The sequence below is a fragment of the Diadema antillarum genome, unplaced genomic scaffold (assembly GCF_040938485.1).
Source record: "Diadema antillarum isolate AM-2024a unplaced genomic scaffold, OU_Dant_1.0 seq00000290_RagTag, whole genome shotgun sequence".
Classification (NCBI taxonomy): domain Eukaryota; kingdom Metazoa; phylum Echinodermata; class Echinoidea; order Diadematoida; family Diadematidae; genus Diadema; species Diadema antillarum.
The window spans coordinates 123-123,409 of NW_027271316.1; the positions used below are offsets into that span (position 1 = coordinate 123).

General features: G+C 40.1%; 3 protein-coding genes across 3 annotated transcripts; 2 read left to right on the forward strand and 1 right to left on the reverse strand.

Moving 5' to 3' along the window:
- Nucleotides 1-6,704: 6,704 nt before the first annotated feature.
- Nucleotides 6,705-8,288, forward strand: LOC139730077 (UDP-glucuronosyltransferase 2B31-like). Its single transcript, XM_071640985.1, has one exon. It carries the CDS (start codon nt 6,705-6,707, stop codon nt 8,286-8,288), a length of 1,584 nt encoding a protein of 527 aa, XP_071497086.1.
- A 22,123-nt stretch (nt 8,289-30,411) lies between these two features.
- On the reverse strand, nt 30,412-99,681 carry LOC139730078 (uncharacterized). The gene is made up of 44 exons (XM_071640986.1): nt 99,608-99,681; nt 98,742-98,820; nt 97,055-97,287; nt 95,930-96,046; nt 95,247-95,330; nt 94,429-94,542; nt 93,484-93,618; nt 92,477-92,657; nt 89,256-89,309; nt 88,301-88,376; nt 84,924-84,972; nt 83,897-83,997; nt 82,137-82,203; nt 80,994-81,042; nt 78,599-78,847; nt 77,061-77,356; nt 75,085-75,358; nt 73,230-73,348; nt 71,925-72,102; nt 70,397-70,625; nt 69,532-69,657; nt 68,440-68,570; nt 67,266-67,336; nt 65,492-65,681; nt 63,806-64,020; nt 62,352-62,476; nt 60,342-60,518; nt 59,339-59,476; nt 57,772-57,979; nt 57,156-57,397; nt 54,805-54,867; nt 53,781-53,895; nt 51,020-51,181; nt 50,291-50,494; nt 49,507-49,596; nt 48,540-48,706; nt 47,687-47,868; nt 44,858-45,220; nt 39,978-41,809; nt 39,043-39,203; nt 38,299-38,427; nt 34,304-34,535; nt 33,107-33,178; nt 30,412-31,485 (listed from the first exon to the last, which is right to left on the reverse strand). The coding sequence occupies exons 1-44, from the start codon at nt 99,647-99,649 to the stop codon at nt 30,412-30,414; spliced, it is 9,195 nt and encodes a 3,064-aa protein (XP_071497087.1). The 5' UTR covers nt 99,650-99,681.
- A 7,144-nt stretch (nt 99,682-106,825) lies between these two features.
- Nucleotides 106,826-116,231, forward strand: LOC139730079 (SAP30-binding protein-like). Its single transcript, XM_071640987.1, has 7 exons — nt 106,826-107,030; nt 109,657-109,811; nt 111,484-111,618; nt 113,357-113,436; nt 114,289-114,401; nt 115,149-115,330; nt 116,031-116,231. The coding sequence occupies exons 1-7, from the start codon at nt 106,826-106,828 to the stop codon at nt 116,229-116,231; spliced, it is 1,071 nt and encodes a 356-aa protein (XP_071497088.1).
- The last annotated feature ends 7,056 nt before the right edge of the window (nt 116,232-123,287 follow it).

The window sequence follows — 123,287 nt, forward strand, 5'->3', positions numbered from 1 at the left end:
AAAAGCCATGTACTATATATGCTTCATGTTGGGTTCTATGTATGTTGGTGGTGTTGATGATATCACGTTGGCCCTCGACAAAACGTGAGTATTTATGAGCCTTTTATGTGAATCATCAGTGAAAGTCGACGTGGTTATATAGTACGGATACTCGTCCAGATCTTTTACTTGTCATGACGCAAATCTCTCGTTTGAAGAGGCTACACCCCAGTAAATAATGCCAGTGCATATCTTGGCAATCAATGACTTAAAGTCAAAGATATAAAACACCTGTTTCTTGACCCTGGCCTAATCTAAGCATCAGTCATCGCCACAGCGCCACAGGAGGGGGGGGGGGGCACCGCGAGAGGAGGAGATTGTTTTGGTTTTGGCATGGGCCATGTAGCTCCATGGTGCGTGTGTGTGTGTACGTGTGTGTGTGTGAGTGTAGACATTCAGCGTATGCAGACAGAGCATGCCTGTACTGTAGTGACCGGAACTATTGTCATTCCATTTTGCTCTCCCCTTCTCCCTCCCCCATCTCTCCCCCATCTCCCTCCCTCTCTCCCTCTCTCTCTCTCTCTCTCTCCCTCTGTCTCTCTTTCTCAATGATCCAGTCAGCAGGCTGATTGTAACCAGGGAGGTAGTCTCACCTCCCCGTTGTAACTCACTGCCAAATAGCACATTGTCAGCACCGGCAAACTGGCAATGCTCTCCTTCTTATTCCTGTATTTTCGTTATTTACGGGTCGATTTTTTTCGTTCGAAATGTAAAATGGATGACCATAGAATTTCTCAATAGAATATAAAATTGAAAACTTTAGAAAGGATAGAGAAAATTGAGTTCACTTTGAATGGTCTGCCACAGGCAGATATCCTTATCATGCTCTTACGTAATACGACAGCTGCTGGAGTCATCAAACCCTGGCTTGGCCTCCAGGTTTGTCACGCCTGAGCAGAAAGTTTATTTGCAATGGACAAGTCCTTCGACTCCCAACTCCCAAACGACAAATATACGCACCCCACTTTGGTTATGCCCCAGTTGGGGACTCGCCTCAAACGAGGGATTGACGGCATGTATCGTTAGTTATATCCTCAGGTGGATGGCAAGTTGACACGTTTAATGATACATGAATATCATCTTAATATGAGTGAAAATCTATCCAAGCACTACTGATGCAGTACAGTATACGTCCACTTCCCCTTTCATTAATACTACGTTATTCTAACTATTCCTACTTCCCTGCACTTCTATCGGTCAGCTGTCACATGACCTCAAACGTTAAGAGACAGTAGGTCCCCCTTCATAGACTTGTGGGTTGTTCAAATGCATCAATATTGTATGAGAACACATTAGTAAGAGTTTGAGGAAAGTTGGACAATCGGGTCAACAGTTATGAATACTTGAAATCTCTGCTCAGTCACTGCTGGATGAGAAGACTACCACATCACCTTGAGAAGTCAGTGTGTAGAACGATATCAGAAGCTGATCTAGAGGGGGGGGGGGGGGTGGTTGGAGGGGTTGGAATCCCCCCCCCCCCAAAAAAAAAACAACAACAACAACAACAACAAACAAACAAACAAACAAACAAAAACCGGGGACCATTTTTTTTATCTTATCTTTTTTTTAACTTGTAATTTTTAATTTGGCAATGACCTCTATACCAAAAATAGTGGTGTTTTAAATGCAAAAAAAACGCCATTTTCACACACGGATTTTCAAAAATTCTCCCTACTGTGGGAGGGGGGACACCCCCCCCCCCTACTGTGGGAGGGGGGACACCCCCCTCCCACACCCTTTCCCACCCCCCCCCCCTTTATAAAAAGCTAGATCCGCCCTGGATATAAGAAAAATAAAGAAAATAAAAAAATACTTTTCTCGCAGTATAAAAGAATGCTTGACTTGCCTCTTTTAGAAGGCAGGAGGAATGTTATAGTTACCCTAGGCCTCCGTCTGTGACAAGTTGAGGAAGTGTGCACTTTTTCGAAAATATTTAATTTTGTAAAATTCTCTGTATATTCTCCTTATATCGTTTTACGCATGTGGCATGCAACATGCACTGTGTGCTGTGTAGTAGTCTTCCTATTAAACAGTGATTGAGCAGGTACTTTAAAAATTCATAACTTTTGAACGGATGGTTCCATTTTTACCAAACTTTCACTAATGGATTCTACTAATATTGCAGCATTCACCCAATCCACTTCTATATGAAGGTAGACTTGTCCTTTAAATCCACAATAGTACAACTGTAGAGGTGAAATGCTACACTGAATTTCTTTAATTTCTGCAGGCATATTCTAGACTCTGACGCGTGTTACATCCAGCGATGATTACAAAGTGACATTTATGAAGGTGAGAAGTTTATACCTTTATGAGTTAGATCACACAACCCCTCTGGAAAGACCGTTGTTCCACAGTGTGGGAAAAAACACACTCTGAACACAATATGAACACAGTGTGAACAGTGTGAATACAGTGTGAAATCTCTTCACACTGTTAAATTGGAGAGTGGCCACAGTGTGAACGTTCTGTGAATCATCAATTCACAGTATGACATACAGAACATTACCATTTGAACACTGTGGAAACCAAGCCACAGTGTGAAATCTTCTCCATACTGTTAAATTCGAGTGTTTTCACATAGTCTACTATGTGACCACACTGTGAACACACTGTGACATACCGTGAAAGTGTAAAAGGGGCCTTAGGGAAGACGCATTGCTCTCTTCGGTCAACATTCATTGGCGGACCATGGCATAAAGCCCAGAGTATTATATCGGCTCTTTACTGCGTTGTGATGTGTTATGATTGGTATTTTTAACGTGACTCGAGAGATGAATGCTTGCAAATTGGGCTTCCAGTCACGTCACCTTCGGACTGACTATATCTAAGGCGGTGGGGATAAGCGTCTGACGTAAGGCGAAACCATCGCAGCTGAGTGACTCAAGCAGAGACCTCGTCATATTAGTCTCGTAGTTTTGTCTCTTTAATCACTGAGATATTGTCAGTGAAATCCCATAAATATATTTGATATAACTCATCGCGTTTTGAGCCAAAAGCAGCTTATAATGTAAAGGGGGGAAAACGAATACATACAAAGGGGAAGTCGAACACACAATCCGAACAGTAGTGAGCCTGTATGTTCCTTCTGATTATCCAGATCGCTCTGCCATGAAACAACGGATGTTACTGGGACTTCCTTTGAAATGGGAGTGTAATTATATTTCAATAAACGGATGTACAATAAATGAGTGCTCGTGGGCATCTCGTTCAACATACGTATTCAACATACGCATTCAACCGCAAAAACCGATTATAAAGCTTACACGCATTGCTTCCAGCTGGTTCCGTCATATCTAATTCAATTCAATTGAATTTTATTTTATTTCCACAAATTTAGTAAAAATATATACAGGGAGACAAACAGTCAAAATATTCATATACAAACCAAAATTATTTCAGGTAAGTACACACACGTAGTCATAATTAAAAAAGTGTGAGATGGAGATTGAAATCACAATTTGAGTAATGGAAGTGGAAATCAGCAGTAGGCCATTAGCCTTACGAGGCGGATCCCATTACAACAAGTTTACAATGTTGAAGCTATACGTCATTACATCATAAATCACATTTAAAAAATGCAATGAATGAGGACAAGGAAAATAACATCCAAAAGAAAGGGACATAGGCATACCAAATACAAAGTGCAAAACCATAAAAACGATTAAAACAACTTGGATTATTTCACACGTTTATTCGTTATGGACCTATGTAGTGGTTCCGGCGTGTACTGAAGAATAGCCTTGTGTCATAATTCTTTTCAAAATCATATCACTGTATTTACATTCATTATAACTTTCTCTGTTTCGAATTGAGTATATGAATATAAAAACGACCCAAGTCCAATTTTTGGCCAAATTCAGTTTGACATGGGAAATTGTAGCTTATGCATGGACTCATCTTGTGTATAAATGATAAATCCTAATTACCCCCGGAAGTGCCTGAAATAAATGAGTTAAATCTTATATGAATGTAAGAATGAAGGACTTGGGTCATTCTTACATTCATATTGTAGCGCCCTCTCTCGTCCTTCTCTCATCTCTATAGCAGAATATCATGTATATATGAATCAAAGAACGACCCAAATCCATATGAATCAAAGAACGACCCAAGTCCATCACACAAAATGGCCTCTCCACAATTAATGTTAATGTTAATTGTCATAATAATATATGTTCTAATTTGTATATACAATGTTGCCTTCCCATCATATTGGACAAACAAAAAAGATATGAAGTTTTGTTTTTAGTTTACTCGAAATGGTCTTCCATGGACTTGGGTCGTTCTTATATTCATATACTCAATTGTGTTTTGGTGATATTAGGTTGTCCAGTGACCATGCATTGCATGGAATAAGGTTGTTGTTAAATATTTGAGAAACAGATTCAACCCAATTCAATTCAATTTAAATCATGACGTCGAACCCATATTCGTTTCTGTTATCTCAGCGTGGACTTTTGCTTTTTCCCCGCACTTTCACTTCGTGATTGGAGCACACATGGGCGGCGACTATCATAAGATCCTGTCACTTTGGTATTTTACTATCTATAGGTAGAGAGCAAAATACTAAATGAAGTATCGACAACGTATGCACCACGACGGAGTCAAGCTTTGACAATCCCAAGATTATTAGCAGCATGGCTTATACATTTCGGGAAAATAATATCCTTTGTATATTCTTTGATACGACATAATCTAGACGTGGAAGCTCATATGTGACCCTGCACCTCAAAACAAACAAAAAATCGCCAGACATGAATTTTTAGTTAAGGCCATATTCTGAAAGAACATACTTTAAGCTTTAAAATGATGTATAACTCAAATCAAATGGACTATCCTAACTTATCTAAATATTGGAAAGAAAGCACAAACTCAGGAAAAGTGTGAACTGAGAAAAGAGGCTCTGAAGTACAATGTCTATTCAAGCGCTTAATCTTTACCAAACCGTGCTGGCTGTGCGATGAATGGGACAAAAAACAGGAAGTAAACCACCAGAGTAACAACAATGAAGAGATTATCAGATTGAACTGAAATTAAACATGCCTCATTAACACATTCTGTCCATAATCAATGCCAACTTTCAAAGCAGTAGCACTATCCTTTCAAAAGTTATTAGAGTTGAAAGTGAAGAGTGTGGACAAGGTTTTTCAGAAATGAAAAAGGGATTCTAAAGACACACCTAATCACAGTATTCTACCAAAAATGTTCAAGATAAACTGCTAAAAAAACACACTTTCCTGCCCGTTTTATGATACCAAATTTTAGCATAATGTAAAAGAAGACCTGCTCTTTCAGAAAATATGAAAAAGTCAAGTTCGACTAGGTTGACCCACTTCACTTATTTTCAGTCCTCATGCAAAATCAGTGGGTGCGACTTTATGTTCGTTTTGAGGTGCACGGTCACATATGATAGGGATTAAAGGGGGGTGGGGGGACATGTAAAGAAATAACATGGGGAGTTTCAGGGCCTGCACTCATCCGCTCATTTGAATTCCCTTGTCACTATATAGACGTCTACTGGGATGAAGTTCTACTAAAATAGTATCCCGTTAAAGGGATAATTTAGTTTTGTTTGAAATTGGGCTTCATTTGTGTATTTGTGAGAGAGAGAGAGAGAGAGAGAGAAAGACAATTAGAAATTACTCATGAAATATAGGAAACAAATATATTTCTTATAAGCTATGAAAGAGCGAATGCAATTTAAGAGAATTCCGACATTTGAAGATAATTGGTTTTGAAACACCGAGATATCCAAATCCAAGTTGTACTAAAAAAAATAGTGAGACCGCCTACCTTTCATGGGACCACAACCAAAATTATACCCTTTAAACAGGAACTTAATGGACTAATAAAGTTAGGCCCTATTACTATTCAGAGTGTCTGAATATCCTTTATCAGTGCTAATCGTTTTCTGAAATACCACTGCCAGAGATGGCACAAGAATATCGGGCAAACTGACGACAAAATTATATTGTGAACTGAACTTTGCCTGCAAAGGTATTTTAAATATCAAACCGGGGGAGAGGTCATGGTTTTATTTCAAACCGCTGCAACAGGTAAACCAGAAATAAGTCAGTTCCTTTTATGTACTTGGTTAGAAAGTACGGCTATTATTATGACAGTATGAGTCAGCTTGGTCACGTGATTTTATACAAAAATGATGCGCACGACAGAGTGGATCGTTGAGAACGGATGCGCAAGTTTTGGCACTGCTTAAACCGACGAGCGCAGCAAGTGGGTTGCAGAGTCACAATTTGTCCAACTAGTATATTTTGACAGGTGGAAAGCTGTCTTAACATTTATTCAATTTCTGCGCGTTATAAATACTGCACATGACACATACAATGATTGTATTTCCACGATACAATCCCTGTAGCTTTAATTAATTATTGTAGACGTACAACGGGTCCTTCCGGGAAAGTTTACCCAAATTGATTGGACATAATTACTAACATCAGATCATAATGTTCCAATCAATTTCGTCCGTTGAATGTTCAAAGCCGTTCAGGATATAATTCTGTATTTATGATGGACATTTTATAACCTCGTGTGTGTGTGTGTGTGCAAAACAAATCTTAATTTGTGGTTCTCTGATTTTTTTGTTTCTCGCTCACAGGCTGCTGAAGATAACAGACACTGGCTATTTCTACTTGTACGATACCGATATGGCCACTCTAATTTTCTCACGCCAAGCACGGGGCATCTTTGCCTACTTGCTCTTTCTACTGATCGCTCAGAGCTCAGGGCTTAACATCTTGGTGAACGCCATACTCGGCAAGGGAAGCCATTTCTACCTATCAGCTTCTATTAGCGAGCAACTCGTAAAGAGAGGATACAACATCACCTATCTGGTAAGCAATGCTTTCGAAGATAGGATCAGAGATGGACAGTACGGCCACATGTTTCATCTTGAAGTTTTTACACATCCTATTCCAGTCGTGGAGGTCCATGAGATGTTTGACAACTTGAGTCGACTGGCATTTTCCCCGCCCGATCCAATGAAAGAGTTTAAAATTACCGGGAAGCTCGTAGAGGCACGAAAAAACGACTGCGACGCACTGCTAAATGATGAAAAGCTGTTGTCTCGACTGCGTTCGTCAAACTTTTCCGCCGTTATGTATGACATGACATGGCTCTGTGGTGCCATTATAGCTGAAGAGCTTGGTATACCGCTTTTTGCAGTGTGTCCGTTCCCGAATCCATGCATGGTCACCGAATCGGCAGGATCAGTGTTTAATCCATCATTCCTTCCTGTATTTGCTGCCCCGTTTTCTAATAAGATGACTTTCTATCAACGACTGATCAACGCCATTATGTACGTCCTAGTATCTATCGCTGGTAGAATAAACTTTTTAGACATATACAGTAATATTACAGAGATATATGGAAAGTCCCCTACCGAAATGTATGAACAGTCTAAATTGTGGCTAGTGAACAGCGATTTTGCTGGGGAATATCCGTGTGCCCTTTCTCCAAATGTCATATCTGTCGGAGGGCTCACTACAAGGGATCCTCGCCCACTCCCTCCAGATTTGGAAGATTTTGTTCAAGGATCCGGCATTCCTGGCATTATTGTATGTTCGTTTGGAAGTTTTCTAAATATGACTGATGAACACATAAGTGCTTTCCAGATCTTCACTAGAGTTTTCGGACGCCTGCCTCAAAGGGTTGTTTGGCAGGTGGCGGGCAAACTGTCTTTTCCTATCCCGCCGAATGTGAAAACCCTCCCTTGGCTTCCGATGAACGACTTACTGGGCCATCCCAAAACTAAAGCTCTCTTTTATCACGGTGGTCAAAACACCTACTACGAGGCCATATATCACGGGGTCCCTACAGTCGTTATGCCTGTGTACGGGGACCAGAAGGACAATGCCATGAGGAGTGTACATCTCGGATTCGGATTGACGCTTAGTACGGACTTTACTGAAGACGAACTGTACACCGCCTTGCGCACGATTACTGCTAATGGAAGTTACTCTGAGACAGCAAGCCGTATGTCGGGTATCTTCCGTGATCGACCGATGAGGCCGGCCCAGAGGGCCGCATTCTGGATCGACCACGTCATCAAGCACGGTAGCAATCACATGGGTCCTCTCGAAAACCTGAACGTCGTCCAATACTACCTACTGGATGTGATTGCATTTGTGTTGCTTGTTGCAGGAACTACAATGTACGGCATCGTAAAATGTGTTACCATAGGATGTCGCATGTTATGTTGTCGTCAAGTTGTCAAGGTCAAAGCTGACTAATCCCGATCGGAGGCACACTATACGATCAGTCGATCCGGTTGTACATTAGTACCGGAAGTGTGACGTCACCAGTCTTGCCAGTTTCCAGTCTTACGACTGGGTCTTAGTGTCAGTCGTAGAGATTTGACAATTTGAATTACCACGACCGGTCATGGGCTTTCAGTCAAACAAAATACAGCTCATATGCAGAGAAAATAGATCGAAGCGCACGCAATGCGCACTAGCTGCGTGCGCTCGGAACTATAACCTACTTTATTGGTAAAAATGTCCATTCCAGAGTAGTCGTAAGTCTAGGGTAGTCTGATCGTATAGTGTGCGTTGCCAGATCGTACGACCTATAGTTCCTGTCTCATGGTTTTAAGGTCGTAAAGTCGTGAGTCGTCCTGTGCGCGGCGGGCTTTAATCGTCACGCGAAAAATAGCTTGATATTCATAAATAAAGGTAATTATACATTTCTGGAAAGCTTAAGGCTCTAGGAATATGAATAATCAAGATTCAGAACGTGAAAACGTCTCTAGAACGATGGAGATGGTGTTTTGAGACCCCTTCCTGACCGCCAGAATTCGATCTGACGGCGAAATCTTAGGGATCCAAATTATGACGTCACGCAAGGAACGAATCAGCCCTGCGCTGATGTGCTGCTGCTACGCAAAGCGTGGTTCAAAGCGTGAATTCAGCATGATCTGCGTATAGGAGACGATGTCTCCTCTTCACTGTATCAGGTACAAGTTGTTTATAGTATTATGTGCAATTTTTTTACTTGTTGAACCAATCTTGCTAAGAATTACTGGTAAGTATACAGATGCTATCTTTTTAGACTTCTACTTGCGTTTTTGCGCCTCAGTCTCGCCTCTCAAACGGCTCATAGGCCTAGGTACTCTACTTGAATTGGAACCACTAAGCTAACTCTGCAGAACCCGATAGCTATACTCGTAATCACGTAGGCCTACAATTAACGCCAACGGTTAGACGTGCAGGGTCAATAATTCATTGTATGTTTTACTTAATATCATAATATACGAACTTAGTCAGGTACATAGTCAAATATTGTCATGAACTCTTACATCTACGTGTGCATGCCGCTTACAGTGGCTATCAAATAGCTGGAATGAAAGTAGTAATTCGGTACAAAATCACCCAAAATGTTACTCTTACGTCAAAATCGAAGGGCAACAACATCATTAGTTGAAGATTTTTGTTTTGTTTTGTTTTTTTTTGTTTTTTGTTTTTTGTTTACAAAATTATTGGTGGAAAAGTGATATTGTAACACAACCAGACATAGTTCCTTTTGGCGCTCCATAGCAAAACACGTAACACGGACGCACTAAACAGACATACGGTGTGCTCCCTCGCCTCACCCTTTTCTTCCTCCCGACCAACTTTGCCACTGTCCCTCTCAGTGTCATTGCCACAGTCATTCAATTCACTCTCGGTATCAAACGCTAAGTCTTATCGTACAATATGAGGTAAAAATATTCGACGTTTTAATGGCTCAGCCGAGACAGCCGATGCGAAGAAAGACAGGCCAGATATTACATCCGCTCGCCCGGGAATACGTGCTTTATGAATGACGACCTCAATGTACCGCTGCACTCATAAAGGATTTTGAGCCTTTGTGACGTCATGATTTAGGACTCGGAAAAAGGCAGCTGTTCCGGGGTGGAAAATCGGTGCAGTGAATTGATCAGTTTTAAAGGGAAGCAGTCCTGAGATTTTCACTGTACTGATAATTAAGAAGAGTAAAAAATATAAACTTTCACCAATTTATACGCTTGGACATCAAAAATTGTCTCCGTACGCGATTTTTGAAAAATAATTCCTGCAAGCGATCGTGAAAGAGCCGGCAAAAAGATGCTACGTAGTGCATGCCCTACTCACCAAGTTGACAGCCGTGCCCCTAAAAACCAATTTAAGTGTTCAAATGATTAGTTGCAATTTTATCATATAATGCGAAAGTTTGTGGTTTTATAATTTCAAACAAAATATTTCAAGCTTAGATATATATAATTTACGAAAAATTAATATTGTAAACATAAATTTATATGTATTTTTAAACCAAATATACCATGAACTTGACATCAAATAGGCACGGTCGTTTTCTAGCTTCCGTCCGTGTTGCATACTTCTTAGCGTAGAAACCACTCTCGCGCGCAAATCCTTACCATACCAAATGACTCCGTCCAGTCGATTTTGGCATTCAAACCGAAGATAACCTGTGCATGAGAGAGTCGAATTCTTCAAAGAAAATATTGTTTGTATCTCAATATTTCTGTAAGTAGTCAGATAATCGCCTTTCCTCGAAAAAAAAAAATATGACGTGAGCCGGGAAGGGTAAACACAGGGGGTCGTAGGGATATGATTTCGCTCCACTTTGCCGTGCATGTCCAGTCGGCACTGGCAGCAGCTAGCTCAGTGGCACTGTACTGCAGTCCAACCCCGGCTGCAGGCCCATGGTAAATGAAACATAGCTAGCCACTTTCCTTACCTCTCTACGCTTTTTTCCCTCGGTTCTCTTCGAAGTCGATGCTCGAGGTGTTTCTGTTTTATAACTCATGTGAGCAAATGGTCAGGATTGCATCTGGTTTCAGGAGTTTTCTCGGTTTATAACCGAGGGCCACAGCCTGCCGGTCCACGTAAAAACATCGCTTCACAAATTGTCCACGCACAGGTAGGTCACAACACGATTTCCAGACTTTGTAGGCCCTAAGTTTCTTATGTTCGGCATCGTTGTACCGATATTTCCCAGCCATACAGCTCACCTTTCACGATACTTTTGTTGGTCTGGGACGGAAAAAAGGATTTTCCTGGGAAATTTTCTGCACGATTCGAGCAAAACTACTGATGTAAGATAGCCTGACCAGACGACGCTGAATGCGGTCGCCCCTGTAGTGTACTAGCAGGCCTAGCCTGTGTAGAATCGTTTCTACCTACAAATATGTACACTCTGTACGTATGGTTGGGGCACCACCTATCGACAGGGCACCTTCCCATCGACACCCTGCGTATCATGGCTGTTTGCGTATAGAACAAAAAAGTACGCGCGGGATTAAGTGTCATTAGCTATAAAAACAATAAAAACGAAGAAACGAAAATCAAACTCAAACAAACCAAGCTAAAAATTACACATCCGATCAGTAACGACGCATGGCTGTGAAATTCACGTGTATTACCTATGGCCTGTGAAATTCACGTGTATACCTATGCTGTGAAATTCACGTGTATACCTATGGAGGAGAGGGGGTGTCGATCGCAAGGTTCCCTTTTTAGCTGCGCGAAGAAAACGGAACGCACGCACTAAAATTGCGCTATTCTAAAACGGAGATTCATAATCAACGAGACGGTCACGACATTCAAAACTGCAGTATTTATGGCATATTTGAGGTAAGAATTAGGCGGATTTGTATTATATTTTTAGAATAAACAAGCTACAGATCCTTAGGGTGTCGATACGTGGTACCCCCAACCCTACTATAGAACATGCATGAGCGGCGCGGCGACAGGTAGGGCTGCAGCTGCGCTTGAGACTGGAAAAGTGCGAAGGGCAAACCGCGTACGGGGTGCGTACGCGTATCTACCGTAGATCTATCATCTAGTTGTACCGCCCACACGTGCGAATATAATACACAATACATACACACACACACAAACACACACACACACACACAACGTAGAAAATAACAATGTCAAATGTAATACGAGTCGGACTTAGCCACCGACGTCTTCATGCATCCGGGTAAAGTAGGGAGCGTACGGATAACGAGCAGAACACGGCTGGGAAGAGTTGTGCATCGACGACGTATGACTCTCCGCCAAGACTTGCTCATTAGGCCAAGTAAAAAAAGAAAGTAGTTTCTCGTCCGGGTTTTTTGAGCAAGGCGATGAGGGAGGGCCTTACTATTTGATATCTTACTATTTTTTTTCGAGGATTGTCAAAAATGAAAGTAATATGTGTTTCTCGTCCGGTAATTCTGAGAAAGGTATAACGAGAGAGGGCTTTACTATTTTCTATATCCAATTTACGAAATGAAATATCACTCTGGTAGCTTTGTAATGAGAGACCAGGTACCAAGTGTATGTCTTGCCTGCACTCTGTGCATTTTCAAACAAATAGATATATGTACCATACTTGAAATGAAACTTCATGCATGCAGAAATACATTTGCTTTTTCTTTCCACTACAGATGTCGAAGGGAAAATGGCCATCTTAATACTGGTATTTAGTGTTGTAATGGCATTTCTGATACCAGTGTACTAGCAATTCTGATGTATTGTGCTATTAATTGAAACAGGTATAAAACATGTCTTTCAACAAATGTACGACTGAAATAAATTCCATGATGAATTGTCAACCCTGTGAAACAACCACCTGATTTCCTTTTTACTGAAAGACAGAATACGAACCAGTTGAATACTATATTCACTATTTAAAGCCGTTCGCTGTGCACGCGTGCGCTTGAGATCGGTTCTCTGCCGGCCCATTCTCAGTAAATGCGTTCAAATACGGAATTTTGGTGTCGCCGACATTCCATGACAGTTTGCGGTTCCCTGAAACCTATTAGATACTATTTAAATGTTTATAATATATCACGAGGACTTTATTTGTTGAAAATAAACACGATCAAATGCGGTTGTCTGCCTTTTTGTATAAAATTTTGCTGTTAAACTTCGTTAAGACCCCCAAAACGCAGTGTCGCCGGCTATTTCAGAATTATGTTTTATTGCTCCTCTCCGTCCACAAACACACTTTCAAAATATGCTTTTCATGGACGATGAGCATGTCATATGTGCTAATCACAATACTCAAAAAGTTCAAAAATTTTTATTGACTCCTTTTTTATAGCCTTTTGAAACCTGTCGCCAAGTTCACCGCCAGATACGTTACCAGTTTCTTTAGTGTTACAGCATTGCGAAAATAACAAGACTATGCAATGACCCTGTGTATATGAAACCCTGAGGATATACTTCATACATTGCAAGTACTTAGAGTTTTTGTGCAACAGCTCTTTATTAAGAATATGGTACAATGTTTGAAATATCGGTTTTCTACACTTTTATTTGGACAGATACGTTACATACTTTTCACGCCACTCACTGCGACAGATATTGCAATGTCAGACAAATTGTATGATATTATACATTACTCCTCGGAATGACGCATCGATTCAACATTAAAGTTTAGTACAAGTGAGAAATATTTGGTAGATATCGCTCTCACAATAATATGATCGACCATATACGTTACCACAGATACGTTACCCCAGATACGTGACCGAATTTTGCTCATTGGTCTTGTGCTTTCTGGGGATCAAATCTGGTCAAAATTCATCCCTACACATTACATGCTTCGTTTTGTTGGACCTCAGGATTGTATTCTAAACATCAAAAGGACAGAGAGGTGAAAAAGAGCAACACTTCCACATGATTTTTCTTTCTGCGTCAGTGTCTCACAACTTAATGCCAAGTTTTCCTACAGATACGTTACCACATAATCAAAATGCTGAAAAGAAATTGTAAATGTTTTTACAAACAAATCGTTGTGTGCTCATAAACTCCAAAGTTCTATTCTATAAAACCCAGCCACTTTCATATTCTATGCAATAACTTTGAACGTTTATTTTACAAGACGAAGCTAAGATTCAGCATATCAGTTTTTTGCTTTTCAGATTTAGCAGATACGTTACGTATAATTCAGGGCACCCACGGTGACAAATAATGTTATGTAAAACAAAGTGTTCATAAAACAATTCTGCATAGAATGACGCTTCCAGAAAAAATTAAAGTTATGTTCAAATGAAGAATATTCAGTAGAAATGGCTCTGTAACTTCACCGACAGATTCATTTACGGTACGCCAGATACGTTACCAAACTTTGAAAGAGTAAAAAGTAGTTTATGAAACGCTTCCGAGAAAAGTTTCAGTGTTCTGTTGCATATTTATTCTAGTGTTTTTCATCATATGAAGAACTACTCAAAATTCATTGATAAGTTGAACAATTATTTATTCATTTTCATTAAAAGGGATGAGCCAGATACGTTACCATAGGTCAAACAACTGTTTTAGCATATCGAGTTCATAAAGACTGTACCTACTTCCTTCTAAGTGCCTGCAAAAATATATTTTTTAAACCTTGTTTGCGTTATCCATCAAAACTTAATGAATATTTATAGTCAGATGGATAAATACATTCAGACGTATACAAGATGAGAATATTCTGTGAGTGAAGAACTCAGCTTTCACATTTGGGGCTCTTTTCCACTACATTTCATAGTTTAAATATTACGTACAATGTTTAAAATGGTTAATTTGGGCTTACATCATTCGTTTTTACATCAATTCATGAGGTAGATAATTAAACAGGTGATATTTATTAATTCATACACAGCTAAAATTATTACTTATATTTTACCAGATACGTTACCAAAGGTGATTCGATGTTTTTCAATAGGTATTTCCCCAGGAAAGCAATTCAGATATGTTTCCTGTGGAAATTCCAGATCGGATCGTTCCCTTTGCATGTTTGGGGGATTTGAAACTTTATTTGTAAGCGAAATTTGCTAAAAACACAAAGTGAATCTTAAGGTTATATTTCATTTCAGCAAAAAACATATTTTAACCTACCACGCAGAAATAATTTCTACCAATTAGCAAGGGATGACAACATCTTTACCTCTTGAAAACCCCCAATATCTTTAGGGGGGGACAGATGTCTTTTCCTGAATAGAAATTGGATCAAAACAATAAATTTAATTCAAAGTTAGGAGTCCATTGCAACATGTAAATTTGCGGTAACGTATCTGATTGGTGATCAAAAATCATATATGATGCTCTATTTCAATTCATTTTTACTCAATGAATGGCCATCATTTAGAATGTTCCACTTTTTGTTTCATATTTGACCGGTTTTGAAGTTACCGAAAACACATCTTTGAATGTATTACTTTGTGGTTGATTTTTCGGTTTTACTCACAGGGAATTGAACACTTAATCTGAGAATGGCCCCTCCATCACTCCACGATTTTTTTTCCCAGCTCCAGAACGATGCTATGCTGGCTGGCTGGTCTCCTCTAACGTACAGTGAAACCCCGTTATAACGAGTTCGGTTATAACGAAGAACCGCTTAAAACGAGGTGATCGCGTCGGTCCCGTTTTCCTTTGCGTGTAGTGGCAGAACGAATCGGTTATAACGTGTTCGGTTATAACGAGATTCCGATTATAACGAGGACAATTTCGGTAAATCATGATAAAGAAAAACATAAGCAATTTGATCGGATATAACGAGGTTCCATTTCTTGACCAAATCGCCGCTTTCAAACACGCGACAAATGAAACATTGTAAACCGAAATCTCGCTATCCACGTCTTTTCCCGTTTTGCAGAGAACCGTTCCTTCCATGTTTTCTTCTTAATCAGGCGATAAGACATAGGAACACCTTCCGATGTTCCTACTAAATCATTAAACATAATCATTCGATTTTCTTTTTTGCGAGAAACGCGTGTGTGATATGAGGTCAGACCACAGCGCAACGAGAAAAAAAAATAGATAACGCCTTCAAAAACTTTTCAAGTAGCGACAATAAAATTGTGACCAAAAATGGACAATTAGAATGCGTGTGCAACTCATCATTATATCCTTTCCAATTTTAGTTCCGACTTCCAGTTCTTTTGCTGGTTTTGAGCAAATATGAGTTTGGATGATTAAAGCCGAAATAATAAAATCATCGCCCCGATCCCGCCGGGTGGCGTTCAAATAGTTGAGTAACGCATGTTAACCTATACTTAATCGGTGTTCAGAAAAAGAAGCAAACGCATTTATTAGTTTGAATAGATCTGGATTTGTTCATTATCATTTAACAAATTATAATTTAAATATGAGTGTGTATGATCAAAGCAGAAATAATTAGTGAAATCGTCGCGATCCTGCCAGGTGACACGTAGAGTAAAAATAGTTGAATAACACATGTTAACCTACTCAATCGGTGCTCGGAAAAAGACACAAACGCATGTATTAGTTTGGATAGATCTGGATTTGTTCATTATCATTTAACGAATGATAATTTAAATATGAGTGTGTATGATTAAAGCCGAAATAATTAATGAAATCATCGCGATCTCGCCGGGTGACAGTAGCGTAAAAAATGTTGAATAACGCATGTTAACCTACTTAATCGGTGCTCGGAAATAGAAACAAACGCATTCAACAGTTCAAGAACGGATGTACAAAACGCGAAGAGATTTTCGGAAGAAAATAAAGAACGCATTTTTAATCCCTTCGAGCGCAACGATCATACATTGTATAAAATTACAGCCAAATGATTCATGAAATTATCGAATTCCCGCTGGGCACCAACAGCGTAAAATATTTTACGCTGTTGGTGCATACTAACTCGCAAGTTAGCGGTAAACAACGCACGTATGTTACTTTGAAATCATCGCGATCTCGCCAGGTGACAGTAGCGTAAAAAAAGTTGAATGACGCATGTTAACCTAAATCAGAAAAAGAAACAAACGCATTTATTAGTTTGAATAGATCTGGTACAGATTTGCGTAAACAGGATGACAACCTCCCACATTCAATCCTGTCACATATTTTCAAGAACGGTCGTACAAAACGCGAAGAGATTTTCGGAAGAAAATAAAGAACGCATTTTTAATCCATTTTGGCGCAACGATCATAATGTACATGTGTACAAGATTACAGCCGAAATGATTCATGAAATCATCGCATTCCCGTTGGGCACCAACAGCGTAAAAATACCTAGCAAGTTACGGTAAACAAGGCCTGTATGTTACTCTATATATTTTCCCCCATATTTGCGCTGGTGTTTAGAAAAAGCTTAACAAACAAGAATTACAATAAAGAATTAACTTATCATTTCAGCCTCTATTTCTTCGTCTAATTCACAAATAATCTCCCTTTATTCTCTCAATAATAACGCTCAATAATTGTGTAATAACAACGCAAAGGATATGTTTAAGTTTCATTGATGGGTATATGACGTCATGCTCATGTTTTTCTTTGTTTTTGATGAGTATGGTTATACCGAGGTACCGGTTATAACGAGGTAATATCGCCGGTCCCATCACGGACCTCGTTATAACGGGATTTGTGGTTACATTGCGCAATCAATCTAGCAGCACAAGAAGCGGGCAACAGCACGAGAGAAATGTACAGAAGGTGCTCAACGTCTTGTCTACATCACGACGTACCGAGTGCGCTGTACATCACAGCCCAGGCCAGCCAACTACAGTTCAACTGCTTTGTGGGTCATTCCTTCTTGCCGAGGTCGCAGTGTGAAATGCATGCGTTATTACATACGCACTACAGAAGCTACCGCTGTACTAAAGGCGTAATTAGAAATAAGACATCACGATTGGTAGGTGAATTGTCGATTTTTTTTTTTTTTTCGGCGGCCGAAAAAATAGTAAATATCAAAAAAGTCGATGCGGCAACTGAAAATCGATGCGGGCGGGGAGCGGGCTGGGACGAGAATTATGAATTTCTTGGTATTTTCAGCGCCATTTTGAAAATAGTAAATAGTAAAAAAAAATCGATGCGGCGGCCAAAATCGATGCGCGCGAGGACGAGAAACTGGTTTCTTTTTTTACTTGGCCTTAGCATATTCACCATGCAGAGTCACACTTTTTCAACCAAAATGTAAGAGCTTATTTCGTGATTTTAAAGTTTGTTTTTGGTGAAAGTAGTTCATTGGAGGTACCAACAACAACATATTTTTTTAAAATTTCTTCTCAGTGGCGCGAATATCTTTCAATGAGTCATATCAAAAGTCTCTTTTAAAAGACATTTCCCGCATGAGGCTGCTTTGACACCCTTTTATTATCTTAGGCCTAATAAAAAATAGATCTTGCGTTCTTTTTCCTACTCATCGACCATCTACTAGTATTTTCAGATCGACCACCTTCGCGGAATAGCTTTCTTGCGTAATATAAAATCAGAAGTACGCGTAAGACGGGGCGCAATACTCTGGAATATTCGAATATAAATCAAGAAATCAAGAGAAATAAGGAGGGTAGAGGTAAATAATCTGAGGATACCGACCGGAGGAAAAAAAAATAAGAAAACCCCCATTACTTGATAGACAAAATTGGTGTTGACACACATCTTACTAATGGGAGAGCTTGCACCGGAGCACAGTCCAAAAAAAAAAAAAAAAAAATCACTTGAGTATGTCTACAATCTGAGCCCGTCATATAGATCTGCGGTATCTTCTAAGACAGGCCTACATTTACGGTATTTAATCAAATAGCGGTCGATGTTGTAGGTCCAACTATACAAAGTGCATAAGTTGAAGCAAGGGATAGCTTACCGGTGACAAAAGTATAGGCATCCTATACAGTCACAATCAAATTGATGATCCCCCTTTACAACTCAAATGTGTTTACTCTGAAATATGTTGAATGATAATTTTATTATAATAGAATTGTTTTGAACCATAGCTGTTACATTCTCGTTCCTGCTTTAGGATGATATCCTCTTTGTTTTGAACGCTCAATAAAAAAGAAGAGCGAAGTACCATCAACATTTACGAAAAACAGACAAACAAACAAGGGATATTCTGCAATACAATGTGTGATTCTTTAAAAAAAAATCATATGTTAACTTTCACGCTAGATTAGAAGTCAAAATTGTTCTGAGAAATCGCGAGTTGAGAATCGAATAATACTGAGAAGAAAATGTAGCTGTTTATATCACTCATAGAAAATTAATGATGGCAGTGTATGGACTAATTCGCTTTGTTTAATAATCTCATGCTCAATTATTATGTGTGCACCCGTGGTCCAAAACAAATGACACACTGAGGCTTCCTCAAAACCAGTGGCGGATCCAGGGGGGGGGGGGCACCGGGTACCGCCCTTTTTTTTTTGTAAAGGCGCCCCCCCCCCCTTTACAGAATTCCTGAATCCGCCCCTGAAAACCATTATGATCCTTCGAAGATCTATGCAGCATAATATGCCTGTGTTTTTATACGCGTGGCATTTAAGTGTTTGAATTGTGTAAACTATTCTTTGTGAAAGTAACTTGGATTAATATTAATCCGATTAAATAGGGATATCTGATAACGTAAACCACCAGGCCTCCATTATTGATTTACGAACTTCATTCGCCGTAGCACACATGGGGAAAATTTGGTGAATCCCATGCAGGAATCAAACTTGCAAACAGAATCCATGCAGTGCAAAGGTCAAGGTTGAGCATCAGCTAATGTTAAACTTTTGCTAAGCATTCCGTCTGTTTGCGTTCAAGTTTTTTTTCTCTGATTAAAGAGATACGTATCACATGTGCCGATGACAAAAACAAACACACAAACAAACATACACGTGAAAAACAAAACTGTGGATTTGTTTGTTTGCTTGGTTTTGTTTGTTTGTTTGTATTTACGTTTTTTGTTGTTGGCTTTTGGTAAAAATCGGCATGTAAAATCGTACATTTTGTGATTTTACATGTCTGCATAATATCAGGTCTTCAAAGAAGAAATCCACCCCAGAAAACAAAATTCGAAGAGAGAGAGAGAAAAAAAAAACCACATAGATATGACATTTGGAGAATTCACGTTATTTTCGTTGAAAAATTCTTGACCAGTCCTTATGAATATTCAAATGAGCGAGTTGATGATATCATACCCTGCCAATTAATTTTGTTCATAAATATGAAATTCGGAAAATTGGTATTTTCAGCTAATACAAGTAAAAACGTATTTCCATACCAAGATATATCAGAGTTAATCTTTGTTCTTTTATTTTGGGAGGTTTTGAGAAAAGTTTTACATTCATTTAGCTGAAATATGAGATAATTTCTATTTGGTCATTTCCGTTGATGAACTGAATAAGAAATTGTGAAAGCATGATATCGTCAATTTGTTGATATGAATATTGAAAATCACTGGACAGACAGGTCCAGAAATGTTTTTGAAAAAAAAATGTAATTTCAAAATGTCACATCTTCCTTATTTCGTATCCAATTTCTGTCATTTTTGTAGCGTCATGTAGGCAATACGTTTTCTTTTTATTTTAAAGTTTATTTATCTTTGGGGTAGATTTCTTCTTTAAGAATATAAAACTAAAACTATATAAGGAATGAGAAGTGCTGGGCCCAGTATGCTTACTGCATGGGGGAAATGTGAGGTGATTAACTAGATTTTGTGTGATTGTCGTCAGTCATCAAATTTTGATGTAACATGCATGTGTATAACTATAATGTTATAACTTGTTCACCGTTAGCGTTTGTAAGTGTGTCATTACCTGACATGTGTCCAGAATATAAGACCATAGACCTGGTATTTATGTATGTCAGTATGTCCTTTGTTTTGTTGAGGTTTTTTTTTTCCAATAAAGACATTACTATAAGAAAAATACTATCTCATGTGATTTTTCGATTTAGTTAAATGTATGAATTAGACGAGAATAAAATTTTCACTGTGCAATAACTATGACGTTTCCAACTACAAGTAGAATGTTTTCATGAAAGTATTATTGACACATCAGGTGCATATATACAAGTACCAAATACTCAAGACCCCCCCCCCAAAAAAAAAACACACACACACACACACACACACACACACACACACACACACAACACGGTATAGTTATAGTTAATGACACCAAACAACATGTGGCAAAAGACGCTATCACTTTTAACTCGACGAAGGACCCTACCTGTAACAATATCCGTTGAATTCCGTCCAATACGTTGGGCAGATCGAGCCCGCATCCACCCGGAGCGAAGCAGCTGCCGCGATGAGCCCGGCGAGCGCGTGCCATCCTGGTCCCCGGTCTGAGTGTGTATAGAGCGGCTTCGCACAAACAGTGAACCAGATTGACCGCTTGCCTGGACATTTATTAGAGCCGCCAAACGCCCCTTTCCACCATGCATTGCTTTTCGCGAAACACATATACATTGTTATATTAAAGAGGAAAAACACACAAACAAAATCCCAAACGCTGTTTCCTGCAAGAGGCAATAAGAGGAGATAGGTAAATAACATAGACAAAGACGCGGAAAATAAATGAATAAATAAATGGGCCTAAATAAATTCCGCACAAAGTTTAATCTTGATAATTGAAAATATATACGAAATTATACATCACTTGATGTATAATCAAATACCTAAATATAAGAACGACCTAAGTCCAAATTTGGCTATTGTCTTTGGAAACCATTAACGAAGTCATGGAAACACAAAATTACATCATTCAAGTGACTGTTTTACATTCAAATAATTTTGTATGAATAACATCGCAATAACTGAGAACACTAAAAGCAGTAGGAATTTATTCATTTACGTTTTACATATTGCTTGTTTTCTCTAATGGACTTGGGTCGTTCTCATATTCAGGTATTCAATTGTTCTTTTTTTTGCGTGTTCTTTTAAATGTACTTGTCTTTTCTCATTTCTGAAAAGCGCTTAGAGACTTAAATGCCATGTTCGCTGTACAAAAACTGTATAAATATTATTACATCAAGAACGAAGTAGACATATTTTTATACACGTCTCTGATGAATTTAATGATCTTGTGCTTTTTCTTGTCTTTTTTTAAATGTCTCTACTATTTCCTTGTCGATAAACCCTATACGTGTTTTCTGTTAAAAACGTGTGTACAAAAATCATAACAAATGGGAATCAATTTAGTCTTGCTCGCAGTCGTCCGGGCGTGCGGATATGTTGAAGGGCCTGGCGAATAAGGCATACTGTGAGGAGATGAGGGTGGGAAGAAAAAGACGAAGTGAATTGTACAGTCGACTCCCGTGATACAACGAAATCCTCGGGACCGGCAGTTTTCTTTCGCTGTATCAAATTTTCGTTAGAACTGAATAAATAAACGACAGGGATTTAAAAAAAAAAAACAGACAACAACAGCATACAGGAGATAATGTCGGTGCCTGACCTTTTGATCGCTGTAACCGGCATTTCCTTATAACCGCGTATTCGTTAAAACGCAAGGGCACTGAAAATAGGCCTAGTATATAGTAGTAGTACTTAGTAGGCCTAACGATGATAATAATACATTGTAATGATAATAATAATAATAATAACAACAACAACAATAATAATAATAATATTGATAAAAACCGGTCCTAGGGGACTTTAACCGAAACTAATCTTTATCAAGTTCTGCTGTCTCACCATTTAACGCCTAGAGAATTCATAATGGGGATGGGGGGGGGGGGGGGGCTACTGAATTAGAACAAAGAAATCAAATCTGAAATTTGGGACATATCGAATCTCAGTTCGTTATGATGAGGTAAAGATATTCGTCGTTTCTATAGAAAACCACGGATCCGGGATCGGCATGTTAAGGAAAACATCCGTCTACAGAGCGGACTGCAGTGTAGAGTTAATTTATTTTCGGATAGCATCCAGCAATAAGTATAGAAATGATATAAATATAATGTGTCTTTTTACTTTCTTGCCGCTTATTGCCACTATCCATATTTCCTGAATACTGGGTAGTATGTCAAGGCCCTTATGCTTATAATATCCTCTTTCCCTCTCTCTGTGGCGAATCAGAATCATCTCCTTTTTGGTGTTGTTGTTACTGTGAACTACCGCTTATATTCGGGTTTATCATTTCCCCTCTCCCCTTGATGGAGGTCCTGATGTCAAACCGAATTTTCTATTCTTCTGCCTTTATTCTTTTCTACTTTTGTTTTCTCTCAAAATTTATTTTTCTTGCTTGTGTTATTTATATACCATAATAAGAAATGATTTAAATTTGTATGCCAAGGGTTGAAATCAATAAAACATATAAATAAAAAATAACAACAATATCTTATCAACAGCAGTTTTGTGTAAGGAAAAACCTTCACTGTACGCTTTATACCCGATGTTTTACTCTTTACGTCTCTTTGAACTGCCATCTTGCATATGGCAGAATAATAATGCAATGCCATATGTCATATGTCTTCAAAGCGACAGGGACACTTTTTGGAGATATTGATAGAAATTACCAAAAAAAAAAAAAAGAAAAAAAGTTGCATTTGTATATTTCTGTAAGTGTGCATATGCACAAGTTTCATTAGCAGTCATAACTCTTAATAACGCAGTATAGTGTGTGATGCATAGTGTTGTATGAATGCCAGAAAATATATGTTTTCCCGTCCAATTTCATCAGATTTGCATTCGATTTAATGATGCGAGCATTCACTTTCGAGCAAATTTGTATGATCACCTAGCTCAACATTCAAAAACCTAAGGAGTTCATTCAATTTAATTTCATCAGCATTCGAATTCCTGATTTTGTCACGCATAAACGTGTAAACAGCGCGTTCAAATTAAAAATGCACATGCAACGCATTCAAATTCGCACCAGCACAGCTGCGATGAACATTAAGGAATTGAAATTAACGAAAAGGGAAACATTTACAGCATCTGGGCAGTGTTTACGTTGCTTCCCGTGTTCTCCTTGTATATTCTCCATCTGTTAGAAAATTGGTACAATCACTCTCTTGCAGTTGTACATAGCAAGTTGTCTTGTGCGTCCACAGATCGACAGCTGAAGACACTGAAAGACTGGACATCGAAATTATGAATAATTTTGCGAAAGAAGGAATATCCCAATTCAATGAATCTCACACAAATTTCAAACCTCGAACGTGACTGAAAACAAAATCTGTAATACGACTATAATCACACTTGACATTATATTGATATCCTCATGTGCTCGCTCATTATGTTAGCAAAGAAACGACATACAATGAAATTGAATTCTCAAAGAATTGAAATGAACCGTGAGAGTACATCAGTGACAAAAGTCCCTCTTATTTGAAGGCCTTGTCATTAATTCGAATGCAAATCTGATGAAATTGGGCTGGAATTGAATTATGCGACTGTGCATAACAAAAATAACAAGTCTTTTTTTTTTTTTTAGTACAGTTTCTGAAACAGCAGGTCTTCTATACTACATAATTTTAAAGTTTAGGATAATCAAACCAGTGTTAGTGTGTATGTGTGTGCGCGTTAACAAAAAAGGTACATTTTCGAAGTTACGGTCAAAAGAAGCAAACATTTTCTTATTATTCTCTATATTTTTCTTGACCTTTAATCGCAAATATCTCCATTTGGCAAATATGGACTTATCGGTTTTTGCGAACAAACTCTTCATATTATATGGATACATATTATAAATCATATATACACACACACTCACACACACACACACACACACACACTATCACCTTTATAAGCCAGATAATTAAAACTTTTCTTATGTCCACAGATTGGTTTGTCCTATCTCATGAAAGCGCTGTAAAGGTGAACAGTCAGTCTGCCATTGTCTGTTTCAACAATTAACACACAAAAACTTGACTTTTTCTTCACAAACGTGTCACATTTAATGATAATCGCACCATCAGTTTGCAAAGTATTTACAGCATTGTTGATACTATGTACAATACATTACTAAATGCAGCAATAATACAGCAAAGAAGACTGGGCTTATATTTCCTACTTTCTCCTAAACATTTAAGGAGAGAAAATTGACAATTTATGACATTATTAGTGGAAAAATGAGCAAAGAAAAGGGATTCCATCAGAATTCGAACCCGAGACCTCCGAATTGCCAGCCCGGTGCTCTACCGACTGAGCGATAGAAAGCCCTAGTTCAACAAAGGGGGAAAGAAAATGCAGTCAACATGTGACTACAGTGCTGTATTTGAATAATGTGTATGCAAGGTTGATATAAGCAAGGTCGACTGTAATTTAATGTTTTACAAGGAAGTTGGCGCCTGAAATGATTAGTAAGCAATGCAAAGTCCTATAGCCCCCATTTTTTTTTTCACAATAAATATGAATACATAGGGAGTCACCACTTTGGGCCACCACCCATTTTTTTTCTTTTTTACTCCAGACACCGCAAAATAGAATGTGTTTAAGCTTTTGCAAACTGCAAGTTGTACCAGTGCTTTTGTTTAGCAAAGGCCTGTTTTGTTTTTGTTTTTGTTTTTTGCTTGTCAGCTGAAGAAAAATGGAAGTGGCAGCAGAAGTTGCACTGAAGGCCTCTTTTTTCTTCTTCTTCCTTTTTTTTTTTGTGGAAAAAAAAATATATCAATATATATATTGAGAGCAAGGCCACCAGGTTTGACGTATTAGAGTGATATTCTACAGAGCGATCAAAGAGAGACCTGTGTGGTCACAAACGGACATATGGATCAAAAGTTATGAGCCATACTCGAAACACGCCATAAAAACTTAACATTGGGCCCTAAAGTCCATTGACCCCTGCCTGTGACCTTTGACCTTGAGGTGACCTTCGTGTTAAGTAAAATGTGTAACATTATATAGCCACTCTTCCCTCCAAGTTTGATTGAAATTGAAGTCCTCAGTAGAGAGTTATTCAAGTTTTTGTAGCGTTAAAGACGGACAGACGCCGCAGGCGATCCCGTAGTCTCCCCGGCTCCCCGCACCTCCGCTGGGCTCGACCAGGGAGGTGTTTCCTCTCACCTCCCTAGCTCGACAAAAAAAAAGGGGTAAGGGGGAGGGGGATTTAATCTATTAGTAATCTGTATTCAGACACCTGTGCCATCAGTACAGAAAGCAACCCAGCTCAACATACCTGCCAACTGGCTTTCTGCTTAAAACAACAGTTTCTTTTTCTTTTTTTCTTTTTTTGTGCTTCCCTAGTTTGAGTCCACTGGCAGCGATATTTGGGGCATATTGATTCCCAGTTCGCTATAAGGAAGTAAAGACAATTTCTGTAGAAAAGTGTGGATTGGCCTGATAGGAAAGGCTTGCCTTGTCTTGTCTTGTTTTGTCTTGCCGAAGATGCCCACAATCATGGCACTTCCATCTACAAAAGGGATTACAGTGTAGAGTTACTTTATTCCCGTATAGTTTCCAACCAAAACAGGACAACTGAAATATAGTGTGTCTGTTTACTAATCTTAGCTTGCAGCTTATTGCCACTATCCATATTTCCTTCATATCGGGAACTATTTCAAGGGTCTTTCAATAACAGGAAGGCTATGGTGACAAAACAGGAATGGGGGTTACAGAATCTCTATTTATTGGCAATCAGTTTTCGGTAACCTGCACCAATCAGGAAAGAAAGCACCCCTGAGAACTCAACATACATACAGTCAAACTCGGATACCTCGAATTCGTCGGGACTGAAGAAAATGGTTCGACGTACGCGAATTTCGAGGTACGCGTACGTCGAATTTTCTTCGACTTGTCCGATGTTTATCGATGTTCAACGTTTATCGATGTTCAACATGGTGTCTGTTATAGTGCCTAGTAATTGTTTGCATGCTTGTCAATTTGAATTGAATCAACTTTTATATGAATGAATTGAGTGAAAATAGGAAATGAAATCAAAATTTCAGAAATAAAGATTTTGGTGGCCCGATCGCGCCACCAAAAAAAAAAAGTCGGATATTTGCCTTCACTTTTCAAAATGAACAGCGGTAACAATCGGTTACGTAAGATGCTAAAATAAATGTCAGAGTTTTGCGTTTAATTGTGGAAATGAATGACGGTAATATTCGACTCGGTATGATACTAAAATAAATGTCGGATGTTTGCTCATACTTTTGGAAATGAATAACGATAAGACTCAGCTCCGTATGGTGCTAGAACTAATGTTAGATATTTGATTTTGCGTTCGGAAATGAATAAGGATAACATTCGGCTCCGGAAGACGCTGAAATAAATGTCGAATTTTTGCTATGACGTTCGGAAATGAAAAACAATAACATTCAACTCCGTACGATGGTTAAATAAATGTCGGATGTTTCCTTATACTTTTGAAAGTAAATAGCAATAGCATTCGGCTCCGGAAGATGCTAAAATAGATGTCAGATGATCGTTTTTATGTTCGGAAGAAAATAGCAGTAATATTCTGCTCCATCATGTCCATATGATGCTAAAATAACTGTCTGATGTTTGCTTTTAAATTTCGAAATGAATAACAGTAACATTCAGCTGCGTTTAATGGTAAAGTCAATGTTTGATGTTTGCTTTGACGTTCGGAAAAGAGTAACAATAATATTCAACTCCTGACAATGATGAAATAAATTCTGGATGTTTGCTTCTATGTTCGAAAGTAAATTGCAATAACATTTAGCTCCGAAAGATGCTAAAATAAACGTCGAATGTTTGCTTTGATGTTCTGAAGTGAATAACAATAACATTCAACTCCGTACGCTGATAAAATAAATGCCGGATACGTCCGAAAGTAAATGTCAATAGCATTCAGCTCTGGAAGATGCTAAAATACATGTCGAATGATTGCTTTTACGTTTGGCATGTTTGGAAGTGAACAGCAGTAACATTCTGCCCCATACGATGATAAAAAAATATATATATATTGGATATTTGCTACGGTACATTTCAAAATAAATATCAGTAACATTCAGCTATACGTTTCATAGTCCAAAATGTCTGATGTCTGCCTTTACGTTCAAAAATGAAAAACAGTAACATTCGGCTCCGTGCGATGATAAAATAATTGTCAGATGATTCATTTCACTTTCGGAAGTGGACAGCAGTAACATTCGGCTCCGTTCGATAATGAAATAAATGTCGGATGTTTGAAATGAATAACGGTAATATTCTGCTCCGTACGATGCAAAAATAAATAACAGATTGTTGCTTTAAATTTTGGAAATGATTAATGGTATTAATCCGCTCAGTTAGATGCTAAAACAAATAGCGGATGTTTGCTTTCACGTTTGGAAATGGATTACGATAGTATTCAGCTCCGTAAGATTCTAAAATGAATGTCGGTTGTTTGCTTTTACATTTAGAAATGAATAACGGTAACTTTCGGTTTTTTACAATGCTAAAACAAATGTCGGATGCTAACAAATGTCAGCAAATGCTCCCATTTTCTCATTTCAAACGTAAGTTTTGACCTCCTCAATATATTGGCATCAACTTTTATAATAATATCTACGCCTATTAACTTGTCAAATCTTTAAACACTAAGTAAGATGATTGAATTTTCTATTCATTTGTTTTAGACATGGACATCTGTATCACTTCAATAATGCTTAATATTAATTTGTCTATGTTTAGTAGGACCGATTTAGTTTTTCTAATGTTTTTCCTGATTTTTTTTTTTGTCACCAGATTTTACTTTCGACCACCAGAAAATAAAAATCAATGATATTGGTGGCCCGATAAAACTTAGTGCGGAGCCCTGTGTATTCTATTCTTCATTGTGATCGGCCTATACTTCCAGATTTTCATAATCGCATTGCTGGAAAAAAAAAAGTTTCAGAACTTGCGTTCTCGGGGAAGTAAACTTCGTGAAAGGCAAAAAAAAAAAAATAGTTTAAAAAAAGGCACTACGAGGTAGATTGATGTTTTGACAGTGGAGCGTGATTAATGGCAAAGATATAACTGTCAACGTAAGCAGGTGCGCCCCGACGGTTGAGAAATCTACGCGCACGGTATGACTGTCTCGATCAAAAATCAAAACACAGTGGTTAAAGAAAAGCAAATGATGGGGCAGCGCGTAGTGCTCTATCGTAAAGCACTCCATTGGCACGGGTGCTATGTGCATACCATGTACGTGTGGTGTTGGGGATTTTCCTTGTCAGCTGTGTATCGGGTATTTCTTCTTGGGCGCGCGATTGTTCTATGGTCTCAGAATATTTACAATCGAGTGTGAAAACATGTGACACGTCTTCGCTGTCCACGCGCGCTTAATCGGAGATGCTGAGTGATGTTTACAATTTCGATTCGAGCAACATGCTGGGAAAAACAATAAGTTAATTAAGATCGGGACATTAGATTTCCCTTCGAGGTAACCGAACTTCGAGTTATCTTTTTCGAGCTACGCGAATTTTAATACACGGAAACTCCATAGGAACAATCGGGACTTTCATTTTGCCCCCGAGGTAAGTGATATTCGGCTTATCCGATGTCGAGGTATCCGAGTTTGACTGTATACGTACATGATAACTGGGTCAATGATGCAAACAACAGTTTTCATTTATTTATCTATTTTTTATTTATTTTTCTATATATTTATTTATTTATTTATTCTTTTTTGGTTGGGGGGGGGGGAGGAAGTTTCTGGTTAAAGTCCACTGGTAGTAAAGGTAACAGTGCCCTCAGTCATCGCTCTTTATCCCCACGCAGTCCATCAGAATGATGTTATAGCAATTTTTCTGCTTTCAGGTATGTAACAACTTCCTTACTGGCTGCATACAGTGTATACTTGGGTGACTTGCACCTCATCATAGTTGATGTTTAAGCATATTTGAATCACATTTCGTCACTGAAATTCTATTAAATCCCACTCACATACAGGAAAAATGCTGAAGATTACAATAGAATCACAAGTTCACTGATCGATACCGGAAATTTGCAGCTATCGTTGTCGAACGAGAACGATGCAGAATAGCTGTGCGCTTACGAAGGGGCCCGCAAATCGTCACCCGCACTCCCATTGACAAAGCACGTAAAAGACGTGTGAGGGTGACCGTGATGCTCCCATAGACATACACGTAAAAGATGCGTGCGGGTGACCGTAATGATACTTATAACACATATTCCTATAAAATATAAATTTCAGATTTTCGCGAAAAAACTCTTCGGTTTTCACCCCAATTTGCTTGGTTGTGGTAGTCCTGCCAAGTTTCAAGCGTACTGAACGCAGTCCCAGGCATCAATTATTGTTCAGTGTGCTCGTAACGATTTTAAACAGGGCGACGGTATTCGGGCCCCTGGCGAGGTACGGGCACCTCACTATACAGCTAATTTGAGGCTAAAAGGAAAAGAAAGGAGATGAGAGTTGCAAACTGTACATCCAGCAACTTTTACATGCATGTGACTTTCTCCGATATCAGGAGGAGCCAAGACTTGCTAAAGTAAAATGCACGCAAAAATGTCTGCCTTGACAATGTATTGAATGCCAGCGTCCATTGGCAAAAGTTTCATGCCATGAAAAAGGCCACGTATAATTCGGCAAGTTTCATCCTGCCAATATTTTTTTGCTTTTACAGTAAATTCTTATGAACATGATTTTCACTTAGTTCCAGTTCTCTCTGCACTGCTCGTGCATAACAAACTTTCTGAATTCTGGACTTGTCAGCCACAAATTACTGTTCATTCACAAGCTGTGGTAGAGAAGTTCCATCACTCCAGATTTGCCCTTGCCTAAATCGATGAGGTAGGGTTTCTAGATGAGGGTGTCAGCGACAAACTTCCCTGGGGGTCGGACGATCCGGCCTGGTTGCTCTCCTTCGGTCCCTCAGCAGGATCCGAGCTCTCGGCTTGGGAGTTGTCTTCTGAGACTTCGCTCCAAGGAGAGTCAACAGAGGGTTCCTGGTGGGAGGACACAAACTTCTGGAAGGCGCTGGCAAAAGTGCTGACAGCCGCGGCGTTACTGGCGGGTGATTTCCCGGAAGCAGCAGCCATCTGGAAGTCCATCTCAATGGCTGCGCCTGGAGCGGACGAAACTAACCCCAGGCTGCCAGGGGTTCCAGGGTTGGCAAGGTTCTGGCCATCTACTGCTGACGTCGTCTGAGAAGTGAGCTCCTTCGGGTCTTCCTCCACACCACCTTGCGTTGGCCTCTTCCTGGGCCGCTCATCTCCAAGTTGGTCCCTGGACGCTGCTGCCCTCTCCTGGGCCAGGGACAGTTCGTACTGTCTGGCCACCTGCCGGACAATCAACGCAACATTCTCCTCCGTGCTGGCCATCTGGGAAAACTTGCGTTTGGCACCGCCGGCGGGAATCTCTTCGGTCGTGCTTGAGGCAGTGTCTTCTGGCTTCGGCACCTGCCTAGAGTCCGAGGCCTCTTTCCAGTCTTTACTGCCTGTCTGGTCACCCTCCCTCTGGGCGATTTCTCCCTGGACACCTGCCTTGACCATCTCTTGCTGAGGGGCACTTGATGTGCTGCTAATGATATGCGTGGCCGCATCCTCAGCCTGGGCAACTGCTTCTGCTGCCTTGGTTGCAAACCCTGCTTCCTTCTGTACTACTGACACACCCGTCGCTTCAGCATCCCGACGACCCACGTCGCCCTGGCGACCTTCAACCCCCTCCTCTGCTTTCGTCCTTCCGATCCTGGCTTCCTTGCCCTCGTCCAAGGGGCGCCTAACTGGTTCAGGCGGCAGGCTCTGCCCCAGAGCTCTCCTGGTTTCTAAACTCTGCCCAGCTCCGGTCACCAGGGCTGCAGCAACGTCCTTGAGGAAGCTCCTAGGGGTGGAGGGATCCATCCATGTCGGTGTCTGCAGTCATGGAAACACATTGACGCATTCAGACACTGAATTACGGGTATGAAGAGTTTGGTTGCAAAATGACTTAATTAAGTGCCATTTCTAAACATTTGAAAGTAAGCCCACTATCAGATAAAGCAAAACGAAACATTTCCCATCATGCTTCACTTGCAGAAGGAGCATATTCTTGTAATTATGGCTAGAAAAATATGCATATATATATTTAGTATGTTCTTAATTTCTCTTTTGAGCAGCTCTAATTACAAATAATTTTTTCTTTTTTTTTTCTTTCATAATGTACATGTACATGTTGGTTTTTTTATTGATTTCAAGTTGTGAATCTTATCACATTTTGTATTCATGTTTGTTTCAATCCAATTACAAATGATCATAAATGATTACACATATTTACATCATGATATTTGTCAAGGGGTCATTTTCAGTAAGTCTACTTTGTTCTTCTCATGATTCCGCCATTATCATATTTGACACAATGCATTTTTGTTCGTTTGTTTGTTTGTCTTTTTGTTTTTTAATTCAAATTTTATGAAAGTGGAAATAAATGAAATGAAATGAAATGAATGAATGAAATGAATTGAAATGAAAAAAAGTCTACATGTAGTCAATTCGTTTTGCAATCAATCTCTTCATGTATGTAGGGCCTACATCTGATCACATTAGAAATAGAAAAAGAGAAACCTATCTGAATGATATTGGACTTGTCTTTAATGAAATGATACTTTTCCATCATGGGTTATTTGCAGGGAGAAATAAAGAGAAAAAGAAAAGGAGGAAAAAACAAATTAAATAAAAAAAAAAACAATACATGTATTATAAGCTTGGGGAAAGCTCTGGAAATTGCAAGGATAACATGCTATGTCATTCTCAAACTTCACTTGGCACGGGGGCAAAATTGAAAATATCTCTTTTTGCTGGCAAACACTAAACAAGTACTGTAATTGTGATATATCATACAAATAGTGAATTGTCACGAGTGCGATGGTACAAGATTTTGCACGAGGTGAAATATAGGGGCGCTCTATTCAACGAGGCGACGCCGAGTTGAACAGGGCGCCTCATCTTTCACCGAGTGCAAAATCTTGTTCCATTGCACGAGTGAAGATCATACAAAATTTGTTTTATACAACACCTCGAACATTGACAGATGTGGTCCACACAGAATTCTTGAATTTAGCACAAATATGGCAATCATGAAAGACGAATGAGTAGCCGCAGTCACAGTCACCGTGAACATATGTAGTGTACGCGAAGCCGATCGATTGCAGTTGTTTACAAAAAATGAGTGACAAAAGTATGCACTTGTAAGCACGCTTGTATTGTTGAGTGCGCGCAGCAAATGTTTGTTGGTTGTGACATCAGAGCCATGCCATGGAACACAAACTTCAAGTCAATCGTGAGTTTAACACGGGAGTCAATGGAAATGGGTGACGTCAGCCATGTGCTATCCATTTTTGCTCAAACAAAATTGCACAGCTGGCAGCCACAGCGTGCGATGGAACTATTAACTAAATGTCACATGATGGGCAGTGTCAACCAATCGGATGGCTACATTCTTTAATAGGTGTTGTATAAAAACAAATATCATTAATTTAAATACCAAAGACAGACTTACATGTGGTGGTTTCAGTAGCATCAGATGGTGATTACAGAATCTTACAGCCTCATCATACACTGCAGGCCCAATCTGGCAAAAAAATGATATAAAGATTTGAATCACTATAATACGCACTCGTGCATGTTACACACCATTCAGCTCAGCTTCACATTAGTCCTACACCAACAAAATTGCATCAGTGCATGCCTTATAAAGAACATTAGACATAAAGATAATCTTGCACACACACACACACATACACACACACAAAATTGTGTCATTATGCAGAGATACAAACAAGATACAGCCATAGAAGTTTCACCTTAAAAGTGGATATATTTGTGACTCTGTATCACAAAATCAACAAAATGTTGCCAGACAAGGATTTTTAGTTAAGGGCAGATTCTAAGCTTTAGAGCAGACTCTTAAAGCTTTAACATGATTTATAACTCAGTTCAAATGGACTCTTCTAGCCTATCTAAATATTGTAGAGACAGTACACACTCTAACAAAGTGTGAACTGAGAAAAGAGGCTCTGAAGTAAAGGGTCTATTCAAGCATTAATGCGTATATGAATATAAGAACGACCCAAGTCCATGGAAGACCATTTCGAGTAAACTAAAAAAAACTTCATATCTTTTTTATTTGTCCAATAATATTCTATTTAACTGTGATGGAAAGGCAACATTGTATAATTATACAAATATTATTAGAACATATATTATTATGACAATCAACATTTACATTAATTGAGGAGAGGCCATTTTGTGTGGTGGACTTGGGTCGTTCTTTGATTCATATACATGATATTCTGCTATAGAGATGAGAGAAGGATGAGAGAGGGCACTATAATATGAATGTAAGAATGATCCAAGTCCTTCATTCTTACATTAATGTAAGATTTAACTCATTCATTTCAGGCACTTCCGGGGGTAATTAGGATTTATCATTTATACACAAGATGAGTCCATGCATAAGCTACAATTTCCCATGTCAAACTGAATTTGGTCAGAAATTGGACTTGGGTCGTTCTTATATTCAGGTCTTCATTTTCTTTACCAAGCTGCTAGAGTTGTGCCATGAATGGAACAAAAAAAATATATATAAATCTTGTTCCCAACATACTAAATTTGCTGGACATGCATCTGTGATCTACCAGGCTATTAGAGTGGGGGTGCGATAAAGACAGATGTTATGGACTGATCAGCAGCTTACTGCTTTTCCTCGATATGCTGTGTATGAGTGAACGAGGAGTTCGGCAGAGATGTCCGTGTTCCGCGGCATCTTGTCCTGGCTATTTCGCAGACAGTGGTAGGTGGAGAGAACCAGCGAAAGGCGGTCACCCTCCGACAGAGAGGGCGCCCCAATCTGCCCGCGGACGGTGGAGACGTATGCGTTGAACGCCTCTTGTGCCAGGTACAGCCGGTCCGAGTCACGCAGGTACTTTCTGGAGGGAGGGGATAACAAGAGTTTGTTATTGCTGTTTGAGGACCATCACAGACTGTGGTGGAAGGTTACCGGTAATTTGGTATTCAAAGATGAATATTCAAACAGATTGGTTTCACTCTTTCATACATCTTTTTCTTTTTTTTTAAGGACAGATAAAACAGTCATAACTATGTACCAGTGCTCACAATAAATCTTTTAAGAAAGTTCTCTCGGATCTTGTTCTCTTGTATCTACATGTAGCTGTGGCATTGTGAATAAGACTCTTTGACTTCCGATCGGAGGTGCCGAATTTGAATCCCGCCCAGTGCTTAATTCGGCATATTGCATATAGCCGATATACAGCGATATCAGCTATCAATATCAACATCCGGGGATTTTTGCTGTGAAGCTCACTTCCGGTAACAGTTTCGAAACGTTATACCCTCAATGAAAGTGCGAAGCTTCATCGTTCTTTTTCTGAACTGTTCACGCATTCATCATGGATGAATTTCAGGGAATGACAGTGCCACAACTGAGAGAATTTTTGAACAGTCGCAGTGTTCCAAATGCTGTGAAACGAAGACAAGAACTCGAGACACTCGCCAGGAAAGCCAACGAAGCCGTCGTATAAAAGCAAGAAAGCATCGATCGCCAACTAGCGCGCCAGCACCGGAAGTGCCCTTCCCAGCACATCCGTGTACTTTGAAGGGAATTTTTGCTATCGAGAGCTGATATCGCTGGATATCGGCTATATGCGATATGGAGAATTACGTCCTTGGACAAGATGTTTTTACCCACCATGCCACTCTCGACCCAGGTGTATAAATTGGTACAATCCTGTACCTGGCAATGTTAGGGTAATAATGGGGCGGGGCCCTCTGGTTGAGCAGTGGCAAACCCTGAAGAGGCTACCCTGGGTAAATAAGACCTATTATTACTATTATTAGTAGTACCTTTTTTCAGAAAAGAACAAGAAGCACTTCCACAGCCACTGCATCACTAATGTCATAGAACTGTAAAATGCATCCTTAAACTAGAAATGTCGCTAAGGAGACTGGTATGCCTCCGCCATAATGCATGATTCTCCTAATAGGTCATGGTTTATAGTACATGTGGACAATGTGTGATTACATTTTCACTAAATTGGCAAAATATTAAAATGACAAGTTTGTCACAAATGTGTTGAATGTTCACCTTCCTTGACCTAGGTTTAATTGGATGAATAGGAGAGCATGTATTTGGGGATTTAAGGACTTTAACTTGACTTTGACCCATTCATAAGTTTATGCATTGAGTAATTTTCAAGGTATGGAGAAAAAGTGCAATTTCTGTATTGAAAAGTACATTGTTACCATTTTCATCTGGCCTTTGACCCTAAAATTCATAGGATAATCACTGTCAGGCAGAACACGCATAAATATGTACACCTGTAGTAAGTTTCAAGATAACTTGAGCCACTTTCGAGATATGGAGGAAAAAGTTAGTTCAGCACTTTCCCTTGATCTTTGACCTTTTGACCTTGAGGCAAAAAAAAAAGAAAAAAAAAGGAGAAAGTTTCCAGAGAATCTCTATTAGGTTATACATGCATACACCAAGTGTAAAAAAAAAATAATCCTGCTGGCATTGCATAAATATGAGGGAAATAGTAAAATTTTGAAGTGTTGCCCTTGGCCTTTGACCCCTGACCTTTGACCCCATGAACCCTAACTTCTCTAGATAATCACTGCCAGTCAGTACATGTATATATACTATGTTCAATAGAGATACCTTGAACAATTTCCATGATACGGAGAAAACAGTGAAGTTTTAATATTTTTACTTGACCTTTTGACCTTTGACCTTATGACCCCAAACTGTCACCAGAGAATCTTAATTGGTTAATACATGTATACACTAAGTTTCAAGAAAATATATTCAGGCATTGCATAGATATACACATATATACACATACATGCCAAGTTTCATTAGGATACCTCAAAAGGTTTTTTAGTTACGCTATCCACAAAATTCATTACGGACGGACAGAAGGACGGACGAAAGGACGGACGGACAACCCAAAAACATAATGCCTCTGGCACCACTTCGTGGCGCAGGCATAAAAACACAAACAAAACAAAACAAATGGATCCAGATCCTAATCCAGCACGCAAAACACATATCAGCAGCTTCTTTTATTACAGCAAAACTATCCTGAAAAATACATGCAAACAAAACAACAAATGCTTGCAAAACATTACCTCCTTGACGATGATAAAAACAATTTGCTCTGGGTATTTCCATCAGATGGTATTTGCGCAATTCATACGACATTCATGATATGGATCACCCATTCAAAGGTGCTGTCATTAGAACGCCCTCTACTTGCTGTCTACCACATAACAATCATGTGTATTTTCGCACTTCAAACCATAATATTTGCTACACGGAAAGTATTCCACCCTATTACAATAAGATTCATTTGTCGCATTTCCAACCACATTCACTATAATGGAAAGCTCAATCAAAAGGGCTGTTGGCAAAGGGTTTATTGCCACTTGGCCTACTATCAGATGGTCCACTTCCAAGTTTGTCTAACACCACTACGGCTAAACTCACTTCATATCAATTTCATCTAATGCCTGTTCTGTCTTCTTCTCACTGGTTGGTTTAAAGCCCAAACAAAGTTCTGGTAGGCCTGCAAAAGTTGTCAAATTTCGCTCCCAAATGTGAACGTATGCTTAGGAAATGTGCAGGATAACGATGTTAGAACAAGATATTCGATGGGTAACGACGAAAATGCGAAATATTAACCAAAAAGGTTCAGTCTCAGAACTTACCCGAACGGGGTCAGGCTAAACTCGGACTCGGGGATAACTCGGCTTCGCTTTGACTGCGGGATGAGTTGTAATGGTTGTCCCTCTGATTGTACAGTGTTGTCCTATGGGAGCGGCCTGTATAAACTAGCGCTTCGTGTTCTGGCTACTCGCAGTTATGGTCCGCGCATCAAAAACCTCTTTTGCGCGCATGCAAACTTAGTGTGCGCCTATCAAGCACCTCTAAAACAATCAAAGGCGCTTGATAAACAACAACAAAAACTCCAAAGATCGCGCGTCTCAGCAACTGAGGACCGCGCGCTGTCATTTTTGTTTTGTTTGTACAGGATTACGTTAGCACGCACTTTCCTGTCCATTCAGTTAGGCCTCATTTGGTATTATGCAGTGGCCAGTAGAATGTGGCGATCACGAACTGCGTGTGAATTGTCTGAAGTAGGGTCGAATTTTTCCCGAGACCGAGTTAGTCTTGAGCCTTCTGGAATAAAAGTCGGTTTTCCTACTATTATTATTTTTCTCAAAATACTCCAAACCGACTCCTCATTCCGGCAAACCGCGTCAGCCAGGTAAGTTTCTTAGTGGACTCTTTCGATATATTGCAAGAAAAAATGAAATGGTGCTAGACGGGTTCTCAAGCACCTACCGAAACTTAGTTTTCACTTTAATGCCCATTTTGGCTACCTATCATTTCATCTAATGACCAGATGGTCTAATTGCAGTTTTGTCTCTGTGGACTTCTTCCCATTTTGTCTAATAAACTGTGGGTATTAGACGAAGTGGGCATAGCCCATCCGGAAGTAGACCAAGTGTTAAATGAGGCTAAATGGCAATTGGAATAAATGGTTTTAATACTAGACGAACTGGTTGTAGTCGAAACAGGACTACAACATGTGGGTTGAGACTATATGGTTATTAGATGAAGTGGGAGTAAACCAAGTGATAGACCACCTTGGCACAGCGCCCTCTACTTACTTTCCCTGGTCAGGCGTCCTGTAGAGCTTGACAGCAACCTGGAGGAGAAGTCGGTAATCAGCCAGCTGTGTCAGGATGAAGACCAGAAGGGATACAGAGCGATACATGTGCCAGGGGAAACTACCAGACCTGTTTGGTGGAAAAAAAACAACAAATCAGTACTCATGACTCAAACCTGGGAGTTATCTGTTTTATAAAATGGATTGAATATTCTTACAATCACGGCTGAACTGCCAGACCTGTACGATATTGAATAATACATTCAAATAACACAAAAGACTCACCGAATGGAGTGGGTCACAAGTAATTGCAAACACAAAGCACCACTTAATTATTTGAAACCACCAGGCATAGCCGAATGGTTTTGGATGATACAGAGATTCTGCATGTACACAATTTCTACAGACCTACTCAAATTTCACGAGAAACCAGATTTGCGAAATTAGAATGAACGTGAAATCACAAGGAATGTTCTTGTCTACACTATATGCATTGAATGCAAGTGGCAGTCTGCAACAATGTCATGCTGCGAAAATGGCTGTTAGCTCCAATTTGCGAAAATTCATCCTGCGGAAATATCTCGCTTTTCACACAGTTTATCTGTAGCTTCTCCTGTGTCTGTCTTGTATGAGTATTCTGCAGTTGCTGCATTGGAGAGGTTCCTGTTATCTCCCTCCCTCCTCCCCGCCCTTCCTGTTCCCTCAGGAAACCTTGAACAACGCCCTCTACCTCGCCCCCACCTACCTGTCTATGTCCTGGATGGGTATCCTCCAGATGCCCTGGAAGAGGTTCCTGTTCTTGTGCTGCTCGTAGAAGAGTCCTGGCGCCACCATGTGGCTCGGCGGCGGCTTCGTCGGGGTCGACGCGCCACCCGCTATCAGGATGTCGCGACTCCACGCGAGATTCTGCAACCACACGGAGGACAATGAGCGGGATGAATAAGAATGGATGGAAGTCAAAATATAACAAAAAGTTTCATTTTGTTGGCTTTGACACTAACTGCTCCCTTCCCTTTCTGTTCTTTCCTTGACATCCCTGTTATAAATGCACTAGCTTCCCCTTACTACAAGGAGATAACTGCAAACCTGTCATAATGAATGTGATCCCACTCACCCCTGCCACATTTTCAACAAACTCATTGAACTCCTTGTGCTTAAGTTGTGGGATCACTGAACTGGAGTCTGTTGTTCTCATTCGCTCTTGTGTTAAAGACTGTGTTTACTTATTGTGATGAGGTTATATTAACCTCCTTTGATGTCACAGCAAGCCGTAAGAATAAATCTCTCGGTACATTCCCTTCTTTGCCTCTCATCTCTAAAATAATATCATGAGTTCACTGAGCAAGAACATTTGAAGAGTTTGTTTGCAAAAACCGATAAGTCCATATTTGCCAAATGGAGATTTTGCGATTAAAGGTCGAGAAAAATACAGAGAATAATAAGAAAATTTTTGCTTCTTTTGACCATAACTTCAAAAGTGTACCTTTATATGCAGTGACCAATATATCATTTAAAAGGTATTATTTTGTACTTTATGACAGAGACCGTACTTCAAAATCTTCAAAAATGGACTTATCGGTTTTTGCGAACAAACTCTTCATTTGCACTGCTTTTGTTAGTTTTTGTGTGCAGTACAATTTCAGAAAAAAAGACTGGAAGGACAAAGTCTATTAAACAAACCTTGTGAGAGGGAGTGTGGGCGTAGATGAAGGCGAGCCGATAGGCAGACTTGTAATGCTGGGGAAAGCGCTGGAGACAGAGCTTCATGGCAGCGACACAAGCATCAATCAGTTTGATGTGCCTCTCTTTCGTCCCTTCCTCTACCTCCTCCTCCTTCTCCTCTTCCTTATCAATCTCCTTTTCCCTCTGACCATCATCTCTTTCCCCTGCCTCACTGCTTTTCTGATCAGATGGCGCACCAGATTTCTCCATCGCCTCCCCGGCTGGACGGCCTTGAGGATCCTTCTCCTTTCCACTGCTTTGCTCTATCTCTACACTTTCCTCTCGATGACTGCTGTCAACTTTGGAATCTCCTGTCTCTACTTCTTCTGCCTTGTCTTTCTCTCCATCCTCCCACCTCTTCTCAACATCCATCATTTCCTCCTGGTCTCCAATCCTCATCTTATTCTTTTCCATTTTATCTTCCGCATCCTTTGACTCTTCTGTCTTCAGTCCTTCTCCAAGCTCACTTGGCTCACTTTCCAATTTATGGTCACTGGCAGATTCTCTGTCTTCGCGAGTCCCACCTTCCTCTTCTTGTTGCTTAGCGACTGCATCTTGCTTCTCTTCTGATGGATGCAAAGCGTCATCTTGATCATCCATAGTCTCAGCTGTCTTTTGAAGGGTCACACTTTTACTCTCTTCCGAAATGGATGATCCTGTGGATTCGATAGCTACCAGCTCTTCACTAGGTGCAGTGCTAGAGTCTGCTGCTTTTGCTGTCTCCGCTTTGTCTTTGTTTGAAACCAGATGGGAGGACACTGTCTCATTTTCACCCTGTTCTTCCTCAACCTCCATCTGAACATCTTCCTCACTCTCACCAACTCCTGTTGCCATGGTTACTTCAGTTCCATCAGCACAGGGTACATCCCCTAGATCCATTTTGCCTTCGTTTTCATCCTTTCTGACTTGGAGGGGTGTGGATGCTCCTGGCTCATCACTGGAAGCAGTGGGGACCACATCCATCCTAGCATCATCCTTTCTGACTTGGAGGGATGTGGATGCTCCTGGCTCATCGCTGGAAGGAGTGGGGACCACATCCATCCTAGCATCATCCTTACTGACTTGGAGGGGTGTGGATGCTCCTGGCTCATCGCTGGAAGCAGTGGGGACCACATCCATCCTTGCATCCTCCTCCTCCTCCACTGGTTTCTCCTCATGAACCTCCTCTTCCTCCTCCTTTGGTTCTCCTTCCCTCCTCTCCTTTGGAATGTTCAGCTCGGTGCTATCCTCATCTTTCTTCTTTGCATCCTTGTCTGTCTCAGCAAGTGTTTTCTCTTCATCTTCGTTCTCCTCTTCACCACTCTTGGCCTGCTCGAGTTCCATCTCCTCCTCTTCCTCCTCTGTTTTGCTTCCATTCTTCACCCGATCCTGCTCCATGCCATCTCCATCAGCCTCTTTCCTTCCCGCTTCATTTAATTCCTCCGATTTGGTGCGGTCAGGTGACACGCACTGCCTCGTATCCAATTCCGAGGACTGTGCAGTTTCCTTAATGACTTCACCTGCTTTTTCTCCATCTTCCCTTAGATTGGCATCCACATCCGTTTCCATGGTGACGCTGGCATTCACTGCTTCATCCGTCATCTCCTCTGTCACTTCAGATGTTAGATTGGTATGCAAACCATCCTCACCGCCCGTGTCTTTTCTATCGCTTGCCTCCTGCCCTTCGTTCCCTCTTTCCTGATCTTGACTCGACTGCTGTACTTCCGGGTCAGGGGTCGTGGCCTGCAACTCTGCCGAATCTGAATTCACCTGCTCGGGGCTAGGCTCAGATACGACGATGGCAGGAATGTCTGCAGTGGGTTTTAACAAAACGAGCATTTTAATCACGCACAAAGATAAGCATGTGGGTTGATATGACACACATTGGCACACAGACAAAAGGCCAAAAGGACAAAATACCCTCACTGATCCATGTATGATGAGAGAGGGACAGAGTAAAAAGACAAAAAACAAACAAACTCAGAACAAAACAAGGAAAAGTAGAAATTACGCGGTGCGTAAAATATGTCCCCGCCGGAAGTAGCATTTAGTATCAAAATGTACTATATAGGTCAAAAGATCAAGGTCAAAGGTCAAAGAAGTCAAAGGTCAAAATTCTGTGTAGAAGTTTTGAAGCCCTCACCTAGTGCCATCACATAAAGCAAACGGAATCAAAATCCGGTTAGAAATGGCGGAGTAGCATTTTGTAGCCAATATACAATATAGGTAAAAAATCAAGGTCAAAGGTCAAAGAAGTCAAAGGTCAAAATTCTATGAAGAAGTTTTGAAGCCCTCACCTAGTGCCATCACATAAAGCAAACGGAATCGAAATCGGGTTAGAAATGCCGAAGGAGTAGCATTTTGTAGCAAAATGTACAATACAGGTCAAAAAATCAAGGTCAAAGGTCAAAGAAGTCAAAGGTCAAAATTCTATGAAGAAGTTTTGAAGCCCTCACCTAGTGCCATCACATAAAGCAAACGGAATCGAAATCGGGTTAGAAATGACGAAGGAGTAGCATTTTGTAGCAAAATGTACAATACAGGTCAAAAAATCAAGGTCAAAGGTCAAAGAAGTCAAAGGTCAAAATTCTGTGTAGAAGTGAAGCCCTCACCTAGTGCCATCACATAAAGCAAACGGAATCGAAATCGGGTTAGAAATGGCGAAGGAGTAGCATTTTGTAGCAAAATGTACAATATAGGTCAAAAAATCAAGGTCAAAGGTCAAAGAAGTCAAGGGTCAAAATTCTGTGTACAAGTTTTGAAGCCCTCACCTAGTGCCATCACATAAAGCAAACGGAATCGAAATCGGGTTAGAAATGGCGAAGGAGTAGCATTTTGTAGCAAAATGTACAATACAGGTCAAAAAATCAAGGTCAAAGGTCAAAGAAGTCAAAGGTCAAAATTCTGTGTAGAAGTGTTGAAGCCCTCACCTAGTGCCATCACATAAAGCAAACGGAATCGAAATCGGGTTAGAAATGGCGAAGGAGTAGCATTTTGTAGCAAAATGTACAATATAGGTCAAAGGTCAAGGTCAAAGGTCACGACTGAAATTCTGTGTAGAAGTTTCAAAGCTCCCATGTAGTGCTATACAAATGATGCACAGGATAGAGTGCGTTAGTACACTAACGCCACGAAATAATCCTGTGCATCATTTGTTTTATAAAATGGGTCGAAAATTCGAAAACTAACATCATTTTTCAGCGTTTTTCACGTACCTTTGTGGGTCAAGACGTCCGAAGATGTTCGTCCCAAACTTTTACGCACGTCGCACTCGCGGAAGTCCCGCACATACAGTATAAGTATAATGGGGGGTTGGGTTTCCGGACACCCGCATGAAAACTTACTTATTTATTTTACATAGAATATGCACCCTTTACCTTAAAGACTTGATATAGACTCCTCATATAGGCCTACTAGACAACATACTCTGAAAACGGCGTGAGAATTAACCTGCTAAATCGTTGGATTTGCTCTTCAAAGTGACTCCATGTACGCGTCCGGTCCCATAACGCTTGGTCTACTGTACTGTACAAAGTGTACATATAGTACGGTACAGTATACGTACGTACGCCACATATGTTATGCACAAGGGAAGACAGGCCGGCCGGCCGGCAGCCCGAACTAGAAGTTGTTTACAGGATTGACAGCGCGTACGCATATGCATGCAATTCATCAAAGGAGCCGCCGCGCGCACAGACGATCGGCAATCTACCATAGGATTACAGGCAGTGCAATTGTACTGAAGTAAAAGGAAGGAGGTGTGTCTCATTTCAGCGCTTCCTATTGGCTACATTCTTGAACCCATTTTATAATATCATATAAAGCAAACAGAATCAAAATTGGCTCATAAATGACAGAGAAGTAGCAAATTGAAGATTTTGATTACACACGGACGCACACACGGACGCACACACGGACACACGGACGGACGGACGGACGGACACACGGACACAAACACGTACGGAGCCCGTTTCATAGTCCCCTGCTCGAACTCGTTCGGCGGGGACAAAAAAAATAGGTTGGTGGATGAAAGAAGATAGAATAGGTTGACAAAACTGCTGTAAATTGAAGAACTTTTTGATGCTATTTTTTCTTTCATTATTAAAGTGATACCTTTTTTGTCTGAAGGCAAACTTTTTTTTTATTGTCTTTTTTCAAAACTCCAAACCAAATTTGGCCAAGTGAACTCCACTAGTGCATTTTCAGAGATATTTGTCAAATTCCTTCATACAATGAATTCATCAATATCAGCAAACACCTGCATCTTACAGAATGCATCACATTAGGAATTTGTTTTAGATGTAAATAAATTAATAAATTTGTGAAATTGAGTAATCAATCAATCCATCAAAATCTTCCCTCCAACTTCCACATGTGTTTACTCAGTGTGTCTGATTAAAAATTGGTCAGAAATGAATGAACCAAACTGATCTAACAAGGGACTGTACAGTCCCGGTTGAGGTGAGGATTCAGCTTGTAACATTTTGTGAGATATTTAGATACCACTCTATGAAAAGCTAAAGAGCGTACAATTCTTAGGGGAATCAAACGTTTATTTGATCAAAATCGGTTTTGAATGACTGAGATATCAAAAAACAATGAAAAACAAAGAGATCCAATAAAAGTCATGGCCTGTCAATTTAATCAGGATGGCTTTTTTGGATATCTCAGCCATTTCAAGGCCAATTTCTTTCAAATAAATGTTGAATCCTTCTTGAAATTACATGCTCTTTCATATTTCATTAGATGTTTCTCATCATCTCACAAAAAATGTTATATACCTGAATCCTCACCTCAACCAGTACTGTATAATCCCTTTAATCCATCAAATCACCTGATGAATCAGTTTGTATCCGTACCTTTGGTTATCTCTCGCTGTTTGTCTGTTTCTGAGTCTGTCTGTATTTTTGTCTCATCATTTTCCTGAGCCTTTCCAAACTGTTCTTTCCCGTCGCTCGTTTGACTCTGCACTGCAGAGACCAAAGCAGAGGAGGCCGCAGCATCCGGGGTGCTCGGAGTCTGCGAAGACGACGTGTCGGGCCGGGTGATCGAGCCTCTCCTCATGCCAGCACTAGAGGGCACTGCACCAGTAGCAGCTTCGACGGCCGACGCTACAGGCCGGCGGACTGGGACAGGGCGGAGAGTGAGAGAGCTGCGAGAGGGAACGGGGAAGGAGGACATGCTCTCGTCGCCAGAGAAAATGTCGCTTTCGGACGCCGTGTCTGCGGAAGAACGACAGAAAGGTAGATTAGTGATCACATGACATCAATCAGGGGGGCGTTTCATCAATGAGTTCATCGGAGGTTTTCACCGACAAATTTGCTATCAGCCAATCAGATGCAAGGATTTCAGTAGCTTTTAACAGTTGTCAGTGTAAATCACCGACAAAAAGTTTCATGAAACGGTCCCCTGGAAACGATGCTTGTTTCCTTGGGGTTCAAAAACTTCTTTTTGTTTGTTTTTTGTTTTGCTTTTGTGTTGTAACCTGCACAGTGGACTCCCATTATGACAAAGTCCTTGGGACCGGCAATTTTCTTTTGTTATATCGAAATTTCGTTATAACCGAACAAATAAAGAATAAAGATACAAAGAGTGGATAATGTTGCAGCCTGAATTTTGACTTCGTTGTAACCATGACGCAAATCTCTCGTTTGAAGAGGCTACACCCCAGTAAATAATGCCAGTGCATATCTTGGCAATCAATGACTTAAAGTCAAAGATATAAAACACCTGTTTCTTGACCCTGGCCTAATCTAAGCATCAGTCATCGCCACAGCGCCACAGGAGGGGGGGGGGGGGCACCGCGAGAGGAGGAGATTGTTTTGGTTTTGGCATGGGCCATGTAGCTCCATGGTGCGTGTGTGTGTGTACGTGTGTGTGCGTGAGTGTAGACATTCAGCGTATGCAGACAGAGCATGCCTGTACTGTAGTGACCGGAACTATTGTCATTCCATTTTGCTCTCCCCTTCTCCCTCCCCCATCTCTCCCCCCTCTCTCTCCCTCTCTCCCCCTCGCTCTCCCTCTCTCTCTCTCTCTCTCTCTCTCTCCCCCTCTCTCTCTTTCTCAATGATCCAGTCAGCAGGCTGATTGTAACCAGGGAGGTAGTCTCACCTCCCCGTTGTAACTCACTGCCAAATAGCACATTGTCAGCACCGGCAAACTGGCAATGCTCTCCTTCTTATTCCTGTATTTTCGTTATTTACGGGTCAATTTTTTTCGTTCGAAATGTAAAATGGATGACCATAGAATTTCTCAATAGAATATAAAATTGAAAACTTTAGAAAGGATAGAGAAAATTGAGTTCACTTTGAATGGTCTGCCACAGGCAGATATCCTTATCATGCTCTTACGTAATACGACAGCTGCTTTCTCAATGATCCAGTCAGCAGGCTGATTGTAACCAGGGAGTAGTCTCACCTCCCCGTTGTAACTCACTGCCAAATAGCACCGGCAAACTGGCAATGCTCTCCTTCTTATTCCTGTATTTTCGTTATTTACGGGTCAATTTTTTTCGTTCGAAATGTAAAATGGATGACCATAGAATTTCTCAATAGAATATAAAATTGAAAACTTTAAAAAGGATAGAAAAAATTGAGTTCACTTTGAATGGTCTGCCACAGGCAGATATCCTTATCATGCTCTTACGTAATACGACAGCTGCTGGAGTCATCAAACCCTGGCTTGGCCTCCAGGTTTGTCACGCCTGAGCAGAAAGCTTATTTGCAATGGACAAGTACTTCGACTCCCAACTCCCAAACGACAAATATACGCACCCCACTTTGGGTATTCCCCAGTTGGGGACTCGCCTCAAACGAGGGATTGACGGCATGCAAATTTTTTTTTTAACTGTGTCCATTACAATGGGAGTGCACTGTACTACATACTTGTATCTATCTTTGTAAATGTATTTACCATCAACTCATTGATATATGGTGCAGAAGAACAACTCTTTGTTGAAAAACATTGATGTTTCAGCACTGGAAAATGCACTGAGCCTAATTATAATTTCTACTTTACAATTTTAAAGGCACTATTTACTATTTGCACATATTTACTACAAGCACATATTTAGTGCTTGAAAATAGTTCTAAGATGTGAGTTAGGATAGAAACAACCAATATAAAATTATTGATCAATATAAACAATATTTTGTAAAATATACACAATGGAAACCAATCAACAAATTCATTTCTAGACTGAAACATCTACATTTATGGTTAATTGAGAAGAATAGTAATATCTCCTTTACATTTCAGGTTTTACTGCAAAATCTTTATATGGTAGGATGTTTTGTGATACAACTGACTTACACATATGCATCAAATGTGATATCTTGAATATTTGAAGGGGTCGGTGCAATATAGTGCTAACCCACACATTTGTCAAAAACTGAGTTACATGCATTTTCATAATCCTTATCCTTCACTCAAACCTCTGTGACAATATCATACTCGAATTCAACCAATAAGATGGCAAAAATTGCATGCACTCATGTTTTATTAATGTACAATGTATGGACTTTCCAAACATTCAACAGCGATTATCTCAAAATGACTATTGTGTGGGTTAGCACTATGTTGCACTGACCCCTTCATTTTACAAATCACTGCTCCCAATGGTAAATGATATCTTTATCCTAAGTTCTTAAAAGATAGAGAAAAAGAAAGGAGAGAGAGAGAATTTCGTACCTGTGGTCATGTCTTCCTGACTGCTGACCCTTGACCTCTGGCGTCTGTGCTTATCACGGAGATAGTCATGGTCCTGGGGAGTGGCTACGTAGACGGGGCTGCCCGATGTCTTGACAATGACCAGTGTAGCTGGGTCCGGCCTGAAAGGACCAGTGCGTGCCTCCTGTTCCGTGTCAGTAGAGCTGGGAATGGGATGCAGACAACACAAACATAAAAGTCTATTTTGTTTTCTTCAGTTATTTTTACAATTTAATGAAATTCTTCCTTCGAGATGTTTTCATTGCAATTGATTGACAAATTGCCCTCGGACATCGACGTAAATAAGCACTGAATTGATCAGGGTTTTAGTAGTAGCCATGATAAAAGAATCATGGGCGTACTTACTCGAGCAGGATTCGAACCTATGACCTCCTGATCACCGGACAGACGTCATCTCCACTTGACCACCGAGCTTTCGCCCGACAGCAAGTGTTGATTCTAATCCTTATAGCATGCAGCGGGTACTGCTTTATTATACAAATTCATGAAATTCTTGCTGTCATTGCCCAATTTCTCTCTGGAACAAACATCCCTTTTCACATTGAATAATATGGTCACAGTGTAGATTGAAATCAATGCTCAAACTCACTCAATTAATGGTACTGTTTTGTCGTTTTTGCTATACAAATATCACAATGTGTGCAATGACATTCTGCCATTTGATTTACACTCTCCTATTCTGTATAAATGTACTTTAAAACATCGATCGAAACATTATATAAACAGTATTCATCATTATCATTATTATCTAACCGACTTGGCAGGGCGCTAGTAAAGTTTTCTTTTTTTTTATAGAGGATCAGCGCACACTCACTGTTCGCTGCTCGGGTCCCGCTTCTTCTCCTCGGCACGGACAAACGGCAGCAGGGCTGCTTCCTGGATCATGCCCTCCAGAGAGGTGTAACTATGACCCTTGACCTTTGACCCCAGCTCTGAACACTGGATGAGCTTAAGGACGGCTGCATGGACTCTGAAATACATCTGAAGTAGATATCAGGAATGAATGGTCAGTGTGTAACAAATTGATGAAAATTCTGAACCAAGGTGAGGATAGCATTGTATGCTCTGCATGTCTTCAATGGCGTTCTAACTTGCAAATGAAAATGAAAATTTGTGAAACTTTTGCATGCACCCACTGGTATACAAGAAAACATATATGAGAAAGAATCTTTCTCAAAATTTTGCTAACAATTTGAAGTGGATTTTGAAAGCCTGATGAAAGTGAACAGGGAAACCAGTGGTATACCATAATTTAATCCATGTCGATATTAATTTTTAAGATCGACTTAATTCTTCATGAACCCTCATCCATCTTTGAAAGTGAGCAAGTGTGCCAGATATCTGGTGCTGTCAACACAAGGGTTGCACTGTATAAGCTGTTATTTTCGCGAGGGTCTAATTTTCACGAATTTTGCGAATCATAGTTGGATCGCGAATTTAACAGCACGCGAAAATGTCACATTGCACTCAGGTAATTGTGCATTTCCGATACCGTTGGTGTCAGTTCGCGAAAACATCATCTCGCGGAAATGTCTCTGACCTCCTCATTCGAAAAAAATATCTGAACGCAAAAATAATAGCTTATACAGTACTCACATAGATGAAGGGACCATGGCTTCAATGATCCATAACAAATAACAGTGACACGTTCTCTTTGTTCCTGTCTTTGACTGAACTCATCAACCCTGATTTGGCAACACACTTCATTTTATAAAGGAGCATGTTTCGAAATTATGCAGTTTGTACATGAAGCAGGGATAAGGTCATGAACCTTGACCTACCTCGAGGGCCTCCAGGGATAAGTCTGGCGGGTTGTGGTAGGGGATCTTCTTGGGGTACCTCGCCTCGTTTTCGTGGAGATGGTGACTGGCCTGGAGCGGGGTGAAGTTGGTGGTAGAGAGTTAAGGTGGAAATACTGCTCTGGGAGATTTGTCGACATTAACCCGTTGAGGATGAGTCCCGAGTATACTCGGGCAAATGTCTATGGGAAATATGTGTTGTATCGAAATCAGCCCGTCCTCAACAGGTTAATATTAGGAAATACGGCACACATGGTCAGAAGAAATGGGAGGGATGGAGTTAGGAGGGGCCTAGGAAGGGTGGGAAGGAGTGCAGGGGATTAAAGAAGGGAATGAGGATAGGAAGGGTTTTAGAAGGCAGGGAAGGGTTGGGCCACAAGAGGTTTAGGAAGGGTGAGAAGGGGGGTGGGGTTTGGAAAAGTTTAGGAAGAGTGGGAAGGGACGGGGTTTGGAGAAGTTTAGGAAGGGAGGGAAGGAACGGGGTTAGAAACGATTTAGGAAGGGGTGGGGTTTGGAGAGGTTTAGGAATAGTGGGAAGGGGCGGGGTTTGGAGAGGTTTAAGAAGAGTGGGAGGGGATGGGGTTTGGAGAGGTTAAGAAAGAGTGTGAAAGGGTGGGATCTGGTGAGGTTTAGGAAGGGATGGAAGGGGGAAGGGATGGAAGGGGTGGGGTTTGGAGAGGTTTAAGAAGAATGGGTGGGGATAATGTTTGGAGAGGTTAAGGAAGGGTGGGAAAGGAACCGGTGGGGTTAGGAGACCAAGACTCACCTGGAGGTAGTGCTTGAGGGATTCCTCCAGTAAGGACCTCTTCTCGGCCACCTTGCCCAGCATGTAGTGGACCAGCCACTCTTCATCACCCTCCCCCTCACACACCAGGGCCTGCTGGAAGCACTGCTCTGCCACCGCCAACATCTCCTTCTGCTTGTCGCCGAGGGCAACCGCATCGTCGGCGCTGATGCCTAGCTGTTCCCGCTGGTAGGCAAGGGTGGCAATGGATGGAGGAAAAGTTCGAGTGTGCATCTCTCTTGAGTGAAACCCTGGGTTACACTTCAAAAATCTAAATCTGACTTTACAGTACTCCTTCCTTTTCCAACTAAGTAGCATCTGCTGCAAAAACCCTGCTATAATAAGGTTGGCTGGACTGCTGAGTTTACCACTTTGTAACTGGTACCTTCATGGAAATGTAGTATCAAAAAAAAAGAGTCCAGTTAAGTACAGTAATGAGAGGACTGCTGAATTCATCCCATTAAGAGCATATGTTCCTCACTGAAAGCAAAATTACAATGAGGTTACCTTTTATAGCAATATCAATCCATCTATCTACCTATTAATCTTTTCATATATCTGGCAATTTATGTTCAGTTTGTACCTATCCATTTATCTTTCTACCTACCTATTTATCTACATGTACCTATCTATCGAAATTCATGTAAAGAACATATCTTTTCAGTTGTCATGGTGACGATGTGACGATGGATGAAAGAAAATGATCAATACCTGTTTTATCTGTCTGGAGGCGTGGGAGTGAAGGATGTACGCCCCTGAGCCGTACTCGATCCAGAGAGAGAAGTTTGTGGGCTCCAGCTCTAGGGCCCGTTTGAAGCAGCGCAGCGCCTGGGCCCCCGGCTTCAGAATGGCCCCCTCAGTTTTGGAATCAGTCTTGAGGTAAGGGAGTTGTCATCATAATAGTGATTGAAGTGAATTCATAACGACAAGATTAATAGTAACTTTCCGTATGCCACGTTGACACGCTGGACGCAGGCGATGTCGTGCCAAGTTCACATATACTTCTCAACCGCACAAACCCGCCCAAACCGATTGATAAATCACCAAAGACCACATTTCATTGAAATTGTTTCTCACGATTCCAATCCTGTCACGTGTAGTTTGCATTTTATGTGATACCTGTCTATCAAGTAGTATTCCCCAATGGATTTGCTCTAAATTCTAAGTTTCTATCACTGTTTTGGGTGCAAAAGTCATGGCTCTGCAATAACGTAGCTACCCATCGCATGAAAGAAACACAATCATTGATTTGTCACACAATAATATATCTAAGCAAAGTTTGGCGGTTTCTCTACAACTTCACCCATTACACGTCCATAGTAAAAGAAATCTATAAAAGTTACATAGATTTGAAAAAATATACTGTTTCCCAAAGCATGAATATGTTGTGTCTCAGAATAATAAACCGTGGCACATGAAGAGTTAAGTGCAGTCTGACATCAGCCATTCAGCCCTGTTGGGAAGGTGGCCATTCAGATGAGCGATACAGCTGGATAAATGCGATATTCTCCAGCATGATGCTTTCTCGGATCTTGTGTTGTGGATTTGAACCAGCCATTGTCAAGTCACTATTATTGACATAGTTACTTGATACTTGCATTTCGTCGCTGGGGCGACAAGACCTTGTATCTACAAAATGTCAAATGTTCAGGAGAGCCAAAAAACATGGCGGCCAAAGCACTGTGGCGAATGGAATAGCGTTTCCTTTGACATGTCTGGGTGGCTTCATTTGGGGGGATATAAGACAGTTAGGATTTGGACAGGACATCACTTAACCCTATTCTAACTGGGGGGGGGGGGGGTCAAATTGACCCCCCCCCCCTCGACGTTTCGCACCACGATTCCGCAACGTGCAAAGATTTTGCCGCGTCGTTTCATGACGTTTTTCATTGAAGTCTCCCGCATATTTTGAGACCAAATTTGCGACGTCCGGGTACTTCGTTCTGATGTTACGTAATGTTTTGCATATGCATGTCAACCCGAAAACGGCTCTAATTCATGATGTTGTGTGCAAATCCAAAGCAAATTGTGTTTTTTTGTTAAATTGACATAAATTCGATTATTTCAACTTAGAATCACTGAAATTGATTAATTCTAATGTAGGTAAGCTTGAAAGAGTGCCTGCAATAAATTTTGGGAAAAGAACAATAGAAAACAAAAAGGTTGAAAAAACAATGAAATACATAAGAAATTAACAAAACAATAAAAAACAAAAGAAATTGATTTTGATTGTGCTATTTTTTTACAAGAAAATTGTTTAATGTGTCTGGAGGAATTCTGACACAAACATTTAGAAATCCTTCAGTCTTTTTAATGGAGTTACAGGGGAGAATATGATTTCATGCATAAATTACCATAATTAATTTACTAAAAATAGAAAATCAACATTTTTGGATTGTATGACTGTGTAATCTTGTAATTGACATCCGGCTCTATGTTCAGGCAAAATTTTGCGGCAATCGCACCATCAGCGGCCGAGATCTGAAGGGGGGGTCAAATTGACCCCCCCCCCCCCCCCCCCCTCAGTAAAAACTTGGTCTCAAATAGCCCAGTTAGAATAGGGTTAACTGACTATTTGACCATAAACCCAAAAAAGGCATTTTCACCAAAATTTGAGATACAAGGTCTTGTCACCCCAGCGATGATCTGCATGTTTTATCATTATTAACATCTTGTGTGTCTTTGTTTTTTTGAGTTTGCTGACTGGCATAGAGAATCCAACCTGGAAGGGTTTTTTTTCTCTTGCCTCTATCTGTGTGTGTGTGTGTGTGTGTGTGTCTGTCTGTCTGTCTGTCTGTCTGTCTGTCTCTCTCTCTCTCTCTCTCTCTTTTCCATATCCCAGATGAGATGATCACACAAGTAATATACTGTTAGACATTTATTTTACGAGGGTTTCAGGGGTGTATCCAGGAATTTTTCTAGGGGGGTCGTAATCAAAATTTTTGGACCTTTGCACCTTTGCGATGGAGCGGAGCGACCGAGCAGGGGGAGGATGTGGGAGGGGGGTGTCCTCCCTCCCACGGTATGGAGTTTTTGAATTTTCTATCTTAAAATGGGGCCATTTGGTGCATACAGAAGTGACTTTTTTGGCATGGCAGTGCAGCTTAGAAATAAAGTACCAGTATGGCATATTAAAACTAAGTTACAAAATTTACGAGGTTTTTGACAATTTGCTGGTACACCACCTGGTCACTTCTTGTTCCTGTTGTATATAGGGTAAAAAGCCCTCGAAAAACAACAATGTCTTTTACAAAAAGTGGACCTTTTGAAAATTTGGGGGGGTCGTATGACCCTCCCGACCTCCCCTTGCATACACCCATGGGTTTAATCATAACAACCAAGATTATGGAAATTCAAGTTTAGGCAGTTTTTTTTCAAAATAATACTATACCATCAGTCAGGATTATGAGACAGTGTGATAAGACCAGCCACAAATTGGTCCCACTCATAGTTTTTACTGTCGGCTACTCACTGAGTTGTTCAGCTTGAGGTCCAAGCGGCCGACTCTAGCCAGAGCCAGTCCTGCCCAGCTGTCCAGGCGGTTGGGGGAGACACACAGGTCATGGAGGTAGAACTTGATTGCTTTCCTGCCACCAGAAAACAGACAAGTCAGCAAATTCATGCAAAACGCCTGCAAAGATCTCCATAATAATATACAAACATGCAAACTTCAACATGACAATATCTCTACCGCGAACAATGACACAACATTTGCTCCTGCGACAATTGCTCTGGTCACGTTCTCTCCCAGGACTTTAATAGAGTTTAGGGTTATGATTGTGATAGGGTTTATTAAAGGACAAGTTCACTTTCACAGACATGTAGGTTGACTGAATGCAGCAATATTAGTAGAACACATCAGTGAAAGTTTGGGGAAAATCCGACAATCTGTTCAGAAGTCATGAATTTTTAAAGTGTCTCCGCAATCACAGCTGGATGAGAAGACTACTACAGTGTACAAATGATGTCAGATGCGTACAACGATATAAGGAAAATAAAAAGAGAAATTCACAAACTTTACTTTCTGAATAAAGTGCACATTTCTTCAACTTGTTACTGATATATGTCAAGGGTAATATCATTCCCTCTGCCTTCTATAAGAGAGAAGTGGAGTGACCATTTGTTATGCAAGAAAATTGAAAATATGTTGAATTTTCTTTATACTTTCTTTACATCTTTATACACATGTGACATCACAAGCTATAGTAGTCTTCTCATCCAGCCATGACTGAGCAGAAACTTTACAAATTCATAACTTTTGAACGGATTGTCCGATTTTCCTCAAACTCTCACTAATGTGTTCTACTAATATTGCTGCATTCACTCATCCATATGTCTATGAAGGTGAACTTGTCCTTTAAGGTAAATATACTACACCACTGAGCCACGGAAGTTCCTGTACCATTATACTAACATGAAAGTTTGCACTGCAGAGCTTACTAACGTCTACAAATTCACAGGTAGTAAGAAAATATCAGCGTAAAGTATGAACTCACCCGAACTCCTTGTTCTTAAAGTAGTAATCTGCCAGAAGGTAGTAGATCTCTTGGATTACAGTGCTGTAGAATGAGAAACACATCAAATTCAGATTTCACCATTAAAGGCACTTGAAGATTAATGTCACACTGTGTTAAAGTTGTTGTTTTTTTTCTTTCAATTGAGCGAAGTTTAAAAGAAGCAGAATGGTTTCTGCTATGTTTCCCAACAGAATTCAGAATTCATTTCATTTTATCTATATTTTATTTTAAACAAACAAAAATACAATGATCAAATGCAGTAAGACATAAAGATACAAATAATTACATAAAATCAATACATGTATTGTAATGAGGGAGAATACTGCACACCTAAGTACAACAAATGTGGAGACTTTTGTAATTTGTAATAAGAATCAGAATTCCTGGAAATGGGGGAGGCTGCTAAAAAGCAGAGCTTGCATTTTGCAGACTCCTCATATTAAAGGGACTGTACAGTACTGGTTGAGGTGGGGATTCATTTTTTGAACATTCCTAAGTGAGATAGTGAAAAGCCTCTTATGAAATATGAAAGAGCATGTAATTTTAAGAAGGATTCAACATTTATTTGATGAAAATTGGTTTTCAAATGGCTGAGATATCAAAAAAAAATGCTAATAATAAAAGGCGACATGCCACAACTTTAGTAGGATCTCTTTGTTTCACGTTGTTTTTGGATATCTCAGCCACTTCAAAACCGATTTTCATTGAATAAACTTTTGATACCCCTTAGAACTGCATGCTCTTTGAGATCTCATAGAGTGGTTTCTGAATATCTCGCAAAACGTTAAAAGCTAAATCCTCACCTCGACCAGAACTATACACACCCTTTAAAGGAATGACTACTACTGAACTCTAACAAACTAGGCAAGTTGCCTAAATTCTAGCTGATGACTCTTCCGGATTTCAATACGGATAAAAAATGAAAGGTCAAATCTGTCTGTATGGGGGTCAAGGACGCGGAAGCAACTTGATCTCACACACCAACGAGATTTCTCTCACAACCTAAATGTTCATAATATAGAGGGCAAACTACAGAGTATACAAGATTACAAGGAGCCACATGTTACCCACATATGTGTAGTACGAGGACTACGCACTCAAGTAATATTTTTGCAGGGAGTATTTGAGCTTTTGAACTTTTAAGCGAGTACAAAAACTCCTTGATTTGGCTGCTCCTCGGTTGCTCGTATGCAAGCATGCTGGCAATGAAGGGTAAACCTTCTGCACTGCGTCCCTCTGCGCAATCACACAGCAATAATACAGGGCGCATAGCTAGCAAGAACTATAGTACCTACTCATTGCATATTAACCTGTTCCTTAATACGGGAAACTGGTATACCAGGTTCCCATGGGAGCAACTGATATACAGGAATCTGGTATACCAGGTTCCCAAGATGAAAACAAGAGTGCTTTACTCACTTTCATGTTTTTTTTTTTTGTGTGTGCGGTTTAATGCCGAGAAAAATGGGTTCGATAAAAAGATAAGAGTTTATTCTATCACCATAAGTTTTCTTTCTGCTGGAAAAATATGTATATTACAGTATAATTTCACTTTTATCTGATTTAGTTTATGCGTGTTCTGCTATAAAACTCATATGAACATGTACATAGTGATCAAAGCTGAGCACAGTAGATTTCTGCGTTCGCTGACCCCAGTCATCCCAATCCCAGGTGCCTAGTTTTGTATAGAACACAAGAGTTCGTGAGCCCATCAGTGCACTGTCTCTTCATACCTTGAGCCCGATTGATATTTCCTTTGTTCGATGCTACAAGTACTTGACCATGGAATGGGGTATACATGTACCGCTTGAATGCTTTCGCACAGGTGGATTACCAACCTGTCCGTTCTCTGTCGACGAGCAAAAAAAGAATCTCGTTTGGGGGCATTTAAGGCACTCAAAGAATTGCGGAAGGAACGGGTTAAAGGGATCATACAGTGTTGGCTGGGACCTAATTTCAGGTTTCTAACATTTTTTGGTGAAATAATGAGAAACCTCTTATGAAACATGGAAGAGCATGTAATTCTATGAGGAATTCAATGTTTATTTGATGAAAATTGGTTTTGAAATGGCTGAGATATCAAAAAAAGAGTGATTCTAATAAAGTGTGGGACCCACACTTTATTACGATCGCTTTGCTTTACTTTGTTTTTGGATGTTTCTGTCATTCCAAACCCGATTTTCATCAAATAAACTTTGAATTCCTCTTAAAATGGTATGCTCTGTACTATATAATAAGTGTTTTCTTGGTATCTCGCAAAAAGTTAAAAGCCCAATTCTCATCTCCACCAATACTGTACTATCCCTTTGAGCTCTTTGGTCTACACTCACTTTGGGACTGTGTAGTCGTCGGGGAGGGCTGGGGTCTTGTCGCTGCTGCCGTCAATGTAGGCCTGCAGACACTCGAGGGCGCTGGTCGGCTTGGCGTCTGCCGGGATGACACGGCTGATCTTGAGGAGTAGTCCCTCCAGCTCGCTGGACATTGAGCTGGTCTTGTAGCTATCAAACTCGGGAAAGACCTTCGGCTTGAAGTAGTCGAAGATGTAACAGCAGTTTGACCATTCCAGAGGTACCTGATGAAAGACAAAACGCAGCGCATGAAAAGAGACATGGATTTAAATATCTGCAAAAATAACAGGACAGAACTCTCATGGTCAGACATCTGGGTACTGTACAAGTTGATATTTTTGTGTGAGTACTTTTTTTGTGCTTTGCCAGGTAAGATGGGTTTTGCATGTTTTTATTTTCCTGGATTACTACGAAAATTTAATAATCTGTTACTTGTGTCATTCTCAAACTTTCCTGTAAGTTTCATCCAAATCCGTTCTTTTGCACACAGACAAACCGACAGACTAACGCCGACAAAAACATAACCTCCTCCCTCGGTGGAGGTAGAAATAGAGAAATGGTTAAAACTGAACTCTAGAGGGCGCCACAGCCGCCTCACCTCCATGACTCCATGGTCCTGGAGATGTTTGGTCTTGGCTCGCTTGGTGGGGTGGCCGTAGAGACAGAAGAAGCACTGCTCCAGGGTGTGCCGGAGGTCGCTGGAGAACGGATGCCTCTCCCCCTCAGGGCACCGCGTCAGTTCCTCCCACAGCACACGGATGTAGAGCTTGAGGAGGCCGCCCTCGTGGTTGCAGCACCACGTCCGCCTGTGGGGTGCATCGATGCAGATTACAACAGATCACTGAGAGGTGCATGTCACTTCTTCAGGCCGGAGACTTTACATTTGCTCATATTGATTTGATCATCTTGACTGCTATCGTCATTTCAATGCTAGTATGATATGCGTCAGAATTGCTACGTAACACTACAATTATCCACAGATTCACCGACTTCAAATCATTATCACTCCTATAGCCATTATCATTGTCATTAGAACTGTCGTTTTCCACATTGCTCAAATTAACAAGTGATGCGATGTTATACAACATGCCATAACTGAAGTCTCTGCAATTTTTATCAACATTAGTATGAAGACCCCCGATTGTCATCCTCATTACTTCAAGATCACCGAGTTTAGTATCATCTCTGTCATAACTGATTTTACCATAATCACCATCATAGTCACTCTCATTATATCAGCATCATCACTTTAAAGGGACTGTACAGTACTGGTTGAGGTAGGGATTCATGTTTTGAACATTCCTGGGTGAGATAATGAAAAACCTCACATGAAATATGAAAGAGCATGTAATTTTAAGAAGGATTCAACGTTTATTTGATGAAAATTGGTTTTCAAATGGCTGAGATATCCAAAAAAGTGCTAATAATAAAAGGCGACATGCCCCAACTTTATTAGGATCTCTTTGTTTCACCTTGTTTTTGCATATCTCAGCCATTTCAAAACCGATTTTCATCGAATAAACTTTTGATACCCCTTAGAACTGCATGCTCTTTGACATCTCATAGAGTGGTTTCTGAATATCTCGCAAAATGTTAAAAGCTAAATCTACACCTCGACCAGAACTGTATACACCCTTTAATCATTTTTGCTGTGATTATCACTGATGTCATTCTTATTACACTTTTACAGTCATCATTGTCAGAGATACCATCATTGAAAGGCATCTTCAGCACATTCTACCAACAGGAATTCATCAACATCATTTTCATCTTCCACTGCACCATTCCCTCATACTCATCCTTGCCATTAAAAACAAGTATAATCATTTTTTTTCTCTCTTTAAACACAGGTGACCCCTGTCATAACAAAGTCCTCAAAACTGACAGTTGACTTTTGTGTATCAAAATTTTGTTAAGGCCCCAAATAAAGAATATGAAAATATATAGTAGATTTGGGGCCCTGAAGTTTTACTTTGTTGTACCAAAATTGCAATATAATCATGGTGTTTGTTATAAAGGGAGGGCACTGCAGTCATCATCAATATCACTGTCAACACAAGTATCTTTGAATTCCTGCACACATTATCATTGTCGTCGTCATCATCATCATCATCATCATCATCGTCATCATCATTGTCATGACAACAGCCATGTGGTCATCCCACCTTCCCAGGTAGTCGTGAGCATTCTCCAGTAGCATGAGGGAGCGAGGCAGCATGGGGACAGGGCTCGGAGACCGGCTCCTGTCTGTCCGCTCGCCACCTCCAGAGGGCGTACTTTTAGCTGCAATGCGATCCTCTTCGCTGAATGGGTGAAGGGAGGGAGGGGGGAGGGAAGGAAGGAAGTGGGGAAAAAATATTAGCACAAGAATATGAAGGTGGCTTGTGAGCTAAAAGTGCTCTGAGAGAAAATATTAGAAAAAAAAATGTGATATTCTTGAACTGGTGACTTAGATGATTATGTAAGCAAATAATTTACCTCAACATTTGTCATCTCCAAAATGAATGAACCTGTTGGCAGTTGTAGTTGAAGCAAATAGCTTTAATACACATTAATGATTATGTCATGTTAAATTTAACAAACTAACTTTTTCATGATTCCAGACATCTTCACAATTTTACAGCTGTTTACATTCGACATCGTGGAGTACTGTCAGCAACGGATGGCAAAAAAATTGAAAGTGTGTGTGTCCATTCATGCAATGTACCGTAGGACCGTCAAGATGTTCAACTAATGACACATCTTGGGAAGTTAAGCTATCCCACACCGCATCTGTGACACGACCCTACAATGATGCTTTGTATATTAGCAGTACCCGGAGTCAGAATACTGTATATGCCGAATATTTCGGGAGGTTTTTATTTTCACAAATCTTGCAAATCAGGTGCTGTTAGCAAAATTAAAGACACACGAATATATTGGCTCTGATCACGCTATGAATGTGACGTACGTGTATACATTTCTCCGTTCGGTACAGGACTCCAAGATTGCGAATTTAACCACTCACGAAATCGTCGGAAAGTTCCGATTCGCGAAAATTTAGACTTGCTAAATATATGGCGTAAACAGTACTTCATGCAGACGAGAATCGGTTTTATGTCGCCAGACCACTCAGCCGATGGACTACGTAGCTACACAGCCCTCTATATTTCACCCTTTAGTGCTTACTATCGGATGATGTAGTACAGCACGATCCAAGCCATCACGGAGGTTGCATTGCTGAGTTCGTTGACCTCTGCGAGGGCCATGGACCACTCGATGATCTTGATGAGAACGTTGACAGCTTTCCTCAAGGCAACGGCGCCCTCACAGCCGAGGCAACCGACCTCGCAAGAAAGGAACGCCCTGAAATAGATAGATAGAAAAGACTCATTTATCAGGTAGGGAAAAATGATTCAGACAAAAACTGAAAATGCTAAAAATTGACTAAGATTGACATATTATCAAAAGTCTGCGGACAATTTACTTTACACACATGTCAGTTCAATGGTTTTCTGTAGGAGAGCCATTCATCTTAGGATGGTTGACAAGAAGTTCTAAAATTTGCAATTATTGCATTTACCAAGGAAACTATTTAGGCTAAATTCCCTGCATTCTTCGCTCATTTATATGAATCACATTACAACTGTATAGCACCTTTTGTGTGTGTGTGTGTGTGTGTGTGTGTGTGTGGGGGGGGGGGGGCTAGGCACTACGGAAGGAATAAATTAATCATCATTTATCTTATCGTCTTCACTGATCTCGAAATATAGTCCTGTTTTTATACAACTGAAATCTAGACGATTGTATACTACAAGCTAATCATAATTGAATGTCACTGGCAATTTGCGAAAATTTCACACCATTATAAAGAGCACTGGCTCCAATGTGCACAAATTTCATGCGTGAGAATATCTTGCTTTCAATTCAATTCAATTCAATAGTTTATTTATTTCCATCATTACAGTATTGTCACGAATATAATCAAGACTACTATTACTATTTCACAAAACATGCTTCAAAAATAACAAGGAAAAGTAGAAATTACGCGGTGCGTAATATATGTCCCCGCCGGAAGTAGCATTTAGTAGCAAAATGTACAATATAGGTAAAAAATCAAGGTCAAAGGTCAAAGAAGTCAAAGGTCAAAATTCTGTGTAGAAGTTTTGAAGCTCTCACCTAGTGCCATCACATAAAGGAAACAGAATCGAAATCGGGTTAGAAATGGCGAAGGAGTAGCATTTTGTAGCCAATGTACAATATAGGTCAAAAATCAAGGTCAAAGGTCAAAGAAGTCAAAGGTCAAAATTCTGTGTAGAAGTTTTGAAGCCCTCACCTAGTGCCATCACATAAAGCAAACGGAAGTGAAATCGGGTTAGAAATGGCGAAGGAGTAGCACTTTGTAGCAAAATGAACAATACAGGTCAAAAATCAAGGTCAAAGGTCAAAGAAGTCAAAGGTCAAAATTCTGTGTAGAAGTTTTGAAGCCCTCACCTAGCGCCATCACATAGAGCAAACGGAATCGAAATCGGGTTAGAAATGGCGAAGGAGTAGCATTTTGTAGCAAAATGTACAATATAGGTCAAAAAATCAAGGTCAAAGGTCAAAGAAGTCAAAGGTCAAAATTCTGTGTAGAAGTTTTGAAGCCCTCACCTAGTGCCATCATATAAAGCAAACGGAATCGAAATCGGGTTAGAAATGGCAAAGGAGTAGCATTTTGTAGCCAAATGTACAATACAGGTCAAAAATCAAGGTCAAAGGTCAAAGAAGTCAAAGGTCAAACTTCTGTGTAGAAGTTTTGAAGCCCTCACCTAGTGCCATCACATAAAGCAAACAGAATCGAAATCGGGTTAGAAATGGCGAAGGAGTAGCATTTTGTAGCAAAATGTACAATATAGGTCAAAGGTCAAGGTCAAAGGTCACGACTGAAGTTTCAAAGCTCCCATGTAGTGCTATCATATAAAGCAAACAGAATCAAAATTGGCTCATAAATGACAGAGAAGTAGCAAATTGAAGATTTTGATCACACACGGACGCACACACGGACACACGGACACACGGACACACGGACGGACGGACGGACGGACACACACACGTACGGGGCCCGTTTCATAGTCCCCTGCTCGAACTCGTTCGGCGGGGACAACAAAACGAATGTAGGTCAACTTGAAAGAGACAAAGTCAAAAGCCCAAACTAACTTTTCTAGGTGACCAAGGAGTTTGTTGAGGGTCTCCAGCCAAAGGGCGTGGCAGCTTGGTTGCCCTCTGCTCTTCCGTCCTTGCCACGCCTCAACAACACTCAGAATACCAGTCAGGATGGCCTCCTGGGTAAAGGGGGGAAGGGGGAAGAGGGTGGGGTAACAAACACCACAAACTTGAGGGTAAGTTTTCACATCACTAAAAGTGATCCTGTACCAACAATGTCATTCTTTTTAATTTGATTCCGGTCTGGGCTCAAGTTTTGGTGGTCGACCAGTAATAGAGAGCAAAACTGTAGTTGCTGGATGCCTCACACAGGTGGTGGCTATGCACAGTTTACATTAGTAGTTCTTGACTCTTTATGTGCCACATTCGCACGCCCCACTCCGTCGACAGCTTACAAAGTTTGCACATTTTTGATCAAACACACAACCCTGTCCAAACCATTTGATATATCATCAAATGCCACATTACACTGAAAGCTGCACCTGTGATTATATTCCCCACACATGTAGTTCAGAGACTCCAACTCTCCCGTTTTCGACGGGAGATCTCCCGCCGAAAACCCACTTTTGCAAAATCTCCCGTTCTCCCGCTTGAGATTTAATTTCTCCCGCCTTGGCTCTTTTGTCTCCCATTGGAAAGGATTTCTTACTTATTTCTATTGTACTGTATGTTGGAAAAATAAATCTTAGACAGCACCAGAGAGCATACAACCCTAGGAACTTCGCGCTTCGCACACATCAAGTTGGAGTCTCCCGTTTGCTAAGGGTTTCAGGCGAGAGAATCTCCAGATGAGAAGGTGCTTGGGGTTGGAGTCTCTGGTAGTTTGTGTGATGCCTGGTGATTGAATAGGTGTCATTGGGTTCAAGTAAATTCTCTTTTTTTTTTCTTTTTTTTTCTTTTTTTGTCACAGTCGTGTCGACAAAAGTTGTGTCTCGCTGATCTGGATAACAAGTTAATGTTACGGCATAGCTACGGGAAATTTGGAAGACTTAAATTTAGCAATCAAGACCAACTTTGTCAAATCACAGCTACATGTACCGCAAGTCTGGAATTTTCTCTGAAACTTATGTTCATGGCAAGTCTAGCATAAATGTTTTTATAGAGAGTTACATGGCTTTGAAAAACAGAATGTTATGCAAAGGCACTCAATGTGTTGTTGTTTCAGAATAATTTTGCACACAGGGGTTTTACACAGTAGCACACAGAGTTAACTGACACCTTTTCCTCTGAATGGGACTACTATGTGGTTGCCACAAGCACATGGACAATAAAGCTGAATCAATGAATGAGTTGCACACAGGGGTTTACATGGTAGCACACAGAGTTAACTGACACCTTTTCCTCTGAATGGGACTATTATGTGGTTGCTACAGGCAGGTGGACAATAAAGTTGAATTAATGAATGAAGAAGTACACTGTAAACAGACAATAGCATTTGATGCTCCCACCTTCCAATCCTTGAGAGCTGCCAGTGACTGGGCCAGGAGGAGGAGCTGGGAGCAGCGTTCCGGCGTGCCCTCGGGCCGGACCGGGCGGGGCACGGACCGGAGGGACGGGCGGAGCAGCTCCACCACCTTGGAGTGGCTACCGGCTGCCTGGAGGCGCTGGAGTTGGTCCAGGGACTGACAACGCTGTAGGGATTCCATCTCTGAGCTGACACTTGCTGGAAAGGGATTAAAAAATATCTAACACTGAGCATTCAATCTTTGTTCAAATGCTGTCCTATTTGAAATGAATTCAGATTCATCCTTATTGATATACAATGGGACATAGAAACTGCAATTCCATCAATGACATTTTTACAGCAATGGTAAAAAAAAAAACAAATCATAACAACAGTCACAGTGAGTGAAGCCCTCAGCCCCAGTCACATATAAAGACGGATCCTCAAGGATCTACATGATGATCCGGGGAATTCCGGGATAGTTTCACCCTTGATGGAGTGTCGACGAGTGTTGATGTGACTGTACACATGGTATCAACACAGCAGCTACACGGCTAAGGCCGGAACAGCACAGCATCTACACGGCATCCACATGGCGCTTACACGGACCAACACGGCAGCTACACGGAAGCCACACGGACCATCCAGGATTGCTCTGCCAATAGGCATTCCCCGGATGATGCCGGATGTTTTTGACCTCCAAAAGTTGCTGTGCTTGCCTCCCAGATGTCCAAAGATGCCCAAGGCGTCAACCTGGATCTCTCCCCGGATCACCCCGGATCAGATCCGGGGTGATCCGGCATGTCTATATGACTGGGGCTTTACCTGATATTTTCCAGAATGAGGTCACAGACATTTTTGCCAGATGCTATTTTCGAGCTTTAGCACTAGGTCTATTGTGAGTGCGCTAATGACTGCCGGTCAGCAATATTTTTGCAAGGTGTTAAATTGCTGCCCAACAGTGATTTACAAAATTCGTGAAAATGAGGTGCTTGCGAAAGGAACAGCTGATATACTATTTAAACAGTATTACAAGTTCACCTTCAACAGATTCTTGCAGATTATGACCTTACCCCGTTGAGGACGGTTTGATTTTGCTACAACACACATTTCCCATAGACACCTGCCCGAGTATACTCGGGACTCGTCCTCAACGAGTTAATAGAAGATAGCAAACTTGTGGAGGGGGGGGGGGGGGGGGGGAGCTCCAGGGGGGGCATGGTGTCCGTTTGAAAATTATATCACACTTAGGAAAATACCTGCCAAGTTTATAGAAAATTCGACCAAGAAATTGTAAAGCGGTCAAAAATTTTGTTCCATTCAACAGGGTCACCCCTAGATCTGTCCAATTAGAAAGTGCACACACTGATGTATTTATTCAGGGCATTCCTATCTTTCTTTCTATAGATACTCCATTTTGGAAGCTCTGGGATCCCCAGGGCCCATGGACTATGACTCCTTAAGCCACGGAAGACTAGTCCGAGAGTATATTCGAGCAGGTGTCTATGGGAAATGCATGTTATAGCAAAATCAGTCCATCGTCAATGGGTTAAATTGTGTTACTCAGACAAAAGAAAGGATATTGTACATTTAGCATTGTATAAGACCCTTCACTTATTTGTTCCAAAACAGTGAGACAAGTGAAACAGCACATCTGCAATCCTTTTTACCACCAGAAATTGAAACTTACCAATGGAAATGAGTCTTCCATGTCGGGCATTTGGCACCAGAACCTCCACCTCCACCGTCTTATGTGCACCATCTCCACCAGCCATCTCCGTCTCCATCTTCTCCTCCTCCTCCTCCATGTCCTCCGTCTGCCCCGTCTCCGGGCGTCGCTTTTCCTCCTTCTCAGCCTCTCTCCTCAGGACATCTCTGCACTGTTCCACCATAAGGAGAGGACCAAGAGAAGTTTGAGAGAGGGTACTTTATAGGCCAAATATTTCGGAAGGCTTTTATTTTTGAGAATTTCACGAGTCAGGTGGTATTCGCGAATTTAAAAACATACACAAATAATTAACTCTGACCTTCACACAATGCGACTTGCATGCGCACATACACCTTTTCACTGCATGCTGCACTCCATGTTTGTGAATTAAACCATCCGCACAATTGTCGGGAAATCTTGATTCGCCAAAAAATAGGACTCGCTAAATACACGGCACATACAGTAATCATTCTGAACCCCCCCCCCCCCCCCCCCCACACACACACACTTGCACACACACAAATACACACAAAATCAAATACTGGTAAACCTTGTCATAACAGGGTCCTAAAAACCATTGTGTCTATCTTGTTTATATCAAGTTTGTCGCTATATCATGGTACAGAATTAAAGAAATTTACAACCTCCTTTTTGCACAAACTTTTGACATTCTATTTTTCTGACAGGTACAGGGGGACATCCTTATAATGAGGACGTGGGGACCATGACACTACCTTGTTAGTCCAGGTATCTCACTCTATCAGGGGACAAAAAAAAAAACAACAATAATGTGCAAAGAGTAGAGATCTGCAAAATTATTGTGTCATAAGATGGCTTCGCCACATCAGACCTCTTTATAACAAGATTCCACTAGAGTTTAGGAAACAAAACTGCATATTTTTCTATTACCTGAGGGACGCAAGAAATACTATCATGAACGACAGTTAAAACCCTAGCCATACTGCTGTGAAACAGGATTAAGCTGACTACATCAGTTTGTGGTTGCCATGGTGACACTTTGTACTAATGTATGAAAGAATCATGTAAAACACACCTGAGATTACTCAAGTTTATAAGAGCAGTAAAACTGCTTGATATATTCACTTTGCAAGATGTTGCTAACAGACGGAGTGACTGACTGATCAAACTAACTGACGGGACGTTAACACCTGAAGATACAGTACATGTACTTGATAGTACCTAGCCTATAATCTAGGCAGAGAATGCAGCTAGTGTCTTTGCCATTATGCTAAATGTCTGATGCAGTGAGACTATTGTCTTTGCTAAGCAATATGTCTGATGCAGCGAGACTACGACAGTGGATGCCTATATCCACTGGTCTTGCTTTAGTTGTTGTTTTCTTATTATCGACTATGAATCGGTGGCAGTTTCCGTACAAATAACTGCCACCGATTCACAGTCAATAAAAAGAAAACAACTATTACAAAAGCAAGAAAAATGGATATACAGTGTAGGCAGTGGATGCCTCGCGTGCATCCACTGTTTGTAGTCTTGCCATATCAGACGTATTGCTAAGCAAACACAATAGTCTCGTCGCATCAGACGTTTAGCGTAACAGTAAAGACCATGGCTACATCTTTTGCCTAGATTATAGGCTGCATAGTACCTTGCATGACGGCATTACAATCATCAGAGAGTGCACATACGCCCTTAGCAAATGTCTAAAGAATAACGGCCAAGACTTGGGACTCCCACTTTGAACACTTTTTGTGGAATTCCATCTCTCTCGTCTTACCCTCAGGAAGGCATCCTCAGCTTGCTCCATCTGACCAAACTGCAGAAAGTAGCGAGCTCGCAGCCAAAACACTGTCAAACAAACATAAACTTCCTGATCAACGTACACCTGCAATCATGCACAGATACATTTTATTTTTGGATCGTGTAGACAACTAATGGATATGCTGTATATAATATAAGGTTCTCATTTCTTACGAATTTCAGGAGTCATCTACTACTCACGAATTTAATAGCACTCAGAATCATTAACTTTGACCTTGACACGAAAGTAACAAACATGGGTACATGTCTCCTATCACTACTGTACTCCACGATTCCCAAATCTATCCACGATCCCAGATTTATCCACTCAGAGAATTGTCGGGAAGTCCCGATTTGCTAAAATTAATGGCATATACAGTACTCTTCATGGCCCAAATTCACGAAGGTGGTACAAATGAAACCATGGTTTAAACCATGGACAAAGACTGTAGTTTTTTATGGGGCGCCAAGTATCACATATCACATTACGAAATCAGTCATTTTGTAATGAAATAAACATTTCATCGACGGAATTGACTGTGCACTGCAAACTTACCTCTTGTTGGTACCACTAGCTAAAAGAGTGACCCTATGGTGCACTTGGCATAATCGAGGTGCAATCACCCTGCAGGTGGCTATCTGCGTATGGTACTTTGAATATCATACCACAACAGTAGCTGGTGCACTGGCAGGTGTAACATAGCAAGCTGCAGAACCACTGTTTAAAATTTTGGCATGTTCTGCACACTCATATCTTTCTTTATGATTTCAATTTCATGGTCTTTATTTGAACATGCCAAAGTATTATTCAAAATGTTTGAATGCTATCTAAATGGGCATTGCATTTTCCTACACTTAATCAGCACTTCAAAATTGTATTACACTCACCTCTACATGATTTTGTGTAATTATTTTTGTGTATTTATTATGTGTATTTATTGTTTTTCATGTTAGTTGTTGTTGTTGCTGTATTGTTTTTTAGGGTAAAAATAGCACTACTCACAAACTTTGTATTACAAGTCCTAAGTTCCAAAAAATCACGTGTGGGAAATAAATGGCCTGTACAGTCAGGGATTACTCTCCAGTAATCTCTCAGTGTACCATCGGTGGTTCCCACACCCTATTCTACGGTACCAAAGGTAGATCTTTACCTCTAGCCGGTACCATTGGCCACATGTCCGGTAGCATGTATTCCATCAGAGTGAGTTCCTGAAGGTACCCCATGTCCTCATCGTGGTGCTCACCCCATTTGTGAGAGCAGACAGGGGCAGTGGTCCCAATCCTTTACGGAAACACGGTGAAATAGAAGGGGAACAAAGGTTTAATGCACAACACAACTATTTTCTTTTCTTTTCCTCATCCTCTTTGTGTTTATAAAGATTTCTTTCAAGTACACAATTAAACAATTATTGAAAAATTAAAGTGCTAAGTACTATAATTTGACTTCAAGACATCTGATATTCCTTAGCCCACTGAGGACGGGCTGATTTTGCTACAACATGCATTTCCCATACACACCTGCCCGAGCATACTGTGGACTTGTCTTCAACGGGTAAACATTTTGAATTACTGTATACGCCAAATATTTCGCGAGGTTTTTATTTTCGCGAATTTCGCGAGTCAGGTGCTATTCGTGTACTTAAAGACGCGCAAAAATATTGATCTCGATGTGAATGTGACGTACGCGTGTACACACTCCATTCAGTACAGGACTCTACGATCACAAATTTTACCACTCGCAAATGGTCGTGAATTCCCGATTCGCGAAATATATGGCGTATACAGTATTTATTCTCTGCATACCAACCTTACTGCTTCCTTTCTACAAAATGTTTTTCATTATTCTTTTATGTTAATTACCCTTCACCGTTGCGTACCAGTTCATCTTACTTTTTCTTCAAATGCAGAATAGAATGGTGATAATAATATAGGATAACAATAATGCTAATAATGATTATGATAATAGTAACAGTAACACTACTGGATGCCATAAAAGATAGGATAGGTTTTGTTGCTGATATCAAAACCCTTGGCACTTCCTTGACACAAGCACAAATTAGCTTCAAACTTGTGCTGATTTCTTGCTTTTATTCTCTCTTATTTCAATGAAGACAATTCTTAATCCTGTTGATTAATTTTCCCTCTTAACACGGAAATACGTGTTGCAGCAAAATCAGTCCGTCCTCAACGGGTTAATAGTAAAACCAGTGGTTGGTATAGCGCCCTCTACTGGCAAAACTCACATGGATGGCGAGGTGCCTATTGCGTTCCCATTGGTTCGGGAGGAGAGGCATTCGTCCAGGTTGAACTCCGTTGCTAAGAGACACATCAGGCTGGTTTCCCGCACGACAGACTCATCTTCGTCACAGCTGAACAGAATTTGATGATAAAAATAAGATTCTAAAACACCCACATAAACCAATGAACAGACCTTTGGACATGTTGTCAATTAACCCCAAATAAAACCAAAGACATGGTTGAAATACGTGAATAAAGCAATCTCTTGATTGGAAATCACATGTCAAGCGAGGCTGGAATGGTACAGATAGGATGGAATCCAATTTTTTTTTTTTCAAAGAAGAGATTCACTTTTGTCTCTAATTACTATGCCATCTTGACAAATCCATGCCTATGAGATCAAGAACAATGTCATATAGCGTGATTTGGAGATTATTTGCAGCTTGATTAAAAAAAAATGATTATTTTCAGCATAATTCCTACAGTCTGAAATATAAGCATGCGACTGTTGTAGATATTTTTGCAAGCATCTCAGTACAGGGTCCTTGTCACATTCTTTTCAAAATAAAATGAGATAATACACCAGTGGGCAGCTATGAGTCTAAAGAATATAAACTACCAGAGTCCATGTACTTGATTCAGAAATACTTATCTAGTATGAAAAGAGAACAAATGAGGCTACGAACAAGAACAAGACACATGCAAAATATACGAGACAAAGAAATTTTAAATTACACTAACAGTCTTGAATCTCAGTGTTGTATTTCTATGTTGCATCTAGTAGCATACTTGTCATTACCATTAGCTTTGTATTTGAGAAACTGTGAATGCCCTTGTGACACTGTCGTCTAAAGAGGGCTGATTTCTCACCAAAATAATTCCGGAAGACTGGTGTGCTTTCTCAGCCTCTTGTACACATCAAGAAACACACCGGCCAGGTCGCTGGGCCACCTGAGATCGTGTCTGGCCACCAGTCTCTCCAGAAACCGGCTCATCACGTCAACGACGCCGCTATTGAGGCGACACTCTGCGAGGAAGGACAAGACGTCGTCCGTTTCCGTAGAAACGAACACATCATCTCCGCCTCCCAAGGATCCATCTTAGAAATAGTGGCAAATAAGAATAGGATCCATCATATATCATTCATCCCCCCTATGCACAAATCATAATTACAATTGTATGTAATATCAATGCAATGATAACATAGTGATCTGTAGAGTGAAGAACATAAGCATCGATTACATTAAAAGCCCATGTGCAGAAATATTGACTTTGTAGCATGCATAACACTTTCGAAAACACACGTTTCCAATGATAAGATACGATTCTGTTTTTTGTTGTTGTGGTTTTTTACAGGGAGCACAAATATTACAAAAAGTGTTTGTATTGAAGACAAATATTGTACAATGTATAAACAAGATACAAACAAAATTTTGAACAGGAGAGACCAGTATAGCACACATGTACATTAATTGCTTCTTCGAAAGACATGCAACATCTTTGATTGAGGACGTACAGAAATGAACGCTTTCCCAGGTATAAAGACAAAGTTTTAAAATTTGAGTCAACTAACAAATCGAAATGACACATTTTGGTCCATTACAGATAATCTTATTCTGTGAGTTTTTGCGTGTTTGGAGCTGGGTGGACACATAAGTGACCGTGTATAACAAAATGAACAGAAAGTCGCACACACTAATTTTGCGTGAGGACTGAAAATAAGTGAAATGGGTCAACCTAGCCAATCTTGACTTTTTCATATTTTCTAAAAAAGCAAGTCTTCTTTTACCTTACGCTAAAATTTGGGATCATAAAGCGAGCAAAAAAGTTTGCTTTTTTAGCAATTTATCTTGACCATTTTTGGTTGAATAGTATGATTAGGTGTGTCTTTAGAGTCCCCTTTCCATTTCTGAAAAACCTTGTACACACTCTTCACTTTCAACGGATAATGCTACTGCTTTGAAAGTTGGTATGAATTATTGACAGACTGTGGTAATGAGGCATGCTTAATTTCAGTTTAATCTGATAATCTCCTCATTGTTGTTATTCTGGTGGTTTACGTCCTGGTTTTTTGTCCCATTCATCGCACAGCCAGTACGACTTGGTACAGATTGAGTGCTTGATTAGACACTGTACTTCAGAGCCTCTTTTCTCAGTTCACACTTTTCCTGAGTTTTTGCTTTCTTTCCAATATTAAGATAGGTTAGGAGAGTCCAATGCATTTAATTTGAGTTATACATCAATTCAAAGCTTAACATCTGCTCTTTCAAAATGTGGTCTTAACTAAAAATTCATGTCTGGCGATTTTTTGTTTGTTTTGTGGTGCAGGGTCACATGTACTGTATCAGTATGTAACTTCAGGTTTATGAGACAAACCAGGCTAAGCCACACGACTCACCCGCCTTCTTCTGGCCATCGGCTTTTGTCACAGACGCGTCGCTTGCCCTTCTGAGATCGATGACACTTTCATCATCCTCATCACCGACTTGGAGGGAGATCGGAAGAAACTGGCGCAGCACCTCGGAGTAGTTAATGATCTCCTCTTCTTCCTTCTTCTTCACCGTCGTGTTCCGGACCTTGAAAAAAGGAAAGCTGTGATACATGATACTATAAAGACAGAACTTTTTGTGTGTACGGAATTTTATTGGCAAATTTCATGAGCCAACATCCGTGGAAGGAAAACACGCGCAAAACTGTTTGTCTACACAGGGCATTGAATGCCCGTGGCAATTCAGAAAAGTTTCATGCTACGAGGAGGCAGTCATCTCCAATTCGTGAAAGTTTCACGGCAAGAATGTTTCTGGTCTTACAGTAGTTTTGTCTGATTTGGACAAAACTCTGCTGTTCTTATTGCAACAGATTAACAGCAGGACAAGAAAATCTACATAGGACGTACAAATATGTATGATTTATGACTGCATCACAAAACCAACAAAAAGTCGCCAGACATGGATTTTTAGATAAGGGCAGATTCTGAAAGAGCAGACTCTTAAGCTTTGAAATAATAAAACACTCAATTCAAATGGACTGTCCTAACCTATCTAAATAATAGAAAGAATGCACACACTCTGGAAAAGTGTGAACTGAGAAAACAGGCTCTGAAGTACAGTGTCTATTCAAGCGCTTAATCTTTATCAAGCTGTGCAAGCTGTGCAATTAATTTGGACAAAAAAAGAGGATCTAAACCACTGGAGCAGCAACAGTAAAGATTATCAGATTAAGCTGAAATTGAGAATGCTCTATTAACACATTCTGTCCATAATTGATGCCAACTTTCAAAGCAGTAGCATTTTGCTTTCAAAAGTTATTAGAGTTGAAAGTGAAGAGTGTGCAAAGGATATGAAAAGGGGCCTCTTAACCCGTTGAGGACGAGTCCCGAGTATACTCGGGCAGGTGTCTATGGGAAATGCATGTTGTAGCAAAATCAGTCCGTCCTCAACGGGTTAAAGACACACCTGATCACACTACTCTACAAACTAGGGGTTGTAGAAAACCTGCTGAAAACACCCTTTCCTATTCATTTCATGATCCCAAACTTACAAATAATGTAGAAAATGTATAGCTCTTTTAGAAAACATGAAACACTCCAGATTGATTTGGTTGACCCGTTTCACCTTTTTTGAGTCCTCACGTAAAATCAAGGGATGCGACCTTTTGTTGGTTTTATGATACTCGGCCACATTTGGTTTCATCTCATGCTTACTCGTGCCGATCTCCGCTTGCCCGGAACGGGTTCCTCCCGATGCAGCCTCTTTCTCTTTGGGCCTCGCCTGCTCTTCTCCGACTGTCCATCCTCCGTCTCCATGGCAACCAGATCTAAAGCTGAGTATGGATACAACCGGAAATTGAGTGATCTTGCCTCTTTGGAGAGCAACTTTTCTAGTACAAAAAAAAATTCTCTGCTCCTCAAAGATGATTTTAACTAACAATTACTTCATAGAAGCAACGTCATCACCATCACCAAAATCAACATCATCAGCATCATCATCATCACAAAATCAACATCATCCTCATCTACATCATCAACATCACTATCATCACTATCATTATCAACATCACCATCATTATCATCATTATCACAAACATCACTGTCAATATCATCATCATAACAATCATCCCCATCAACATCATCACTTTATGTATCATCAGCAGCAGTATCACAATCATCATCAACACAACATCATCATCATCATCATCATCATCATCATCATCATCATCATCATCATCATCATCATCATCATCATTATCATCACTATCATCATCACCAACATCATTATCATCAGCATAGTCATCATTACAGTCATCATTACAGTCAACACCTTCACCTTCAACACTATCATGATCATTTTCTAAAATCCCTGGAACGAAAATTGACATCCCCCAATAATTAATGATGCTTCCAAACCCCCATGCAAATTTGACAAATCTTTAGCGGCCTAAAATACACGTTGGACTCTGCCAGTTCTTCGAAATTTGCATCCTTCACAAATTGTTTGCATGCCCCTCAAATGCAGGCCAAAACCTTTTTAACCCGTTCCTTACGGGAACCTGGTTTACCAGGTTCCCGTGGGAGCAACTGATATACGGGAACCTGGTTTACCAGGTTCCCAAAATGAAGACAAGGGTGCCTGCTTCAGTGGCCTAAATTCATATTTCTTTGTGTTAAAATGCTCAGAAAAGTGGGTTTGATAAAAAGATCAGAGTTTATTCTATCAGGATTTGTTCTCCTGCTGTTTAAAAAAGGGGTTTTTTTTTACAGTATTATGTACCTTTTCCTGATTGAGTTTTTTGCTTGTTCTGCTGTAAACTCGTACGAACATGTACATAATGATCAAGGCTGAGATCAGTTAGAAATGCAGGTTCGCTGACCCCAGTCACCTCATTCAGGTACCTGGTTTTGTGTAGAACAAAAGATTCTGAGAGCTCATCAGCGCACATTCTATTCATACCTCGCACCCGCTCGATATTTCCATTGTTCACGGGCACATGTAGTTGACCGTAGAAAGGGGGACACAATGAACCGCTTGACTGCCTTCACACAGCTGGATTACCAACCTGTGTGCCTCTCTGTCGATGGGCGAAAAGAATCTCGTTTGGGGGCATTAAAGGCACTAAGAGAATTGCGGAAGGAACGGGTTAATTGCCACATGCTGTGGAATGGATGTCATTTCTGTATTATTTTTGTTGTGTTATTGTGATTGATGTTGTTTCTATTATTAAAATTATCATTATCATCATCATCATCATCATTGTAACAAGTGTTTGAAAACTACGTTTGTAACGTTAAGGACGCAGACACCTTTATGTAAAATATTGAGACGACCGATCGCCATGTTGGACCGAATAGAACCCACAAGCAAAGTTCACTGTGACTCATTAAGTTATTTGACAAATGTCATTATTTAAGTGTACACAACAATCATTACTATATAATAGTCTAATATAAGTGTAAACCTTTTTCAGTATTATAATATTAATACATATAGTGTATGAATGACATTTTACATTATGATACAATGTATGACTTTGATAGCGAGCTACGGTCAGAGGTCACTGACCTTCTGACTGTCTAGGGCGGCCTGGCTTCCTCTTGGCGATGGTGGTGGTGGGCGTGGAGACGGGAGTGGGGTCAAGGGTCAAGTTAGCCTCTTTACCAGGCTGCTGAATGCTGTCCTGGCTGCTCCCCGCCGTACTGCTATCCAGTTGGCCAAAGTGCGGCTGAGCCTCCGAAGCGGCCAGACTGGAGTCCTGGGTCACTAAGGGATACTCTTGGGTCACTGACGGACAGTCTACAGTGCTGTCAGGTTGTCTGGTAGTCGGCTGGTCTTCAAGCTTTAGGAGGTAAAAACATGCCAAAAAAAAACCTGCTTTCAGTGCAGTGCATTATACATACATATCATCGCTGAGGCGACAAGACCTCACATCTGCAATTTTGGTGAAAACAACTTTTTTGGATTAATGGTCAGATAGTCAGTTTTGTCCTGTCCAAATCCTAGCTGTCTTACCCCAAAAGTAAAGCTACCACGGCATGTCAAAGGAAAGGCTTTCCTATTTGATGCAGTGCTTTGGCTGCCATGTTGTTTTTTTTCTTTTGCTCTCCTGAACATTTGACATTTTGTAGATACGTGGTCGTGTTGCCCCAGCGATGATTATATCTCTTTATAAAATGGGTTCAAGAATGTAGCCAATTGGAAGCGCTGAAATGAGTCACGTGTGCGCTCATGATTTTCTTACTAACATGCACGACTGTGCAAAAAGTGTGCAACGAAAAGTCATAACAGCACGGCGTGTTATCCTATGGGACATTGCAGAGAAAGCGTAAACTGCTCAGTCACTGACGTCACAATGTTTACACTAGCTGTCAGCAGCAGCAGTGCACACTCAATCAGTTGTTACAAGTGCGTCGCGCGCTACTATACACGCTGTCAATCCTGTAAACAATTTCTAGTTCGGGCTGCCAGCCGGCCTTTCTTGTGCATAACATGTGGCGTACGTATACGTACTTATATGTGCGGGATTTCTGAGTGCGACGTGCGTAAATGTTTGGGACGAACATCTTCGGACATCTTGACTTTTGAGCGAGTGCTACATGTAGCTGACCGGTATTGACCCACAAAGGTACATGAAAAATGCTGTTCATTTTCGACCCATTTTATAAATCAAATAATACACACTCCAGGTTTAAGTTCGTGATGTTAGTGGAGATGTAGCTCACTCTCGGGTATTTACAATGTAGTGCATGTTTCACAATTGTAAATACCCTCGAGTGCGCTGCATCTCCACTAACGCACTCTCACCTGTGTATTATCTGTATAATATTCTTCAAGCCTAGATAGTGTTTGCTCGTTTTGTTTGTTTCATTCTCCATCTGAGAAGATGGCTGGATAGCCCATATTCAGCTGTAATAGCTGGTCTTCCATGGGGTCCAGTTGGATGTCACGAGGCTAGACTACTCCACTGGGTTCAACACCCCGCTCTTTGCGATGAATAAATGAAGCAGGATCTTTTATGTGCATGAGCTGTGACTCTCTCACACATGGGAACCTTCATTTTATGTCTTATGCGAGGGACAAAGTGTTTTGCCTCTTACAAGGGGATAGTTATAATTACGCACAACATTGCTCGGTTACACTTGGGAATCAAACCCGGGTCCTTTGGATCTGGAGGCAGACATGCTGCTGACCGAGCCAAAACAATAAACCACCAGCATGTGGCTTGTGCTCGGATTTCTATGCAAGCTAAAGTGCTTTCTTTGCTGATTAGCACAGATATCTAGGAATTTAATGTTTATGAAGAGAAAATTGATACCTTATCCGCCTAATCATTATTACAAATGGATGAAGAACGAACACGTACTGTAGCATCATAGCAATAAATCTGTGAGATTTGATGGGTTAAAAACATCACCAAACAAAAGAAGACCTTTTTTTTCAGTCTTCACTCATTAGTATTCTCTTGCTTTACTTAATAACCATTTATATATCCTCCTTGACAGAATTTCAGATAATTAAGTTTTCCAACCAAGTACACAAACCTTCAATGGCATGCTGTCCCCTTGTCCACCAACACTGCCTAGTGCTTGCAGCACTGTGCCACCCATGGTGGCTGTTGCTTCAGCGTTCTGATCCTTCAGGAACGCCGCAGCTAGCTGCTTCAGCGTCTTGGCCGATGAACCTAGGGTCGACTCTTCCTCAACTTCCATCTTCAACTCCTCCTCCTCCTCCGCCTCTTTCTCCTTCTCCTTTGCCATCTCCATCCCGTCTTCCTTCTCCCCTTCAGCTCTGGGCCCGTCTCCTCCTAGTGCGGGCGGGTTGGAGGCTGGCATCACTTCTGTAACCATGGATACCAATAGATAATGATTTTGAAACTCTCAAGATCCCATGTTTCAAATGTATGCATTTCATGTTAGCCATGATTTGCCAGTAATTAATCTTTGAGGGAACCTTCAATGATTAACGCTTCTGATTCTAAGTTTTTCTTTTTTTCTTTCACTAAAGATGATGACTATAATAACAAAAACAACACCAACACTACTACTACTCTACTACTACTACTACTACTACTTCTACTACTACTACTACTACAACTACTACTACTACTACAACTACTACTACAATTATCTACTACTACTACTACTACTTCTACTACTACTACTAACTACTACTACTACTACTACTACTACAGTGTACTACAACTACCGTACTGCTACTACTGCTACTACTACTTCTACTACTACTATTACTACTACTACTACTACTACTACTACTACTACTACTACTGCTACTACAACTATTACTTATTATAATATTAACAATAATAATGCGAGTATTAATAACAATAATAAAATAGGGAGAAGAAAAAGAAGAACAAGCACACCAACAACGGAAGAACTAACATAGGCCACAATCTTTATCAGCATCTGCGTCATAACAGAGATTGGGGAATTGAGAGACTTATTCCTAAGATATCTCTTCAGTAGTCTTTAAATAACCTAGTACATCTTTTTCATTATTAATTCTGCTGCTAATTTTAAGGAGCCATTCAGCAAAAATTGGCTTACCGCCAGAGCTTCGCTCAAAGAAATTTCTCCAAATGCATTTATACATTTCGCACCGACTGCCACTGATTAAAAATATATTTATTTCACTGGTCAAAGTGACTCGACATATCTAGCATCCAGCTGTAGCACTTCAAGCTTTTACCCTCCAACCTGTGAATACTGATCACATTTTACATATCTCAAATGAGCCTGGTGTCAACGTGCTTGGTTTTCGTCCAGCTTCATTTGCGACTGTCGGCACTGATGCAGGGCTTGACACTAACTTTTTTTCTCTCTCTCTCTCTGGGGGCCCATTCGAGCCACTAATATCATTCAATTTCAAATTTTGGTGGCCTGATTTACTGTATAGAAGGGACCATATCAATCCATTTCAAATCCTAATTGCTCGATCTGGCCACTGAAAGATATTAAACCTTTTGGGAAATTTGGTGGCCCGTCATCAATTTTCGGTGGTCCTGGGCCAACGGGCCATCACTAATGTCAAGCCCTGGCCCAACGGGCCATCTCTTCACCTGCTTGGGGCCGTTGTGCTTGTTCTCCAACCCGGTCATCCTTATCCAACGGCTTGTCTCTCTCCGTCTCGTCTCTGTCCGTTCTGTCTCTCTCCTTCTTGTCTCTGTCCGTCGAACCGCTTGGCTCCATTGCCACATCCTTCTCCCCGTCCTTCTCCGAGGGTTTGCCAGCAGGGGACTGTAGGTCCATGGTCTCCAGAGGGCGGTCCACTACCTCTGGCTGGGCCGATGAAACCCGTGTGTCGTCCTCTACGGGAAGAAGCAAAGGAAATGAAACCTTTGGATCAGAGAGTCCTCTTACTAAGCACTTCGATCATCTAATCTTTGTTTTAGTTTACCTTTTCTTTGGATACCTCATGCATTTCATGTTACACAATTTGGAAATTCCCCCTAAATTCAGTCATAAACTTTGCTTGGTAATTGACCCTCTTTTCTGTATTAGAAAAGAAGACAATAACACAGACATGTACATTGAACATGCAAGTAAAACAAGGTGTAAACTAACTTGTTGTGAATTGAAACTAGAAATGTCGCTGTGGCGACTGGTATGCCTCCGCCATAATGCATGATTCTCCTAATAGGTCTATAGTACATGTGGACAATGTGTGATTACATTTCCACAAAATTGGCAAAATATTAAAATGACATGTTTGTCACAAATGTATTGAATGTTTACCTTCCTTGACCTATGTTTAATTGGATGAATAGGAGAGCATGTATTTGGGGATTTAAGAACTTTAACTTGACTTTGACCCTTTCATAAGTTTATGCACTGAGTAATTTTCAAGGTATGGAGAAAAAGTGCAATTTCTGTATTGAACAGTAAATTGTTATCATTTTCATCTGGCCTTTGATTTATAAGAGAATCACTGTCAGGCAGAACATACATAAATATGTACTAAGTTTCAAGACAACTTGAGCCACTTCCGAGATATGGAGAACGAAGTAAGTTCAGCACTTTCACTTGATCTTTGACCTTTGACCTTCTTGGCAAAAAAAAAAAAAAAAAATCCCAGAGAATCTCTATTGGGTTATACATGCATACATCAACTTAAAAAAAATAATCCGGCTGGCATTGCATAAATATAAGGAAAATAGTACAATTTTGAAGTATTGCCCTTGACCTTTGACCCCTGACCTTTGACCATATGATCCCTAAATTCCCTAGATAACCACTGCCAGTCAGTACACGCATATGTTATGTTCCATGAAGATACCTTGAACAATTTCTAAGATACAGAGAAAAAAGTGAAATTTTAACATTTTCTTGACCTTTTGACCTTTGACCATTTGACCTCATGACCCCAAACTTTCACCAGAGAATCTTAATTGAGTAATACATGTATACACTAAGTTTCAAGAAAATATCTTCAGGCATTGCATAGATATGGGGGAAATAGTGAAATTTTAGGCATTTGACCTTGACCTTTTGACCTTGAGCATGTGCACCCAAAAGTTGATAGGCACAACTTCACACCCTAATACACATACATGCCAAGTTTCATTACGATACCTCAAAATGTTTTGGTAGTTACCCTGTCCACAAAATTCATTACGGATGGACGGACGGACGGACGGACGGACGGACAACCCGAAAACATAATGCCTCCGGCACCACTTCGTGGCGGAGGCATAAAAAAAAATAATGCATGAAACTCACATATTGCCTTATCTTTGTTCTTATATCAATGAACAGGGCTGTCCATTTTTTTTTCTTCTTTGTCATTTCACATAACCTATTACTAGTAGTTTTTTCTCATTGATAAGAAATGCCATCAACTTACTGTCAGTGAATGCCCGTCTAATGTGTGTGCTTTATCCTATGTGAATTGTTAAAGGTTTGTGGAATTCCTTTGAATGTTTCTACAGATAAATGGCGCTATATAAATGATGTTTCATCATCATCATCATCATCATCATCACCATCATCATCATCATCACCATCATCATCATCATCATCATCATCATCATCATTCCTATGGATTGAATTGTGCAACATAAAATATTAATGTGCTAAAAGAATGTGTAGTGTGTGCACAGATTCATAGGTGGCCCGTTTCATTCATTGTGCATTCAGGGTACATTCAAAAACCAGGAATAGCGACGATCATTTAATACATGCATCGAAGCATATTATGCTTATTGTTGACCTGTTGAGGATGAGTCCCGAGTATACTCGCGAAGGTGTCTATGGGAAATGTGTGTTGTAGCAAAATCAGTCCACCCTCAATGGTGGGTTAACGGCCGACTTTGCACATTGTGTGGAAAAAAGTCTACAGTGTCCTGGGCGACTTCAAGTGATACAGTATGTGCAGTCCTCTTCAAAGTGACATCACTAAATCAACCTTAGTAATCACAACAAGTTTTTCAGTTTACACAATAATGTGTCGCTCACCATGGGTCTTGCCTTGGTACTCGTCCAAATCCAGAATAGTGACGAGGCTCTGCAGTGGTTGGGGAAAGAGGAAAGTAAGAGCGAGAGAGAGAGAAAGAGAGAGAGAGAGAGAGGAGGGAGAAAGACAAAGCACAAAATCAAATTTATACAATCATTTCAATGTACGACACTGCAGGTAAATTCATCAATAATATTCACTACATTCGACTATGAGTCCTACCCCCAATAATTTTTTCCGTGACCTTTTCGCACAGTTTTAAGTCTAACAATGTACTCTTTTTCATGCCCATCGAAATGTACATTTGGAGCAATACTGTTAACATCAATAACATTATTGTACACTGTCAGCCCTGTAATGTATTCACATATTAAGCATCTCTTACATTGTTGCATTTTAAAGGGATGGTACAGTATTGGTGGAGATGAGAATTGGGCTTTAACTTTTTGCGAGATTCCAAGAAAACACTTATGAAATAGTACAAATGTACACAGCATACCATTTTAAGAGGAATTCAAAGTTTGTTTGATGAAAATTGGGTTTGGCATGAATGAAACATCGAAAAACAAAGTAAAACAAAGCGATTGTAAAAAAGTGTGGGTTCCACACTTATCAGAATCGCTCTGTTTTGGATATCTCAGCCATTTCAAAACCAATTTTCATCAAATAAACATTGAATTCCTCATGGAATTAAATGTTCTTTCATATTTCATAAGAGGTTTCTCATTATCTCACCAAAAAATGCTAGAAACTTGAAATTAGGTCTGAAACAAAACTATACGATCGCTTTAACCATGTGAAGAAGAGTCCCGAGAATACTCGGGCAGGTGTCTATGGGAAATGCGTGTTATAGCAAAATCAGTCTGTACTCAATGGGTTATAGTACACATAACCACAAATATATCAGTGCATATTTACCAGTGCTGCTTGGAATGAATATCTGAATTATTAACGTAAATTTGTGATATACAATGAAAAGAAGTAACGGACTGAGAAATTGAGGAGCAAATTTTGCCCTTCTTCAAAACTCTCTCGCTTTTAGGAGTTACTGGTGTCAAGGTGGGTGTTTGGGCACTTTGCATACCCGTTTGTATATATTCTATGTTTTTGTTTTGTACAGTTTTATTTTCTTTGTTGTTTCTCACCATGGGAGGGTCTTTGGAAGTCATGTGATCATAGAGGGCGACTAGCCTTTCTCCAAGCGGTTTCCATCTGCAAAAAGATCAGAATAAAGTAAGAGTACTCATCACTGGTAGACCCTTTCATACAGAAGCAATACTTATCAACACCCACTGATGATTTATCATGCAGTAGCACTACCTGTCGTAACGGCAGGATTAACTTTTTGTGTGCCACATTCGCATGCCCGGCTCAGTCGATGGCTTGCTAACTTTGCCTATTTTGCTCAACTTCACATCCATGCACAAACAGGTTTTATTTCGAATACTGACTATTTGCCATGAAAACAGCCACAGCTTTGTCATAAGATTAAAATCACAGCGAAGCTTGCTATGTTCTCTACAGTTTTCCTGAACTGCATTTCTGGCATAAACTGCATCTAAAAAAGTTATATACATGGAGCTTTGAAAAACAGAATGTTTTCCAAAAGCGGCCATGTATTGCTGTCTCAGACTTATGGTGCACTCAGGGAGATTACACTAGCATACAATTCTTAGAAAAATTACAGGTCCTACCTTTTATCAGGATAACTTTGTCTTGCCTTTAATATTTCTGTATACCTATCTCACACATTTCTAACACCATTTTCATCTGTTAAACTTTCATTTTCTCTTAGAATTATATTATTCTTTAACACTTCATGTGTATTAAAAGTGGTTTCGAATTATCTCCCTAAAAGTTAAAACCTGAATTCCCATCTCACCCAGAACTATACCATCCCTTTAATACTGTGCGCATGTTTGCACATTCAGAGTCTCCAGTTTACATGGAGGTACAGGCGGGAGACTCTCCTAACTGTAGAGAACGTATACTTTTGGTTGACACCAAACTTCAGGTTTCGAATACTTTTGGGTGAGACAATGAGAAACCTCTTGCGAAATATGAAAGAGCACATGATTTCAAAAATAATTTGATGTTTGTTCGATGAAAATCGGCTTTGAAATGGCTGAGATATCCCCCCCCCCATAAAAAAAGTGATCCTAATAAAAGGTAGGACAATTTGGATGTCTCAGCCATTCCAAAACCATCAAATTTCATCAATAAACTTTGAATTCCTCTTAGAATGGTGTGCTTTGTATATTCAATAAGTAGTTTCTTGGTATCTTTCAAAAAGTTAAAAGCCCAATCCTCATATCCACCAATACTATACCATCCCTTTAACTCTTTGTGCCATGTTCGCACGTCTGACTCAGTCGACGGCGTGCCAACTTCGTATATATTCTGCTCAAACTCACCAATCTGCCCAATCCGATCGACAAATCGCCAAATGCCGCTGTACAATGAAAGCGTTTCTTGCGCTTCCATTCCTCTCATGTATAGCTTGCATTTCACGTAGTCATTTGACTATCAAGAGGTGTTCTCTCTTGGATTTGTGAGTAATTTCTAAGTTTCTATCACTGTTTCGTGTGCAAAAGTCATGCCTTTACAGTAATGTACAATTTGTAGCTACTGGTCATGTGAAAGAAAAACAATCATAGATTTGTCATACAATAATAACATCGAAGCAAAGCTTGGCATTTTCTCTACAACTTTACTCACTATTTGCCCAGCTTAACAGAAAACTATAGAAGTTACAGAGGCTTGAAAAACAGAATGTTTTCTCAAAGCATGAAACCGTTATTGTCTCAGAACAACGTGGCACAAAGGGGGTTTCCACCATGGCACATGAAGAGTTATAGAGATGCTGGGGGTTGGATTCTCTGGCGGTGACGAGAACAAAACTTACTTGTACTCGGTGAGTTTCTGCAGGAATTTGATCTTCGGGAGCGGCGGGTCTTTCGCCAATCGCTGTCTCTCTCTCCTCAATGAGAGTGCCTCCTCTACAACCTAGATGGTTGGAGTTTAATCAGTGGAAATGAATTCCATCTTCACCAGTGTTTTACCTCTAAGTAAAATATCATCAATACTACCAAGAGAACTGTTTATGTAAACAGGAAATGAGGGCTAGAAATATGAGAAATCCTGCCTCCCAACTAAGAAAAAAATGAAATAAAAACAATCATTACAAACAATTCAATATAAATAAAACTGAATATAAATATTCATACACTGATTGATTGATCCATACAAACATTTAGATATATAAATGCATACGAGTGAATAAATAAAGGAACAAAACCACAAAGACTCTAAAAGAATATTGATAGACGCTATAAAAAGATAAATGAGTGAGAAATTCACTTCTTCATTGGTTTCCAAATGATTGCTTGATAAGTATTTCTGAAGACAAAACATGGACAAAAGATCTACCATACGCAATATTTTCATAATACGTATATGTCCAGTTGAAATAGAGATTGGTGTCGAATATGGTCTCTTATAACAATAATAATAAAGGACATTTATATTGCGCAGCTACTCTACTGCACATTACAAAATAACATACATAATTCAAACATAAAATACATTACAGTACTTCAAGAGATGACCTTTTAACCTGACCTTTTTAACCTAACCTTTCATTCGATTCTACATACAAAGCACGCTCACGCAAAGATACAATATGTGGAATATATTACATGTAATTCTACCACATACACTTCATACATTTCATATTATACTTCAGATATATGTCATATGCTCCCCATATGATTCAATACTTCTTATATTTCATATATCAAATACTTCATACATTTCATATACTAAGATATTTCATTTGCTTCATATATTTCAAGATTTCACATATTTCATGTTTTCATAAACTTCATACATATATGTTCTATAACATATTTCATATATTTGTGAAACATCACCTTCTCTGACTTCTCCCTGGGAGCTTCTGAGTAAAACACAGCATCATCACTGATGACAGAGAGAGAGAGAGAGAGAGGTATGGTGTCAGAGAGGGAGAGTTAATCAAGAGAGAGATAGAGAGGGAGAAGTGGAAGGAGAGATAGATTATTAATCCCAATCAATACAATATAAATCATATTTTACAAAATTCCATCATGGTGACCGGGGGGGGGGGGGGTTTCATCAACGAGTTCGTCGGAGGTTTTCACCGACAAATTTGCTATCAGCCAATCAGACGCAAGGATTTCAGTAGCTTTTAACAGTTGTCGGTGTAAATCACTGACAAAAAGTTTCATGAAACACCCCCCAGATCTTGTGAGGTACAGATCATAACATATGTTTTTCCCTTTTTGTAGTTCAGTGAATTTTAATAAAAAGACTAATAATTTGGCAGTGATCATGTTCAATGAATTTGAAGTTCTGTGCAAAACATTTGATGACTGCCATGTAAAGTATCTGCCACAATTGCCACTGAAAGTAAACTTTATAGCTCAACCTTCATTGTGCTTTGATTGCCCACTGGCACGAAATCTGGGCCGCATTTCATAAAAGATGTTTTAACCCTAACTTACCTGGGGGGGCATAATGGCCCCCCCTCGACACTTCGCGCGACATCTCCGCAACGCGAGAACGCATCCACATGGCGATTCATGACAATTTACCTTGAAGCCTTGCGCAACTTTTAAGACCAAATTTGCGACGTCCGGGTACGCGGTTTTGAAGTTACGCAACATTATGTAAGTGCATGTCAGACTGAAAATTGCTCAAAAACGTGATTTTGTGAACAAAACCAATGCAAATCAGATTTCTATCTGAAATTCGTAATACAGTATTCATCGCATAATCGGGACAGGTTAGGAGTAGCAAACACGGCCCCTTTAAGCGAGGTGCCCGATTTCGCGATGAGTACTCACCATACACTACGGCATACGACATGTACATGTAGTGCACACACACACACACACACACACACATGCATACTGACGTACTGTACATGTACATGAATACACAACACGCTACCCCTCGGCGCGACCCTCCAGCTCTCCCTGCATTCTCGCAATGATGTAGAGTAATCGCAACCGGGTTCGATTCTTCTGTCAAACACGCGTGTACACGTAATCAATGTCAGCTCATAGTCTAGATTCATAAAACGTTACGTATTCGCACATACAGTACATTGAACCCTTCTCATCTTTCACGCTCTCACTCCCACTCTCTCCCCCATTTCACTGAATACGTAACTGTTCATAGCCCTCATTTCAATCACGTAACTTTTGCCCAGTCACAACTGAGGAAGATTATGACGTACACACAGATCACAGTGTACAGCTGTATTGAAAGTTGAAACCAAAGACAGTAGATAACAAGATACGAAGGCGCGCGATAACAATGGACTTTGCCCTCAGAGTGTATGACTGAGATTAAACAACGTACACAGCCTGGGCTGTATGAGCGAGGCATGTTTTTTATTGGATGTGAGTCGAGTAGGAATTGCAAGCGAGCACATGGCTTTGCTTATGTAGGGGAGAAGAATGTTCGCGAAGGCATGTGCTTTGCAATGGCATGGATACTTATACACGGCGCTTTCGTGGCTATGCATGTACATGTACTGGATGGACGGAGGTCAAAACACACCAATCCGAAGCTTGCTTTGTAAGTTGTAAACGACAACTGATACGGAATCTTTGAAATATTGTTGTGGTATTTTGGTAGATTTTTTTTGTGTAAAATATTAACAAAATCAAAGATCGCTTGAAGAAAAATTGTCCCGTTTATCAGAGGTCCCCGCCCGATTATCCAGTGAAAATAACGTGCGTTGGAAATGTTTCTGGGAAGCGTATGTCATTTAAGCGAGGATCCCGATTATCAGATACCCGATTATGCGATGAATACTGTAGTATCATTATTTTTACTTTTAGTGATTAAAAACAATTAATTTTATGTTTCTTATGATTGAAATAGTGTTGCCAATGATTCCCATTGAAAAAAACAATAAAAAACTAAAAGTAAAAAAACTATGAAATACATACGAAATTATAAAAACAATAAAATACATCAGAAATTCAAATTGATACCAATTTTTTTTTTACCTAAATTAAATCAGAATTCACCAAAGAGTCCTCAAGCAAAAAATTTTGAAGTTTGGGGGCTTTATTTAATGATTTCCAGCCAAATTCTAATTTTATGTATAAATTATCATAATTAATTCATACAAAATAAATTAAAGCGATTTATTGAAATTTAACGACACAGCCCTATAGATTGCGTCATGAATGACGTGTGTGCCAATTTTTGTAACGAACGCCCGAATCGCGGCTGAGATCATAAGGGGGGCCATCATGCCCCCCCAGGACTTTAAGCTCACAAAATAGCCCAGGTAAGTTAGGGTTAATAGGACAGCAACTCTTGCTGGAATGGCAACTTCCCAAAGTAACAGCCAATCAGGAAGCTGGATTCTTGTCATTAGTATGACACTTGTCATTAGTATGACAATTACCATTCCAGTAAGAGTTGTTATCATATCAACTCTTTTATGAAATAGGGCCCTGGAGTGCTTTCTTTGGCGATTGGTACGGATGTCTGGAAACTATCTGTCACTGAGTAGAGACGGAGGGGACACGCCATATCTTTTAAAAGCAAGTCTAATTTTTCAGGAATCGGGACTTCCCAATGATTCTGAGAGTGGTTGCATTCGCAATTGCTGACTACAGTACTGAATGGAGAAATGTATACAGTGTGCACGTCCCACTCACCTCAGGATCAGGATGAATAATTTTGCATGTCTTTAAATTTACATATAGCACCTGACTCGGAAAATTTGCGAAAATAAAAACATTGCAAAATATTTGCTGTATACAGTAATACCCTAACCCCTATAGCATGGCTCGACACTAACTTCTTTGTTTGGTGGCCTGATGGGGCCACCAAAATCCTAAATTTCAAATTTTTGGTGGCCCGAGAGAAAAATTTGGTGTTCCGAAAAAAAACAATAAAAAACATTAAAAGTCCTTTTTTTTTTTTAATGAGTCAAATATTTAAGTTTTATGATAGTAAGAATTAGAAGTTGGACATAATTATCTAACAAACTTGCAACACTCACTCTCAGGCATTCATTCAGTCCTTTCTATCCATCCTTTAAACAAATTTAACTGCTAATTTCCATCGCAAAAAGTTACGAATTTATTGACATACTTTTCAATAAATAATATCTATGAATAATAAATTCATAGATAACTAAAACTAACCTTTAACCTTTAACATACAGATTCTGTAAATTATATTCAAAATCTTTCGAAAAAAGCATAAAGCACTACATACATGCATCTGTCATTCTCACCAGTGTTTGAAAAGGTCCAGGCAATCTCGTCTAAGACATGGCTGCTCAGAATAAATCTGGTCCCGAAGTGCTAAACCTTTGTAGACACATAATTCAGGAAATATCACAATGACAAAGCCTATTAGATGAGGTATTTTGGCATTTTGCAGTTTTAAACAGAGCTTTACATGACAAAATAGACCTTATGGATACATCTAACAAGTTGCCGAAATGTAATCAGTAAAATTTGGAACTGTTTGCAATTACTGTCGACAAGTTTCAATCATATAAGCCAGTTCACAGTTCCACTTTGCACATGAGCACAAAAAGGTCATTTGTATAATCACGCTTGTTGGTTTTTAGATTCACTGGGATAAGCATCCGTGATGTGACGATTATTCATGGAATCCATATTAATGATACTTGCTAGCAGATCGTAATGACAGCAGCAAGCCTGGTAACTGGCAATGTAAATAGGAGAGGTTGTTTAAATAATACATTCACTACAAAACAATGAAATGGATGCCAGCCAAAGTGTCAAATGGACCGTTCCGGTCACCTGATCTACATACAAGCCATTTGTTCACTCTTCGTTTGAATATGAATTCCATATTAAGTTGTTACATAGGCAAGCTTGGCATTATGCTGTTTTGAAAATGAGTGAAGAGCCTCAAAACAAACCAACTGAGAAAAAAAATAAAAGAAAGGTCATTTGTACCAATGTGCATATATGCGCTAGAAACTGTGAACTGGCTTTAATACTGAGACAAGGAAATTTAAATTCATCACCACAAACTAGAATACTTGTAGTCAAGATCAACAGACACCAAAAATACAATCCTCGTGACATTTACTCTCAAATTGGTTTCTGTGCAGATTTGTTATGAAGGGTGCAACGGAGCAAGAAATTAGCTTAAAGCAGTCTGCTGCCCCCTGCAGTTTGTGTTGGAATATGCTGTTGCATTTGGGTGCTTACCTTTCATGTAGTATCTGTCTCTCTCAAGAGCCTGGGCGATATAATACAGGCAAGCTGAATGGTAGTGAGAAGGTTAAAATAAAAGAAGTGTAAGAAAAGGGAGTTAAGACAGGTTAACCCTTGCTGTTCTTTGACGCCAATTTGCATGGCACACAGGAGTGCTTTCTCTCTGGTTGGCAAAGGTGCCTGGAGACTAATTGTCAATAGATAGAGATATTTTTAAAGGCATAGTTTACCATTTGCAGATGAAACAAAAACCCAGCATTAGTGCTTTAAAATAGTTCTGAAATATGAGTTCAGGATAGACACAACTACTGTGATAATTTCAATCAGTAAAATTGATGTTACGTATTGCTAAATATACAAAATATGAATAGTAACAATAAAATTGTTTCTGGACTAAACCATATACAGTTTTATACAAAGGTTTATTATGTGGCCATTTCATTGGAATTCAAATTCACTCTGCCTAAACTTTTGGCTGACTAAAAGTTTCACGAACCCACGTGGCAGTATCCCCACATTTAATACTTTCATTCGCTTTACAGAAATTTGTCTGATTTGTTTAGAAAATCTATTGTATAGAATTGTATGTTACTTGGTGAGTATAATTAGGATTAACATAAGTTTTTGTACACTGATGTTTTGCATAGATCTTTATCCTCATAACACGAATATTAATATTCAAACATTGATCATTTATCATAACCAGGGCTGCACACTATCCCATTTTTTTTCTAATGGTCCAACCTGTCTGTCTGTAGGTACCCACTCTTACATTCTTTACTGGTCCATTCTTGAAAAATTTGCTGGTCCAACAGTGATTTTTACTGGTCAGGGGCCGTCGGACCAGTGCCAGCGTGCATCACTGCTGTCATAATCATAATCATTACTACACACTGTATTTGACTATTTAATATGGTGGGGGATGGGTTTGATTTACTATCAGCTGTACTAAACGTCGAGAAGATTATAAGTAGCAAAAAAAGCTGCTGAAAACTGCTTATCCAATGAAGGCGAGCCAATGAAGTAAAATGGAGTCAAAAGGGGCCTGAGCTTTCGATCCTAGCAGAATCTTCGTCAGAGGCAAAATGACAAACAGGCAGGGAAAGCAATCACATATAAGGACTTCACACAACAAGAACAGACAGGGACAGGCTGGGTACACAAAACAAAGAAAACAAAGGAGAGGGTGGGAAGTCATGGGCAAGGAGCCCAACAGGTAAAGGGAGGGGATTAGAGCGAGCAGGAGGGTGGACAGACAAAAGGCAGAGGAGAGCGGACAGACAAAAGGCGGAGGAGGGTCAGTAATGATCATGAGGATCAAGGAGGCAACCATTGAAGGAAAGGATGAATAGGGAGGCAACATCAAAGAAGATAAGGAACACCAGAAGGATATGGAAAGGGAAAGAGTGAAAAAAGCAACAGCAAGGGAAGGGGGGGGGGGGCTGAACAAACAGGGAGCCCTAAAGGTGTACCAGGAGGAGGCAACAAAAGGAAGTGATCAAACATATCAAAGTATACACACATATAATAATGGCAAAAGTGACAATGGAATAACAGTAATGAAAAAAATAATTAATATATATATATATATATATATATATATATATATATACAGATAGATAGATAAAAGAAATAAAATAAAGCACATGTGAAAACTAGGGGAGAGAAAATTGTATACATGTATAGCAGGCAAGGCAAAATAAGCACAAGTATGTATAAACAAACAAACCTAGTGTGTGTATGTGTAGGCGGAAAAGGCTGTATAAAAAAGACTCGGGCTATAGGAAGGAATAAATTGGGGAAAAAGGGATCTGCAAATGAAAAAAGCGCAAAGAAAGAACAAAATGAAATTAAAAATGAAAAAGAGAAAAATAATAATGGTGGTAATAATAATGAAAAAATAAAGGTGGTTAGTCATTTCCCTCCTGGATGTTGAGGCCATGGGGTTGGATGGTGTGAAGTCGTCTCATCCAGAGCTTCTCTCTGCTGGTTCTGACTGTGTCTGGACGAGTGCCTAAAGATTCAATGCCCTGTAGAGTCATATCAGTGATGGAATGATCGGGTAGATTGAAATGGTGGCCCACTGGAGTGTCGAGCTTGGCTGTGTTGACAGTAGATCTGTGTCCATAGAAGCGTCTTTTGAGTGTAGTCTTGGTTTCCCCAACATACTGGATTCTACAAACTCTGCAAGTGATGAGATACACAACATTAGTGGTAGTACAAGTGATGTTTCCCTTTGTGTGGTGAGAGAGGCCGGTAGAGTTGCTGGTGAAAGAGTCACTCTCATGGATGTGTATGCTACAAATGATGCACCTACTGGCTGAACATTTGAATGTGCCATGCTGTAAAGGAGAAGAATTGTCAGTGAGGGAGGGTACTTCAGCACGGACGATGAGATCCTTAAGGTTGTGGGGGCGTCGGTATGCCAGGATGGGAGTATCTGGGACGGCCTGTAAGAGACGATCAGAGGTGTGAAGGATATGGTGATTATCACGAAGGATATTGTGGAGAGAGGGTAGATTGGGATGGAAAGTGGTCACAAGGGGTATTCTGTCAGTGATGTCCTGCTTGTTGGTTTTCGGTTTGAGAACTTCAGATCTGGGGAGAGAACGAACTTTGTTGATGGCTTGTTGAATTCTCCTGGTACCATAGCCCCTGGCTGCGAGATGTCTCTTCAGGTTCCTGGCATGGAAAGAAAACTCAGAATCCTCAGAGCAGTACACCTTTAGGGCTCCCTGTTTGTTCAGCCCCCCCCCCCCCCCTTCCCTTGCTGTTGCTTTTTTCACTCTTTCCCTTTCCATATCCTTCTGGTGTTCCTTATCTTCTTTGATGTTGCCTCCCTATTCATCCTTTCCTTCAATGGTTGCCTCCTTGATCCTCATGATCATTACTGACCCTCCTCCGCCTTTTGTCTGTCCGCTCTCCTCTGCCTTTTGTCTGTCCACCCTCCTGCTCGCTCTAATCCCCTCCCTTTACCTGTTGGGCTCCTTGCCCATGACTTCCCACCCTCTCCTTTGTTTTCTTTGTTTTGTGTACCCAGCCTGTCCCTGTCTGTTCTTGTTGTGTGAAGTCCTTATATGTGATTGCTTTCCCTGCCTGTTTGTCATTTTGCCTCTGACGAAGATTCTGAGAAGATTATAAATGAATTCCTGAAAACCTCAGCAGGAAATGAACCGAATGTGTAATAGGAAAAGAATGCCTTGGAGAAAACTTACTGACGTAGTCATTGATGGCGTAGAGGACGGTACAGAGTAAGTCCAGGCAGGGCCAGTGGTGCTTGGAGCACCGGAGACCCTGCTCAAAGGCCACCCGGGCTAGTGCCAACTGATACAGCTTGACCGCGGCGCTGCCTATCTTGTACCACAGTGTCACGTCGGTGCCGTCCAGGGTCACTGCCTGGAGCCATGATAAAGGAATGGGGGAACCACAAAAACAGACCACACCAACGGTTTTAGCATGCAATCTGTGGTACCCAGCTAGTGGAAGCCTAGTCTAGTTCAAAGACCCCAAGACGCTGTTGGCACTGGCAAATCATGAACAAAGGAAGCTTAATTTGAGGTCTTCAGCTCAATTCAAGGTCATTTTGAGCTCTGCAAATGTTGTTATTATTCATGAACATGTAGTAAAACGCACCAGTCCCACTGAAAACATTTAGCACAGAATCATGCAATTGGTAATACTTGGTCAGCATTCAAGCTATTTCACGCTCAACCACTTGAAAAACTGTGAACATTCAACTACATGTACAAAAAGAGCTGATATCTAACCATGACATTGCATAATATAGTAAAACTGTCTTACTCTACCACTGTATATGTGTATTTACACATATACACATGCACATTGTAGCACACAAAGATAAATGCAATGTGAAAGTTTGAGTAATTCCTCTATTTAAATGGGCACTCCATAACCATGACAAAGAAAACAGGCAGATTCTCAACCAAACAATTTCCAGCTCTGGAATAGACAGATTTTATCGGGGCTCCACACTAACTTTTTTTTTTCTTTGGTTGCCCATTAGGGACATAAAATCTTTGAATTTAAAATTTTGATGACCCAAAATAAAAAGAGAACTATAATAATCAATTTCAAATTTACAATATAGTTGCCTGGTTGGTCCACCACACGAAACCTTCCTTGAAAATTTGGTGGCCCGACATGAATTTTTAGCAGTCCGGGGCCACTGCTAATATCAAGTCTTGGTTATACCATGGTTTACCTCCAGGTAGTTTTCCATGGCTGTGTTCAGGTCGCCCCGGTCTGACGCCAGGTTGCCGACATTCTTGTAGGTGGAGTACTTGAGTGTGATGGCAGTGCTGGTCACCCCACGCCGGTCCCCCTCTGGTGCCTTGACCTTTGGTCACACAAAAGCAAAATAAGGACAGCGGTCAAACAAGCTGAACAGCATTCTAATAAGTGGAGTCTTGGCAACTCTCAGTATCTGCGCAGAAAACTTCTGCGAACATTAAAGAGCCCTGTCACAGATGCACTGCAGGATTTCTCCATGCCATTGTCACTTTCAGTTATGTCAAGCGCATCGCAGTTCCTATATGATTCAATGCAGTTATTTGTCTGCTTTTCCGATGATACTTCTTTCCTCTTGGCTATAATTCAGCTTTAAAAGAGTTTTGAAAGTTTCTAAAATTTTACTGATTTGTTTTCACTAGTGTTATGGTTCACTACTGCAAGGCTTCAGTGTGCTGGTCACATGATGGAAAGCAAAGAAATCTTCAACAAAAAATACCCCTGGATAAAGACAAAACATGACCTGAGAGCAAATATGCAGCCAAAACGGGGGTAAGTTTGTCCCCTGAGCTATCCCATAATTTATCTAAAAGGCCACTCTCCGCATGTCACCTAGGTATTGGCGATATCGAGAACTGTTTATTTGACCAGGGCCCCATTTCATAAAAGATGTTCGGATGGCAACTCTTGCTGGAATGGCAACTTCCAATGGCAACAGCCAATCAGGAAGCTGGATTCTTGTCGTTACCATGACAATTGCCATTCCAGCATGAGTTGCCATCATATCAACTTTTCATGAAACGGGGCCCAGATTATCGCATAGTATAGATGCACAATTTTCTAATGTCTTTCATGTGAGTGAAGTAAATGCACACACACAAAGAAAGGTTCGAGACTGTGGGACAGCCACGCATCATACCTTGGCGAGAAATCGCGTCTGCAGCAGATCGCGGTACGTCTCCCCCGCCTTGTCCACCTGACCGCTTCTCTGGTACTCTAGCGCCCTCTTGTACAGCGAAAATGCCTCCTCTTCCTACCATGTCACACATACACACAAGATGAGAGGAGATAAATGGATGACGAGACGCACAAATAAATTAGCTGTGAGGGTAAGGGGAAAGGGATGCACCATTCTGCTGACGAACATAAGAAATTTCTGTTGACTATCATTAATAAACAGTTTGCACACTTATTTCGTCCACAAACATAGACTGTTTGTCTTGCTTTAATAGAGATTTATTTGGCATATTTCTGTTCTAAGCGTACGCTTGTGGTAAACTCTGAACATTGGAGGAGTCAACATATAAGGAACTTTTGAGGACTCACATGTTTTCACAACACGACGATATTGCTTGCAACCACAAATGCACAATTTAGATGAAATAATGAGGTTACCACGTTATAATTCTCTAAATTGAATGGAAACACAAACACTTTTAAAGAGAACAAGGAACTGGCAAATTCAGAAAGAAAGCGGAATTTAATCTTCTAAAATGTGCGGCCAATTCATAAATCAATTATGAAGTAAATAAAAGGGCTTTTGAATTTATGGAGCTGAAACAAAAAAAAAATGTATGGACAACAATAAACTTAGTATTAAACAGAACAATATTTGCTCTTCCATAATGAAATACCAACTATTGACAGTCAGAATTATTATGACAAGATACGGCACCAAACCATCAGATTGTGGCTTCTGAGATTCAACGGCTTGAAGGAGATTAAAAAATAACAGACCTGCGCCTCTTTGGTGAGTTCCATCTCAGATTCTTCATCGCTATCGGCCTCTTCACTGCTCTCGTTTAGCGCAGCAATCATGGCCTGAAACAAATACAAATTGGTGTCGACTCTCGTCGTTATATACAATACTTTGCTTGAACCTTTCTTGATGATCATAGAAACAATACGAACAAAAGACAAGAACAAACTGAGCAAAATATACCACTAGAACACAACAAAACATAATCTCAAATCTGTGAATCTGTTAAATCTGGGTTTCCAAGTCTGGTGTTAAACATTTCCAGGTAACTCTGAACATCTCAGAGCCAGAAAGAGTTTTAGTATCACCCTGCATATAATCTGGTGTACACATATTCAAGCCCCACCCTCCTTGAAAAAATAGAGCATTACAATGACAAACAAACAAAAAAAGCCAATTAATAGCTTTATGGTGTCTTAGGGCAGCCAATTAATTCTATTCATAGAGAGAACAAGCATAATTTATCTTGTACAAACAACAAACCAGCATCCCTCAGCAGAAACACAGAAATTTAAAAAAAGACATTTACAAAGCAGGATGTCAATATTACTCCCGAACCCCATATTTGGGCTTGTTTTTGTGCTGTGTTTTGCTTTCTGTGGCTTTGATTTTTGTTCTTGTTTTGTTGTGTTGTGGGGGTTTTCTTGTTAGGGATAGTTACCATGGAAGATGACGGTTTCTTTGTCTTGGGTTTGGCCGACTTCTCCGTGTGCATTTCAGTCCGTTGGTAGGACGATGGCCGACTGACGTACACGACTTTCCGCTTCCTCATGATGTTCTTGGGAGAGAAGATAGACCGCCACCAAAACGCTACGTGTCAATTAATATTCACTTTATGCTCCAGGCAGTGAGGTAGAAAGAAGGAGAGCAAATGGCCTAGATTGCTTATCATTTGTTATTGCTTTGCATTTTATTAGAGCAGTTCTGTGAAGTGCAGACATGTCTGGGTAGTGTAGTGTTGTAGACCACTATTGTGGTCTAGCGCCCCCTGTTGTTGAAAGGTATTGTGAACACCAGAAAATGCCAGAATAAACAGCCAGAAGTGAAACGTCAGATTCACTGTGATATTTCTCTTTATAATTGAGTCGTCCAAGCTGGTAGTCAGATTTGTTAACCTCTAACACGAATCACACAACTCTACAGGTAGTGCATTGATATTCAGGCATACTAACTATAAAAAAACTGCTATTTTCGTGAGGGATTGGTTTTCACGAATTTTGTGAATCACCGTTGAGCTGTGAATTCAACAATACGCAAAAATATTGCGAACGAACAGGCGTGAGTTCATTTGCAATGGCCTCAGTGTCAAATCGCGAAAACAATATCTCGCAAAAATGTCTGTACCCTCCTCATTCGCGAAATATCTGTACGCAAAAATAACAGCTTTTACAGTACCGTAATCATTTTGTCAATTGTGCTAGACATCTTACAATAAAGACACAGCGAAGGAGGAGAAAGAGGAGGAGCAGCTGTCGAGGTAGGATGATGTAACAAGATGAAGACATATGAACGGTTTTATCACAAAATGAGCTAAGCGCCATTTTAAAACATTTCACGGCAAAGTCCATCATCAGATAGAGCAAAATTACACCTTTCCAGTATACCTCACTTGTGACATAACGAGGAATATTCTTAAAGTTATGATAGAAATATCATGTATTTTCTTATTATTTTCTTTGTTTTTTAGGCAGCTTTAATCACAAATATCTCAACTTAACAAGAATGGAGCTAGCTCATTTGGCAATAAAAGTTTTCCTGTATTTCCCCATAAGAGAAAAAATCTAACCTTTTCAAAACTCTTCAATAGTTTCCTCTCCCGGCTTTTGTGAATTTTCGCCATTTTCTCCCTGGTAGCTGCGTCGTCATCATCATTGTCCCCATCATCCTCAGCATCGTCGTCATCATCCTCATCATCATCATCTTCATCGCCATCATCATCGCCGTTATCGTCATTGGACGATGATGAAGAGGAAGAGGAAGACTCTATGACTGGTCGTCGTCTCTTGGGAACAGCATAGTCTTCAGTTGCTGCATCGAAACATACACACCCACAAATACAAGTCATTGTGACAACAATTGACATATTGGATAATCTCAGTCAAAACATATAGTCTGTCATAGTACAGTCAAACCTGTCTTTGGGTGCGTTCGAGCGCTCTATAGCGAACCAAAGCGAACTGAGCCAAAGCGTACCGTACCGAACTGTGCCAGATATGAAGCGTTCGAGCGCTCTGTCGAGAAAGCGTACCTCACGAGTTATTTTTAGAAAAGGTCACACATTTTTGTAGCAAGAATGTCATCCACCTGGCGCTTGAACGACTTACAGCTGTCCTGAACAAAGAGAACGATGTCTTTGCATTGTGACGTATGCCCATAATATGCGCATGCTTTTCAGGGAACTTTTGGCACGCTTTTGGAGCACATCGGGAAGTGGTCCACTTTTGGCTCTGTACAGTACGGTACGGTACACTGTAGGAGCGTTCGAGCGCTCCTCTGGCGAGAGTACGGTACGGTACAGTTCGCTTTAGGAGAGCGCTCGAACGCACCCCTAGCGATCACCTGTCTACAGTGCTCACTTGCCCTTATACAACCCACTGACTATAAACAATTCCCTCCGAGAGAAAAAGCGTGTTAAAGATCCTCTCTATAGTGGCCACATGTCAATAGCGGTCACTTTTTTGGTCTCCCTTGGGTGGCCCCTAGACAGGTATGACCATATACATTTTATGTCATTTCCGTGTAAATGATTTCCCATGGCACAAATCTTGCTTGCTTTTCACTACTTGGTACAATAGTTATTCCTGCATAACTTGTAAAGATGTAACATATACAAATAAGGTACCTTAATCCTAAGCCTCATATCCTTTGACTAGGTGGGTAATCTCTTAAGTAAAGAAAGAGAGCAATGCTGGGATTTCTTAAAAACAACTCAATAATGAGGAATGATTCTGCATGGAAGAAAGTCCTTGACTTGAGCACTACGTGACAAGTCTATGTTAAAGGGGATGGCTAGTAACCGATCAATGGGAATCAGTGGGAATGCTGGGGGATGATTGTTCCAATCCTTGTGGGATTCATTTAAGAGTACATTATATATCTACTGTTGTGTGAAAATTATTTGCTTCAGAACAGTCTCGTATTCAAGTAATGTGCAGATTAATGCCCCGTCACTGACCAGGCACGCTAACCTGGAAACATTAAACTGTACATTACTTGAATATGAGATCATTCTGAAGCAAATAATTTTCACACAACAATAGATATATATAATGTACTCTTAAATGAATCCCACAAGGATTGGAATAATCATCTCACAGCATTCCCACTGATTCCAACTGATCAGTTACTAGCCGTCCCCTTTAAATACTGTAGACAATGTGAATACCTGAAGAATGAAAGGGAAACACAAAAGTTATAAAACAAATATTGAACATCTAAGTAGGTACCACATCATCATAACACAATGCACTCACTTTGAAGCTGATGTGGTGGCAGACCCTCCCCCTCCTGTAAGTGTGCTGTAGCCATGAGGAGTTTCCGCTTGGCAGCCTCCTGCAACGGTGAAGACAAATATCAGCTGGTATGTACTCTTTGGTAAGAGCAAGAGGTTTACTTCAAAATGCCATCGTGACGTTATCTGAATTGAGCAATGACAGTTTCTAATATATAAATTCATTGATATAAAATTTCCGACGTGAAATCCTATTCCAATCAATTATAGCAAAAGAAAAAGTGACAGCATTTAAGATGTGACCCCATCCCCCCCCCAAAAAAAAAGTAATACTACTCATCAAGCTGCATGTGCATGTAAGATATTAAACAATGGTTAACAACATTGGATGAGATTTCTCTAATTTTGATATTTAAATCTTTAAAAGCTGTCCCACAAAAAAATACAGAGTGTTTGTAAGCTTGTACATGAGACAACGCTCTATGTTACCACTCTCAATTCTATTGCTATTGTACAGTGCATGTTGTGACAAGCCCTTATTTGTAGTCACAAACGTCGTAGCTTACAATTTCTGTGTGGCAAACATCAGCTAGATGGTCTGCAAAGAAATTACTTCACTCTAAACTTTTTGACAACAATCTACACCATATGTTGTAGGGGCATCAATCCTGTTCTTACAAAGCAAGTTATTCCTTCAGAAAAACAAACAAACAAACAAACAAAAAACTCGACTGCATTTGTACACAAGCATCTCTTGCAGTTGTAAATAAAAACAGAGAAAATGAAACATGGGTTGAGGCACAGTTTTTACCCACATGAAATTAGACAGCCTTTACCTACACGTTCTCAACGTATGTTGCACTCGGAAATCTCATCAAAAACACTTACATAGCTGAGACCACTTTCCTTCAGCGTTCTTATGATCGGCATGGTCCGGGCATCAGTTGACCAGCAAACTGAGAATTACCTGAAAGGACAAGTACACACTGTAAAATACACCTTTGACTGGCCTGAATTCTGAAATTAACTACTGTAAAACGAGAAATTTTCGCGTGCATTTTAATTTCGAGAATTTCGCGAGCGCCAAAATTCCTGAAATTAAAATGCATGCGAAAGCTTTTGTCTACACTACATGCATTGAATGCCAGTAGCAATTCGCGAAAATTTCATGCCGCGAATATATCACGTTTTACAGTATAAAATTCAATCCAAGGTAGTTTGATATCATATTTTGGGCTGGCAACATTACCACATTATACACATGAAAATATGTATACATTGTACATTGGTCCAAAGTGAATGAATTGATTTTTCAGTTTAAATTTTTAAATGATGTTTCAACACATGTACACACATAACAGGATCCTAGACTATCATAAAATTACATGTCGGTATTTAGACAGAATGGCGCTAGTGCAGTTTTGCATTGGGTGCCAAAATTCTGGTTCATCATGAAATAAAATTCAATCTTTAGCTCAAAGCGATATGTGAAAACCTTTTTCCTTTCTCTCTCTGGGTTTGTGGTCACTTCAAGTCTCAAAATAGTGAATTTTCCAAGGGGTCATGTTTTCATGGCAGTGCGCATTACAGATGATCGTTCCACCTGAATGTAGCAATCCCACAGTGATCACAGCGAGTTTCTCTATGGTATCTTTACAGAGACATGTTTACAACTCTCTTTCTTTTCTCTTTCCCTGAGCTTGTATCAAGTTTTGTGGTATTGGTTTATATTTTGATAATACAAAGTGGTTGACTGAGGTCTGGTGTTGTTCTGTGTTGTGCGTGTGTATTGATGTATCTGCCTGTGTGTGTGTGTGTGTGTGTGTGTGTGTGTGTGCCTGTCTGTCTGTGTGTGTTTGGAGGAATGAAATGAGAATATAGTGAAAAATGTGATTATACACATGTATACTAATGTCAATCTCAAAATAATTAATTATAGCCTTCCGTGGACTAAAAATCAAAGAAAAAGAGAGGGGGTGAAAAAGAGAGAGAAGAGAGCTAAGAGGAGTACTGGTAGACAGCCAGGTGAAACAGAATGAACAAGAAAGGATGGGAAAAGGCAGAAAGAGAATACATGAAAACAAAGATATATACAGAGTACATGAAAACAAAGACATTGTACAGGAGAATAACCGTGTAATGAGATTTTATGATAGAAAGTAGCATTAAATTGAGGAAGAGAACATTGAAAGGAAAGGAGGTAGGAAAAAAATAGAGATAGATTGAAAATGAAACGAAGAGAGATGGATTGAAAATTAATGAAAGAACAGATTAATTAATAGACTTGGAAAAAGACTTAAATTGCATGAAAAGGTAAGAAAAAATAATAATAATTAATGTAAGGATGTGAGAATTAAAGAAATTTTATATATTGAAGAGAAAAGAATGACAATGCAGATGAAGGGAGAGGCAGGCAGAAGGTAACAAAGCACAAATAAAAAAATACTTATAAAGAAGAGTTGGGGAAAGAAAGAAAAGACTACCATTAATAGAAAGGAAAGAGAAAACATGCAGCCCCTACTCGAAAATTAAAGAAGAAAAGACATAAGGACAGAAAAATAAAGGGATACACTTCACATTACACAAGAAGCCTCAACAACTCCAGAGACTCCAACCCCAAGCACCTTCTGATCTGGAGATTCTCCCACTTGAAACCCCTAGCAAACGGGAGACTCCAACTTGACGTGCGCGAAGCGCACATCACAAGCGCAAAGTCCCTTGCCGTCTAGTGTTCTAGTTGCTCTCTCGCGCTATTTAAGGCTTATTTTTCAACATACAGTACAATGAAATTAAGTAAGAAATCATTTCAAGCGGGAGAAATTAAATCTCAAGCGGGAGAGTTAGTCTCTGCAACTCTGTAGGCATAATAGATTCATTTGAGACAAGATGATGAAAAGAGGAAAAAAACATCTTTTCAAGATACCATAGAAAAAATTGTTGTGATCATATGGGATTGCTACTTTCAGATCAACGATTGACTTTTGTGCACTGCACGAACATCTACACACTGTACACACATTAAAATTCATCATTTTGAGGTTTAACGTGACAAAACAGATGGTAAAAGTTTTTACAGTCTACACTTGCTGAGACTACATGTAGAGCTACACATAAAAAGTAAAGATCGAATTTTATGCCATAAAACAGGAATCTAGGCACCTGGTAAAAAAGCTGATGAGGGAGGGTCTCCAAAGATTGCTAGTAAAATTTATAACTAGCTCAACTGCAACGTAACCCCGTTGCGGGGCACTGTGTACAACCAGTATTATTGGCAGTCCGTAACATAGATCCTAACACGGTTACATGTAACGTTACATGTTGGAGTCACTGTATGTTGTTGCTTGTTGTAGCCTGACCAGACCGCTGACGGCGCTGTGTGCTGTGTAAAGCTTCACGAAAGCGGCTGTGTGTAGTTAGCTTGTTGTAGTTAGCTCAACTGTACAACTACACATGGCAGACCCATCCATGGCCATCTCAAAAAATAGATTGAGGCCAAGGGTTTCTTTAAATTCACTATCACTCCACAGTTTAGATTCTAGATTTAACATGTTATTGTTCAATAACTATGAGAAAGAATGTAATTCTTGTTAGACAGAATGCTATCCCATTGCAAAAATGTTTAACGTTAGAAAAGTTCTCTGACAAGTTAGCATCTAACATAACTAACTTCATATTAATAATAATACACCTGGCTGTATGTCACAACATTGAAGGAAACTGTAACGTTAAAACAGATGAACTGAAACCCAAAATACAACAAAAAAATTAGAACCTAATGTCATGAAAACAACTAAATAATGAAAACAATTGCATGAACAATACATCGTGCACCACGCACGCGCGCACGCGCGCGCACACGCACACATGCACACATGCATAAACACGCCAACGATAATGCATGGGACTGACCGGATAAATTAAGTCACTTTTTCTCAATAGCTACAGTGGAGAAAATCTACTTTGTTGACAAGATAATGGCAACCGGGAAAAGGGACTAAAGCCACGCAGCCTTGTTGTGTTTCTAATTTACATACCGGTACAGCTCTAACATTACATACCCAAATACAACGTTGTGTCTATAGTCATTCCTTGCAGTCGAAGAAAAGAGCTCCGATGTCCGATACGTATCGTACGCGATCGTACGGCACGGCAGTAACATCAATACTCCGAGTCCGATAGTCAGTGAGCGGATGGGCCTAGGATGGACCTGGCTGCTGCTGCTTGCTGCTGGCAGTGACAGCTTCTCGGCTCGGGCGCGGGGGCGGGCTCCGGCCGGGCGCCGGCCTGCTAGCGGGTATTGGTAGCAGCAAGAATCGTACACTCAACAAAGGTGCACGATCTTTGGTAGCAGACCATTGGGCGAAAGATGCGTGTACAGATTGTACGATGATACCGTGTGTGTGTGCGTGCGTGCGTGCGCGCGCACGTGTGTTTGTGTGGTGCATGCAAGGAAGACGGAGCGCGGGTAGCATAGCGCAACGCTCGACAACGTTAACACGCGCGTACGCATCGTTTAGTGTACACAGTACTGCTGTACTGCATAACGTGTATACGTTGGGCAAATGTACTCGGCGCTTTTCTGTAGCTGTATGCATTGAAAACAGCATACGGATCTCTAAACGTTAAGTCAAAAGTTGTCAAACCGGGTAATCAAACCGATCATCTGCATTGATTTGTGAGTATGTTTTAGTATTTTAACATTGTCTTACGAATGCTAACTTCATATCCACGTCCATAATTGTTTGAATACGTATAGACCGCTTCTACTCTAGTTTCCTTCGAACGTCTGAACTGAGTTTCTCTTCACTTGAGTCTTGTGGACGTAGACATCTATATCCACTTATTATCTATGGTAAACGACGCGTTAGAACGTGACGAGTGATGGTATGGTAGCGTTAGACTTTGTGAGTGTTATGCCCGGTCAGTCACTCACTCAGGATTGTAACAATAACGTTACACCACCACTCACCAGGCCAGGCCAGGGCCATGCCAAGAGTCTAGTCAACCAGTGATTTCAGGAGTGCCGCAAGGGACGGTCTTGGGTCCACTGCTGTTTCTTTATGTATGATGGTACATTGGTAGGTGTGCAACCCACCGACCGGGTGCGTAACGACTGACCGCGCATTATAATGCCAATAGCCATGTCTACACCTATCCAAAAACTTGTAGTTATACTAACTACGAGCGCAAAAATGCGTTCCCCTAACCACGACAAAACTTCGATGCCGTTCACACCTACATGCAGTTAGCAAAACCTCGAGGTAAACATAACTACGATAGAAAATAAAGGGCGCCTAGTTTGCCCATAGGGTTGCGCACTATTGTGGAAAAAACTGAGCGTCGTGGTTAACAAAACTCCGTTCACATCTGTCATAGTTTAAGCGCGCTGCCACAGCGCGCTTAAACTACGCGCTTAAACCACGACAACACCCTAAGAAATCTTGTGGTGTTGTCGTGGTGTCTTCGCCTTAAGGTTTTGTTGTGGTCTTCTAAACTACATGCGTCTACATCTACGCTAACTTGTAGTTTAGTGCCTCGTGGTTTACAAAACCTCGAGGTTTAGAAAACCTTAAGGTAAAGGGACTTAGGTGTGAACCTCACTACTGGCATTGCGCGTACAGAAAGAAAATGTACGCATGGGACTACGCGCAACGGTGTTCGATTCTTCACTGGGCTACGCTACCAAGTAAAATGAGGCGAAAACAAATAAGTATTCCCTCTAAATTAACGAAATTTAGTAAAGTCGAATAAGATTTATCGTGTAACTAACTGTTAGTGTTACATATAACTAGGCCGGCAGTGGCCTACCTTTGCTGACTCGTTGTTAGATGTAGAGTATCCTTCCGTAATAAATTTGACGATTTTGACCGCAAAATTGTCACTGCCGCTTGTACGATCGTGCACACATGTTACACATACACATTGACATAATTATTTTGTCGCCCGCTACGACCGTACGAGTTGAAGCAGAAACGAGAAATGAATGTGAAAAAACAAACCGACTCATCTAATTTATTTCAATTACGATGAAAAGTTTCCTAATGAAAATCAATTCAAATTCATCAAACAGTCCTTCAAAAGTAATATCGAAGGATTCAAAATATATTCAAATATTATTGGGGAAAAAATGACGGCTAGAAAAAAACAGCGGCCTGTCGAAAAAAATGCATTTAAGTGCCCTTTATATGTATTGTCAGGGTGGTCGGTTGAAATGAGCAGGGCAACTGAGTGCGGAAAAAATGAGACCCCACGCGTTCGAAGCCGCCATGTATCTAGAGCGCGTACCTCAGATCGCATTTTCAGTGCACGCTTGTGAATCCGGAGTATTTTCTCCACACGTGAGTAAAATTTCAGGCAAATTGTGAGATTTTTCACGTTTCTATTGATAGAAAAACGTTAGGTGGCCGGTATTATGAACACCCAACCATACCGGTACGTTTTCCATCTTGCGTCCTATCGAAAGTTAGACTAGAACCATCTAACGTCAATTACTGTTAGCGTTAAGTTGCCAGTTTTTGAAGGGTTTGTACTTTGTTAAAAATAACAAATTCATTATTTTACGTACTTTACAATGATATGTGAAAATGAAAATCCTATATTCTGTTTCCGTTCATTTTGAGAAGGAATCATCATGGATTTTTTTTTTTTGGGGGGGGGAAAACCCTTCTTCATTCTTTTTGAGTAAGTACTCGCAATCATTCAGCCCAATCCAGCTAGCGCTCCCATACGATACACGTACACATCACACGTAATACGCTATTCGCCAATACAATTCGCCATCAGGCAGTCACGGTTCCATCGTTGAGCTGCCACTCTCACTTGCTTTTTTCTTTCCAAACACAACAGTCCGGGAAACCCGCTCATGAGGACCGCTCCTGCGTACGAGGACTGCCCCGCCTCATGAGGACCACCCCCACGCCTCATGAGGCCCGGGGGGGAACGCCTCATGAGGCCCCCTATTCACTTTTATTCACCTCACATCTGACGTATAAATTGTCGCAACTTTGCACGGTGATTTTTTGTTACACACACATGTCCACTATCCATGATGAAAAGAAGAAAAAATCCTATCTGTTTTATTTTTCAAAAATCGAGTTTTAATCAACCGATGCAGAGCGCCCATTAAAACACACGTACATTTAGGGTCTGTCTCACGATCTCACGCATGGCACGCATTTTTCTCACGCATCTGGTGAAGTCTGCAATTTGGGCCAAAAATAAGGAGCATAGCTCAAAGGATTAGAGTGATAGTTGCAATTGAAGGTATATTTCCCTTTTGCCTTTCAAAATTAGTAAAAAGATAGTCACTTAAGTATGCACCAGATGCTCCAAGATGTAAAGTGGGACTCTCTTCAAAGACGACGCACAATTGCCAGGCTTTCACTGATTTATAAAGAAACTCATTGTCTAATCCCGTCAAACATAAATCATTTTAAAAGGAATGCCAGAAGTGGACCAGCAACCAGGTCAAATCAGCCCTTGAATTACAATACTATTCAGACCAACAAAGATTGCTATCATCATTCACTTCATCCAAGGACAATCCCAATTTGGAACACACTGCCGGCTGAAATAAAATCTGCAACCAATATTGATACCCTTAAATCTCGTTTGTCCAAAATGAGATTTTAAAGTGCTGCAACTGTATGCATGAGGGACTGCACGTTTATAGCCCAGCAGCGGCGGTTGGTGCAATACTGACAAGACAAGACAAGAGGGGCCAAGCAGTAACGTTAGGGAAGGGGTTTTAGCGAAAAAAAAAGTAAAAAATAAATATGTTGGTAGGTGACCATCATCAGCTGCAGCTGGTCACCTCGACGTAGAGTCATCACAATTACTCAATGCCGTGGCATCACGGTGATCGATCCAGTCGAGTAGTTTACCGAAGTAGAAGTAACATTAGAAGATCATACAGCTGTACTGTAAATAATTTTGTGTGTAAAGCAAGATCCTGTCTAAGCCATTAGCGCCTAACTGTTATCAGTTAGATCTGTAGTCTATTATTTTTTAAGCAAAACTTGAGAAGTAAAGTTGAGACAAGGTTTTGTGTTCACTCTTGATTTTGTTTTGGTGCATTTGCAGTGTAAAAAAGGCCAAGTACCAAATATGTCGCTACAATCCAATGAGAGTGTGGGGGCAAGGAGCCTGGCCCACCTCGTCAGCTATGCCTCCGACTCCGACGAGGAGAAGATGAAGGATGAGGAGGAGGAGGAGGAAGATGGAGAGATAGCGGAGACGGAAGAAGGAGAGAAAGCGGATGGTGATGACATCTCAGCCAAGGAGACAAAGACACAGCTGAAGCATGGAGCGAGTAAGGCGAAGTTTTAGAGTAATCCGATAGTTTCGGTTCAGACCTACAAATGTCAGGTTTCTAACATTTTTGGGGGAGATAATGAAAAACTTCTTATGAAATTTGAAAGAGCATGTAATTCCAAAAGGGATTCCATGTTTATTTGATGAAAATTTGTTTGGAAATGGCTGAGTTATCAAAAAAAGTGCAATCCTAATAAAAGATGGGACCTACGGTACCTTTTATTACGATCGCTTTGTTTTACTTTGCTTTTGGATGTCTCAGCCATTCCAAAAGCAGTTTTCTTCCAATAAACTTGAATTGCTCTTAGAATGGCGATACTCTGTACTATTTCATAAGTGGTTTCCTGGTATCTCACAAAAAGAAAGGCCCAATCCTCGTCTCCACCAATACTATACTATCCCTTAAAGATGTTTAGATTCCCTCTTCTTTTTTTGAGGCCTGCTTTTTTCTTCATTTTGGATTGGAAAAAAAACTGAAGAAGTAGTACAAAATATGACCTTGTCTAAAAATGTTGTGTTTCTTAGAAGGAATTTGACCAAGAAATTATGTGAAAAGATTGATTGATTATTCTCCCTTCAAGTTTAAGCTCAGATTACAATGTCCAACCGTAGATCTTTAGTACAGAGAATCCAGCCGTCCTGCTTTGAGACCATTTTCTCAGAATCTCAAAGGGGAATGAAAGCCAAATATAGACCTGCATGTGGACCGAGTGAAAAAAGCAATATTAGTAGAACACATCTGTTCAAAAAGTTATTTGTGACCCTGCATCACAAAACCAACAAAAGGTTCCACCCCCCCCCCCCCCCCCCCCAACATGGATTTTGAAGTCCAGGAGCAGACTTTAAGCTTTAAAATTATGTATAGCTCAATTCAAATGTACTTCCCTAGTATCTAAATACTGGAAAGAAAGCACACACTCTGGAAAAGTGTGAACTGAGAAAAGAGGCTCTGAAGTATAGAGTCGATTCAAGCGCTTAATCTTTACCAAGCTGTGCTAGCTGTGCGATGAAAGGGACAAAACACAGGATTTTAACCACTGGAGCAACAACAATGAAGTGATTATCAGATGAAACTGAGCATGTTTTATTACCACATTCTGTCCATGATTAATGCCAACTAAGCAGTAGCGTTATCTTTTCAAAAGTTATTAGACTTGAAATTGAAGAGTGTGCAAAGGATTTCAAGAAATGAAAAGGGGCCTCTAAGACATACCTGATCTGTATTCTACTTTCCCCCAGAAAAGGATGCAGTAGAAAAACTGCTGAAAACGCACTTTCCCATTCATGTTATGATCGGAAACCAAAGAATAGGAAAGCTCTTTCAGAAAATATGAACAGGACTCGGTTGACCCATTTCACCTTTCTTGAACCCTCACATAAAATCAAGGGATGCGACTTTTTGTTGCTTTTGTGATGCACCCGGTCACATTTATATTTATTTTTGTGCCATCATGTTGGAATGAAAACACTACAGCAGATTGTGACATCACTAGAGGTCAATAATAATCAAGACAATTGAGAATTCCACAGAATTAGTTTTTCTAATGAAACTACAAATTCCTTCAACTAGTAACCGAAGGGTAATATCATACTCCCTGATTCCTGATTGGGGTAGGGCAAGTGCTCCTTTGTGACTGACATAGTAGAAAAGTGAAGAAAAAAAAAGTTTAAAAGAAATGTCAAAGTGAATGAATAAATCACACAAATATGTGCTGTGTGTTGAAAAAAAAAAAGTTTAAAAGAAATGTCAAAATGAATGAATAAATCACACAAATATGTGCTGTGTGTTAAAAAAAAAAAGTGATCACACGTAGAATAGATGTGGAAAGAATTACATGTACAGTACGCATACTAAAATTTTACTCAAGAGTGATGTGGACATGGTGGGATTTACAAGTACATGCTGTACATGTACATGTACTGTGTGTGTTTAGATACAGCTGTATTATGTCCTCATCTTCTTCCCCATACTTTGGTAAGAAAGAGATTTTTTTCTGACTTTCGGTTATTACCTCAGTGTAAATAAATATGTAAAATTGTAAAATATATATAAAAAAATAAATAGGTAAAATATAGAAAATGAAAAACATACAAAAAGAACACTTACTTGTCTGACTGATGGGCGATTTGTCAAAAGGCCCCATACTTTTGTTCGTAAACTTTGAGATGGATCCTAATCAAGTGATTGGCAGTAAGCTTTCATGCGACCAGTCTTTTTTTTTCCTTTTCTTTTTTCTTTTTTTTTGGCCTACATATAGGTCTAACTTTACTCTTTACTGGGCATTAGTAGGGCCTTATACACAATGTATACCCATACAGAGATACACTGTAATTCTGCAAAGAAATGCAATATTTTCATGTGCTTTTGTACAATTATAAATTGAACCCCCAACCCCCCCCCCCAAAAAAAAACAACAACAACAACAACAGCAACAACAAACGAACAAACAAACAAACAAAAGCTATCACCTCAGAGCTGGTGATTATGGTTAACTGTATAACCAGAATCATTTGCAGCAAGAACCTTTTTTTAATACAGGCCTGTATATCTGATGGTTGCACAATGCTGTACCACAGTTGTTGTAACAGTTCGTTCTTCTCTTGTTTGTGCGTACAAACTGTAGGCCTTGTGTCCTATTACACCGGTGAAGAGGAAGAAGGAAGGAAGGAAGAGGAAGAAGAGGATGGGGTCAAGGGTCAGACAGGGTCGCAGTCATGGTCAAGGTCAAAGGTCACGCCAGAACCCGTCAAGGAGTCTTCTCAGCTGAAGAGAGTTTCCGTAAGCGAGTCATCTTTGACAGTCTAAAGAGTATCATTGTACAAATAGTGAATGGTCTCGAGTGTTATGGTACATGATTTTGCATGAGGTGATTTTAGAGGCGCTGTATTTAGCATTTGGAAGCCGAGTTGAATAGTGCGCCTCTTTTTTCACCAAATGCGAAATCTTGTTCCATTGCACAAGTAAAGACCATGCACTATTGTTTTATACAACACCTCGAACGTCAACAGATGTGGTCCACTCTGATTCTTGAATGTAGTACAGAAATGGCAGCCGTTTTTTTTTTTTCTTTCTTTCTTCTTGTTCTTCTGTGAAAGGCAAATAAGTACTGTACGAGCTGAAATTTTCGCAAACAGATATTTTCGCGAATTGCTACTTTGGGGACATTTTCGCGTGTTGTTAACTTCACGGTTGCGAGGGTCTAACTGAACTTATAGTTATTCACGCGTTGTTATTTTCGCGGTTCAAAGGCGATTCGCAAAATTCGCGAAAATAAAACCACCGCGAAAATTTCAGCTCGTACAGTAGCACAGTCAGTTGGTGTAGTAGTACCATACTACTAGACTGACTTACAGTGCTTGGTAGTAAGTATTGTATGTACATGAAACCAATCAGTTAAAGTTGTTTACTGGTAAATGAGTGACAGAATTGTTGAACTGTTGTTGAACTATTGAGAGCTCTTGGCAAAAGTTTGTTTAAAATGATGACATCAGAGCCGTTCGATGGAACAGAAACTCTGAGTCAATCATTTGTTTAACATGGGAATCGATTGAAATTGGTGACGTCAGCTGTGTAAAATAGTCCTCTCATACAAAATTACACACCCCCCCCCCTCCAGATCTCGGCTGTCGACTGCGCGATCGCGACGAAAATTGGCACACACATTGCCTATGATGTAATCTTAAAAAGTACCACGAAGTTAAATTAAAAAAAAAAATTATCATATATGCTAAATTATGCTAATTTATGCATAATGATGCATGAAATCAGACAATTTGGCATAAATCACTTGATAAAGCTCAAAATGGGCACATTTTTTGTGTAGATATTCTTTTTAGTGTCCTGATCAAATATAAGACAAAAAAATTCTGCCATCAGAAAAAAATTCTCATGTATTTTATTGTTTTTTATTTCTTATGTATTTCTTTGTTTTTTCGACTGTATGAATTTCATTGTTTTTTCAATGAAACTTGTCCGAGACATTGTTCCAAGCAAGAAAATATATTATTAATTGATTTTAATCAATAAAACCCCAAGATAATCATGCTTTTATGAAATTTGCCTGTAAGCACAGTTTTCATTGAAATTGTACACGGATTCACGTTGTTGAGCAATTTTTGGTCTGACATGCACGTACATATTTATGCGCAACTTCGGAACCGCGCGCCCGGGCATCGCAAATTTGGTGTCAAAAGATGCAGGAGACTTGAAAGAAAAAAGTCATGAAACGTTGCGGCGATAGCTTTTCGCGTTAGCAATACATCGCGCGGAACATCGAGGGGGGGGGGGCCTCGGAGCCCCCCCCCCCCCAGCCTAGTTAGGGTTAAACAATTAGAAACTTGTTTTATGGGTACATTGATTTGTAGTCATTACATATACTTGATTTTTACTATAGAATGGAATATTTCATGAAAAACAATATTCTCAATTTCACATGCATTCTATCTTGCAGCTTGTGGACAAGGACTATCTCACAGCATCCATGTCGTTACCAGAGTCGGCTCTCTCGCAGAAGATCCGGCGGCTCAGCGCCGAGGAGGTTTCTCTGCCCCCCGAACCACCCGGCAGGTGTCCCAGGCAGCTCCAGGTATGTTTGGGCGATTCAGGGAGGAGCATGGTGATAGGAGAGGAGGATGGATCGAAATGATATTTTGATGGTGGTGATGGTGGTGATACTCAGATAGTTGTGATGATGATTGAAGTACAATATGTAGTATGATGGCAACAGCAGTGATGTTGAAGATGGTGGTGGTTGCTGTGATATTGGTGATGGTATGGTGGTCGTACAGTACCTGCTGTGATAAGCATTGTGGTTTTGCGGTGGTAGCAGAGATGATGACGATAATTAGGATGAAATAATGATGGATGATAATGTCACTATTGATGGTGGTAGCAGTGTGGTTTCTGGGAGCAAGGATAATGGTGAAAGCAACTGTGATGATTTTTGGTAGCAGCAGTGATGGGGTAATCTTGTAGGTCTCTTGAGAAAAATGATGACGACAACGATGATGATGATGATGACAATGATGCTGATGTTGATGATAATGATGATGATAATGACAGTGATGACAATGATGACGATGATGATGACAGTGATGATGATGATGACAGTGATGACAATGATGATGATGATAGTGATGACAATGACAATGATGATGATGATGATAGTGATGACAATGATGACGATGATGACAGTGATGACAATGATGATGATGATGATAGTGATGAAAATGATGATGATGATAGTGATGACAATGATGACAATGATGATGACAGTGATGATAATGATGACGATGATGATGATGATAATGTTGATGATGACAGTGATGACAATGATGACGATGATGATGACAGTGATGACAATGATGATGATGATGATGACAGTGATGATGATGATGATAATGATGCTGATGTTGATAATGATGATGACAGTAATGACAATGATGACGATGATGTTGATAATGATGATGATGATGACAGTAATGACAATGATGATGATAATGATGATGATGATGTTGATGATAATGATGATGATGACAGTAATGACAATGATGATGATGGTGATGATGATGATAGTGATGACAATGATGACGATGATGATGACAGTGATGACAATGATGATGATGACAGTGATGATAATGATGACGATGATGATGATAATGTTGATGATGATGACAGTGATGACAATGATGACGATGATGATGACAGTGATGACAATGATGATGATGATGACAGTGATGATGATGATGATAATGATGCTGATGTTGATGATGATAATGATGATGATGACAGTAATGACAATGATGATGATGATGTTGATAATGATGATGATGACAGTAATGACAATTATGATGATAATGTTGATGATAATGATGATGATGACAGTAATGAGAATGATGATGATGGTGATGATGATGACAATGATGATGATGGTGATGATGATGACAGTGATGACAATGATGATGTTGATAGTGATGACAATGATGATGATGATGATGACAGTGATGACAATGATGATGATGATGACAGTGATGACAATGATGACGATGATGACAGTGATGACAATGATGATGATGATGATGATGATGATGATGATAATGATGTTGATGATAATGATGATGATAATGATGATGGTAGTGCAAATGTTAGTGTCATCAGCCATGATGAAGATGGGAGATGCACTGCCAGATGATGATGTCAGTGAAATATGACGTTTCTTCAAATGATTGGTAAATGAAGTCCTTAAGAAATCCAAAATGCTTGTTCGAATCATGATTCCAGTCTATGGCTTGCATTCTGCTTCTATCGTCTTTTTCTTCCCGCAGGAGAAGATCAACGGCTACTACAGGAAGCAGCAGGATGTGAACCAGCTTATTCAGAGGAGAAAAGATTTCAGAAATCCAAGGTAATGGAGAAAATAACAAGCACAACAACCAAAGCCTCGCACAAAATATAGAAAATTGAAATGAAAGATACCTCAGCAGTAAATTTACATCAAATATATGTTCAATTTTGTTTGTTTCTTAATCCTCTGCCACGAAGTGTTACCACAGGCAGTATTTATTTGAGTTGTCTGTCCGTATTTTCAGCGGTTCAGCTGTAATTATTCTAAATCAGTGTATACAGGACTAATATTTGAACTTTTATGCATTTGATACTGCACAATAGCATAATGGAGAATTTTGGCCATAGGATCAAAGGTTAGTGAAAATGCTTTAAACAAAAAACACCAAAAAAAATCTTATTTTTGACGATAGCTAAAAGTCTTTTCATGAAAATTAGTGATTATATCTTGCCAGATTGTAATTTGTTGCCAACCTTATGAAGCTGTCATCTCACATTGTCAAGATGTAGTGTGTAGACCCATTGGGAGAATCAAACAAGGCAGAGGATGAGTGCCAGTTGCCATAGCGACATTCTTATTTTCTCCCAATTTTGAGTCAAGTTTTCAAAAGGCTGCTGAATGTGCGAAAGATGCTGTAACTTCAGGAGTTAATATCTTTATTTCATTGCAGTTCCTTTGAATAGATGTTTTCATGTCAAAATAGATAAATATATTGTTCTTTGATACTCGTGTATTGTTCTTGAAAGGTCAAAGTTCAATGTTTGCCGTATTTTACCATCAGTGCAAGTGTACTCAAGATTTGTATAAAGTGCACAAATGATAGCAAGTAAAACAGCAACAACAGTGAAAGGTATGGCACGTATTTGATTGTGATTTTACTCAAACACCCAACCTTGTATCTCCTTCACTCAGCATTTATGAGAAGTTGATCGACTTCCTCGGTATCGACGAACTTGGCAGCAACTACCCAAAGGACATGTACGACCCTTATTGCTGGGAGGAGAGTTCTTACTATGAGGCTCTTGGTGAGTATCAGAGATGGGGCGGGGGATCTTCAGAAAATTGAGGCCAAAACATAGTTTTTGTATGCCTGCAGACCTGTTGTTTTTTGCTCAAAAATGCAGTACCACATGCATGCAGAAGGAATGTGTGGAATAATGCTGTACTAACAAGATTTCAGCATGGTAATAACAAAATGTGAAATATTAGCCAAAGAGGTTTGCCAGAAGTCCACAATCTCAGAACTTCTCTGGTCGTACTTGCTACGTAATTTTTCATGATTGATTGTCGATAATTGACAAATCGGGTCAAAGCAATCTTTTAGAGTGAATCACATGATTTCTGTCTTTTTTGTCATTCATTCACTCATTTCATTCTCTTTTGTCATTCATTCACTCATTTCATTCTCTCTAACTCTTACATTCACCTGTTCTTCCATTCTTCGGTCCTCTGCTCCTCATGTTCTGTCATTCACTCAGTGGTTCTTTCATTAAAAATCTCGTTCTCTCACTCCCAGTCATTCTGCAGCAAAGGCACAGTCTCCTCTTATTCTTTCTTTCTCCTATTCTCTCGTTCTCTCGCTCCCCGTCAATCTGTGCAGTGATAGTGCAATCTCTTATTCTCTCGTTCTTTCGCTCCTGTCAATCTGTGCAATGTAAGCGCAGTCTCTTCTTATTATCTCGTTCTCTCGCTCCCCATCACTCTGTGCAGCGAAAGTGTAGTCTCCTCAATTTTGTTATACTCTCGTTCTGTCGCTCTCCATCAATCTACAGCGAAGGCTCAAAAGGAGGAGATCCAGAAGAGGAAGGAGAAGGAGAAGAAGGAGAGAACCAAGGTGGAGTTTGTCACTGGCATGGTGAAGAAACCCCAGCTGCAGGCAGCTCTTGTAACCAGCACAACGGGAACAGCGCCCTCAACCTCTGCAGCGAGCCAGGGACCCGTCCATGGTAAGAACGTAGAGCTTGTATTACGGTGACATGACATTTGCTCCTCCGACAGTTGGTCAGGTCTTATTATCTCCACAGACTTAGGGTCAGGGTTAGGGTTAGGATTGTGATAGGGTTTAAGGTGTAGTTTGATGCGAGGATTAGGATTAGGGTTAGGGTTGTGTTTGTGGTTAGAAGCCATGTTTGGCTCAGCATACAGATATTCCACGGGAGCAGCTGTTGCTTGCGCTAATATTATGGACCCTACATTACACATACTAGAGTGGTTACTCGCTATGCGCCCTAAATGATTGCTTTGTGACTGTGCAGAGAGACACGAGGCTCTAGGCTTACCCCTCATGGCTAGCATGCTAGAATACCAGCAAACAAGGAGCAGCCAAATCAAGGAGTGTAGACTCACATCAAATTTCAAAAGTTCAAGTTTGCCCTGTAAAAGATGTTACTTGAGCACGTAGAGCACACACACAAAGTTACGTTTGCCATAACTACATGTAAAGTGGATAGTGAAAAACCTGCCATAGTAATAGTAATGGGGTACTTGTCGTAGGATTTAGGTCCTCTTATGACAAGATTCCCCTGCAATGTACAGTCATTCTATGAAACTTGGTTAAAGAACAACAAAGAATTCCAAAATTGCAAAGTTTTAATGTTTTCCCTCTTCCCCCCCCCCCCACCCCCGCCATTCTCGTTCCCAATTTTACAGAGGAGAAAAAGCGGAAGAGTAAATGGGACAACCCGATCCAGACCCTTCCACCTCCCGTCCCGCTCATGCAGCGACCGCTCATTTCCGTCGTCACCACCACCATCACCGCCCAGTCCGTGGTCTCCACGACGACGTCGGCGACGGGGTCAAAGACCACGGTCATCTCGTCGATAGGGACCATCAAGAAGCCAAAGATGGAGAAATGATGAAGAGCGGCGCTCAGTTGTGTGTATCAGCAACAGAATGCTGTGTGCACCAACTTGAACACTTCTCCCAGACAAAGACTGGTGTGGTAGCGTGTGGTAGCAGTGGCTGGAAAGAGCAGTGGGAGAGTGGCAGCAAGCATCGTAATCTACCTCTCATCACCAGCCTTTGAAGGTTCTTGAGTTTGTGAAGTCAGTTCTGGAAAGATTCCCATATGGTTGATAGATTGCTATGTTGGTGACAGTTGGTGCATTATTTGTTGGTGCATTGCCGAAGCTGGTAGTGCAGTTTCAAATTTGAAGGTGTTGCAGAGTACAACACCAGCCACAAGCTGTAATGGACTTTGACATCTTTACCAGACAAGGACTGTGTGGTAGGAGTGGCTTGAAAAAGCTGGAAGAAGCATCAACTGTAAACTGATACCTACCTCACCTAAATCAAGCCACGAGTGCGACTCAGTTCCGGCGAGATTCTGAAATTATTGTGATACATGGATGAGGACAGTGTAAGGTGTAAGGCCAAAGCTGTGTACAGAGATTTGACTCGGGAGGGTATCGCACAATATGACACACCCACCAGCTACAATGACCCTCTAATGACGGACCAATGTGAAAAGAGTGATGTGGATTGCTCTTTGATAATTAGCCAGTTCGAGGTCCAGTTTGAGCATGAGCAGAAAAAGGTCATTTGTACTGAGAGACAGGTTGTTTTTTAAATTCACTGAAATAAGCATCTTTGATGCGATGATTACTCATGTAATCCTTATCAATGGAACCTGCCAGTACACTGTATGTCCACCTGACGGCAAACCTGCATTAATTTGACAATGTTAACCTGTTCTGTACAGGAACCTGGTGGCCTGTGCATTAAGTCTATGGGCATTTCAGAATTCAGTATGGAACAGGTTAACAGAAAATGTTTGTTAATGTGTTCAAAACAGCGCAATGAAATGGATGCTTCTCAAAGTGTTGACTGACGTACCATCATGGTCACTTGATCTACTCGGGTTCATTCGTTGTTTGAATACGAGTTCCATAAATTGCTATGTTTACCAAGCTTAAAGGTCCTGTTTATCTTGGGAACAGTAATTTTAAAAATGTTCAAGATATTACATTTGATGCATATGTGTAGGTCTGATGTAACACAAAACATCCTACCATATACATTTTTCGCAGTAAGACCTAAAATATAAGGAGATATCCGTATTTTTCTCATTAAACCGTAACTGTAGACGGCTTAGTCTGGCAACATTTTTATTATAACTATTGTTCACATTTTGTGTATTTAACAATACTTAACATTGATAATACGGATTCAAATTTTTACAGTGGATGTTTCTATCCCAAACTCTCATTTTGGAACTATTTTAAAGTACTAGTGCTGGATTTTTGTTTCATCTGCAAATGGTAAATTATGCTTTTAAGTAGCATGTCACTTTAAATCGAGTGAAGTGACTAACCAACTGAAAAAGATGAAAGGTCATTTGTACCCATGTGCACATGAGCTATCTCCAAACTGGCTTATTAGTGATGTACATGAATCATGCTTCTTATCTTTACCGTGATCCTAATAAGAGGGTTTGATGCAATAGTGCGGTCTTAACAGGACGTCTTTTAAAATCATATGTCCTGTTTTGCTGTTCAGAGGGAAAGTGACATTGTGAGAATCAACTTGTAACACAAGATCCTGTGTATAATGAGCATGTCAGCCCGTGTATCAGTATAAGCGACTGTGTGTGTTATTGTGAGTGTGGGTGTGTGACTTCATATATGGCGAAAACTGTTTCCGTACAGTGCAGGACCCTCATCCAAACCTCATATGGCAAGTGTGTAAAGGAAAATTTGTTCTAACTTTCAGTGGGACAAAATGTTAGTCTACATTAAGCTCCCCTTGAACATGACATGTTTGTAAAAACATTTTATGCAGTCATTTGGACATAGCTTTAAGCCTACAGTGAACTCCCTCATATCAAGCTTTATGTTATACAGCGACGTGTTGTTATGATAAATACTGTGTTAGCAGTGAAATTGCTGTTGTACAGAAATTGTTTGTATCTGCACTTGACAAACAATGAAATACATGTACAAAGGTACTTTGCATTTTAGTGGAGGAGCATAACCTTGTTGTTGCAATAGTTTGTAATATTGGGGCTCTTTAATCATTTTTTTTTTTTTGCTGGGGGGGGGGGTGTTTCAGTGGGATTCTACCTCTGTACAATGAGCTCTCTATTCAATACAGTAAGATCTCACGCACAGCAAGATCTTGCTTATAGCATGCACACGGTGATGAGAATTAGAAATCATCTATATAATGTAGGGTAATATCTGCAAGTCATTTTTTTTTCTGTCCTGTACATGTTCAAATCTAGCTCGATCAATTTTTGTGGTTACGTTACTATCCCCTATACCTTCCTCTCCCATTAGCCAGAGTTCCCTTTTGTCTGTTGAGAGTGGTTGCATACAGTGTACTTCCATGATAACAAAGTTTTCAGGACCGGCGGTTTTATTTCGATATTTCAAAAAAATTTTATAATTAAACAACACAGTGTATATAAAGCATACTGTATATAGATGATAATTTTGGGACCTGAATTTTGATTTCGTTGTAACAAGAATTTCGTTATAACCGTGTTCATTAGAAGGGAGTGCACTGTGACAAAACCCTAAGAAACTGTATACGCCATATTTTTGCGAGTCAAAATTTTCTCGAATAGGGAATTCCAGACGATTTCGCGAGTGGTTAAATTCGCGATCGTGGAGTCCTGCACTGAACAGAGAAATGGACGTGCGGACGTCACATCCACATTGCAATCAGAGTCAATATTTTCGCGTGTCTTTAATTTCGCAAATAAGCACTCAACTCACGAAGTTTGCGAAAATAAAAACCTCATGAAATCTTTGGCGTATACAGTATAAAGTGATTTTGCTGTACAGTTCCCCACTCTGTATGTCTTTTGTGTTGAGTTCATAATATGTAATGAGGCACCTGACAGCACAAGGTACACTGTAATTGTCAATGTTTTTACACCTGTATGCCCTTGCTATACCGAGGTTCCCCTGTAAGAGCTTACCTCATCCACCCTTACAGGATAATAATGGTGTAAATACGGAGACCACTTTCCAGCTGGCCAAGTCCTTTGACTTTTTTACCCTTCATATTATCTGATAAATCTATCCAGGTACATGTAGAAGCTGTAAAAAATGGAGGAAACACATCAATTTAAGCAAGTTAAAACTCTAAAATTGCTTCAAAGAACATAGTGAACATCATTGTCAGTGACCACTTCCCCACTGAAATTTCTAACACAGCATAGTTCTGGGAGAAATGTCCAGGCTCTAAATGGGTTTCCTTGTAAGCATTTTAGCTGTCCATGTCGATGTTATGATTATGATTTGTCATTATTGTGTAATTCTGTGTCAGATTGATTGACCTTTTCTTTACAAGGCCATATAAACTTGCTGATGAGGATGTACATGAAATAAAAGTGAGCATTATTTATTCCTTTAAGAACTTTTCCTCAGTCACTTCCCTCTTCATCCAAGGGAGAGTCAAATTGTAAATAAATGTTTTCATATGAAACAATGCTAATGTTGTCGCATTCCTTTGTCTCTTATACAGTCAACCCCTGCCGAAGTGAAAACCAGGACTGCAGAAAATCCCCCATTTTTTATGTGTTATTTAACTTCTACATTTTGATGGACACACATCCATTGTACAGTTATTATTCACGTTCATATCCTTCAAATAGAATTGTTTCAATTAGCCCATTTTTTGACATGTGTGAGGTTGACCATACAGCTGTAATAAGAAACACACACACACGCACACACACACGTGAACACATCTTTTTTAAAGTTATCATGATAATCAACAAGCCTTAATATACAACATCATTGTACTGTATTAATATTGCAGGAAAGGTGGGCCTATACCCCTTCGTCACTGACCCAAGAGGAACACTATGTGACCCTGCATCACTAAACAAACAAAAAGTCGCCAGGCATGGAATTTTAGTAAAGAGCAAGTTCCTAAAGAGCCGACTTTCAGCTTTAAAATGATGAATAACTCGGCTCAAATGGACACTCCTAACCTATCTAAATATACATTTTGGAAAGAACGCACACACTTTGGAACAATGTGAACTGAGAAAAGAGGTTCTCAAGTACAGGCCTACTCTATTCAAGCGCTTAATCTTTACCAAGCGTACTAGCTGTGCGATGAATGGGACAAAAAAAAACAAAAAAAAAAACAGGATGTAAACCACTGGAGCAACAGTATCAAAGGCATTATCAGATTAAGCTGAAAGTGAGCATGCTTTATTAACACCCTGGGCTTTGTCCATGATTACTGCCAATTTTCAAAGCAGTAGCATCATCTTTTAGTTCCGCCCCCCCCCCCCCCCCCCCCCCCCCCCCCCCCCCCCCCCCCCCCCCCCCCGAGATATAGCATAGCCAAAAAAGCCCAGCCTGATTAGGGTTAATCTTTACCAAGCATACTAGCTCTGCGATGAATGGGACAAAAAAAAAAAAAACAGGATGTGAACCATTGGAGCAAGTTATTAGAGTCGAAAGTTAAGAGCGTACAAAAGGTTTTTAAGAAATGAAAAGGGTATTCTTTAGGATACGCCTAAATCACAGTACTCTAAAAAAAAAAGAGCTCAAGAAAAAGCCGCTAAAAACACAATTTCCTGTCTGTTTTATGATCCCAAACTTTAGCACAATTAAGAAAAAGATTTGCTCTTTCAGAAAATATGAAAATCTCAACATTGGCTAGGTTGACACATTTCACTTATTTTCAGTTCTCACACAAAATCAGTGCGTGCGACTTTTTGTTCGTTTTGCGATGCACGGTCACGTATGTGTGCCTTTAGTGCAATGACTGGAAAGTACATAGTAGGCTTGTCCTGGTTCATATTACTGTATCATGTTATAATTCTGCAGGTTTATTTCCATTTATACACAGTCACTTTGTGTCAACCCATACAAAATACAGAAAACTTCTTGTAAGTCAAAATTTGGGCCAGTCGGACCCACCTTATGAGATCTCTTTGTTTTGTAATGCTTTGTATGTGGATATCTCAGCCATTTAAATACTAATTTTTATCAGATAAACATCAAATTCCTCATAGAAATGTACTGTATGCTCTTCAACATTCATAAAATGGTTTCGAAGTATTTCACACAAAAAGTTTAATGCTAAATCCTAACCTCAACCAATAGTATACCATCTTCTTTGATATCTGAGGGAATGGGTCTCAAACTTCTCCAACATCTACAATATTCTCTGTTTTAGTGGTCAGTCTATCATATACAAAGGGCCAAAAACAAAACAAGTAGATGACATACATTTCCATGACATTTGCTCTTGCCACAATTTGCTGCAATGAAATATCTGCATGCTAAGCCAAACATAAAACTTACCCCAAAACATAATGCTTACCCTTATCCTAGTCCTCACCTCAGACTAAACCTAAACCCTATCACAATCCTATTGCAACTGATTGACAAATTGCCCTACATCAACATAAATAAGCACTGATTTGATCAGTGTCTTAGTAGTAACCAAGATAAAATAAAATCATGGGCGTACATACTCAAGCAGGATTCGAACCTACGACCTCCTGATCTCCAGATAGGTGCCATCTCCACCAGACCACCAAGCTTTCGCCCGACGGCAAGTGTTGGTTCTAATCCTCATAGCATGCAGCGGGTACTGCATAATTATTCAAATTCATGAAATTCTTCCGTCAAGATGTTTTCATTGCAACTGAGTGACACGTCGATGTAGGGCAATTTGTCAATCAGTTGCAATGAAAACATCTCGACGGAAGAATTTCATAAATTTGAACCCTAACCCTAGCCCTCTTAAAAGTCCTCTGAGAAAATACGAACAGAACAACTGTTGCATGAGCAAATGTTGTGTCAGTTAGACACACACAAGGAGGATTACTATTAAAACATATGTCCTGCTAGGGATCTTTGTGCTGGATTTTCAACTTCAACTCTGCCATGGTCTACAATGTACGTCACACAAACTTCTAAAGAGAACCCATTCAAATATGGATGCAGAAACAGACAAACAGGTGTAAACAAACAATACATGTACACACATACACACATGCAGACAGAAACATGTCAAAAGGAACAATGCCACTATACCCAGATATGTTCTAAAAATCATCCTTTATTTGTAATATTTCTTAATTCTCCTCCATGATTATGCACATTTTCCTTCTTTCTTCACCCGTCAATACCTATCCAAAATTGTTCTACAATGGTGCTATCCGAAATAGTGAATATCGTGTTGGTTCCCGAAGGACCTTTTTCACACAGACTTTGCCTGTGGAAATATCTCGAAAGTTTAGGCTTTGGCATATTGAAAGTTCGGCTTATCACGGATTCTGCAGATATTTCTTGTTTTACTCCTGTTTTCTGGGTGAGCATGAGAATTCTTTCATCAGAGTGAGAGGTCAAATTTGGGGGAATTGTGTGAGTCTCTAACTGATTGGGTGAAAATGGGAAACTCTGAAATAGGAAACAGAGATAGCTTGAGTTGCAGCCGCAAAGAATGATACCTCTGTGTCTTTCGCTGAAGACCTATATCATGGCCCTGTTGCATAAAACCCTTACCGCTGGACTTAACGCTCCTTTCTAGCGGTAAGTCTTCAAATTAGCGGTAAATTTTATAATCCTTGATGCTGATTGGCTGTGATGCCTAATTTTGACGCTAGTTACCATTGAAATTCAACGGTAACTTTGTAAGTTATGTCGACTATGACTGGTGGGCTTCTAAATTATAAAGGTAGACAAGATGAAACACTGGGTTATTCAACGAGTCAGGTGCAATGCTATGTCGATACATAGATCATCTATTGTTACGGCCATACTGAAGCCTCCTCCCCCCCCCCCCCCCCCCCGCCACTTCTGGCTGAAATAAACAATAGAGCATTAAAAAAACTAAACAAAACAGTGTCTAAGCGGAACAGGTCTCTAGCATAATAGCAACTGTACCTTTACACGCAAGTATATTGTCCAGCTAATCCTCGGCTGCAAACACTT

Bases quoted from the DNA above. Each gene is read 5' to 3' on its own strand.
- LOC139730077 (XM_071640985.1), top strand. From the start codon at position 6,705: ATGGCCACTCTAATTTTCTCACGCCAAGCACGGGGCATCTTTGCCTAC.
- LOC139730078 (XM_071640986.1), bottom strand. From the start codon at position 99,649: ATGCCGATCATAAGAACGCTGAAGGAAAGTGGTCTCAGCTAT. The intron at 93,619-94,428 runs GTATGATGCGTG...GTGTGACCAAAG, and splicing joins AGACGCGATTTCTCGCCAAG to GTCAAGGCACCAGAGGGGGA. The intron at 75,359-77,060 runs GTTTGTGTACTT...TACCTCCTAAAG, and splicing joins GGGACAGCATGCCATTGAAG to CTTGAAGACCAGCCGACTAC.
- LOC139730079 (XM_071640987.1), top strand. From the start codon at position 106,826: ATGTCGCTACAATCCAATGAGAGTGTGGGGGCAAGGAGCCTGGCCCAC. The intron at 107,031-109,656 runs GTAAGGCGAAGT...TACAAACTGTAG, and splicing joins ACAGCTGAAGCATGGAGCGA to GCCTTGTGTCCTATTACACC. The intron at 109,812-111,483 runs GTAAGCGAGTCA...TCTATCTTGCAG, and splicing joins CTCAGCTGAAGAGAGTTTCC to CTTGTGGACAAGGACTATCT.